The sequence below is a fragment of the Anabrus simplex genome, chromosome 1 (assembly GCF_040414725.1).
Source record: "Anabrus simplex isolate iqAnaSimp1 chromosome 1, ASM4041472v1, whole genome shotgun sequence".
In the NCBI taxonomy this organism is placed as follows: domain Eukaryota; kingdom Metazoa; phylum Arthropoda; class Insecta; order Orthoptera; family Tettigoniidae; genus Anabrus; species Anabrus simplex.
Genome location: NC_090265.1, coordinates 1580640977 through 1580785155, shown reverse-complemented (window position 1 = coordinate 1580785155; position 144179 = coordinate 1580640977). Strand labels below are relative to the sequence as shown.

General features: G+C 39.2%; 1 protein-coding gene and 1 pseudogene across 3 annotated transcripts; one reads left to right on the top strand and one right to left on the bottom strand.

Moving 5' to 3' along the window:
- Nucleotides 1-34072: 34072 nt before the first annotated feature.
- LOC136858560 (uncharacterized) lies at nucleotides 34073-140378 on the top strand. 3 transcript variants are annotated; one of them, XM_067138184.2, is made up of 5 exons: nucleotides 34150-34198; nucleotides 38547-38835; nucleotides 45049-45152; nucleotides 92100-92219; nucleotides 135185-140378. In XM_067138184.2, exons 3-5 carry the CDS (start codon nucleotides 45068-45070, stop codon nucleotides 136801-136803), a joined length of 1824 nt encoding a protein of 607 aa, XP_066994285.2. In that variant the 5' UTR covers nucleotides 34150-34198; nucleotides 38547-38835; nucleotides 45049-45067; the 3' UTR covers nucleotides 136804-140378. The 3 variants fall into 3 exon arrangements, with proteins under 3 accessions (XP_066994284.2, XP_066994285.2, XP_066994289.2); XM_067138183.2 differs by lacking the exon at nucleotides 38547-38835 and having other exon boundaries at nucleotides 34073-34198; XM_067138188.2 differs by lacking the exon at nucleotides 38547-38835 and having other exon boundaries at nucleotides 34163-34198; nucleotides 45049-45148.
- LOC137497089 (uncharacterized) lies at nucleotides 94238-113630 on the bottom strand (annotated as a pseudogene).
- Nucleotides 140379-144179: the final 3801 nt, after the last annotated feature.

Below are 144179 nucleotides of genomic sequence, written 5' to 3'. Positions count from 1 at the left end.
TAAAGAGTTACACACTTCTCATAATGACTTACCGTTCTGCCCTGAAAATATGAAGCCCACGCACATCACATCAACAACAATAATGCTAATTGCTAATTTGTGTGATAAATCTAAATATGCCATTCATTATCGAAATTTAAAACAGTGTTTACAGCATGGTTTGAAGTTTACCAAAATTCATCGCGTACGAGAATTTAATCAGTTACCGTGGCTAAAGCCACATATCGATCTCAACAATAATTTAAGAACAAATGCAGTTAACGAGTTTGAGAAGGATTTCTACAAGCTCATGAATAACAGTGTGTTTGGTAAGACTATGGAAAATGTTGACAAACGCGTTGATGTAAAATTGATTACAAACTGGGAAAATATTAAGCAAAGGTATGGTGCTAACTATTTAATAAGTAAACCTAATTTCCATAGCTGTACTATCATACATGAAAATTTGGTTATTATACAGATGAATCGTGTTAAGGTTAAGTACGACAAACCTACCTACGTCGGCTTTGCAGTACTTGAATTGGCTAAAACACATATGTATGAATTCCATTACGATTATATGATGAAGAAGTACGCTCATAATGCTCAATTGCTGTACACAGATACCAATTCGTTTATTTACCAAATCAAAACTGATGACTATTACAATAATATAAAGCCAGACTTGGGTAGGTTTGATACTAGTAACTATCCTGAAAATAATCAATATCATCTACCGCTAGTGAACAAAAAGGGTCTAGGTAAAATGAAAGATGAATGTGCTGGAAATATTATCGATTCATTTGTAGGTACTAAATCCAAATCATATTGCATAAAACTCTTAAATGAACTACAAATAAAGAGATTAAAGTGGATTAAAAGAATGTAGTTCAGAATCAGCTGAGTTTAGAAAATTATAAAAATTGTATTAAAAGTAATCCACCTATTTTACATAAGCAAATGTCTGTTATTAGAAGCAGGACGCATCAGTTGTACACTAATTTAATTAGTAATTAGTAGCCTTTAATAATAATGATTGCAAACGGTTTGTCATTCCAAATTCTACCAATACTCTAGCCTGGGGGCATAGTAGTATTGATAGGTACTACTTCACATAAAGCATATGTGTGTGTCTGTAAACATTATGCTAGAGGTGTGTACTTTGTAATATATACGTTAAGCTGTCTTACATCACATTTCACTGTACATATTGCATAAAGATAGTAAGAGGTACGCTGAGAGCGTAGTACGGAAATTATTCAACTTTAAACTTGTACATACAAGAAATGCGTCGAGAATAGGGGTACGCAAACATCACTACGGTAAAATGTTTCGAGATATAACTTGTACATACAAGATATAAATAAATAATGTACAATTGGCATATTCTTTTTTTAGATTAGGTATTACCTTCCCTTCTTCCTCCCGCTCCTTATTTGCAAGATAGAGTTTTGTTGAAGACTATATCACTCAAGGAAGAAGAGTAAGTATGTCAAGAAAGAAGGTGTTGAGCAGATTCGTAAGTATGATATCGTCTAGCTCAGTAAGTATGTTGAGGAGATAATTTTTTCTAAACAGCGTTTGATTCTAGTCTTGTCATGCAGTGTTCTACAACATCGAACTATAGTATGTATATGTTTTTGAACGGTAGTGTGTGTTCAAGTCTAAACTTGCACACTCTTGCTTTTACGATGCATGTTCGATAGAGATGTACCTTGACAGAGGAGGAAGGGCAGCTTAGTAAGTATGTTGAGAGGAAATTTTTTTCTGAACAGTACTCGATTCTAGTCTTGCAATGCAGTGTTCTACAACATCGAACTATGAACAGCAGTATGTGTTCAAGTCTAAACATGCATTACTGCAGCTACACGATAGGTGCGCTGCCTTATGCATAAAATCGCGTTGTATGTTCGATAAAGCTATGCCTTGGCAGAGTAAGTAATGGTAAAGGAAGTTATAAGAGTTGCTATCTCACGCAAGCTGTTCAGAACTGTAGTCTTATTTTTTCTCTCTTAGAACAAAGGTATACCCCAGACATGTTCTAAACACATCAATCAATGTTCTGATCATATGTTGTATCGAGTACAGTGTTCGATTATATTCTTAATCATTTCTTTTGTAATATAATCTTCTTAGAACAAAAGTATTCCTTGACATGTTCTTTTCAATTATCTGCTACTATGATTAAGAGTGCAGCACGGTGCTCTCTTGATTAAAGATGGCTGCTAAGCACATTACCTACCACCACATGTCAATGAATAAAGTTTAGTGTTATAAAGATGGCAGCACGATGCTCTCTTCATTAAAGATGTCAGCTTGTCAAATTGTCCGCCACCACATTTCAACTAAAGAGTGCAGCACGGTGCTCACTTGATTAAAGATGGCAGCTTCGCAAATTGTCCGCCACCACATTTCAACTAAAGTGTGCAGCACGGTGCCCTCTTGATTAAAGATGGTAGATGACAGCTGACGAAATTGCCCGCTAAAAGGTATCTAGCTAAAGAGTGCAGCACGGTGCTCTGTTGTTTAAAGTTGGCGGATGACAGCTGTCAAAAAAGCACGTGGATTTGTTTCCAAACAAGAGAACGTGGAAATTTTCAAATAGCCACCACCACATTTCAAAGGTATCTAGCTAAAGAGTGCAGCACGGTGCTCTGTTGATTAAAGATGGCGGATGACAGCTGTCAAAAAAGCACGTAGGTTTGTAATGCACGTGGAATTTGCCGTCACCACATTTCAACTAAAGAGTGCAGCACTGTGCTCTCTTGATTAAAGATGGCGGATGACAGCTAACGAAATTGCCCGCTACTACGTGCCATAAAGAGGGCGGCACGGTGCTCTGTGTATTAAAGATGGCGGATGACAGCTGACGAAATTGCCTGCAAGAGGGCAGCACGGTGCTCTGTTGATTAAGGATGGCGGATGACAGCTGTCAAAAAAGCACGTGGCCTTGTTTACTGATTCAAATCTCGCGCTAGTAAGGTTAAGTTGGCAGCACTGAGGTTTAGGCTCGTCATGATGGCAGCACTGAGCTTAGCGATGCATTGTTTCTGTCAGAAAAGCACGTGACCTGGTTTACCCATTCAAATCTAGCGCTAGTTAGGTTAAGTTGGCAGCATTGACGTTTAAGCCCGTCAAGATGGCAGCACTGAGGTTAGCGATGCGTTGTTGTTGATGATAGCTGTCAAAAAGCACGTGGCTTTGTTTACCAATTCAAATTTCCCGCGGGAGGAGGAGCGGGACCCTGGGAAGGCCTCCCGGGCGGCGGCGGCGGAGGAGGAGACCCCTGGGAGCCCTGCGGCGGAGGCGGCGCCCGAACTGTCCACTTATACTACTCATTATAATGCACATAACAACTCTACTCGTTGTTTGGAGCGTCTTATAACGTGGTGAATACAAGCAATTGCCTAATTTCATTTTAAAAACCTTTCCTGATCTGTTTCTGCAACCATAAGCATAGCAGCCTGGCGTAATTTTCTTCAAAACTCAGACCTCAGAAATACGTAAATTCACACACATTTTTTAACTAATAATACTAAATAATCTTCCAAGAACATATTTTCGGTGTATTAAGGTTAAAACAGGTAGCCTGTACTTCGCTGAAATTACATAAAGAGTGATCTTACCCTGTGCTGAATACATACGTTTAAATCAGCTGACGGGACATTTGGCTAAAACATGGCGGAGCCAATCAGAATGGAGCACTCGTTGGCCACACTGTACATATAGAGTCACTGCACTGTTGTTCTCATGTTCTGTCTATATCCTTATATTGAAGATTCATACAATAACGCGAAATAATACATTTTTATTATCATTATGACCGGTGTGAATCAGATATAAATATATAAAACAACTTAGAACACACTACACTTCATAGATTTCTTTCATTTTCCACTTGTTTATTACAGAAGAATAAAGAATAGGGAAATAGGCCTAAATAGAGGTACTCACCCGATTTTTCCCTATTTCTATAATTTCAACACTCTTCTACCCAGAGGTTTGCTCTTGAATTTGTTTAACTAATCACAGTCATTAGTCACTTTCTTTGCATTATTATCAAGAACAGGCCTGAAAAATTTTGTAAGTAATATGGGTATGTGATATGTGCTTGATCAGAGTCGCGGCACTGAAACGTCTCTTTAAACTTTGGACCGGTAAGGAATTTCAGCTTTCGGACAAGGTTACATTTTCCGAGATATCCTAACGCCCACGTTTTAAATATTAATACATTTTTAAGAAGACGAATTTACGTCGGCACTTTGTCGGGGAGCAGAATTCCCCTCACAGTACTTACACTGTAATCTGATTCGACAAAGTGCAAGCTACATATTCTGGAGTTATCATTAGGAGCCCGAAGAGATCCTTTTCTGCTGCCCTGTCGAGAAATAGCATGCCTCCATTTCTCCCGCAAACTCGGATCTTTAGGACAAAAGATGAACGTTTATATTTGTATATACTTCTTCGCTGTGTCAGATGTGCAGTTTGGCACGCAACAATAAACCATCTTAACCTACAGAGTGGAAAGAGAAACTTGACGGTAATTGGCCCCAGGGGCTCTGAAGTTCGGAGCGTGTGTTGGAAACCACGGGGCCCTTAGCTGAGTCCTGGAAATTTTTCCATTTACTTGTGCCAGCTCCTCACTTTCATCTATCCTATCCGACCTTTCTCGGTCATCTCTAGGTTTTGCCGACCCCGACGCTATTAAGTTTCCGAGGCTTAGGGAATATTTCATTTTCACGCCCTTCTTGGCCCTTGTCTTCCCTTGGCCAATACTGTCATTTTTCGAAGTGTCGGATCCCTTTCTGTTTTTCTCTCTGATTAATGTTAAATTGAGGATGGTTGCCTAGTTGTACTTCCTCTTAAACCAATAATCACCACCACCACCACCACCACCACCACCATGGCGGTAATTTGGAGCACATCACTAAACAAATGTTAAATGCAACTCAGCAACCGTCCATATATTGCAAATCGTGAGACCGAATAAATTAAAAAAACGACAAAACTCTTTATATTTCATGTTAGATAAGGCCTTACCTTATAAAATTTTAATATGTTATTTCTTCTCGTAAAACATGTTGCGGTAACACACGTAATCATAGAATTCGCGTCAAAACAATAGAACATAAACGCTAACCTAGCGGTGGAAAAGAGAAAAACTATTAGCCCGCTTTTAATGCAAGAAATTGGCTTTCTGTCCAGGCCTTCTAGTATCTAGTAGGCTTTGGCTGAATTTTCCGGCAACGGACCCGGGTTCGATTCCCGGCCAGGTCGGGGATTTTTACTTGGACCTGAGGGCTGGTTCGAGGTCCACTCATCCTACGTGATATGAATTGAGGAGCTATCTGACGGTGAGATGGCGGCCCCCGTCTAGAAAGCCCAGAATAACGGCAGAGAGGATTCGTTGTGTTGACCACGCGACACCTCGTAATCTGCAGGCCTTCGGGCTGAGCAGCGGTCGCTTGGTAGGCCAAGGCCCTTCAAGGGCTGTAGTGCCATGGGGTTTTGTTTTTGGTTTGTCATTATATTAAGAAAATTAAAATGCATTCAGAGGAATTAAAAAGATTCATGAGGGAAATGTATCAGGCATAGATCTTGACTACCCAATCCACTGTGGCCTGCGTAAAATACCTCATAAGTATACATTTGCATTATGCATTGACGAGGAACCTAACAAGCGATGACATCGAGCTCTTCTTCAGCGATATCTCTTCTCCAGCCATTCAAAGTCCATCATTGGGTCTTATTCGTTTTCAAGATCGAGGAGCCTTCAGATGCCGAAAATCATCGTCTCTGGCACTTCTGCAGTGAACGACGGAATTTGTCACCTCCGCTACACAGTACTTGCCTCGAAGAGAGTTACTAAAAAGTGTACGGTTTTTTCGAAAGACATTTTCAACAGTGAAATTAAGTGTAGAAAGTGTAAACACGACAAACCAGCTGTATTTCTACAATGAAAATTTCTGAGACCTATATTAGACAACATTGCTTCGAGTCACACAAGTAGAAGAAGGGAAGTTTTGAAACTTGATAAGAAGCCCCTCAAAAGGAAAGTTTTGAAACTTCAATGACATATCCAAGCCAATGCAGCACCGCTCTATAAATAAAGTACTATCAGTACTTGCAAAAATATTCAGGCCATTTTATTTAGGATATAATTTACATATTGACATATACGGCCATGCGAATACTAGGGGTAAGACCGCGATCCTAGCGGCTGAATGGTGAACTAGGATGCTACCCGCACGGCCGACTGGATCCCTCCTTATACCGCCCTTGACAATCGCTTGCGAAGCCCAGCATAAAGCTGTAATTGGAAAGTTTCACCGTACTGCCGCTGGAGCGCTGGCCTACTACCCACTGACAGGAAGCTGTATACTGCAAATTGCCGCATTTCCAGTTTTATTTATATGGTTTTGCTGTCGTAAATGTTGGCAATGTGTTCGCAATGAGGTGCTTGTTGGCTTGATATTGAGATCTGATAGTTATGCGCTAGTGAGTTTATTTTTTATTGTGTAGTGTGGTGATTATATTTTTAAAATTGTGTTTACAAATCTTGGAATTTGTTACATTCTTGTGCATCTTTTCGTATTTCGAGCAGAAATTTTATGGACAAAAGAACAAAGTGATTTCTCGCTGTAACTTCGTCCGGAACAAGGATCATAATTTATGCGCTAATTCGTTTTTAATGGTGTGGTGATTTGCTTTTCTTTAACTGTGTTAGGAAATATTCGAATATATATTGCTGTGTGCTTTTTTGTATTCCGAACAGGAAAAAAAAGAGCAAAGGGACACTATCATAAAGGAAGGGTGATAGATATAAAGCTGGAAATTACAGGCCAGTAAGTTTGACGTGCGTTGTATGTAAGCTTTAGGAAGGCATTCTTTCTGATTATATTACACATGTTTGTGAAATTAATAACTGGTTCGATAGAAGACAGTTCGGTTTTAGGAAAGGTTATTCCACTGAAGCTCAACTTGTAAGATTCCAGCAAGATATAGCAGATATCTTGGATTCTGGAGGTCAAATGGACTGTATCGCGATTGACCTGTCTAAAGCATTTGATATGGTAGATCATGGGAGACTACTGGCAAAAATGAGTGCAATTGGGCTAGACAAAAGAGTGACTGAATGGGTTGCTATATTTCTAGAAAATAGATATCAGAGAATTAAAGTAGGTGAAACTTTATCTGACCCTGTAATAAGTAAGAGGGGAATTCCTCAAGGCAGTATTATCGGACCTTTATATTTTCTTATATATATTGAACCCATGACCTTTGTGCCCTAAGAATATTATGCATAAATTGTCAATTTAATAAGAAGTTCGATTCTTGATAGCATGGAATTGACACGTGGCAAGGGGGTGATTACCTTCGGTCCCACGCTCTGGGATACGTGACGTCAGTCGCACGTGTCAACGGCGGAAGAATCTTAAGTCATTTTTGTGAACTATTCCAAAGCGCGTGTATATGGCGTGCCCAAGCCAAGTCGAAAACGCAGTGCCTATCAAATGAGGTCATTTATCCCACAAATCGAAGACGTATAAATTTTAAATGTCCATGAACACTACCGCCGGAAATGTAGCGAGTACGTAGTCACCTTCATAACTCCTGTAATTACAGTTTAGTTTAAAGAAATTTTCTTGGTGGCAAAGGGAGATGCCGAAGAGAGGGGGTAGCTGCTATATATACGAATTGACGCCATGATGAAGTCCCTGCATTTTGTGTTACGAAGAAGACGACAGAGGTTTGAGCTGCTCTGTGAAAATCAAACAACAAAAGTAGACTAAGTTCAACCAACATATTTCGGCCGATGTGGCTGGGGTCTTGACTCCATATGGAGATAGCTTTTCTTGAGTGGAAATAGTTGTACCAGATAGGACGGTCAAAGTACCGAATAAAATTTGGAGTGGATGGAGAAAGTAAGTCGTGTGCGGAAATAATTACAGTCTACCGCGTGCGCTCAACAAAAACAAGTGAAGGGCATTTTCTTTTTTAAGCTTTATTTCCAGGAAACCTGAAGAAATATCATGACCTGTAAAGCCAGAAATGTAAAAATGGCTAAATAAATATGCTAGGGTCGCTGGTGAGTCAAATGACCGATGGCGTAACATAAGGTATGTGACTTACCATCTTGCTACCTATTATATCTTGTTTCATGATCTCTAAAAATGTGTATTTGAATCGGGTATATACGACGCAGTGGTCACCCTTATGTGGTTTTTGTAAATGTTAGAATACGAAAAAACAGTCATTTGTTTTATTTTCCACTTGGATAAATTTAAGTTTTGCGAGTGCCGTACGATGTAAAAAGTTATTAAATAGGGTTTCGAAGTGATATCATGTCCAATGTAGATCGTCTTTTCCGTGTGTTTACTGCCTATATTTTGTGATGTCAAATTAAGATGTTCATTCGACGTAAAATTTTTCTGTCTGAAATTTTGACGTAAATAATATAAGAAATCCATAGTTACCCATTTTCAATCGAGTGGGAGCGCGCTGTCGGGTGAGAGTATAGTGTGATGAATTTGGTCACGGAGTGAAACATTTTATAGGCCCATTTAAACTGTGTCTGACTGACAATAAAAAAAGATCTAGTAGAATTTTTCAGTCATTTTTCGTGAAAATCCCGTTATTAAAATACGATATCATTTTATGCGAAGTTATTCATTATTAATGCACTGTGCGTATTAGACGTCGTGGATACTAGTAAGGATTTTATTCCAGTTCTTTCTGTCGGTGATAGTCGTGAGTTGGGAAACAGAGGTCAGTTTTGTCGTGTGAGTCGAGATGAGATTTGTGAATCAGATTGGAGACCTGTCAATGAAGCCGGGACTTGTGGAAGCCCGAGGAAGATTTTATAATGTTGGGAATGGAAAGCAATATACAAGGAATCCGCGCTGGTATTAATGCGCGATGTGTATAATTATTGTGGGCATTTTGAAGTATAACCCATGTGCATTTTGTTGGTTAGAATATCGTATTTGTTTAATTATGTCGGCGGAGTTTAAAAGGGAGCATTCAGAAGCCAGTCAGGTAGAATGGACCAGGTGTTACATGTCACTGCCAAGCGGACTAGGATGAAGCCGTCAGCTGATAGGGGAACACAGCGGGGATATAACGGGACACGCGTGGAATTGAGATTGTATTTCTCGGCCGGGGAGAACGTTAAATGTTGGATTTAGTTGACATTTTCATCCGGTAATAACCTGAGTATTATTAGATACTGTAAAATTTGTTTAATTGGGGACGTAATGTGCATTTGATACCACGGACTTAGAGTACAGTGAACAAGTTTAGCCAAATTCAGGGTTGTCCTTAATATAGAGCGATGGTAGTGAAGATTGTTTGTCTGTGAGGGGTGCGCAAACTTTACAAAATGTTATGACGAGATATGATATCGTAATTATATGACGAGTTGCTTTTGGTTTGTACGCAGATTATTAGGGTATCAAGTGTTAATAATGGCTAGGGTTAGATTAGATTTAAAGTGTGAGGTCATGAAACAAGATATATAAACTGGACATGAATGATGTAATATTCTTTTCCAGCCATCGGAATCGACAGATAAACATCACAGGATATAAATTGTGAGAACACAATTGCGTAGGAATTTGCGAAGAAACCAGGGTCCGCGGAGATAGAATTCGTTGTCCTTTAAGATGTCATTAAAACATTTCAATTTATTTAATTATTAAATTCAGTGAAACCGCATTTTGAAATAACTTTAAATAAAGCGAATAACTTGGAGATGTATTCCGGAAATCTTAGTTTGTTTTCTGGGGAATGTGTAAATGTTAACGTAATTATTAAGGGGACATATCCGAAGGTAATGTATTTTACTGCCACAAAGTATTGTGAGCATTGCTATTGTTGTACTATTTAACTTTGATTGATTGAGCAGTGAATGTGCTGGGGATAGTAAAGTGGAAACTTTGGTCATCAACCGATGTAACTTAATTGTGTTTAGCCTTCAGCTTAGAAATTTGGATGGTCTTGGGGTCATCAACCCCAGTGACTTAGATTAGAGCCATATGCCACTGTAGCATCATTTTCCTTGCGGTCATCATCCACAATGACTTTAAAGTAACTTAGAAGTTTAGATGTCGGTCCATGACATAGACGCAAGTCACATCGATTCAATTAAGGGACCATGCCGTATCACCACTGTGTGGCACACACCGATTGGACTGCCTTAATTATACCCACAGTCCAGAGTTCGTGTTACGAGGGCTGGACCATAACGAATCACTATGATGGTACATGTAGTCTCACATGGAAGCAGAATTTAAGGATTTCTAGACTTTCCTTTCTTTAATAAAAAATGAGACAATGGTTTCTAGTAAGAATGCCCATCAGGCAGACACGTCAAAGGTTCACCAGTGTTCTTACCTTCTACGTAAAAAAATGATTGCGGTGTCCAGTGGACACGATTAATTTCAATGATACCGTTGACATATCAGATTGATTCAGAATTTCCTGAATAAATAGGAATCTTTTAAACAGACCTTTCATTCAAGTAGATAGATTAGAATTACTGAACCCTACCTTTACCTCAGCAAGTGACGAAGAACCCGATACGACACAAGAGACAGATCTCATGAACTTTGCTGATAAGTAAGAAAGGCAGGTATCGCTCAATATTGACCAAAAGGGTTCAATATAAATGATATGAGTAAAGGAGTGGAATCGGAGGTAAGGCTTTTTGCGAATGATGTTATTCTGTATAGAGTAGTAAATAATTTACAAGATTCTGAGCAACTGCAACGTGACCTCGATAATGTTGTGAGATGGACAGCAGGCAATGGTACAGTATGTTTATAAACGGGGTTAAAAGTCAGGTTGTGAGTTTCACAAATAGAAAAAGACCTCTCAGTTTTAATTACTGCGTTGATGGGGTGAAAGTTCCTGTTGGGGATCATTGTAAGTATCTAGGTGTTAATATAAGGAAAGACCTTCATTGGGGAAATCACATAAATGGGATTGTAAATAAAGGGTACAGATCTCTGCACATGGTTATGAGGGTGTTTAGGGGTTGTAGTAAGGATGTAAAGGAGAGGGCATATAAGTCTCTGGTAAGACCCCAATTAGAATATGGTTCCAGTGTATGGGACCCTCACCAGGATTACCTGATTCAAGAATTGGAAAAAATCCAAAGAAAAGCAGCTCGATTTGTTCTGGGTGATTCCCGACAAAAGAGTAGTGTTACAAAAATGTTGCAAAGTTTGGGTTGGGAAGAACTGAGAGAAAGAAGAAGAGCTGCTCGACTAAGTGGTATGTTCCGAGCTGTCAGCGGAGAGATGGCGTGGAACGACATTAGTAGACGAATAAGTTTGAGTGGCGTTTATAAAAGTAGGAAAGATCACAATATGAAGATAAAGTTGGAATTCAAGAGGACAAATTGGGGCAAATATCCATTTATAGGAAGAGGAGTTAGGGATTGGAATAACTTACCAAGGGAGACGTTAAATAAATATCCAATTTCTTTGAAATCATTTAGGAAAAGGCTAGGAAAACAACAGATAAGGAATCTGCCTCCTGGGCGACTGCCCTAAATGTAGATCAGTATTGATTGATGATCATAAAAGCAGGTAGCACTCTCATCTTAGTTTTCCGTGTCTATTTCGGGTATTTACACTGACTGACAGAGCAAATGCAACACCAAGAAGGAGTGGTCAGAACTTTATGCCAATTGCAGGGTAGACTGACGTCACTGAGGTATGCTCATGATGTGAAATGCGCCGCTGTGCTGCGCACGTAGCGAACGATAAATGGGACACGGCGTTGGCGAATGGCCCACTTCGTACCGTGATTTCTCAGCCGACAGTCATTGTAGAACGTGTTGTCGTGTGCCACAGGACACGTGCATAGCTAAGAATGCCAGGCCGCCGTCAACGGAGGCATTTCCAGCAGACAGACGACTTTACGAGGGGTATGGTGATCGGGCTGAGAAGGGCAGGTTGGTCGCTTCGTCAAATCGCAGCCGATACCCATAGGGATGTGTCCACGGTGCAGCGCCTATGGCGAAGATGGTTGGCGCAGGGACATGTGGCACGTGCGAGGGGTCCAGGCGCAGCCCGAGTGACGTCAGCACGCGAGGATCGGCGCATCCGCCGCCAAGCGGTGGCAGCCCCGCACGCCACGTCAACCGCCATTCTTCAGCATGTGCAAGACACCCTGGCTGTTCCAATATCGACCAGAACAATTTCCCGTCGATTGGTTGAAGGAGGCAGGAGGCCTGCACTCCCGGCGTCCGCTCAGAAGACTACCATTGACTCCACAGCATAGACGTGCACACCTGGCATGGTGCCGGGCTAGAGCGACTTGGATGAGGGAATGGCGGAACGTCGTGTTCTCCGATGAGTCACGCTTCTGTTCTGTCAGTGATAGTCACCGCAGACGAGTGTGGCGTCGGCGTGGAGAAAGGTCAAATCCGGCAGTAACTGTGGAGCGCCCTACCGCTAGACAACGCGGCATCATGGTTTGGGGCGCTATTGCGTATGATTCCACGTCACCTCTAGTGCGTATTCAAGGCACGTTAAATGCCCACCGATACGTGCAGCATGTGCTGCGGCCGGTGGCACTCCCGTACCTTCAGGGGCTGCCCAATGCTCTGTTTCAGCAGGATAATGCCCGCCCACACACTGCTCGCATCTCCAAACAGGCTCTACGATGTGTACAGATGCTTCCGTGGCCAGCGTACTCTCCGGATCTCTCACCAATCGAACACGTGTGGGATCTCATTGGACGCCGTTTGCAAACTCTGCCCCAGCCTCGTACGGACGACCAACTGTGGCAAATGATTGGCAGAGAATGGAGAACCATCCCTCAGGAGACCATCCGCACTCTTATTGACTCTGTACCTCGACGTGTTTCTGCGTGCATCGCTGCTCGCGGTGGCCCTACATCCTACTGAGTCGATGCCGTGCGCATTGTGTAACCTGCATATCGGTTTGAAATAAACATCAATTATTTATCCGTGCCGTCTCTGTTTTTTCCCCAACTTTCATCCCTTTCGAACCACTCCTCCTTGGTGTTGCATTGTCACTGTCAGTCAGTGTACCTTCGTTCTTTCTTTCTCTCTTTCTTACTCTGTTTACCCCTCCAGGGTTGGCTTTTCTCTCGGATTCAGTGAGGGATCCCACCTCTACTACTTCAAGGGTAGTGTCCTGGAGCGTGAGACTGCCTTCGGGGATACAACTGGGAAGGATGACTAGTACCTCGCCCAGGTGGCCTCAACTACTATGCTGAACAGGGGCCTTGTGTTAGGGATGGGAAGATTGGAAAGCATAGACAAGGAAGAGGGAAGGAAGCAGCCGTGGCCTTAAGTTAGTTACCATCGCGGCATTTGCTTGGAGGAGAAATGGGAAACTATGGAAAACTACTTCGAGGATCTCTGAGGTGTGAATCGATACGCCCCTCTATACAGTTGTCCTTCCAATGCTGAGTGGATCCCGTTCCAGCCTTCGTACCACTTTTGAAATTTCGTGGCAGGGCCAGGAATCGAACCCGGGCCTCCGGGAGTGACAGCTAATCATGCTAATCAGGTATATTTACCCATGAATTTTCTATCATAGAATATTCCTTCAGGTGGTGTCGTGTTTGCCATATGACAGCAACACAACACATTTTTATCCAAGGTAATCTGACGGTAAGGCCAACGTATGAAGTGTTGTTACCTGAGCAATGGGGCCGATGACCTAGATGTTAGGCCACTTTAGACAACAAGCATCATCATCATCATCGAGCAGAGAACAGTTTACAATTTATGTACTCAAAATACTTTTCTCTCACTGAATTTTAATTTTAAATTCTTCTTCTTCTTTTCGCTATTTGTTTTACGTCGCACCGACACAGATAGGTCTTATGACGCCGGGGGAATAGAAAAAGGCTAGCAGTGGGAAGGAACCAGCCGTGGCCTTAATTAAGGTACAGCCTGATGTGAAAATGGGAAACCACGGAAAACCATCTCCAGGGCTGCCGACAGTGGGGTTCGAACCCTCTATCTCCCGGATGCAAGCTCACAGCTCACAACTGCACGCCGCGCGGCCAACTTGTTCCACCTTAGTGCATTTCAAGTAAAAATTATTGTCTGTGTTTAGCACGGCCAACTTGCCCGGTATTTAATATTCTAGTGAAAGGTATGAATGAAATGTAATCTGAAACTATATATTTATATTAATATTAAAATTTAATCATGTTTGAGTCAAAATATTTATGTTATGCATACAACGAATATGGAAAAAGTAAGACTTTTATGTTCTGTCCAGCCCCCTTCCTGAGAGCAGCGCTTGAAGAATTTTAGAACTCTAATTTTACAAAGACTCTTAAGACATCAGAAGACAAAAGTATTGTGGTAAGTTGTGCTATGCATCTAAATGCCATGATAATAAAAACGATTACTATTATTCCTCAAAATTAAGGAACGTCAGTTGGACTACTCCATCCCCCGCAGTTTCATTTCACGACGTTATTTTGACACATATCAATGAAAGTAGCCTTTAGGATTAATCATTTTAACAGTATTAACCTATGCAACATTCTCCATAACTCTAAATTACGATAAATCGGCAATCAAAGTCAATATATTTTCCATAAAGAAGTATGCATTTCTACCGCAAATAGGTCGGCCGTCAGCGCCACGTGTCGAGCTGTGTAACTACTCCGATTACTGTGCGTGGACCCCATTTTCAAGGCCGGTAAGGAGCTAGCTAGAGCGACGCATAAAGTCGGCCGTGCTACCCGTTTCCATGAATGCATTTCAAGGCCTTGTATTATAGCGTAGGTCCAACCCGTTGCCTACGCTATAATACAAGGCCTTGAAATGCACTCATGGAAACGGGTGGCATCCTAGTTCAATCAATCAATCAATCAATCAATCAATCAATCAATCACTCAATCAATCAATCAATCAATCAATCAATCAATCAATCAATCAATCAATCAATCAATCAATCAATCAATCAATCAATCAATCAATCAATCAATCAATCAATCAAACAATACTTATCTGCATTTAGGGCAGTCGCCAGGTGGCAGATTTCCTATCTGTTGTTTTCCTAGCCTTTTCCTAAATTAATTCAAAAAAATTGGAAATTTATTGCCTTGAGAAATTCCCCTCTTAATTATTACAATGTCAGCTTCAACTACTCTAATTCTCTGAGATCTATTTTCCAGAAATATAGCAACCTATTCAGTCACTCTTTTGCTTAGTCCAATTGCACTCATTTTTGCCAGTAGTCTCCCATGATCCACCCTATCAAATGCTTTAGACAGATAAATCGCGATACAGTCCATTTGACCTCCAGAATACAAGATATCTGCTATATCTTGCTGGAATCCTACAAGTTGAGCTTCAGTGGAATAACCTTTCCTAAAACCGAACTGCCTTTTATCGAACCACTTATTACTTTCACAAACTTGTCCAATATAATCAGAAAGAATACGTTCCCAAAGCTTACATACAATGCACGTCAAACTTACTGGCCTGTAATTTTCAGCTTTATGTCTATCACCCTTTCCTTTATACACAGGGCTTACTATAGCAACTCTCCATTCATCTCGTATAGTTCCTCTGACCAAACAATAATCAAATAAGTACTTCAGATATGGTACTATATCCCAACCCATTGTCTTTAGCATATCCCCAGAAATCTTATCAATTCCAGCCGCTTTTCTAATTTCCAACTTTTGTATCTTACAGTTCAGCACTAACATTTTATGTCATCCCTACTTGATTTCCAGTTTCCAGTTCCTTGTTCCCTTGTATTATAGCGTAGGTCCAACCCGTTGCCTACGCTATAATAAAAGGTCTTAGAATGCACTCATGGAAACGGGTGGCATCCTAGTTCAATCAACCAATCAATCAATCAATCAATCAATCAATCAATCAATCAATCAATCAATCAATCAATCAATCGATCAATCAATCAATCAATCCTTACTGATCTGCATTTAGGGCAGTCGCCCAGGTGGCAGATTCCCTATCTGTTGTTTTCCCAGCCTTTTCCTAAATGATTTCAAAGAAATTGGAAATTTATTGAACATCTCCCTTAGTAAGGTATTCCAATCTCTAACTCCCCTTCCTATAAATGAATATTTGCCCCAGTTTGTCCTCTTGAATTCCAACTTTATCTTCATATTGTGATCTTTCCTACTTTTATAAACACCACTCAAACTTATTCGTCTACAAATGTCATTCCACGCCATCTCTCCGCTGACAGCTCGGAACATACCACTTAGTCGAGCAGCTCTTCTTCTTTCTCTCAGTTCTTCCCAACCCAAACTTTGCATCATTTTTTTAACGCTACTCTTTTGTCGGAAATCACCTAGAACAAATCGAGCTGTTTTCTTTGGATTTTTTCCAAATCTTGAATCAGATAATCCTGGTGAGGGTCCCATACATTGGAACCATACTCTAGTTGGGGTCTTACCAGAGACTTATATGCCCTCTCCTTTACATCCTTACCACAACCCCTAAACACCCCCATAACCATGTGCAGAGATCTGTACCTTTTTTTTACAATCCCATTTATGTGATTTCCCCAATGAAGGTCTTTCCTTATAATAACACCTTGATACTTACAATGATCCCCAACAGGAACTTTCACCCCATCAACGAAGTAATTAAAACTGAGAGGACTTTTTCTATTTGTGAAACTCACAACCTGGCTTTTAACCCCGTTTATAAACATACTGTACCATTGCCTGCTGTCCATCTCACAACATTATAGAGGTCACGTTGCAGTTGCTCAGAATCTTGTAAATTATTTATTACTCTATACAGAATAACATCATCCGCAAAAAGCCTTACCTCCGATTCCACTCCTTTACTCATATCATTGATATATATAAGAAAACATGAAGGTCCGAAAATACTGCCTTGAGTAATTCCCCTCTTAATTATTACAGGGTCAGATAAAGCTTCACCTACTCTAATTTTCTGAGATCTATTTTCTAGAAATATAGCAACCCATTCAGTCACTCTTTTGTCTAGTCCAATTGCACTCATATTTGCCAGTAGTCTCCCATGATCCACCCTATCAAATGCTTTAGACAGGTCAATCGCGATACAGTCCATTTGTCCTCCAGAATCCATGATATCTGCTATAGCTTGATGGAATCCTACAAGTTGAGCTTCAGTGGAATAACCTTTCCTAAAACCGAACTGCCTTCTATCGAACCAGTTATTAATTTCACAAACATGTCTAATATAATCAGAAAGAATGCCTTCCTAAACCTTACATACAATGCATGTCAAACTTACTGGCCTGTAATTTTCAGCTTTATGTCTATCACCCGTTCCTTTATACACAGGGGCTACAATAGCAACTCTCCATTCATCTGGTATAGCTCCTCCGACCAAACAATAATCAAATAAGTGCCTCAGATATGGTACTATATCCCAACCCATTGTCTTTAGTATATCCCCAGAAATCTTATCAATTCCAGCCGCTTTTCTAGTTTTCAATTTTTGTATCTTATTGTAAATGTCATTGTTATCATAGATACATTTTAATACTTCATTGGCCTTAGTCTCCTCCTCTATCTCGACATTTTCCTTGTTTCCAACAATCTTTACATACTGCTGACTGAATACTTCTGCCTTTTGAAGATCCTCACATACACACTCCCCTTGTTCATTAATTATTCCTTTAATGTCCTTTTTGGAACCTGTTTCTGCCTTAAAATACCTATACATACCCTTCCATTTTTCACTAAAATTTGTATGACTGCCAGTTATGCTTGCCATCATGTTATCCTTAGCTGCCTTCTTTGTTAGATTCAATTTTCTAGTAAGTTCCTTCAATTTCTCCTTACTTCCACAGCCATTTCTAACTCTATTTTTTCCAGTCTGCACCTCCTTCTTAGTCTCTTTAATTCTCTATTACAATAATGTGGGTCTTTACCATTCCTTACCTCCCTTAAAGGTACAAACCTGTTTTTGCATTCCTCAACAATTTCTTTAAACCCATCCCAGAGTCTGCTTACATTTTTATTTACCGTTTTCCACCGATCATAGTTACTTTTTAGAAACTGCCTCATACCTGCTTTATTAGCCATATGGTACTGCCTAATAGTCCTACTTTTAAAACCTTCATTTCGATCACATTTATTTTTAACTATGACAAAAACAGCTTCATGATCACTAATACCATCTATTACTTCAGTTTCCCTATAGAGCTCATCTGGTTTTATTAGCACCACATCCAGGATTTTTTTCCCTCTCGTTGGTTCCATCACTTTCTGAATAAGCTGTCCTTCCCGTATTAACTTATTTGCCATTTGTTGGTCATGCTTCCTGTCGTTCGCATTTCCTTCCCAATTGACATCTGGCAAATTCAGATCTCCCGCTACAATCACATTTCTTTCCATGTCGTTTCCCACATAACCGACTATCCTATCAAATAATTCCGAATCCGCGTTTGCGCTACCCTTTCCCGGTCTGTACACTCCAAATATATCAAGTTGCCTATTATCTTTAGAAATGAGCCTTACACCTAGAATTTCATGTGTCTCATCTTTAACTTTTTCGTAGCTTACAAATTCTTCTTTCACCAGAATGAATACCCCCCTCCCACCGTTCCTATCGTATCTCTACGATACACACTCCAGTGCCGTGAGAAAATTTCTGCATCCATTATATCATTTCTCAGCCATGATTCAACTCCTATTACAATATCTGGTAAATATATATCTCTTAAATTACTTAATTCTATTCCTTTCTTTACAATACTTCTACAGTTCAACACTAACAATTTTATGTCATTCCCACTTGATTTCCAGTTCCCTGTTCCCTTATCACCGCTCCCTAGGCCACCCTGTTTCCCTGAATGTACCTCCCTATTACCCTTCCAAACAAATTTCCTAACTTATTCGTACCACTGCGGTTTAAGTGAAGGCCATCAGAGCGCAGATCCCTATCTCCTACCCACCCATTAGGATCTAGAAATGTCAATCCGAGTTTCCCACATACCCACTCCATAGTCTTATTTGAATCCCCAATCACCCTCCAGTCAGTACCCCTCCTACACAGTATTCCACTAATAACAATCTCCGCTTTCTTAAACTTCACCCGTGCTGCATTTACCAGATCCCACACATCTCCAACTATGTTGGTACTTATATCAGCTTGCCTTACGTTGTTGGTACCAACGTGAAACACTACCACCTTCTCCTTCCCCTTCTCCATCTCTTCTACTTTCCTCAACATCTGCCTCAACCTAATTCCTGGATAACATTCTACCCTGGTTCCCTTTCCTCCACACACTTTCCCCACGTGTCTAACGATGGAATCCCCCGTGACCAGAGCCTCAACCCTACCCACATCATTTGATCCCCTCCCCTCATGAATCTTTTTTTACTTTCTCTGAATACATTTGAATTTTCTTAATGCATGACAGTAAATCATTAACTAACCAACTGAGGCGTTCATCTTCAGCCCTAAAAGATGCTCGTTTGTTCTCATTCCTGGAATATGTTCCTTGTGAGTAATTGCAGATGTCATGCGCATCGAACAATTTCATAAAATGCTCCATAAAGCAAATGGTTTATTTTAAGCTGTATGTAATGATCTCGGGACAAACCACCTCCTTACTTTTCAAACCAGAGATTGTTTCATGGGAAAATACAATATTTTTAGCTCTTGTGACATTCATTTTCTCCAAATTTGTTGGGCAAATTATTTTTCTGGTTGGTTTCCTAATTTAAAATTTCTGAGATTGAAGAGGCCTCTCAAATGATCGCCGATCACGGTAGCATTGTTTACAAAAAAGTCCAGTGACAAATTTTGGGATCGCCCATTTTTTATGACGTAACTCGGATCTGAACAGTCACTGGAAACTTGTGAAACGAAATTCCACTACCTTTAATTTCTCGTGAATAAACCATGACTGGATCTGCGAATGCTTAACATCAGACGAATACATAATACATTTACAACCAACTCAATTAATAAGCACGTTCAAAGGCGCAAACCTGGTAGACTTGGGACAAGAAAGCGATCCTAGCGGCCCGGCATTGAACTTCAGTGTGACCACTTCGATAGTGTTTTACGGGCTCTATTTCCATTCCTTGTATTATAACGTAGGCAAAGTGAGTCTCGTCCGCGACATCGTACTGTACGGTTGGTAGTGTTCGAGGTTTCGTGTTCGGTGTCTGAAGTTTCTAGAACTTACTCCTGCATTCGAGTGCTAGCTTGCGTGTGATTGTGAAGTGGTGGCATGAGTTCTGATAGTGGAGGTACCGGGGACTTTCATCCCGCGTCAAATAGTAATGTTGAACGGGAAGAAGAGGTGAAAATGGATACAAACGTGACTGATAGTTCTCCTACTACCCCTTCGTTGCAAACTTCGACCCAATGCAATAATAACCCTCCCCTTCCTGCTCAACCTCCTAATACTATTGCATATAATTTATACCCATTAAACCACCCAGGACCATATCTTGTTTTTGTTTCATACAAACAATGTAATAACATTGGCAACCTGCACCCTATGGCTATTGTGCGTTAACTCCATGAAAGAAACTTTCCTGTTAAGTCCATCCAGTATAAAGGCCGTAACAGGATTCAGGTAAACTTTCACTCTCCTAATCATGCTAATGACTTTTTGCAGAATAAGTTCCTTGATACACACAAGTTGCATGCCTTTATTCCTCACTCCAATACCTTCCGAGTAGGCATTATACGCGGTGTTGAGAAAGATCTAACTGAATCAGATATTCTTACTTTACTTAAGAGTGACGTCAAAGTTCACTCTGTTCATCGCCTACGTCGTAAAACCCTCCAAGATGGTCAGGCAGTATATCTACCTACCGGCTTAGTAAAGATTGTTTTTTGCTCCAAAACTTTGCCCAAATATGTTTCAATCTATCACGTAATGTTAGAAGTCAATCCCTTTATATTCTACTCCATTATTTGTTCCAAATGCCAGCGTTATGGTCACACCATACGCAATTGCCAGTCCACTAACTTTCGCTGTCGCAACTGTGGTTTGAATCATGCTACCTCAGACTGCCTTGCTAATGTCAAATTATGTGTACATTGCAATCGGGAGCACGAAACGGGCTCATTTGATTGTGCTGTTCATCAGAAGCAAGTGGAGATCAAAAAACTCATGTGCACTGATAACATCTCTTTCTCAGAAGCTTCTGCTCGACTATTTCCACCTACTTATTCTGAGTATAATAACATTCAACAATTTCCTCCCCTACCCTCTCAACATCCTTCTCCAATACCAGAAATCCCTCGCAAACGCAAATTCACACACGTGATTGTCAAGGATTTGCCACCTAAGCCTTCTCCCGGAGATGATAGAGCTGGATATCTCCAGCTAGTGCAATCCACTACATCCTCTCGCCCCTCTCAATCTCTGAGTTATCAACACCCCATTCAACCCAGTCAGACAACTCCCTCAACATCGAGCCCGTCAATCCCTCTGCAACCCGCACAGCATCACCAAACAGCTACTACACTCCCACAGCGAGAACATGTTCAACAGTGTGTTCTCAACCTTCTCATGCAGCTTACTCAACTAATTGGAGATCACCCCAATATTTTACCAGTTATTAGTCAACTTCGAGAAAGTTTACACCTTACCTTTAATAATGGTAGTACGCATCCTTCAATGGAATGCTAGGAGCCTAAAAAATAAACAATATGAATAAAAAATTCTAATGCACGTAACATCTCCTCATATAGTCGCTCTGCAAGAAACATGGTTTTCTCATAAAACCAACTTTTATTTTCCACGTTATTCTATTGAAAGCCATGACGGACCATGATTTGATGGTGTCGCACTTATGATACATAATTCGTTATCGTACACTCCATTACATCTACAATACATAATACCAAATACCTATTCCCTAGGCCTTATATATAATAACACATATGTTATAAACTTACATAATCCTCCTGATAATTACATCTCCTTCGCCCAATGGTTCAAATTTTTTAATCAGTTTCCATTTGATACCCAACTCCTTTTTTGGGAGATGTCAATATACATCATACTCACTGGGGAGCCCCGCTCGACACCTCTAAAGGCACACAGTTCTTACATGCTGTAACTCAACATAATCTCTTGATTCTTAATGATGGTTCCCCTACCAGGCTCACTCCTCCTGGTTCGTTGCCTAGCGCAGTAGATTTATCACCTTGCCGCAACACTATCGCCTCTATAACCACGTGGCGAATACTAAGTGACACCCATACAAGTGATCACTTTCCTATCCTCATTACTTATGGACATGGGTATATTACAAAAAACCCTGTTAACCACCATTATACCGCTCAAATTCGTTCCATGAAACATTCCAATGCTTCGTGCTTTAAGTCCTTCATGGTAACCCAATTAGAGACATTCCCTGTAACAGAATTATCCTATCAATCAATTCTCAAAATAATAACACAGTATCTGGACCTCTACCATCCTTATAAAGCACCATCAAACTCCATAACAACTGGTACCTCTAAATTAAAGTGGTGGGACACTGAATGTCACCAATTAATCCTTAAACGCAAGAGACTCTTCAAAATATATCGTAAAACTTTAACCCCTTCACACTACTTTCACCTCAAACATCATATTGCTCATATCAGACGTGTATTCAATCAAAAACGACGAGAAGCCTGGAAAACTTTTATATCCTCCTTCCATACCCATATTTCTGCATCTCAGTTATGGAATGCTATCCGTGCTCTCACTCGGGCTTCCACGCATGTCCCACGCCTTCAAATCACATCGAATATTCTGAATCAATTTCTAACGTCCCTCACTCCAGATTATGTACTTCCACCTTATACCCCAGCTATGTCTGCTTCCACTAGTCGGTCTTCAGTCCTTTCTCGTCCCATCACTCTCCCAGAGCTCACATCCATTCTTAACTCCTGCAAATCGTCCACTCCAGGTCCTGATTATATCTCTTATGCTATGTCACAACAATTGCCGATCAAATCCCTACAAGTGCTTGTTAAGTACTTTAATTTTGTGTTAACCACTACGACTCCTCCTCCGGAATGGAAAACTTTTTTCCTAGTCCCGGTTCCAAAGCCTCGTCGTCCAATGACCACCCCACACAATATAAGGGGAATAATATTGCCATCTTGTCTACGCAAACTATTTCTCAAAATCATGCTCCAAAGGTTTCTGTGGCCCTTCTTCCCAAGTATCAGTATGCTTACTGTAAAGGTCGAAATGCTCAGGATGCGATCAATATGCTTATTATTGACATATTATTAGCTAAATCGAGGAAACAGCACACTATTGCTGTCTTCCTAGACATACAAGGTGCCTTTGATTCAGTCCCCCTGAATATATTAGGGGATGTGTTATTACAAAAAGGAATCCCGACTACTTTCATAACTCTTCTACGCCATCTGTTAATATATCGCACTCTTATCTTCAAACCTCCCCTCACTACACAATCCCCTCGTCAGGCTACTGTCAGCGTCCCTCAAGGTGATATATTCAGTGGAATACTCTTTGCTTTGTATTTATCCGACCTTGAGCAACTTGCCCTCCAATCTGCCAGAATTCTTATGTATGCTGACGATATAGTTATCTATTTTCCCCATAAAGATCTAGATGTTGCCCGGAAATGCATCACACAGCTCCTGCTTAAAGTTTAGTCTTGGTTACACACTCATGGGTTATCCTTATCTCCTGGAAAATGCTCTGCGGTAATTTTTACTACCAAGCGTGTTTATAATTCAGAGCATTTACTGTTCGATAGATATGAAATTCCCATACGTTCGCACCATAAATATCTTGGCATTATACTTGATCGTAAATTACACTTCTCCCAACATATACAACACCTACGAAACAGTACTGCCACATATATTAACCTATTAAAAAGCTATTACACGTCGTTCCTGGGGAGCTGATCCTGTTACAGAAAAGTTAGTATACTACTTCACCATCCGTGCTCGTTTCGACTACTGTGCACATATTGATCTTGCATCACCATCCTCCCTTTAATCCCTCAATACGACACAAAATCAAGCGCTACGAGTTTGTTTTGGTGCATTATATACCATTCCTACTAATGCGTTATTAGTAGAAACTGGTGACCCTCCTCTTCTCCTTCGACGCAGATTTCTCGCATCTAAGTATCTTCTCAAACGACTTCTGGTGATCTCCAATAACCTTCTACCCAAAATACAACTACTCGCTCAATCATTTCCATCCCCTTTCACCCAAAATTGCCGAGCCCCTGCCTTAATTTGGGCATTAGAGTCTGTCTCCCTATTTAAACCTAATATTATTCGTAGTCAGGTGTTACCATACTATTCTGTGTCATATGACGTGATTCAATATACTCCTACTATTATTTATTCTAAAGAATCATTCTTTTGCTATGCTCCCTTACCGGCTTTCATATTTTCCTCTATATTCTAAAAAAGTTCGTGTCTCACCCACTAATGCATGTACCAACTTTTATACCGATGGATCCAAAAATTCTTGTGGCGTTGGAGCTGCTTTTTACTACGAACAAACTCAGTATGCTGAATTGATTCATTTATCGTCACACTTTTCCATTTTTTCTGCCGAACTCCTTGCAATAAGACAAACGTTACTGTACATAAAAAATTAATCCATACAATCTGCTAATATATTTACTGACTCTCTCTCCGTGCTCCAAACACTAAAATCTAACAAGTTTACGCTGAATTTGTATGTATATAACGTAAAGCACATCCAATTTGCTTTAAATCAATTAGGTATCCAAGTTACACTCATTTGGATACCGGCACATAAAAACATACCAGATAATGAAAAGGCTGATCGATTAGCGAAAGAGGCTTCACTATTATCTGCAAACCCAGCTACATTTTCTATTTCCGCCACATGTTTCATATCTCTCTTAAAATCACAACAAAAACAATCATTGCAACACATATGGACAACATCTGCACGTCAGAAGGGCAATTTCTATCATAGTCTACAACCACTATTACCTGCTACTTTCTGGTATCAACACGTAACCTACACTCGTCGGCATTATCAATATCTTACGCCTTCGCTTTTATCATGCTCTTACACCACTATATAAATTTCGCTTTCGTTTACAACAGCATCCCCTATGTCATTGTGGATCCGAAGATGCCGATATCAATCATCTCTTTTTTCAATGTCCGTTGTATAACTCCTCTAGACGCTGCCTTTACTCAAGCTTAATACATTTCAATTTTCCTCTCCCCACGTCAATTGCATGTCTGGTATACAAGCCCTCTCACACAATAATCAATATATTAAATCAGTTCTTAGATCACTGTAATTTATAACTCTAATCCCTCATTACCACAATACATTAACATCACTTACTTATTTCATAATACGGTATTCTCATTTGACTCACGTCCTCCCTACCGCCTGCTTTTAAACCAAGCCACATGGCTACCGTATACTGTCATCTGCCCCCTCCACCGATCGCGTGTACATTTTCATTGACGTCATATCATCACGCTGTCACCCCTCTTAATTTTTTGTTTACGATCTCAATAACACTTTCCGCTCTCTAAATCAACCATATACGTTGATCAGATATTAATTTCCCTCTGTCCAATGTCCCACACTCTTACATATATTCACCCCTCCGTAGTTCCACTGCCCTCTTCTGCTTATCCCTTATATGTTGGCCCGGTGTTGTATGTTTTGTAGAAGTCGCTGAGATCGACCACTCTAGCGTGAAGATTAGTATACCTTGTGTCCCTGTGATTTTCCTATATCGCCTAGTATTGTATACATAATTTAATCACTCTCATTTGTCTAGGTGCTACGTCTTCTAATGAACTATTTCAAGTACTTTGAAACCATTTTCTGCCTCCACTGCACGATCTATTTTACTCAATCTTCAAGTACTTCTCAATCAGAGAACATTGCGAACTGCATTGTTGTCCTGCTTTATCGGAATTGTGTGCGAGTGTCGAACTAGTGCAAATATAATAAAGTATTGTGTCTGGGTGAAATAACGAGCCCACATCAACTTCAAGAACAATAACGGTCCAACCCATTGCCTACGTTATAATACAAGGCCTGGAAATAGAGCCCTAAAACGCTATGGAAGTGGTTACAATGAAGTTCAATACCGGGCCGCTAGGATCGCTATCTTGCCCCCTGTCTACCAGGCTAGCTTCTTTAAACGTGTTCATTAACTGAGTTGGTTGTGAATGTACACTGACTGACAGAGCAAATACAACACCAAGAAGGAGTGGTCAGAACTTTATGCCAATTGCAGGGTAGACTGACGTCACTGATGTATGCTCATGATGTGAAATGCGCCGCTGTGCTGCGCACGTAGCGAACGATAAATGGGACACGGCGTTGGCGAATGGCCCACTTCGTACCGTGATTTCTCAGCCGACAGTCATTGTAGAACGTGTTGTCGTGTGCCACAGGACACGTGTATAGCTAAGAATGCCAGGCCGCCGTCAACGGAGGCATTTCCAGCAGACAGACGACTTTACGAGGGGTATGGTGATCGGGCTGAGAAGGGCAGGTTGGTCGCTTCGTCAAATCGCAGCCGATACCCATAGGGATGTGTCCACGGTGCAGCGCCTGTGGCGAAGATGGTTGGCGCAGGGACATGTGGCACGTGCGAGGGGTCCAGGCGCAGCCCGAGTGACGTCAGCACGCGAGGATCGGCGCATCCGCCGCCAAGCGGTGGCAGCCCCGCACGCCACGTCAACCGCCATTCTTCAGCATGTGCAAGACACCCTGGCTGTTCCAATATCGACCAGAACAATTTCCCGTCGATTGGTTGAAGGAGGCCTGCACTCCCGGCGTCCGCTCAGAAGACTACCATTGACTCCACAGCATAGACGTGCACGCCTGGCATGGTGCCGGGCTAGAGCGACTTGGATGAGGGAATGGCGGAACGTCGTGTTCTCCGATGAGTCACGCTTCTGTTCTGTCAGTGATAGTCACCGCAGACGAGTGTGGCGTCGGCGTGGAGAAAGGTCAAATCCGGCAGTAACTGTGGAGCGCCCTACCGCTACACAACGCGGCATCATGGTTTGGGGCGCTATTGTGTATGATTCCACGTCACCTCTAGTGCGTATTCAAGGCACGTTAAATGCCCACCGCTACGTGCAGCATGTGCTGCGGCCGGTGGCAGTCCCGTACCTTCAGGGGCTGCCCAATGCTCTGTTTCAGCAGGATAATGCCCGCCCACACACTGCTCGCATCTCCCAACAGGCTCTACGAGGTGTACAGATGCTTCCGTGGCCAGCGTACTCTCCGGATCTCTCACCAATCGAACACGTGTGGGATCTCATTGGACGCCGTTTGCAAACTCTGCCCCAGCCTCGTACGGACGACCAACTGTGGCAAATGGTTGACAGAGAATGGAGAACCATCCCTCAGGACACCATCCGCACTCTTATTGACTCTGTACCTCGACGTGTTTCTGCGTGCATCGCCGCTCGCGGTGGTCCTACATCCTACTGAGTCGATGCCGTGCGCATTGTGTAACCTCCATATCGGTTTGAAATAAACATCAATTATTCATCTGTGCCGTCTCTGTTTTTTCCCCAACTTTCATCCCTTTCGAACCACTCCTCCTTGGTGTTGCATTGTCACTGTCAGTCAGTGTATTATGAATTTGTGTGATGTTAAGCATTCGCAGTTCCAGTCATGGTTTATTCACGAGAAATTAAAGGTAGTGGAATTTCGTTTCACAAGTTTCCAGTGAATGTTCAATGTTCGAAACATTATACAGAGGAAGTATTACGCATGAGATACGACTTCAAGCTGATCGAAGTAGGCCTCTGTTCCTAAGTTTTGATCCGAGTTACGTCATAAGAATTGGGCGATCCCAAAATTTGTCACTGGACATTTTTTAAACTATGCTACCGTGACCGGCAATCATTTGAGAGGCATCTTCAAACTCAGAAATCTTAAATTAGGAAACCAACGAGGAAAATAATTTGCCCAACAAATTTCACGAAAATGAATGTAGCAAGAGCTAAAGATATTGTATTTTTCCCTGAAACAATCTCTGGTTTGTAAAGTATGGAGGTGGTTTTGTCCCGAGAACATAAAATACAGTTTAAAATAAGCCATTTGTTTTATGGAGCATTTTATTAAATTGTACAATGCGCATAACGTCTGCAACACCTCACATGGGACATATTCAGGAACGAGAACAAACGAGCATCTTTTAACCGGGCGAGTTGTCGTACGGTTAGGGACGCACGGCTGTGAGCTTGCATCCGGGAGATAGTGGGTTCGAATCCCACTGTCGGCAGCCCTGAAGATGGTTTTCCGTGGTTTCCCATTTTGACACCAGGCAAATGCTAGGGCTGTACCTTAATTAAGGCCACGGCCGCTTCCTTCCAACTCATAGGCCTTTCCTATCCCATCGTCGCCATAATACCTATCTGTGTCGGTACGATGTAAAGTCACTAGCAAAAAAAAACATCTTTTAGTACTGAAGATGAACTCCTCAGTTGGTTAATTGATGATTTCCTGTCATATATTAAGAAACTTAAAATGCATTCAGAGAAAGTAAAAAATAATCATGAGAGAAATGTATCAGGCATAGATCTTGACTACCCAGTCCACTGTGGCCTGCGTAAAATACCTCATAAGTATACATTTGCATTATGCATTGATGAGGAACCTAACGAGCTATGACATCGAGCTCTTCTTCAGCTATCTAAGACGGCAAGCGGAATACAATGACATTATGGTTCGTGTGGCAAAAGAAGAAACAGACTGTAAAGGCTGTTTAGAACATATCTGTTCTCCAGCTACTCAAAGTCCAACATTGTGTCTTATTCGTTTTCAAGATCGAGGAGCCCTCAGATACCGAAAATCATCGTCTGTGGCACTTCTGCGGTGAACGACGGAATTTGTCACTTCCGCTACGCAGTAACTTACTTGTTACGAAGAGAGTTACTAAAAGGTGTACGTTTATTTTTTCGAAAGACATGTTCAACAGTGAAATTAAATGTGGAATGTGTAAAGGCGACAAACCACCTCTTTTTCTGCTATGATGATTTCTGAGACCTCTGTTAGACAACATTGCTTTGAGCCACTCAAGTAGGAGAGAAAGTTTTGAAACTTGATAAGAAGCCCCTCAGAAGGAAAGTTTCGAAACTTCAATGACATATCCAAGCCAATGCAGCACCGCTCTATAAATAAAGTACTGTCAATACTCGCAAAACCATTCAGTTCTTTTTATTTAGGATATAATTTACTTATTGACATATACGGCCATGCGAATACAAGGGGGCAAGACCGCGATTCTAGTGGCTGAATGGTGAACTAGGAAGCAACCCGTTTCCACGAGTGCATTTCAAGGCCTTGTATTATAGCGTAGGCAACGGTCCATCCATTACCCGTTGCCTACGCTATAATACAAAGCCTAGAGATAGAGCCCGTAAAACGCTATGGAAGTGGTTACACTGAAGTTCAATGCCGGGCCGCTAGGATCGCTATCTTGCCCCCTGTCTACCAGGCTCGCGCCTTTAAACGTGTTCATTAACTGAGTTGGTTGTGAATGTATCATGTATTTGTCTGATGTTAAGCATTCGCAGTTCCAGTCATGGTTTATTCACGAGAAATTTAAGGTAGTGGAATTTCGTTTCACAAGTTTCCAGTGAATGTTCAATGTTCGAAACATTATACAGAGGAAGTATTATGCATGAGATACGACTTCAAGCTGATCGAAGTAGGCCTCTGTTCCTAAGTTTTGATCCGAGTTACGTCATAAGAATCGGGCGATCCCAAAATTTGTCACTGGACTTTTTTTAAACTATGCTACCGTGACCGGCAATCATTTCAGAGGTATCTTCAAATTCAGAAATCTTAAATTAGGAAACCAACGAGGAAAATAATTTGCCCAACAAATTTCACGAAAATGAATATAGCAAGAGCTAAAAATTTTGTATTTTCCCCGGAAACAATTTCTGGTTTGAAAAGTATGGAGGTGGTTTAGTCGCGAGAGCATAAAATACAGTTTAAAATAAGCCATTTGTTTTATGGAGCATTTTATTAAATTGTTCAGGGCGCATAACGTCTGCAACTCCTCACATGGGACATATTCAGGAACGAGAACAAACGAGCATCTTTTAACCGGGCGAGTTGGTCGTACGGTTAGGGGCGCGCGGCTGTGAGCTTGCATCTGGGAGATAGTGGGTTCGAATCCCACTGTCGGCAGCCCTGAAGATGGTTTTCCGTGGTTTCCCATTTTGACACCAGGCAAATGCTGGGGCTGTACCTTAATTAAGGCCATGGCCGCTTCCTTCCAACTCCTAGGCCTTTCCTATCCCATCGTCGCCATAATACCTATCTGTGTCGGTGCGATGTAAAGTCACTAGCAAAAAAAAAAAGCATCTTTTAGTACTGAAGATGAACTCCTCAGTTGGTTAATTGATGATTTCCTGTCATATATTAAGAAACTTAAAATGCATTCAGAGAAAGTAAAAAAGAATAATGCGAGAAATATATCAGGCATAGATCTTGACTACCCAGTCCACTGTGGCCTGCGTAAAATACCTCATAAGAATACATTTGCATTATGCATTGACGAGGAACCTAACGAGCTATGACATCGAGCTCTTCTTCAGCTACCTAAGACGCCAAGCGGAATACAATGACATTATGGTACATGTGGCAAAAGAAAAAACAGACTGTAAAGGCTGTTTAGAACATATCTGTTCTCCAGCTACTCAAAGTCCAACATTGTGTCTTATTCGTTTTCAAGATCGAGGAGCCCTCAGATACCGAAAATCATCGTCTGTGGCACTTCTGGAGTGAACGACGGAATTTGTCACCTCCGCTACGCAGTACTTGTCCCGAAGAGTGTTACTAAAAGGTGTACGTTTATTCTTTCGAAAGACATGTTCAACAGTGAAATTAAATGTGGAAAGTGTAAAGGCGACAAACCACCTCTTTTTCTACTATGAAAATTTCTGAGACCTCTGTTAGACAACATTGCTTTGAGCCACACAAGTAGAAGAGAGAAAGTTTTTGAAACTTGATAAGAAGCCACTCAGAAGGAAAGTTTACCGAGCTCGATAGCTGCAGTCGCTTAAGTGCGGCCAGGATGCAGTATTCGTGAGATAGTAGGTTCGAACCCCACTGTCGGCAGCCCTGAAAATGGTTTTCCGTGGTTTCCCATTTTCACACCAGGCAAATGCTGGGGCTGTACCTTAATCAAGGCCACGGCCGCTTCCTTCCCACTCCTTGCCCTTTCCTGTCCCATCGTCACCATAAGACCTGTCTGTGTCGGTGCGACGTAAAGCAACTAGCAAAAAGAAAAAAGAAGGAAAATTTTGAAACTTCAATGACATATCCAAGCCAATGCAGCACCGCTCTATAAATAAAGTACAGTCAATACTTGCAAAAATAGTTTGTTCTTTTTATTTAGGATATACTTTACTTATTGACATATACGGCCATGCGAATACATGGGGGCAAGACCGCGATCCAAGCGGCTGAATGGTGAATTAGGAAGCAACCCGTTTCCACGAGTGCATTTCAAGGCCTTGTATTATAGCGTAGGCAACGCCACTACCACACCTTTCAAGTATAAAAAGAACTGTTCGTGTGATACAATTATTATTAATGGCGACTCCAACCACATCTTATTTGAATGTTCTCTATATGATAACCCCCTTAAAAAACTTATGACTAATCTCAAGCGACTCAAGCAGGTATTTCTAACCAGTGTTTCTTGTTTGCTCTGTAATCCTACCGTCTAGATTATTAGAGTACTAAATTTGTTTCTGGATGAAGCCAATATCGTGTTATAATTCTGTCCGCAATATATGGTGAGATGCTCTCATGTTTTTGATGGTTCCATTTGAGTGATTCCTCATATCATTAGTGCATTCCTTGAGAGTGTTATTTCGGATTATCAGAGTGTGTGACAATCAAATCAATCAATCAATCAATCAATCAATCAATCAATCAATCAATCAATCAATCAATCAATCAATCAATCAATCAATCAATCAATCAATCAATCAATCAATCAATCAATCAATCAATCAATCAATCAATCAATCAATCAATCAATCAATCAATCAATCAATCAATCAATCAATCAATCAATCAATCAATCAATCAATCAATCAATCAATCAATACTGATCTGCATTTAGGGCAGTCGCCCAGGTGGCAGATTCCCTATCTGTTGCTTTCCTAGCCTTTTCCGAAATGATTTCAAAGAAATTGGAAATTTATTGAACATCTCCCTTGGTAAGTTATTCCAATCCCTAACTCCCCTTCCTATAAATGAATATTTGCCCCAGTTTGTCCTCTTGAATTCCAACTTTATCTTCATATTGTGATCTTTCCTACTTTTATAAACGCCATTCAAACTTATTCGTCTACTAATGTCATTCCACGCCATCTCTCCGCTGACAGCTTGGAACATACCACTAAGTCGAGCAGCTCTTCTTCTTTCTCTCAATTCTTCCCAACCCAAATATGGCAACATTTTTGTAACGCTACTCTTTTGTCGGAAATCACTCAGAACAAATCGAGCTGCTTTTCTTTGGATTTTTTCCAGTTCTTGAATCAGGTAATCCTGGTGAGGGTCCCTTATACTGGAGCCATACTCTAGTTGGGGTCTTACCAGAGACTTATATGCACTCTCCTTTAAATCCTTACTACAACCCCTAAACACCCTCATAACCATGTGCAGAGATCTGTACCCTTTATTTACAATCCCATTTATGTGATTATCCCAGTGAAGATCTTTCCTTATATTAACACCTAGATACTTACAATGATCCCCAAAAGGAACTTTCACCCCATCAACGCAGTAATTAAAACTGAGAGGACTTTTCCTATTTGTGAAACTCACAACCTGACTTTTAGCCCCGTACATCAACATACCATTGCCTGCTGTCCATCTCACAACATTATCGAGGTCACGTTGCAGTTGCTCACAATCTTGTAACTTATTTATCACTCTATAGAGAATAACATCATCCGCAAAAAGCCTTACCTCCGATTTCACTCCTTTACTCATATCATTTATATATATAAGAAAACATAAAGGTCCTATAACACTGCCCTGAGGAACTCCCCTCTTAACTATTACAGGGTCAGACAAAGCTTCACCTACTCTAACTCTCTGAGATCTATTTTCTAGAAATATAGCAACCCATTCAGTCACTCTTTTGTCTAGTCCAATTGCACTCATTTTTGCCAGTAGTCTCCCATGGTCCACCCTATCAAATGTTTTAGACAGGTCAATCGCGATACAGTCCATTTGACCTCCAGAATCCAAGATATCTGCTATATCTTGCTGGAATCCTACAAGTTGAGCTTCGGTGGAATAACCTTTCCTAAAACCGAATTGCCTTCTATCGAACCAGTTATTAATTTCACAAACATGTCTAATATAGACACTATAGAAGAAGTGTGATTGCAAAAACGGAAGTTTCTCGTATGAGAACAGTGTGCTGAAGCAAACTAGGGTTATTATGTGATATAGTGAAAAATAGTGTATGTGTAATCTACTTGCAAGATCAAACATAAATTTTTGAACTGAAGTTTTCATTTATATAAGTACTATTACATGAGTAAGGGAGTATTGACTGGGTGAAATGTCGCAGACACAGCCCATAAGCATCAGCCAAATAAGCAAGTATAAGAAGAAGAAGACAAATAGCCTATGTTGACAGATTTATTAATACTTAACTGTCTGCGCGATATCTACCTTCCAACCCTCTATTTGTGTTATTCCATCCTTACTACTCGATCCTTTAGTTGTTGTGTTCTATCGTCTGTCCTTCCCAATTGTAGACCCGTTCCGTATGTCAAAGTAGAAGACGCCAAGGTGGGTCACTTCGGCGTGAAGATATAGTACCTTGTGTCCCCGTGCTTACTCCTATGTCTATTACCCTTCAACCCACACGATGTAATTTTCCACCCATACCAGTGATCTTTGTCCTGTGTAATAACGTCCTTCTTAGCCACCATAACTAACTGTTTCTGAGTGTTCTACAGTGTTTCATTTACAAAGTATTGGAACTGGGTGTTAGTTATATACAGAGCCCAACCAAATATCAAGAAGAAGAAGAAGAAGAAGAATACTTAACTGTCAAAATAAATATTTTCCTTCTTACTGTATATGCATGACTATATATGTGATATCATCGCAAATATAGTAAAAACCATGATTACAGCGGCTGTATGGTCTCGAATTATAGTGTCATGTCGGAAATACGGGATTTGTGTCGGTACTCGGTAGGTGTGCCACAATATTCGCAGAATGTATGCACATAGTTTATATTTCAGGATGCCAGTAAATTGTTCTTTTAAGTGATACAATAATATTCCAGGTGCACTTTTCAATATATTTAAGGTGGCTAGTATGGTATGCACTGTAGCTACAGATTTGCACAAGGGTTATGGTAAGATATTTTGATCGTTCCAGTGCAAGGATAGGCCTATTTGATGAAGATAGGGTTGGAAAATGATAGTTGAAATGAATAATGTCAAAGTGATTCACAGTCACTTCAGCACTCTGCTTAAGTACAAATAATCACGAGATGTAGGCGCGAGTCTGATAGAATTTCGAAACTAAATCAGACAAAAATCTTGGGCCATGGGTGCCAGATAAACGTTGAAACGCGAAAACTGTGGAGATGATTTTATGTGGAATGCCCGATAGACCTTTGTTCGGCATAAGGAATTGGACTTCTTTCAGGCCTGTGTGCATTAATTTAATTTTTATCTATTGGTCTGTTACGGTAAAGTTATCCGGTCTGCTCACTCTATACAACCTACCGTACGCTGAGCTAAGGTTTTAATCATCAATGATATGCATTTAGGGCGGTCGCCCAGGTGGCAGATTTCCCTATCAATGATTTATCTCATATTTACATGTATTTATAATTATTTACCTATCATTTTCTTAAATATTTTCAACAAACTTGGAAATTGACCAAACATTTCCCTTGATAATTTATTCCAATCCCTTACTCCTCATCCCATCAATGAATATTTACCCCAATCTGTCCTCTTGAATTCCAACTTTATCTTCATACTAAGATCTTTCCTACTTTTAAAAGTTCCAGGTGTGTGTGTGTGTGTGTGCGCGCACGCATTTAAATGTCACTTGATTGAGATGGGTTGCTTCTGTTGAATGGCTCCCCACTCTGAGAGAGCAGAATTATTTTAATGGACATTTATTTAACTTAGAGAACAATCATTTTGTCAGTGAGCAATATTTCATATTTAAGTTAAAATTGATTTACAAAAAACTTGAAAGGCAATAGTGTTTCATGAAATGCAAAATTAGTTTAGATGTAACTGAAATATACTTTATATTCTGAGAACTGTAGAAATACATGATGTACGGTACCGTAAGTGACTCTATACATCAGTGATATTCAAAGTGTGGTATGCGTACCACTAGGGGTACACAGGTTCATCTCAGGGATATGCAAATTTATCGTAGCTCGTAACTGTTTTCGGTGAGCACTTCAGAAAAGAGTTGAGCCATCTCATTTTCAATAAAATCTTGTTTTGACGTAGTGTTTTAGTCTACCGCTACGTAGAGTCCCCTTTCCGAACTATTAATTCTAAAATATGCGTCAGTTTGTTCCTCTCTTAAGTTCTTTACAAACTTGTATGAATAAATGTTAGGATGTGGAGACTCACATAACCCATCCCTATAAAGGGATTTCTGCATTCTGAAGTCAACATTCTTGTTGATTTCGTGCTTGAGGATTAACTGACCCTACACAGCCCTTCCTCATGGTCATGAATTTTGGTTCCTCAATTTGAGTTCAAAGAAATAATCCCACCCATCCCATTTACTACGTATGTAAACATGCTTACTTATGCTGCATTGCTCTTTTAAGGAATAAAACCTATTTCAAAATCCACTCATTAACTTCAATTTATCTTCAGTAGCAGAGTATACAGTAAAATATTAACTGTTGCATTAATAAAAATACTCGTGTGTGTTTATATACATATCATTGGTAGGCAATGGAAACTTTGTAGTTCCACTCATGAGCAAATCACGTTTCTCCATCTGCCTTGTGAAGGCTTGCTGCATTGCCTGAGAAGGGAACAGAAAACTCCAATGGTAGAATAACTGGGCTGTCATTAAGCACTGAAAATGGCAGGAACAGTTCTTCGGCCATTACTCACCGCTCAGTTTTGGGCTTCTTCTGTAAGTTTACTCCGAAAGAATTATGAGATTTCCTTTGCCCAGTGACAATGCACAGTACATGATTGTTTTTATTGGGGAACAGGATGGTGTAGCGGTTAAGCTGCTTGCCTGTCATCCCGGCGACCGTGGTTTGTTTCTCGATGTGGAAAATTCCATGGTGTTGGAAAGGGCATGAGAACTTAAATCCCTGGCGTATAATCGTAATATACTCGCACTTCGGTGGAGGGGGGAGGGGCGGACGAAAGTAAAACAATTGGATTTTGGGGGAACACCAACCAAAAAGTTGGAATACCACTGCTATACATGATCAAAAGCCCCACATTTATTTTCGCCAGTGGGTAGGGGCAGTAGAATAACACCCTGCCTATCCAAAAAGGTGACTAAAAGGGACCCCAGGAGCTCTTAACTTGGGAATGTGGGTTGGTGACTGCAGGGCCCTCAAATGAGTTCTGACATTGCTTCCATTGACTTGTGACTTGTACCAAGCTCCTCACTTTCATGTATCCTATCCGACCTCCCTTGGTTAACTCTTGTTCTTTTCTGATCCTGACGGTATTAGAACACTCAAGGCCTAGGGAGACTTTCATTTTCATTCCTTTTGTGGCCCTTGTCTTTCTTTGGTTGGTGCATTCATTTTTTGAAGTGTTGGAATCCTTCCATTTTTTCCTCCCTGGTTAATATTATATAGAGGAAGGATGCGTAGGACCACCACCACCACTTACCCAGCGAGTGGCTGTGTGGTACTGGTCACATAGCTGTCAGCTTGCATTCGGGAGATAGTGGGTTCGAACCCCGAAGATGGTTTTCCGTTATTTCCAAATTTCACATCAGGCAAATGCTGGGGCTGTACGTTAAAGAAGGCCATGGTCGCGTACTTCCCACTCATAGCCCTTTCCTATCCCATCGTCACCATAATACCTATCTCTGTCAGTGCAACATTAAAAGAAAATAAGTGGGATTTACATGATACTTCAGCCTTGTTGATCTGCCATCTGGGTGGCATTTTTTGTGTTAAAACACTAAATGTGGATTGGTAGCGATTCGATTGTGGGTATTTTGTGTCTCCATCTATTTAAGGAATTTCTGACGTTAAGATCTGTTAAGGATGATATCTATCAAAGTCTCCTACATACAACATTAGGTAGTATTTTGTCAAAGGAACATGATCCAGCAAGGTTACTACAGGTGGTTCATGTTGTACCGGGAACCATGTATAGCTCCGCACATATTTGAGTTCAGCGTGAGGCACCCATCAACATGGCGAGGTATGAGGTGATTCAAGTTCAAAATGAGTGTAAGACCACGTCAAATGGGCATATGTCAGCAGCAGGTTTGCTCTGGCTGCAGTGATGACGTTGGCTCCGATCACATGCTTGACTCAAGGCCACAGTTTGGAAAGATCTCTACCTCCACAACCCACTGAGATAACAACAAGTGGGGTACACCACCTTGTAGCTGGTATTTATACCTCTCAAATACCAAGTTTCAGGAAAATCGCCGTAGTAATAAGAAAGTTATTAAGACAAGAAGGGACCATGCTTTTCATATACCATGTGACTCATTCCTGGCCGGATTTGTATTTAAAGGAACAGGTAGCCAGGAGGAATTCAGTAAGTTTTCAGCCAGCCTTCACTCGCAGTGACCATGCTGGTCAGCTGGCAAGCACGTGATATACGCTGTGAAACTTGTGATATTACGGTGACTGCGAGTTCAAATCTGGGAATACAGGTCAAATCTAGTGCGTGACACATCTTAAAAATGAATATGGTTCTAAATGAACTTGAACAATATCTGTGATTCTCAAAGACTTTACCTTAGAGCATGTTATTGAAGTCTCCAGTAGAGAGTTTATTTCATGTTCTACAAACACTTAGACTTTTTCTTACGATTAAAATCTCAAGTCAAGGGACTTGTTTTATTTCCGTGTCTTATGAACACTTAGACATTTCCTGACATACATGGGGTTGTATTTCAAATACGAGTGTGTGTTAAGATATTTGAGCAATAATGAACTGTAAATCATGTGTTGTATGGTATTGTAATGTGAAATACACTAACTATTGCCTTGTGAATAGAATTAGTGCGGTCATAAATGAACGTGTGTTTCTTTTCGAAAGTGCATTTCATGAACTTAGCCTCAGAGCTACCAACTGTAATTGTTTTCCAGAGACAGTATTTAATTATTTAGGAAAATTTTTCCTTTATTTTCCAAGTAAAACTTTTAAGTTTAAACAGAAAGTGAACAATACTGCATCACGAAACTAGTTTATTTATATAACTTTTACTTTGTAAAACTTGACATTTTACGTATTTGTGCATTACAAACTGTGTGACACATGTGACATACTTGTGCAGTTTAGACAATGAGATAGAGTTCTCCAATACTTAAAAATTTTTCCAATATAACAGATATGTAGGTCGCGTAAAGCCATAAAGTCAGTTGAACTTTCATGCATTTCGCATAGTCATCCTCTCTTACGTAAGTGAACGTATGAAATCCTGACAGCGATCTAAATTAGCACTCATATTATGCCGCCACCGGTGAACTTACGTCTTCTGGAACGTGATAATATCCAGGAAGCGTGGTCCTATGGTTCTCTGGTTTTGTGGTTCTGAGGGTCAGCGAGGGATCGTGCTGCATAGGGCCTATGGTGATGACAGCATTTCAGTATCAACATCTTCCAGCCTAGACATTCAGGTGATATAAACCCAGTGTTAATTTAAACGGTCACCTTCATCAGGTGAATTGCTTTAACAGTCTACAATTGACTTTCTTTCTAAAAAATGTGGAATGTAAATCATTTAATGCCAGTATAGTTTTAAGGATCGAGTGAAAAATCACAAACAATGAAATTGCACATATCTTAGAAAGACTTTTAGGGCAATAATTGTGCATCTATATTACAAGAATGAACTCTTAAACTTTACTTTCATTAATATTCAAAGTGATTATCAATTTCTTGCATTATTTTAACGTCAAGAAAAAACTTTATTATTGACACGGCATAAGCCCAAAAGCCTATACAGCATCAAATCTAGAAGTACAGGCCGTGAAAGCATCAATGAAAACTTTATTATTCAAGTTTAATATTCAATCATATTAAAATACTTGTAGTATTTACGTCAATAAAGCTAGCCATTTTAAATTATAGGCTAATATTTATTCAAAAGATAGGCTCCTCTCTGTACATGCTCCAATTAACACTGCACACCCCTAGATACTTCTCATGCTCCATTAATTGCAGAACATTTACCGGTACAATATATATTCAAAATTTTTAGTTCCGGCACTTCTATGGGGACTAAATAGCTATATACTTCAACAGAGATCGATGTCAAGAATGTATTCTGTTATCCTGCAGGTGTGTGGTTTGTTGTGCCATATTTGGGGTGATATGTAGCTCCGACTATAACAAATTCATACATGAATTCTCTTTATACTGTCTTCAGTGTGTTTGCCTTGTAGGGGTAAAATATTCATTTTGAAATCACCAAGAAACTTAGACAAATATAGCTCTTAGCATAGTTGATAGTCTCTACAATAATTTGACAGATGTGAAGACTGTATCGTACAGTCTTTAGTGATGAGCTCTGATAAGAGTCCGGCATCCCTAACTAGAAATAAGTTACATGGTGGACTGATGGAATTACAACAGCGATATGTGATCCTGGGAGCATTTAAGCATTATTGTCAGCATCCTGTGTCGGCCAGTCATGTTACCTTTAAGCAACTATGTAGTAAGGCCCATTCCCTTTTTTTTTTATTTGAGAGAATAAGAAAGCTACTTAAGAGACATGTCTTCTCCACTGTTGGCAGCCCTGAAGATGGTTTTCTGTGATTTCCCATTTTCACACCAGGCAAATGTTGGGGCTGTACCTTAATTAAGGCCACAGCCGCTTCCTTTCCACTCCCAAGGAAGTGTCTCCCGTGATGACCCATATGCCGCCATCACAAATATGGACTAAACTCTGCCATATTATCAGAGTCTATAATACCAATAAGCGGGTAATTAATGAAGATGTAGTTACGATTCCTCCCATCATTGCAGAACACATCGAGTGATTTTTGCAATAAATAATGTTATAATGTTAATAATGTTAATAAATTATGTTATTGTATTTTACGTACTACTAATCACTTTTTGACAATTTTCGGAGACACCGAGGTGCTGGAATTTAGTCCCACAGGAGTTCCTTTACATGCTAGTAAATCTGCCAACATGAGGCTGACATATTTGAGCACCTTGAAATACCACCAGACTGAGCCAGGATCGAACCTGCCAAGTTGGGGTCAGAAGGCCAGTGCCTCAACCGTCTGAGCCACTCAGCCCGGCTGACTTTTGCAGATACGTCCATTTCTGGAAGATATGACCTCCTTTTCTGACGATAAAGCATGAGACAGAGGCTCACCACTTCTGTTTCACCTCTGCTGCTTCATATTCCCAAAATATGCCTTCCATAGAATGTAAATTATGGAGCTCACTTGTGCTGTGTAGGGACATGGCTCCAGGGTTGGATAAAATCCATGATCAAATGCTTAAGTATTTGAGTGACCAATATCTGTGTGATTTCATTTCCTCACATTATTATATAGAATATAGAGTGAAGGAGAGTTTCCAACTCATTGATATGAGGTAGTTGTAATATCAATTCCCAGACCAGGTAAAGATCCAAAGCTTCTGGATAGATATAGGTCAATGTGCATAACAAATGATCTCTGTAAGCTATTCCAATTGACGTCTTGTGTGATTTTGGTGGAGGGAGGTCTCCTGATTACCTTCCGATGTCGTTTTCGCTCTTATTGGTCTGTCACTTGTTAGACTGAAGAGTGCCATTCAGGGAGGGCATTTTTTTGTTCCAGTAGGAGCATTTGATCGCAGTATTCTTCGACCTCGAAAAGGCTTACAAGTTGTCCATTTCATGACCGTATCGATGTTTAATCAAGAAGTAAGTATAAATAACCACCTAATCGATACTTTATTATAGCCTCAGGCAAAATTGAATATAATTAAAACTTACAGGACATGTTTCGACCACTTAGTGGGCCTCTTCAGCTGTATAAATAAAGAACTGAGAAGAAAAAACATTATGACAATAAGCACAAATAAAAGTTCTTTGGAGACTTCTTTGATAAAAATGGAGGTCATCAGAATAGGACATCTTGCCTCTCGTTCTTGTTTGGAAAAGATGTTTATTCTGCGCTGTCTAGAGGGTCTGTCTTTGAGCGTGACCTGGTGAAGTAACGATGTGATACAGTCTGACAGTTCATGGTAAGCTCTGGTGAGATGGGAAGTAGAGTTTTATCGTCATCTAAAATAACATGTGAGGAGGGAGATTGGGCTTCTGCGATGTCATGTTTGATTATATCTCTTGTTCATCTAGTCTGTTTCATGTCTACCCATTCTAAGTATTTGCTAATATTCTCGTATAAGATGTTTTTATGCTCGTTGTTTTCATTGAGATTCTCTTCGCCGTTTTCCAATTTATCAAGAACGATGTGGATGTTTTCCAGGTTGTTCATAAGATTACCTTTATTTATCATACACATAATTTGAAGGTCCTGTTTTATATTGGTGAATTTGTGGTTGGACTCTTTCATATGGGATCCCATGGCAGAGAATCTTTTGTATTTTTCAGCATTCAAGTGTTCTTGATATCTAATTAAGAAGTTCCTTCCAGATTGTCCCACGTAAGTTTTTTTACATTGAGCACAAGTCAGCTTATAAATACCCGATTCCTGGAATTCGTCATCTTTAAGTTTATTAGCTTTATTGTGACTAAAGAATCTATGTTTCGTGTTGTTGTTTGTAGAGAAGGCTACTTTGGTATTGTGTTTCTTGAATAAGTTGGTGATTTCGTAAAGCTTTGGGTTATTAAAGGTGAATTTTACATATCCTTTTTCTTTTTCTGAATGCTGTTTAAGTTTAATTTGTTGTTGGTATTTGCATTTGGTGATGATTTTATTGATGAATTTCAAACTGAAACCATTATGTAGAGCCTGTTGATGAATGAAAGAAAGTTCTTTTTTTCTGTCTGTTTCTGTTAGTGGAATTTCAAAGGGGACAATCTGGAAGGAACTTCTTAATTAGATATCAAGAACACTTGAATGCTGAAAAATACAAAAGATTCTCTGCCATGGGATCCCATATGAAAGAGTCCAACCACAAATTCACCAATATAAAAAACAGGACCTTCAAATTATGTGTATGATAAATAAAGGTAATCTTATGAACAACCTGGAAAACATCCACATCGTTCTTGATAAATTGGAAAACGGCGAAGAGAATCTCAATGAAAACAATGAGCATAAAAACATCTTATACGAGAATATTAGCAAATACTTAGAATGGGTAGACATGAAATAGACTAGATGAACAAGAGATATAATCAAACATGACATCGCAGAAGCCCAATCTCCCTCCTCACATGTTATTTTAGATGACGATAAAACTCTACTTCCCATCTCACCAGAGCTTACCATGAACTGTCAGACTGTATCACATCGTTACTTCACCAGGTCGCGCTCAAAGACAGACCCTCTAGACAGCGCAGAATAAACATCTTTTCCAAACAAGAACGAGAGGCAAGATGTCCTATTCTGGTGACCTCCATTTTTATCAAAGAAGTCTCCAAAGAACTTTTATTTGTGCTTATTGTCATAATGTTTTTTCTTCTCAGTTCTTTATTTATACAGCTGAAGAGGCCCACTAAGTGGTCGAAACATGTCCTGTAAGTTTTAATTATATTCAGTTTTGCCTGAGGCAATAATAAAGTATCGATTAGGTGGTTATTTATACTTACTTCTCGAAAAGGCTTACGATACGACCTGGGGCTATGTGATAATCTCCACTATGCACCATTGGGAATTCTGCTGATTTTTATTAAAACTTGGTATTTTGAGTCCAAGTAGTGAGGGCATATTCTCAATATTGTGTTCATTAAAAGGGAATACCACAGGGATCTGTACAGAGTTTCGCACTGTTCACTATCGCTATCAACAGCATGATTGCCACTGCTGGGCCCGCCGTCATTCCATTGCTGTGTAGACAATTTGGTTGTACATTTCAGCTCAGGAATGATGGCATTTGCTGATAGACAGCTGCAGCAAGCAAGTCAACAGATAGACCGTACAATATGGTTTTCGGTTTTCAGCAGTGAAACCTCAGTTCTTCACTTTTGTTGACATCGGCCTGTACATTTTGACCTGGAGCTCCACTTGCAAAACACTCTCCTACCAGTGGTAGACACTTGCAGGTTTCTAGGACTCCATTTTGATAAGAGACTAATGTGGCAGCCCTATATCCATCAGCTAAAGATTGCCTGCATGAAGAGATTTAACATGCTTATGTTTCTTAGCGGCACTTTGTGGGGGCCTGACCATAGGGTGTTGCTAGGCTTTTACATGGCTGTGTTTCTTTCCCTTATTGACTATGGTAGCGTGGTGTGTAGTTCAGCTGGACCTTTTATAGGGAATAGTATACATCATAGTGGAGTTAGGTTGGCAACCGGAGCTTTCCGTACTAGCCCGATTCCCAGCCTGCTCGGTGAATTGGGAGTTCCATTTTTACGAAAAAGATGGCAACAGATGCTCCTTAACACTCTGCCAAAATTTGTGTAATATTACATCATCCAAGCTATCAATACCTCTTAGATATCCAATTCCACCAGAAGTATGAAAACTGGATGAGAGTTTTGTCACGAGTTAGATGTGAGATGGTTGTACCTCTGTGGCTGATTCTGCAACTGAAAATATGGCTAGATCTACTTCGTAGACCTAAGGTGAACAGGGATGTCTCTGTTAAGCACTTTGTTCCATGACTTTGTTCACCAGTATTCGAACGTGTGATTTTTCTTCACAGATGGTTCTAACATAGGAGAGAATGTTGGATGATCATTCATTTCCAAACATGTCAGCACCAAAATCTCGCTACTGATTGTCTGTAGCATACATACTGGAGAGGTCTTCACAATCTTAGAAGAAGCTATAAGAAAAGCAGTACTTTTATCACCTATATCTATGAATGTACCTGCTAGAATGCTTCTTCCCAGCTACTGTTTGCTGAACCAGCTTGGCGTCCTGGGAATCGGAGTGGCTAAATATGTGAACTCTCAATAAGCTGAGAGCAATTAAGAAAACTCTCTGTGGCAGTCCTCTTTCTAGCCTTCAAGGAAAGAGGCCATAATTTTGTGTAGGTTGAGGATAGGTTCTGGAAGATCTATGCACTGTTACGTCCAGAATTCCATGGTTGAATATGTAATTTATGTTTCTTTTTGTTTCCATTGAGTTTGTTAAAAGAGGATGGCTGCAAAGTTGTACTTCCTCTTAAAAGAACAATAACAGACATACTTTTAAAAATTCTGGCTAAAGTACAGACAAAACTCTTTATTTTATTTACATAGATATTTAAAGTTGTCTATTGTAACCAAAGAAGGATGCGTTGGTTTTGCACCTAAACTTGTTCCTTATATACTAATAAATACATCTAACAGCATTTAGAAATGGTTATAAGTAAATTTTGCCTGGACAGATCATTCACCAGAATCAGGAATCGAAGTGGCTAGATGTCCAAACTCCCAACAAGCTGAGAGCAATTAATAGGACATTCTGTCTGCTCCAAAGTTGATCACGATGCCACTTACATCAATTTAGCATTTATTAGAATTGAGTATCGCACCTTTACTTTATCTTGAATGTTCTTGGGACATCCATCAGCATTTCAAAGCATTGTAAGTAAAATGAGACAGCTAAGATATCGTTGAAGTGATGTAGGTTTTGTTCCTAATTCATTGAATATTTGTTTCATAAATGAAAATGTCCATCTATGCCAATGGAATTGCCTTTTACATATTAATTCCATATAGATATAAGTAGTGAATTGTTATCTTTCATATTCTTGTTTCTTGTTTTTAGGTAAATTAGTTCCTTCATCATGGTCCTTCATCATTTGATACGCTATAAGAAGATACTCATCACATGTTTGATAATCTCTGGAGTTATACTAGGAACCTATGTAGGTATGCAATACAATTTTGATTGATTTATTTATTTAATAATATGGTGATTATAACAACAAATTTATAAGTCCAGGTCAAAGTTTTTCAGCCACTCTACAGCACTTTCTGAAAGATGTAACAGGTTGCTACAGTTTTGATAATTTTGTATTATGATCAAAATGAGTACCAATACTAGTGTCATCACTCATTGAGTTTGTGTGCTACCACTGCACGGCACTAGTGTAGGCTTCAGCAGCTAATCATACCACTTCCCACTGTCGGTTCTTGTATTTAACAAAATGTAATACTGTACTTTAGATGCTTAAATACTAAGTTCATGAACTTTCTGATAAAGAAGCCATTATCAAAAATTTTTCATCACCCCTGATTTTCCCTGAAAGCCTTTAGAAAGAAATACATAAGAAAATGGAAATTATGAATAGCGGCTGGTTCAGGATGTTTTGGAACAGAATAGAACAGGACATTCTGCTTTAAAATAACTTTACGTTCCTATGAACTGTATATTATGAAAATAGGTTCTGTTTTAACAGTATTGATGTCCAGAGTAACCAAAAGCTGGGTGCGGCACTGTTTAATCAGCTGAATTTGAGTTCACATAGTTTGACTTACTGTACAAATTTTATGAATGTCTGGAAAGCAAATTCTTCCATGAGATTGTGAGGTAGCAAGTTGAAGAGTGGATGTGTTCCATATCTCTACGTGCTGGTGTGATATTTATCTGCCTACCAGATGTGCTTATCAGTGAGAAATAATACAGTACACTCCGTTCCCATAAACAAGTAGTTGTACGTCCAATCTGTCACAACAAGCTCCTTTGACCGTGCACTGCCCTGGGAAAATGCCCTAGAAGCTGTCAATGAAATTCAGGTAGGTCCACTAGCTAGCTTTGTTCTTTATTTTACAGCAAAATTGATCATCAAACAAGAAAACACTTTTAAAGAAAATTGTTTACTTCAAATTCAGAACACATGCAAGAGATTATACACAGAAATGGATTAAAATAAAATACCATTAGCAAGTGTCTGCTACTTTTGAAAGTTTGAGAAGAGACTTAACACTGGGTTTACCTCAGCGGTCAAAATGACCGTTTTCAGTTTTGTTTTCTCTATCACTCTCATTATACGGTTAGAACATACAAACGCTTTGGTGGCTTTTATTGATATTAAGTGTAATTTTCGGCATATAGCTTCAAAAACCCGTAACTCCTTTCTAGTTAGCACTATGAGTTCATATACCTACTTTTACCGGACGGTCATTTTGACCGGTATTGCAGTAGCTACCCCGTCACTTTTGTGGCATTCATTTAGAACGGGATATTACTCTAACAAGCTGTTACAGTGTACTTTATTACCGTAGTGTCGAATAGAATTTATTGTTGTGCTGCAATGGGACAGCTGTTGGCTCTTTTCAAACAATGCTACAAGTATACTGACAGGAAAATATAGTCAGTATTTGTTCAGTAATGAAAGGTGTGCAATCGTAACGAGCAGTCATTTGCCATTTTCACTCGTTACAAAATTCAAACTCGATTTCCCGATTGTTTGTAATTACCCGGAAGAAACGTGTTCTCGCGTAATCTGAAAATGGATGCCGAAATTCTGAAGCATAAGCATATAATTTCCCCATCACAATCAAGCGATGAAGCTGGGACTGATTTAGACCTCGATAATTTCAAAGAGGTGTATAAATTGACAAACGGAAATAGTTTGGAGAGTGATTCTAGTTGTGTCGAGCCTACAGAATTTCCATGAGAACATGAAATCACACAGCAGCCTTCGACCTCAAAGGTTAGGGAACTACTCGCCAAATGGCGACGCACGCACACTAGCAAAGCAGCTGATGACAATGGTAAGCCTATTTGAAGTTAGTCACTTTGTACTTACGTAATTCTGTGTACAGTGCAAGTTTGGTATTATATTTTGCAGATGAAGGAAACACTAAGGAAGATAAAGAAATTACTAGCAAGGAGCACGATATCAACTACAGAAGGCCGAGCATACACTGTGGTATGTCAACATATGGGCGTGGTCAGCACATGATGGTCGGCGAGGAAAAAGTCGCTTTGGATGGAACAGTGTGGACTCTTGTTGATCTACAAAGCCTGCCAGGCCATCGAGGACAGTAAAATATACTGAGGGAAGGCAGAGGTCCTACAGGACATGCAAACGCCACATTGAAGGAACTTCTGCCACTACAGCTTGTCGTCATTTTATTGACGAATCCAAGCTGCGCCAGATCGAATGATATACTGCGGTTGGAGCCCACGAAGTTCTGAACAATCCTAAATGTACACTTTGTTTGGAAGAATTGGACGCTGTCATTGGTATTTTATACGCACGTGGAACTTATGAAGCTGGCACGAACATTCTCGATCTGTGGTCACAGAAGTGGGGGTCCTGGAATTTTCTCCCAAACTATGGCACGAAACCGTTTCCCGGATATCATGAGGTTTCTTCGATTCGATGAAAAATCTACCAGCAGGGATCACCTGAAAATTGATAGATTGGCGCTTGTATCTGTTGTGCGGGACAAGTTTGTACCTAATTTTACTATTTGCTTCAGACCAAGTGAGAACATTACCGTGGATGAACAGCTCTTTCCATCGAAAGCTGCCCATTTATGCAGTATATGGCCAATAAACCAGAAAAGTTTGGTATGAAATTTTGGTTGGCTGTCTATGTGGAAGCCAAGTATGTTGTAAACGGTTTTCCCCATCTTGGAAAAGATGAAACCAGACCCTGAGTGAACACGTAGTATTGCATCTTGCTGAGTTTTTCATCAATCAGGGAAGAAGTGTGCAAAGGGAACAAAACTATTGAAAGGTTGCAATCTGTAGAAAACTGGTCTGTGGTTAAGTTCACTTCAAAGGTGACTGAGCAAAGTGTGTGTGTACAGTGCAACAAATAAGTTGAAAATCAGAAAGTGACATTCACGTAGATATGTATCTAATGTAAGCTAAAGTGTGTAAGAAAAACATTCTGCCTTACTAGTGTACTTATTTATTTATTTATTTATTCATAATAGTGTTTACAAGTCATGCATGATAAAAATTAAATTATGGTTTATGATGTTTTTATACTCAATTCGAACCTTTTCCTGGCACCAATATCCTCAAGAAACGAATACGTGCCACTATCGGTCAAAATGACCGCTTCGGTAAAATTAGGTAGAAAGAATGTTTGGTAATCCTAGTGTTAATAGATTTCCAAGCTTGAACGTGGATTTTCTTTACCCTGAAGAGAAGTAGACACTTCAAGTAATGAAATACCAATTTAGGGATATCAATTGTGTGTGGTGCAATGGCCAGCATCTGTCACTTCAACTGAAAGTTTGTCAGTCGAATCTAGACAGTTGTAAAAGATATCATCCCATATTGAAGTTGATGGATCGAGATTTTTCTGAAATTTTCATTTCAGTTTGAAGAAAAAGAAAAAAACACGTTGTAAACACTTTTGGAGGGACAGGTTAGGAAAACTCATGTTTGTTGATTTCTGTAAGTACCGAGTAATGATTTCTTACCTTCCTGTCATAGGGAACGATCACAAAATGTACACTTAATAAATTCAGAGGAATGCTTAACCAGCTGTGTTTGTAAACTGTGCAAGAAACACTGACCAATACCATGCCGAGGGCTGTACACTAAGAGTGGAATCTTTGTCCTAGTTTTTCATCTCTGATTAGCTTATAAAAATGTTTATATTGAACCTTTTATCTTTTGACCATTGGCTGCAGTGGTGTCGCTGCCGGCATGCTAGCTGGCCAATGTCTTGGGAATGTGCGGTATCCAACTGATGAGCCATGCTGCACTGGGGCAAAACACTGGCAATTTTTGACAATTGAGTTTCCTGAATTTTTTTTAGCTATCTCAATCAAAAGCCATATTTTTGGTTATGCTAGCCTGAGAGGGCATATATAGCAAGTGGAAATGTAATTCTCCCCTAGTATGTCGGAACTGCACTTGTGTTTATCACAGGATAGCTTGCAGCGTGCTAGTCTTGGGAAGGTGCGGTATCCACCTGGGAGCCCATGCCACACTGGGGCGAAACACTGATAATTTTTGATGATTGAATTTTCTGAATTTTATTTAATTTCAAAATTTGTTTGATTTATCATTCATACAGCAGTGATTAAAGAGTAATCTGGAAGTGTTGTTAGTTGTTCTGAAGGTTAAATTGACTTTGTGATTTTTAAAAATGTTTGTTACTTGGAAAATGTTTTCTTTATTAAATGTGAACAAGACATATTTGCTTATATCCTCTTTTTTACGTTGTCTGGTTAGGGTGGAAGGCAGTTTATTCGTGACTTTATTAATAATTTTCTCAGTGAAGTTCTTGTTATATTCTTTGTTGACAGCTATATTGTACCGGTAACGGCAGTACAAAACTAAGTCCCCGTAATGGAAATTTAAAAACTTATGCGTTACGCTCCAGACTGGCAGCGAAAGACTGACTGAACAGCGAGCAACAGCTGTGTGCGTGTGACGTAGAACGAGTGACGTCACACGCCTGCCTCACCGCAAAACACAGAGCCTAGACTAGTGTGGAATGTTCCTCGAGTTTCTATGGATAATAACTTTCCCCACAATAATAATTAGATAAAATTAATCACATCATTGTGTAGCCCAATCCTTTATCTACGTTCCTGCAAAGTTTCACGTAGATCCGACATGAGACGACGAAGTTATGGAATGAGATGTGAAGGCACGGATCGGATATAAATACAGTACTGCTTCGCTTAGCAGATGAGTGTGTGACGAGTGTGTGTATGTGCACACATGGCAGTGGAATTCGTGCAGTCGGTTCGCGAGGACCGCGATATAGCGTGAAGCGGCCATCATACTTCGAGTCCGTGGACTTTAACTCAATCGTGACGAGTATGAACTTGTACGAGTTTCTTTAAACTGTGAGTGATAAACTTCTGCTCCAACGGGGTGTGATATAAACTGTGCTTCATCTGAACATCATCAAGTGACTGTTTATTCTGCACGAGTGCCTAAGACTTGTGAATATTTTTCAAGTACTCGTAATTTAAAGTGTAATGTTGTGGACAGGATTTGGAACAGTTTGCTCCTTACAAAGTACTGAATACTTCAAGTTAACGAGACTGTGCTTTAATTCAGAATTACTCAAATTGCAAGCATGACTACATCACTAATTTACCATTTCATGAACTGTGTAAATATTTGAAGGTAATGAACGGTAGGCTGTGTATGTGAACTGTGCATTTCAATTCTATTAAGAACTATACATTTCAATTCTACGAACATTCAGCTGTGCGTTTCGATTCTATGAACAGTCGAACCGAGGACTGTTAATACATGATTAATTTTGTTTTATTTTTATTTCTTGTCATTACCAATGCGTGAACAAGTCTGAATTCACAAGTGAAACATCCTTATTTTTTCCAGTGCAATTGATTACATTGAATGGTGCTTCAAACTAAGAACTAAGTCGTGTGGCATAACTTCACATTATGCCAAGTGCCACAAACTTTAAGTGGCTATTTTGAAATTCGACGATAAGTTTCGAGTAGATTTTCATTTTATGAGTGTTAAACTTATATGCTCATTCGAAAGCAGTTTTTGCATCAACTCGCCCCAAGGCTTAACGGTGTTCATTCACGTTCATCATTTACAACGCCCTTCATCAGCACCGTATGGATCTTCTAGACGTCGAATGGATCTTCTAGAACTTCCATCGAGGGAGGAATGGTGGTCCACTGGTATGGGAAAGAGAGGAGCTGTCGGAATCCAAGGATATCGCCAACCCTAGGGCGAGAAACACTTTCTACTGTGTCTTCTCTACAAAGGTAACATGATTTTGAAATCATTAATAAACTCAGAAAAAAAATTTGAAAGATTTTCTCTAAAACAAACCCTCTCCCTCTGTATGCACTTCAACAGATTGGTACACGCCCTGGTTTCTCGTGCTCACCGAAGTACCACATTTACTGTTACAATATATTTAATGATATTCAATTCTTTTTTAAGGTCTTCATCAGATAGAGGGATATTATAAGCTCTGTATTATATATTCTTTTCTACACCTTAACTTTTCACTAGTCTGGCTTTATTATGAGTTCACAAAAACGTCCCATATAACATAAGGCAAGACTTAATCTTCAAATACCAAAGGCTGCATTTTAATGTCAGCTTCTAAGAACAACAAATCTGGTTCACTTCAAGAAGAACTTACATCAATGCTGCATCATATAACCTTCAGAAGACATTTTCAAATGACACGAACTTGTCGTTTTAGCCTCAATATAGTTTAACCTTAATGTTCTGCTCTATGATACCTTTTGTTTTTATTTTTAAATCTTTCAAGTTTTAGCTGATGCTGTTCAATATTCTAGGACAAAACATATAAGTTACTAATCAATGTAAATAAATTGAAGAAACTTGTATAGGTGGGAACTTTGTGACTCTTACAAGCCTATTAAGTGGTGATCGGAGATAACATGAAGTTTATATAATGTAACATATTTGGAGGAAACAACATGGCCATCTGATAAAAATTACATACCCTAATGACACCAGGACTCATAAGTAAGGGCTACTCTTGCTCTGCCAGTGACAAATTGAACTCTTAACAGAATCATTCATATCAGTTCATAGAATTGCCACAGCAGCATCTGAAAAAATGTGGAATATCCACTTGTCATATCCATCACAACCAGGCAACCATTGGATTTGTCAATTTTTAAGAGGTCTTGTATATCTTTACCGGTTTAAGAACTGTACTTTTATTTCATCCGTTACTTCAGCTCAGGTCATACCAACTTCCCATGTGCATGTCTGTTGCAGCAAGATTTTATGTACCAGGTTTACACAACACAGCTCATATATCCAATGAGCTGCACTTTCATTTTCTTGGTAACTTTCTCTTTCTGCAGAGATGATAGATTGTCAGCATTCATGTTGAGGTTATCCGTTATACGATTCCACTGAATTCCAAAGACATCGATTGTAGGTGATGTAGAACTAGAAACAGTTCACTCCCACTGATTCACTGATTCAGAACATCTTGATAATCATTATACAATCCATCTGACTTTAACTTCTTAACTGTGGATATCATCCTTTTAAACGTTAGGTTATAATTCTGGATGTCAGAGGTCATCTATTGTAAGTGACATTTCACTAACTTCACAGGAGAGCAGTAAGAAGCTGCTGAGGTGCACATTTTGCTACCTTTAAGGCAGGTTGAATCATCAATTTTGACCATGGTAAACTATCGTAAGAGCCAGTATGATAAGAAGAGAGACTGATGGCATAAGGTTGAACTGTTGTATGATCTTTTACCATTGTTTCTTTCTGGGCTCTCCGTGCACATACGATGCTATCACGTAACTTATTATCATTCCTGGAGACATGCACATGTATGTACCCATTAGAAGACATGACCAAAACAAATCACTTATGATGAAAACCTCAAAATCGTCATTTGTGCATTTACGATAGTTTACCTCTGACTTCCAGAATTATCAGAAAGAGGAACAAAATTCATAACCCATGGTACATGTACCTCAAATCATACTTCATCTGTAACACACAGTTTCTAAAAATGCTGTTGAATTGCAGCTTTTGGTTCCTGTTTTGTAACTTTCTTGAGGGGTCCACAAATCTGAGAACATAGCATCTTTAACAAACATGCCAGTTACAACAATAGGAAGATTGTCCATAACTTGTGGTGGCTTTAGTACCTTTCCTTATAGATATAAGTAGTGAATTGTTTCATATTCTTGTTTCTTGTTTTCAGGTGAATTCAGCTTCGTCTGAATTGCTACAAGACATGAACTGAGATCTATCTTCTTTCCCATGAGTAGTTTACCAACTAGGTCCACTCCAATCAATATTTCTGTTGGCTGAGAAAAATCATCACTTAATTTTATATTCTGAGCTGCCAGTTCTCTTATCCATGAGCCTTTTGTCACTGAGAAAATGACTCCACATATTACTGCTTGGCCTAGAGATTCAAAATTACATCCATACTCATCATCCTGAAGACATCCTGTAAAATTACATCAGTTTTTCCACCACCAAAAGGAGAGTGTTGAATCAGTTCCTGTCTACGCGGTTGATAAGTCATCTTATTTGCTGTTTCCAACAATATGTAAGAGCATTGGGATGCAGTATCTATTATAACTGTAACCTTACAGACATCATCCCCCTTCCCCCCCCAATCACCGTACTTTAATTTAAGGTGTCTGCATTTGTAAATTCCTTATACTTGAAAGACTAGCTAGCACTTCATCACTTTGGTGCTTCTTTGTTGTTCGAATTGTTCATTGTGTCTTAGATTTCACTTGGTCCAGAACTTGTGACAACGTAGTACACATAATGACAAAGTGAATTTTACCACAGACTACACATTTTGATTTTGCTTACATTTTTTGGCTGAATGTCCAGATGTGAGACAACAAAAAATTCCTCTCTTTTCTTCCAGCAGCTGATGTCTCTCCCTTACAGTTATATTTTGAGCTTTTATACAGTCTTGAGAACTGTCTCTTGAACTGCAAAATATGCATTTGGCCTGACTTTTGGTAGTAAAGCATAATCCTGCTGCAGTGGAAATCTTGCCTGAAACTGATATACTGTTTCTCCCCGCACCTTTCTCAGTAGATCAGTAGATGTTTAACAACTATTCTGCTAGATTTTTCTACATTTCTAAGACCAAAACCTGACATTGACATTGAAATTCTTTTCTCCCCTTCGTCTTCAGAATGAAGGAACTCCATTACCTGAGAGAGTCATGTTTTCCTCATGCTACCACTAAATGTGTCTACTTCTTGCCCTTTAAGCAAAACTGCAGACCTTTGCCAAGCTCTCAGCAGTTCTTCTGGCAAACAGGATTCCATAAGTGGGAAAAGCATTGTTTCAAATCTCTCTGTTGTTACCTTCAAAGTTTCAAGAGCTCTTACGGTAACTTTCAAGGCGATCATACAATGAGCAAAGTGACATACTGGAATTAGAATTACTTGCCTGTAATACGAGCCCAAGCAACTCCCTCACATAGACTTCTACCACCATTTCTTCTCTATGAAAATATGCCTTCAGTGCTTCAACTGCCGTAAGGTGATTCTCGGAAGTAGTGGGATAAATGCTTATGACCTCTCTTGCTTGTGAGCTTTCAGTTATGGATCGGAATAGGTACTGAAATTTGTCCGATGGATCTAAGGTTGTGTCTCCATCAATTTTCTTGAACTGAGCGCTGAGTTGTAGCCAGTTCTTACCATTGCCACTGAGTTTTTTTAAGTTCAAGAAGAGGGAAGTTTATATTTTCTCTGTGCATATGAAATCACACTTGCAGCACTTTCACTAATCTTTTTTCTCCTAACTTCATAATTTTCCTGCCATCAGCCAAAACTACTCCCGCATTCAGAAAATGACTCCAAAGGAGCTTTAGTAAGTGAGGAACATTGTAGAAAACCCCAAGCTTCCTTTGGTTGTCAGCTGGATTTAGGAAAAATGTTCTGAACATGTTTCATGGTGTGGGTGACTGTAGTCACGTCCTAGTTTGTGAATCATGGGCAGCAGCTGAGTGGCCAAGTAAGTGGTCCTGAGAGTTGCGATACCAGTTGCTATGGAATGGGAGTGGACATCTCTGACATATTCTGAGTCATGGCCCTCCATGTGCTCAGGCGGCTAGGACTATACAATCCATCGCTGGTCCCTAACCCGTTAGAGGAAAGATCCTCACTTGGATTACGTGCAAGAAGGGTAGCATCCTGCTTCATGAATTTGCCAAGCTCAGAACATTTTAAGCAAGCCTTCGACCTATGGGAATAATGGAGTCCCACTCCCATTTGACAGGTGAGGGACTCCTTGGAAACAACTTGGCGAACAAAATGGAATTCGATGGGGAGCTATCACTATTAATGGAGCTTATGGAAGAAAAAAAGTCGATGATGATGATGATGATGATGATGATGCTTGTTTAAAGGGGCCTAACATCTAGGTCATTGGCCCCCAAGAAAGAAAGTAGAACTGGCTGTGTCAGCAAAGAGGATGCATCTGGATGTGCCAGGAGTAAGTGATATTCAGATAAGGGGAGATAGGAGATTATAAAGTGTGCTTGATGGGTGTTGAAAAGGGAAGGGCAAGGTGTAGGGTAGGACTGTGCATCAGGAATACTATTGCTCGCAACATAATTTCTCTTAGGCACATAAATGAGCGAATGTTGTGGGTAGATTTGGCAGTTGGAGGAATTAGGACAAGAATTGTTTCAGTGTATTCACCATGTGAGGGTGCAGATGAGGATGAAGTTGACAAGTTTTATGAATTATTGAGACACATCATAGTCAGGGTCAACAACGATAGGATAGTGCTAATGGGTGATTTCACTGTGAGAGGTGGAAATAGAACTGAAGGATACGAAAGGGTGATTGGTAAATGTGGGGAAGATATGGAAGCTAATACGAATGGGAAGCATCTGTTGGACTGCTGTGCTAGTTTGCATTTAGCAGTTACAAATACATTCTTCAGGCATAAGGCTATTCACCGCTACAAATGGGAGGGTAGGGGTACCAGGTCCATAATCTATTATATCTTAACTGACCTTGTTTTCAGGAAATCTGTTAGGAATTTACGGGTTTTCTGGTGATTTTTCGATGATACAGACCACTATCTGATCTGTAGTGAACTATCTCTAGGCCTGGGATAGAGAAAGTGAAATCTGTCTGCAAATGAATAAGGGTAGAAAATCTCCAGGATGAAGAAGTTAGACAGAACTACATGGATATGATTAGTGAGAAGTTGCAAATGGTGGATAGTAAGCAGGTTCAGGATATAGAAGGAGAATGGGTGACATACAGGGATGTTGTAGTAGAAACAGCAAGGAAATGCCTAGGAACAACTGTGTGTAAAGATGGGAAAAAGCAAACATCTTGGTGAGTGAGACCAGCTTGTAAACGTAAAAAGAAGGTTTATTAGAAATGGCTCCAAACAAGAGCTGATACAGAAGGAAATTGTACATAGATGAAAGAAACAGAGCGAAACAAATAGTTGTTGAATCCAAAAAGAAGTCATTGGAAGATTTTGGTAATAACCTGGAAAGTTTAGGTCTAGCAGCAGGGAAACCTTTCTGGACAGTAATAAAGAATCTTAGGAAGGGAGGAAGAAAGGAAATGAACAGTGTTTTGAGTAATTCAGGTGAACTCATAATAGATTGCTGGGAATCACTGGACAGGAGGAGGGAATATTTTAAAATCTTTTCAACATAAAAGGAAATCTTCCTGGTGGTGGTGTGAATCACCAAGTTCATGGGGAGGAGGAAAATGTTATTGGTGAAATTACGCTTGAGGAAGTGGAAAAGGTGGTAAATAAACTCCATTGTCATAAAGCAGCAGGAATAGATGAAATTAGTCCTGAAATGGTGTATAGTGGGAAGGCAGGGATTATTATTATTAGCATATGGTAACATACACAAAACAATACAAAGATTAAATATACATGAACAGTAAGCACAAACTATTAAATACAAAATTACAAGATATACACATTATACAGTAGCATTGAAAACAATCATGCAAGCAATAGGGTTCAAAGAGTTAGATCTAAATTCTCAAGCCAATGTATGGCCTCAGCGGAAGCCACCACAAAGTCCTGGCTGGATCCAGTGAACGCCCTTCCATTGTATTCTGTGACAATATGATCGATAGTCTGCTTAACTGCACCACAGTCGCAGGCTGGAGAAGATCTCATACCTCATTTAAACATCATTGATACACATCTCCCGTGGTTAGTACGGACTCTGTTGAGGGCTACCCATGTTTTGCGGGGCAAATCAAAGCCAGCTGGAAGATTCTCATAATTGAACAATATCTGCCATTGAGTCGGAGCTACGCTGTTCCACTCTTGTTGCCAATCAGTTTTTCGATTGAAATCCCTACTAACAAGTTCCTGTGCTGTTTGAATAGGAGGAGATCTTGATTTGAGGTGGCTGAATCTGACGTTGACGTCTTCATGAATGGGGAGATCAGGATTGGTTAATATCTTGTTGTATTCTCTGACCAAGTTATTCAATCTTCTAATTCTAGGAGGTTCTATGTGGCTGAGCACTGGCAACCAGAAAAGAGGAGTAGATTTTACTGTGCCACTTATGACACGCATTGTTTCATTCAGGACTGTGTCCACCTTTTTAGCATGAGAGCTGTTGATCCAAACTGAAGAACAGTACTCAGCTGTGGAATGCACCAGTGCCATAGCTGAAGTACACAAAGTAGATGCAGAAGCTCCCCATGTGGAGCCAGCTAGTTTGTGGATGATGTTGTTGTGTGACCTTAATTTGGCTGCTAGGTTGGTTAGATGTTTCCTGTATGATAGTGTTCGGTCAAGAGCAACTCCAAGATGTTTGGGGTTGGAATTGTGAGAGAGAAGACTTCCATTAAATGACACTTTCAAGGTGATATTCGCTTGCCGGTTATTTAGATGGAATAAGCAGGTTTCTCTTTTACTAGCGCTTGGTTTCAAGCACCATGCTTTGAAGTATGTACACAGAACATTCAGGTCTGCATTGAAAGTTCTCTCGATCACGTTAGCATCCACATGCTGACTAATTATTGCCAGATCGTTGGCATAAGCAAATTGACGAGAGCTCGTGTTAGGTATGTCTGCAATATACAGGTTAAACAGTAACGGAGAGAGAACAGATCCTTCATGTAGACCGTTGTTAAGTACTGTACCTTCATTTTTCTGTGATTTGTATGCATGACTACCTGGATAATTCTGTTTGAGAGCATATTGTTAATCAGACGCGACATTTGACTACACTTTGTCAGTTTAAAGAACTTATACACAATAACTTCTCTCCACACTGTATCGTATGCAGCTGTTAGATCAATAAACACTGCTCCACTCTTTAATTGCTTTACAAAACCTGTCTCAATATGTGTTGTCAGAGCAAGCACCTGATCTTCACAACCACGTTGAGGTCTAAAACCAGCCTGTTCGATTGGAATGATTAAAAAAATTTGAGGACTTATTCTATTGTAGATAAGCCGTTCCAAGAGCTAAAAGCAGACACTCATTAAGGCAATTGGTCTATAGCTTTCGACAGAATCCCTAGGTTTACCAGGTTTTAAGATAGCTAGTATCTTAGTTTGTTTAAACTCTGAAGGGAGTTGACTTGTTCGGAGTATGTTTGAGAAAAACTGCACTAGCCAGTTCCTTACATTTTTTCCACAGTGCTTCAAAAATTCTGGGTGTATACCATTAAAACCTGGGGATTTTTCATTTTTCAATTAATTTAGGGCAAGCAAAAGCTCTTGCTCAGTAAAAGGAGCAGAAATGTTGGAAGAAGTAGTGTACTGCTTTCTCAAATGAAACAGTTCGTTTTTTATAAACCTTTTATGTAATTTGTCTGGCTTGGATTTGGACAAACTGGCAATGCGACTGGCAATATAATTAGGTGAAACCTCTGGTTTTAGCTGGGGACTGTGAGGTATTCTTCCTAGCTTCTTTAGAAGGCTCCAAACTTTTCTACTTGAGTGTCTGAAGTCCAGTGTATCCATGGTTTCCTTCCATCTGCTTCATCTAGCTTCATCTAGTTTATGAAGGAGCTCGTCAGCTACATCTTTTTCAGCACTCCTCTGGAAATCCTCATAAAGTACTTCACAAGCCTCATCCTACCTTGGAATAAAGTCCTTTCTCATTCCACGGGGAATATGTCTTTTAGCACACGCTAGAATAGCTTTCAAAAACCTAGAGTAGTTACTAACATCAGGAGGAATCCATCATATGGTACTGTCAAGATCAGCTGAATATCTCTCCCAACTAGCTTTACTGAAGTTCCAACGGGGGAGTGGAGAAGATCTTATAATAGGAATCTGCATTCCAATTTCCAGAAGGACAGGTCGATGTTGACTATGTGAAAAGTTCATAAGAACTTTACAAAACACAGGTAAGCTGGATCCCTAATGATCACATGAAGCAAAGCACAGGTCAGGATTGGTTTCTGAGTCCCATCTTGCTGACTTGAATGTACGTTTGTCTTTGGAATTTAAAATCAGTTGCATGTTACAAAGCTCTGCCCACTCTATAAGTTTTTCTTCACACTGATCACTATATCTATAACCCCAAAGAGTGTGATGACTATTGAAATCGCCCACATAGATACTGTAGATGGGTGAGAGATTGTTTGAAGAACACTGTTAGGCCCCGTAATTCCTAGAAGTTTATAAATATTTATGATTGATACATCATTAACTTTTGCAGTGATGTTGTAAATGCCTGCATCAGAATTAGCTGAGACTAAATAAGAGCAGGCGATGGAATTTCGAACAAAGGTTGCAGTTCCATAAAACTGATGATAAGTAGCTCCCATTAACTTGTATCCAGGGATGTTTCCTCTTGAACAAAGTTGAGATTGATCAGAGGCATGAGTTTCCTGAATGCATATTACATCAACACTATTTTCCAATGCCAGTTTGGAAAGGTAGTCACTTTTATATCTACTGATTCCTTCGATGTTGATTTGAAGGACTCTCAGAACAGTTCCCAAGGGCTTTGCAGATTGGCTCTGAAAAGAGCTAGTAAAGTTTGTTTCGTGTACCATTAGCCAGGAGATCACACGTGATAGTCTGGCAACCAAAAGCTGATGTTCAGTTCAGTACTGGCAACACAGATACCTATACCTATCCAGGGGCATCACGGGGAGGAATCAGCATCACCCCCAAGGCAGGGATGAAATGGCTTCATAGAGATTAGCATGGAGTGTTGGTAAGGTACCTTCAGATTGGACAAAAGCAGTAATTCCACCTATCCATAAGCAAGGGAACAGGAAGGATTGCAACAACTATAGAGGTATCTCATTCAAAGTATTCATTGGCATCTTGGAAGGGAGGGTGCGATCAATGGTTGAGTGGAAGTTGGATGAAAACCAGTGTGGTTTCAGGCCACAGAGGGGCTGTCAGGATCAGATTTTCAGTATGCGCTAGGTAATTCAAAAATGCTGTATGTTTATGTTTTGTAGATCTTGAGAAAGCATATGACAGGGTACCAAAGGAAAAGATGTTCGCCATACTGAGGTACTATGGGATTAATGGTAGATTATTAAAATCAGTCAAAGGCATTTATGTTGACAATTGGGCTGCACTGAGAATTGATGGCAGAATGAGTTCTTGGTTCAGGATACTTACAGGGGTTAGACAAGGCTGTAAAATTTTGTCTTTGTTGTTCGTAATTTACATGGATTATCTGCTGAAAGGTATAAAGTGACAGGGAGAGATTCAGGCAGGTGGAAATATAGTAAGCAGTCTGGCCTATGCTGATGACTTGGTCCTAATGACAGATTGTGCCGAAAGCCTCCAGTCTAATATCTTGGAACTTGAAAATAGGTGCAATGAGTATGGTATGAAAATTAGTCTTTTGAGACTAAATTGATGTTAGTAGGTAAGAAATTCAACAGAAGAGAATTGAATGTCAGATTGGTGATGCAGTGCTTGAACAGGTAGATAATTTCAAGTATTTAGGATGTGTGTTCTCCCAGGATGGTAATATAGTATGTGAGATTGAATGAAGGGTTAGTAAAGCTAATGCAGTTGCAATCAACAGTATTCTGTAAGAAGGAAGTCAGTTCCCGGACAAAACTATTTTTACATCGGTCTGTTTTCATACCAAATTTGCTTTATGGGAGTGAAAGCTGGGTGGACTCAGGATATCTTATTCATATGTTAGAAGTAACAGGCATGAAAGTAGCGAGAATAATTGCTGGTACAAACAGGTGGGAACAATGGCAGGAGGGTACTTGGCATAGGAGATAAAGGCCAAGTTAGGATTTGACTTGATGGATGAAGCTCTGTGCATAAACCGGCTTCGGTGGTGGGGTTATTTAAGGGGAATGGACTCAGTTTGTAATGATTTAAAGATAAGACGTATAGGACTAAATGAGGCCGCAGCACTAGTTGCAATTTGTGGCGTTGTTTAGTAAATTCACAGAGGTTTGCAGACTGAACGCTGAAAGGCATAACGGTCTATAATGATATGCAATGTATGTATGTATGTATGTATGTATGTTCTGGACATGCTGATGCACAGTTCTATCCACACTTGGAATTTTTCCACCCACGTCACAAGTTGCAGCTACGACTTATAACCTAGATTCTTCAACTTACCATATTGTGTCTTGAATCATCTTACTAGTCATTGTCACATTGAAATTATAATACAATGATTGCTTTCATGATTTGCATAAACTGTGTATCATAACCACCTGTACACTGTTGTAAGGCCTTACAGAGCATCCAGCATTCAAAAAAAAAAGGTTATTGGTCTTACAGGCTTTAATTCATTATGGAAACCTCCCCCACTGTTTTTACCTATCCTGTTGGAATGAAACAACACTATTATTAATGACAAAATGATTACTCTATATGCGAGGACAAGATAATTTATATGAATAAGACCTTTAAGTCAAGAAATATGCTGTAAAAGGTACCGTAATCCAATGTGGATTGCTTCCCAGACAGTTAAAATGTGCATGTCATGACACTTTCTTTCATAAGAAGTTAGGCACCATTGCAGATAATGTAGGCTCTGTTTTTATTACGACCCACTGTATTAATGAATATACTGTACTGGGAAATATTAGATGTTGCCAGTAACAGGATGCCAGCAACTAACATTATGTAAATGCTTCATGTTAGTCACTGGAGACATTGAGGAAGACGAAGAGGTACTACTTAGAAAAGTTGATGAGATTGACAGTGATAATGAGGATATTTTACCAGCTCACATATGCGCCAGTAGGTGGCATCTTCAGTAGAACAAATATTTTTGTTTAGTTGGTGTGCCAACTCCCCCTCCTTCGCCACACTACCCCAATGGTGCTAGCTGAATGGCGCCATGTAAAACAACAACTGCCACACATAGCTATGCTAGATAGCATTTTATGCATCAAAATGGCAAATTGTTGGAGAAAGGGGGGAAAACTTCAAAATTTGTTCAGATAATGAAAATCTTTGGAACATGTTTAGCCCAGATTACTGCAATTGTGAAGCAACGAGTGCGTCGATGCAAGCTATCATAGTTGAAGTGAATGATTCCATTTTGACAGTAAAAGATGTACCAAAAAAATATTAAAGCTTTATGCTCAGAATGTTATTTGGAATTGGCAAAAATTTAAAAAAGTAAATGTAATGACGGGGGAACTGATTTTGTTTATAATCCTTCACTGCTGAGGTTCAGTGATATGGGCTACATCTCAAAAATGACAAATGTCAAGGAGGAAGAAACATCCAGTAATTCGGTAAGTAATCAAGATAATTTATTGTCTTTTCTAATCATTTCTTAGATTAACGTCAAAAAGAGTAAAATTCTAGAAAGCAATGTTCTGCAAATACCATGATTTAAGTATAGCCTATGATTAAAATAAAATAATCTGTAAGGGAGCACTGAAGATTATATACTAAAGACAATGGGTTGGGATATAGTACCATATCTGAAGTACTTATTTGATTATTGTTTGCATGAAGGAGCTATACCAAATGAATGGGGAGTTGCTATAGTAGTCCCTGTGTATAAAGGAAAGGGTGATAGACATAAAGCTGAAAATTACAGGCCAGTCAGTTTGACATGTAAACCGGGCAAGTTGGCCGTACGGTTAGGAGCGCGCAGCTGTGAGCTTGCATCCAGGAGACAGTGGGTACGAACTGCACTGTCGGCAGCCCTGAAGATGGTTTCCCATTTTCACACCAGGCAAATGCTGGGGCTGTACCTTAATTAAGGCCACGGCCGCTACCTTCTCACTCCTAGCCCTTACCTCTCCCATCGTCGCCATAAGACTTATTTGTGTTGGTGCGACGTAAAGCAAGTAGCATTGCATGTAAGCTTTGGAAAAGCTTTCTTTCTGATTATATTAGACATGTTTGCAAAATTAAGAGCTGATTTGATAGAAGGCAGTTTGGGTTTAGGAAAGGTTATTCCACTGAAGCTCAACTTGTAGGATTCCGGCAAGATATAGCAGATATCCTGGATTTAGGTGGTCAAATGGACTGTATCGCGACTGACCTATCTAAGGCTTTTGATAGGGTAGATCATGGGAGACTACTGGCAAATACGAGTGCAATTGGACTTGACAAAAGGCTGATTCCAGACAGTAGCGGCGATTAGGAATTAAAAGTGTGGGGGCAAAAAAAAAAAATATATTTACAGACGACAAACAGTACCGGAGTTTGTGGGATATACTGGGTTGGGAAGTGGGAGTGGGGGTGTGCGTATACATCAAAACTGAAAAAAAAAAAAAAAAAAAAAAAAAGGCTACAAAATAAGGTTTTGATGTTCTCTGAGTAAATTTCTACAGACCAACTTAAGTGCGGTAATAATAGTTTTTTTTTTTTTTTTTTTTTTTTTTTTAAAGATTTGATCAGTACTATACAATAAAACTTTCAGCAATGGAACAATCTTACACATTATTACAATTAAATAGAATTACGGCATGATTATACAATTACTATCATTTAGTATTTGACGACACACTAAGAAACTGATGCTAAAAGATCTGCCAGACTGACGAATATATGCGGCAAGCGGGTGAATCATACCTCAGTGTCCATGACCTTGGCAAAAAAAACAAAAAAAAACATATGTATATATATATGCTACCCTTCCTCACAGCACATGCAAAGTCTTCTCTCCTTGCTGTGGCGCTATACAAATGAGTTAGCTGGGACGAACAACATTTTGTGCGTATTTCTGGAAATAATTTACTTAATAATTAAAGAAAATAAAGGAGACAATCAGCTGGCTAAAATGCAGTAAAAATGTAATGTTTTCTCCACAAAGTTGTGGGGGGGGACTGCCGCTACTGGTTACTGAGGTGGTTAATGGTAGCGAGTGCGCTTGCGCGGCTTTGCGAGTGGTCGCTATATGAGATTTTCTCTCACATTATTTTGTATTGTGAGTTTGCGTCTCATTGATGAAAGGGAGGTGACTGTTCCCTCTTCTAGCTGAGTTGATACTGTCGTGAATAAGGCGATTCACATTTGAAGAGTAAGCATCCCCTCCTCTAGTCGGAACAGAGATTCGTATATGTTCGAGCGCTCAGTGTGAGAGGTTCTCTCATCATGCGACCAGTAGCGTTGGTGTTATATTAAAGACGAGAGGGAAACTTTCTCCTTTTGTAGACGTTAGTATTTGAATTAGGTCGCGCACGAAATGTTTTTAATTTGCAGTTACTGATAAATGAGTTGAGGAAGAATGCTGTGTAATAAACACTGTTACAAAATCCAGCTAACTCAAATGTTAGAGAGAAGACCTATTGTATTTTATTTTTGCATTCGTATTGCATCTTTCAGAAAGTTCTATATTAATAACAATGTTATCGTTTTTATGTCCTGATAATTATTACGGTTTCCACAGAGGCCGAAGTGCTGGAATTTTGTCTTCCAGGAGTTCTTTTACATACCAGTAAATCTATGGCTGACGTATCTGAGCACTTTCAAATATCACCGGACTGAGCCAGTATTGAACCTGCCAACTTCGGCTCAGAGAGCCTGCGCCTTAACCTTTTTAGACATTCAGCCTAGCACTCTTGTGAATATTACGTACTGACATGTGACTGAACTAATGACTAATTTCCATTAAGTGGTAATTTTTTCTGTAATATACGGCTAATAATTGAATTTTTAATCTAAAATGTATAACGCAGACTTGGCGTCTGATTTGAGTAATTCAATTCACTCTTACTCCCTGCAAAATTGAGGAAGGTATATTTACTGTAAATGAATTTTCATGTGAGAGAGTCTCACGTGCGACCACTCATGTTACAATTCGCTTAGCGACCACTCGCAGCAGTAGCGGCGATAGAGAATTAGAAGTGAGCGGGGGGGATAAAAATTACAGGCAACAAGAAGTACCCGGGTTTGTGGGATATAGCGACATGGTGGTGGTGGGGGGTAGATATATATATATACACATCAAAACTGAAGAAGAGCTACAAAATGGTAGGATTTTTTATGCTCTCTGAGCGAATTTTGACAGAGGTGAAGGCTGACAGTTTACCAACTTAAGTGCGCAAATAATAGTTTTTGAGATTTTGATTCACTACTATACAACTTTCAGCAAAGGAACAATATCACAATTAAATAAAGGTACGGTGTGATTATACAATTAAAAATCATTAAGTATTTGACTACACACTAAGAAACTAACAGACACTAAAGAGACTGCCTGACTAACGAATGCACGCAGCAAGCGGTTGAATTATAGGCCTACCTGTGTCCATGTCTTTGGTAAAAAATTATACCGCTGCTACCCTTCCTCACAGCACATGCAAAGTGTCTACTACTTGTTGTAGCGGTTAACTGTGACGAACGACATTTTGGCGTATTTCCGCTAGTAATTTTGTTAATAATTAAAGAAAATAAAGGGTAGAATTAGCTGATAAGATAACGGCTTTTACAAATTGCTTTCTTTTAAATAATTCCTATAATTCCTAGTTTCAGACGGCTAAAATGAAATAAATTTGTAATGTTTTCTCCACAACTGCCCCCACTCCCCCCACCACCCGCAAATCGCCGCAAAGAGTGACTGAATGGGTGGCTATGATTCTAAAAAATAGAACTCAGAGAATTAGAGTAGGCAAAGCTTTATCTGTCCCTGTAATAATTAAGAGGGGAATTCCTCAGGGCAGTACTATTGTACCTTTATGTTTTGTTATATATATATATATATATATATATATCAATGATATGTGTAAAGAATTGGAATCAGAGATAAGGCTTTTATCAGATTATGTTATTCTGTACAGAGTTAAAGATAAGTTACCAGATTGTGAGCAACTGGCTGAGTTGGTCGTGTGGTTAGGGGCGCGGAGCTTGCATCCGGGAGATAGTGGGTTCGAACCCCACTTTTGGCAGACCTGAAAATGGTTTTCTGTGGTTTCCCATTTTCACACCAGGCAAATGCTGGGGCTGTACCTCAATTAAGGCCACGGCCGCTTCCTTCCAACTCATAGCCATTTCCTATCCCATTGTTGCCGTAAGACCTATCTGTGTCAGTGCAACGTAAAACCAATAGGAAAAAAAAAAAATGTCAGTTGAATACCTGGATGTGTGCTTACTTGGCAGCAAATGTAATAACTTCATCCCTCCTGGTTGATGTTTGTGACAACCCTCTAACAATCGGGACTAGTTACTCTGATACGGTTGTAGTCGAAGTGACCTATAATTCTGGGGAAATTATCCCAAATATAATAAAATATATCGGTTACCAAGAACTGTAGTCAAGTTGACAGTTACCGAACTGTCCCTTGCTTCATATGTTTCATGCTACATAACCTCTAATTGTGATTCAGTTCTAAAATTTGAGGTTAAACAGTGTTCTCGGCAGTGTTTAAACATGGCTGGTTGAACATTGGTTTTAGTCAGTGTCTAAGTGATAAATAACGTCTTTGCAATGCAGCAGCCATACTTAGATGTTGTTTAACCATAAATCAACAGACTCACAGAAGCCGTCAACTGAGCTACTGAAATACAATCTCCAAAGTGGGCAGTAATAGAACTGTCGAGTCAGCAGTCTGCACCACACCTGTGAACTTTGAAAACCATTTCACAGATTGTGCACAATAAATATCCCAGTTTATGTAAATATTTAGACCTACCCTCTGGATATGTTTGTAGGAAACATCTTTCGACCTTCCTCTACAACTTTCAAACTTATATGAAGTGGTTAGCTTTAAAAACAAAACAGTTGGCAACACAGAAATTTTGAATGCTGCTATGCGGATATGAAAGAATATTCAGAAGTTTTATGAACAGGAATATTTTAAAATTAATAGTAAAAAATATTTCAAGAATCCACAATCAAGATGACTCACTTAGCTACAATTCTATGGAAAATAAGGCCCATAGATGATTCAATAGAGCCTCCGTGGCTCAGAAGGCAGCGCGTCGGCCTCTCACCGCTGGATACCGTGGTTCAAATCCCGGTGACTCCATGTGAGATTTGTGCTGGACAAAGCGGAGGCAGGACAGGTTTTTCTCTGGGTACTCTTGTTTTACCTGTCATCTTTCATTCCAGCAACACTCTCTATTATCATTTCATAGCATTTATCACTCATTAATAACTCACCTTGGGAGTGGCGACCCCATTGTAATAACAGCCTATATATGTTTCATTCATGACATCCCTGACCTGGTCAATGACTGGGAAACAGGTTGTAGGTTTTCATTTTCATTTGAGATGATTCAATAGAATATGGTATAACATTGATTTAGCAAAAGAAGGGGCATAGTTTACCATTGCTTCTAGTATTCAGAAGATCTGGGTTTTATTGCATTCCATCAAGTTTACATAGTTTTCTATGGAACAATAAAAGATTGGCAAAACATTTTCCAACCTCAATATGGTGTTTTTGGTACGAGGAAAAATATTTGACTGAAATGACAAAAGTGGGTTGGTAGAAAAGGATGGCATTATACATGATTTGCTTGTGACAAAAAGAGGGGAAGATATACTTATTTAAACCAGTGTTTCATTCTAAAAGTTAGAGGGCCTATAGTATAGGGAAAGAAGTGGCCTATTGGTTGCATAGCAGCATTCATGTAAAGTACAGTACAAACCGAAGAAAAAGTACTTCTAAAGTAGCCAAAAATTGGATTTTTACCCTCCTCTCAATATGTTACCTGAGGTCGAATGCACTCCATTTTCATTGTGCCATGTTTTGTCAGTCTTTAAGCAACTCCTATGCTTAAATGTGAGACACCTGTATCAGGATATTTGCTATCACTTTAAAGAATCTCAGTTCAGGGTAAAATTTAGTGTAAAGACAGGAAATGGTCTCACAAAGGTCATTCACAAGGCTATTCTTGATATGATAAATGTGTCTATCTCCACGAACCTGCTTTGCTGGCATAGCAGGGGGAGAGGTGATACTCCCACGTGGCACATCCCAGGTGGCGGATAGGGGTTCCTAACTGGCTTGCCGGCGGACTTGAGGGAAATAAAATACCTCTCGCGGACCAAACACAGAACCCCCTGTGGGTGGGGGACGCCGATGAAGAATACACCCACTATCCCCTGCCTGTCGTAAGAGGCGACTAAAAGGGGCGACCAAGGGATGATTGTCTTGGAACCATGAAACTACTTGTGATTAGTACTACCACGCAGAGAACATCATGGGTCGCTTTTACTTGTGCGTAGTACCACTATATTAGGTACCAAATAGGTTTGTGATTAGTAGCACACAGGAGCACCGTGCGGTCGGCTTTTGCAGTACCTGTCATTAGTACCACCATATGAGCAGGACCATGGAATGATAGCTACCATGGTTCTGCCTTGCCTGTGATTAGTACCCACTATATGAGGAACACCACGGGATAGGGGAAGGTCCCTGTGGTTAGTACTCTTATGTGATGAACATCATAGGTTTGCATTGCCTGTAAAAGGCGCCACATGCATACATACTGTACCAGGAAAAGTGTTTGGGCAAAGGGCATGAGTAGGACCTCAGGGAGTGGAACTTGGTTTTGGAGCCGATACAGAGTAGGATAGACTCGCAGAGCGAATAATAGATGGTTAAAAAATTTTTTCAAAACAATTTATTAATTCTTCACCCTGCAATATGATTATTGGACTCAAATCTGGCATTGAAATTAAAAGTTTGAACGTAATCTTCCTGAATTCTGTTCATGAAAATGGAATAAATATCACTGATTCCAAAGTCTTTCATATGTGAGAATATGAGGTATTGAATTTCCACCTAAAGTCTTTCTAAACCTAAGCACACATCTTATATATATAAAGCCACAAGGCTAACTGACTGACTGACTCACTGACTCACTGACATTAATGTTTGCCCACTTCCGGGTGAGCTAGGAACTTGAAATTCGGCAGTCTGATAGCTTTTAGGCTGCAACCCAAGGAAAAATTCAAAAAAGTTGAAATTTTTCATATTTAGCCCCCCTTCCGGCCAATCAAAATATCGGACTGAAATTTCGTGTTAGACCCTTCCAGATGAGCTAGGAACTTGAAATTCGGCAATCTGATAGCTATTATGCTGTAACCTAAGGCCAAATTCCAAAAAGTCAAATTTTCTTATATTTAGCCCCCCACCGAATCAAAATATCGGACTCATATTTCGGGTTAGACCCTTCTGTTCCATATGAGCTAGGAACTTGAAGTTCGGTAATCTGATAGCTATTATGCTACAACCCAAGGAAAAATTCAAAAAAGGTGAAATTTTTCATATTTAGCCCCCCTTCCGGCCAATCAAAAAATCGGACTGAAATTTCGTGTTAGACCCTTCCAGATGAGCTAGGAACTTGAAATTCGGCAATCTGATAGCTATTATGTTGTAACCTAAGGCCAAATTCCAAAAAGTCAAATTTTCTTATATTTTGGCCCCCCACCGAATCAAAATATCGGACTCAAATTTCGGGTTAGACCCTTCTGTTCCATATGAGCTAGGAACTTGAAGTTCGGTAATCTGATAGCTATTATGCTGCAACCGAAGGAAAAATTCAAAAAAGGTGAAATTTTTCATATTTAGCCCCCCCTTCCGGCCAATCAAAATATCGTACTGAAATTTCGTGTTAGACCCTTCCAGATGAGCTAGGAACTTGAAATTCGGCAATCTGATAGCTATTATGCTGTAACCTAAGGCAAAATTCCAAAAAGTCAAATTTTTTTATATTTAGCCCCCCACCGAATCAAAATATCGGACTCAAATTTCGGGTTAGACCCGTTAGTTCCAGATGAGCTAGAAACTTGGAATTCGGCATTCTGATAGCTATTATTCTATAACCCAAGGAAGAATTCCACAAAATTCACATTTTTCATATTTAGCCCCCCCACCGAATCAAAATATCGGACACAAATTTCGTGTTACACCCTTTCGCCCAATCAAATAATCGGACTCAAAATTCGTGGTAGACTCTTCCAACCGGCAAGCTGATACCTATTAGGGTGTATCCCAAGGAAAAATTCCGGAATGTTCAAATTTTTCATATTTAGCCACCTTCCCCCGCTCAATCAAATTATCGGACTCAAAATTCGTGTTAGATGCTTCCAGCCGGCAATCTAATACCTGTTAGGTTGTAACGCAAGGAATAATTCCAAAAAGACGAATATTTCATATTTGTCCCCCCCCCCCCGCGAATCAAAATATCGGACTCAAATTCACTTCCAGATAAGCTAGGAACTTGAAATTCCGAAATCTGATAGCTATTAGGCTGCAACCCAAGGAAATTTTCCAAAACGTTGAAATTTTTCATATTTACCCCCCCCCCCAATCAAATATCGGACAGAAATTTCGTCCTAGACCCTTCCAGATGAGCTACGAACTTGAAATTCTACAATCCGATAGCTACTAGGCTGCAACCCAAGGAAAAATTCCAAAAAAAATGAAATCTTTCATATTAATCCCCCCTTCCGGCCCATCAAATATCGGACTGAAATTTCGTGTTAGACCCTTCCAGATGAGGTAGGACCTTGAAATTCAGCAGTCTGATAGCTATTAGGCTGTAACCCGAGGGGAAATTCTTTAAAGATCAAATTTTTCATATTTAGCCCCCACCCCACCGAATCAAAATATCGGACTCAAATTTCGGGTTAGACCCTTCCAGACGAGCTAGGAACTTGAAATTCGGAAATCTGATAGCTATTAGGCTGCAACCCAAGGAAAATTTCCAAAACGTTGAAATGTTTCATATTTAGCCCCCCTTCCGACCAATCAAATATCGGACAGAAATTTCGTCTTAGACCCTTCCAGCCACGAACCTGCTACGCAGGCGAAGCAGGGGGAGAGGTGATACTCCCACGTGGCGCGTCCCAGGTGGCGGATAGGGGGGTCCTAACCGGCTTGCCGGCGGACTTGAGGGAAATAAAATACCTCTCGCGGACCAAACACCCCCCCCCTGTGGGTGGGAGAGGCAGACGAATAATACACCCACGGTATCCCCTGCCTGTCGTGATAGCCGACTAAAAGGGGCGACCAAGGGATGATTGTATTCGAACCATGCAACTACATGTGATTAGTACCACCACGCGGAGAACACCAAGGGTCGCTTTTACTTGTGCATAGTACCACCATATTAGGTACGAAATCGGTTTGTGATTAGTAGCACACAGGAGCACCGCGCGGTCGACTTTTGCAGTACCTGTGATTAGTACCACCATATGAGCAGGACCATGGGATGATAGCTACCATGGACCTGCCTTACCTGTGATTAGTACCCATTTTTGAGGAACACCACGTGATAGGGGAAGGTACTCTTATGTGATGAACATCATAGGTTTGCGTTGCCTGTGAATGGCGCCGCAAAGTGAGAAAAACATAGGTCTGTATTAATGTCGAATTTCATAACCTCTGAGTAGTACAATAATGTGTGGAATACCGCAAGTCTCTGCTACTTTTGATTAGTACCGCAACAGGATAGATACCATGGTTCTACATTACTAGCGATAAGTATCATTCTGAGGGGCCTTTGACTTGTATTTTGGACCCATTTAGACACCAAGCATCCTCAATTTGCTTTGGAAGTGGTCCCTTGGTCAGTAATACTATTAACTGTGATAGTTTTTTGAGTCGGATCCACTGATTGTTTTAAATTCAAATGTATTCATTCATTCATTCATTCATTCGTTCATTCATTCATTCATTCATACACTCATTCATTCATTCTTCATGACATTTTTTATTTTGGTCAGTGTATAATTTTGAACTTTTACTTTGTCGTTTCATTTCGTGCCATTAGGGGCCGATGACCTCGATGTTAGCCCCCTTTAAACAACAAGCATCATCATCATCATCAGACCCTTCCAGATGAGCTAGGAACTTGAAATTCTACAATCAGATAGCTACTAGGCTGCAACCCAAGGAAAATGTCAAAAAAGTTGAAATTTTTCATATTAATCCCCCCTTTCGACCCATCAAATATCGGACTTAAATTTCGTGTTAGACCCTTCCAGATGAGGTAGGAACTTGAAATTCAGCAATCTGATAGCTATTAGGCTGTAACCCAAGGGGAAATTCTTTAAAGATCAAATTATTCATATTTAGCCCCCCCCCCCCATCGAATCAAAATATCGGACTCAAATTTCGGGTTAGACCCTTCCAGATGAGCTAGGAATTTGAAATTCGTAAATCTGATAGCTGTTAGGCTGCAATCTAAGGAAAATTTCCTAAAAGTTGAAATCTTTCATATTTAGCCCCTTCCGACCCATAAAATATCGGACTGAAATTTAGTGTTAGACCCTTCCAGATGAGCTAGGAACTTGAAAATCGGCAATATGATAGCTATTATTCTATATCCCAAGGAAAAATTCCAAAAAGATCAAATTTTTCATATTTAGCCCCACCGAATCAAATTATCATACAATAATAATAATGTTATTTGTTTTACGTCCCACTAACTACTCTTTTACGGTTTTCGGAGACGCCGAGGTGCCGGAATTTAGTCCCGCAGAAGTTCTTTTACGTGCCAGTAACTCTACCGACACGAAGCTGACGTATTTGAGCACCTTCAAATACCACCGGACTGAGCCAAGTTCGAACCTGCCAAGGTGGGGCCAGAAGGCCAGCGCCTTAACCGTCTGCCGCACTCAGCCCGGCAATCAGAATATCGGACTCAAACATCGTTTTACACCCTTCCGCCCAATTAAATTATCGGACTCAAATTTCGTGTTAGACCCTTCTAGCCGGCAATCTGACACCTGTTAGCCTGTAACCCATCGAAAAATCCGGAAAGTTCAAATTTTTCATATTTAGCTCCCCCCCCCCCCCCCGCTCAATAAAAATTAACGGACTCAAATTTCGTGCTAGACCCTTCCAGCCGGCAATCTGATACCTATGAGGTTGTAATCCAAGGAATAATTCCAAGAAGGTCAAATTTTCATATAGCCCCTGCCCGATTCAAAAATATCGGACTCAAATTTCGGGTTAGACCCTTCCAGATGATCTAGGAACTTGAAATTTGGCAGTCGGATAACTGTTAGGCTACAACTAAAGGAAAAATTCCAGAAAGTTCAAATTTTTCGTATTTAGCCCCCACCCCGCAGAATCCAAATCCTCTGCCCCCTTCCCCAAGCAATATGGCGGACGCCATAATGCAGTGCCCTACAAAATTGAAATTTGGCAATGCTCTAGCTCTAAGCCTGTAACCGACGTAGAAATTGCAACAAGCTCAAGTTTTTAATACCTTACCCACTAAAAGAAATCGAATTATGAAGCCAAATTTAATTACTGTGCATACTTTCGTTTCGAGCTATCTTGTGGCTGAATGGTAATTGCTATCGTAAATGGATTGCACTTTCTGATATTAAAAGGAAGTGATCTACAACTTCGGTCCTAAGACTTCTTGTCGTATCTCGACCCTTTCTACCTTAGGCTGAGCTTCATTTTCCCAAATTTGGTCACTTTTTTTTCAACCTCCATTATTTATTTTTTGATTCACACACTCATAGGACAGATAGATACACGAAATTCGGCAGTCTGATAGCTATTAGGCTGGAACCCATGGAAATTTTCCAAAACGTTCAATTTTTGCATAGATATCCCGCCCCCAATCTAAATATCGGGCTCAAATTTCGTGTTAAACCCTTCCACATGAATTTGAAGGTTGAAATTCGTCAGTCTGATAGATATTGGGCTGTAAGCGAAGGAAAATAACCAACACGCTCCAATTTTCACATTTACTCCTCACCCCCCCCCCCAAACCAATCAAAGTATCGGACTCAAATTTCGGGTTAGACCATTCCAGTTGTACTAGCAACTAGAAATTTGGCAATATTATGGCTATTAGCCTGCAACCTACGGAAGAATTCCAAAAAAATCCATTTTTAATTTCTGCCCCCTCCCTCCTAAACAAAATGGCGGACGCCATGATGCAGAGCCCTACAAAATTAATATTTGGCAATGCTCTAGATCTAAGCCTGTAACCGACGAAGAAATTGCAACAAGTCCAAATTTTGAATATTTAACCCACTGAAAAATCGAAATATGAAGCTAAATTTAATGACGTTACAGACTTTCGTTTCGAGCAATCTTGTGGCTGAACGGCAATTTCTATCAATAAAGGGATTGAACTTTCTTGCTCAAAATGATGAGTTCTTCAACTTTGGTCCTATGACGTTTTATCTTATCTCGACCCCATCTACCGTAGATTCAGCTTCATTCACCCGGTTTTTGTCAATTTTGTTAAATTTCCATATTTTTTACTGATTAACACACTCATAAGACAGACAGATGCACTAAATTCAGCATGCTCCTTGGCACGACTATTGGCCATATGTAGACCGACTTTCATCATTCTACTGCCTTGAATGTATGGGAAACTGAAGGAATATGTAGAAACACTAACCTAATTTCAGCATAATGTATGTTACTTAATCAATTTATGGTGAAGACCGTGGATATACGGCAAAACCTCAAATAACCGAAATTGTAGGTCATTGCACTGTCGTCCAGCGTGCCATGTTTCAAGACTGTAGCTGTCTGCTAAGTTGGCAAAATCATTTTTCAACTTGTTTAAAGCGGACGAAATTTGACATGAATCGAAAAGGTTCACCTCCTTCTTTGGTATACGTAGGCAAGACACCATAAAATGCCTAAGACAGTAATGTAGACGACTAAAGGGGTCGTCTGATGGTGCAATCCGTAGTTTGATAGGACGTACCGTTTTCCCGCAATAAATTTCCAAATCAAAGTCTGCACTATTTAGCATGCACATTGCCTGGCTCTATATAAAACCGTTTGGCTCACTGGCTGATATAAATGTTTACCCACTTCGGCATGAGCTATAAACTTGAAATTTTGGCAATATGATAGCTATTAGGCTGTATTGTGGAAAAGTTCCAAATGTTGATTTTTTGTTATTTTTACTTCCCTTCCCTTAAAATAAATTGCAGACGATATGTTGCAGTGCGCCAGAAAATTAAAATTTGTCGCAGTTACAACTTTGGCCTGCAACCAACGGAGAAATTCGAAAGAGCTGTATTGTTTAACGTTTTTATCTCCAGAAAATATCGAAATCTGGAAGTAATTTTCATTATGGTGCTAACTAACGTTTCGAGGATTTTGGTGGCTAAACTGTAAGTCCTACGACCAAATGGACAAGACGTTCGGATTCGATCATGGAGTGATCTACAACTTATGACCCGGGACTTTTAATCGTATCTTGATCCCTTATGCCTTAGACAGAGCTGCATTTTTCAGATTTAACGTCAATTTTTACATTTTCCGTAATTAATTTTACTGTGTTACACATTTATAAGACCGATAGATTCATGAAATTTAGCAGGCTCACTGGAACGTTCGAAGGTCACACGTGAGCAAAATGCATGATTCTAGCACCCTGCAAAAATGGACAAACGAAAGTAAAACGTAAACACTGTACTCCTAATCCAAGGTTTTCAACCAATCTACGGTGAAAACGATGCAGGTACGACAAAACATCAAATAACGGAAATATAGAGCGTTTCAACCACGATAAACCTACCAAACTTCAAGACTATTGCTCCCCGTTACATTAGGAAAATCATTTCTTATCTTGTGAGAATCGTACGTAAGTTTCACCACGTCGAAACGTTTAACGCTATCTTTTCTATAAATCATGAATGTACGGTACGAGAAAATATTAGAGGACCAAACATGTACGCAAACATATGAGCCGTCTGGTGGCGCAATCCGTTTTTCGTAACGAAGTACCGGTTCGTCACAGTAATTTTCCATGTGACCACTTGTAATGTAGAGGAATGAGGGGTTTGGGGGCGCAGCCCCCAACGAGCGAAAGCGAGTTTGTAATTATAAGTTGATATGAGAAATTAAATTTCTGTTAAAAGTTTTCAGTTCTCAGTTTGTAAACCTTGATGTATAGCATACTTGAAAAGCCTAAAGTCTTTCTACAAGATATGAAACTGAAATTTGAAATTAAATTAATCACTTCTGAGAAATTATGAGAACTCTGAAATATTTGTTCACACGCGGCACTGAAGTTTCCACTGTTCAAAATTAATGAAAAAATCTTAGTCAGTTTGTTACTACTCACTTACGGAAAGAAATGTTGCTACAAAATGTCGAAGGATGGACATCTGGAATGTTCCGTGGAGAATCAGGATCGGCGATGTTCCCTTAACACACCATGTTGACGTTCCCGATGAGATGATGACGGCTGGAACTGGATCATGTAGAATTGCAGCTTGTTAGGGTGATTTTTCGCACACGAAAAATTCACTTAGTGCGAGTAGTTATCACTGACACTGTCATTTACTGTTGAGCACTATTTATGGCGTAATTGAATTTCAAGACGTTAAATGAAGAATCACAGTCCTTCCTGTATGAAAATACTATTTAAAGTCGTTCATAATTACACAGTTCACACTTGAAAAGGCAAATCATAGTCGATAATCACAGTCTTTGAACACAGTCATTAAGTCACTAAGGATTATTTTCTGCTTATCTTGTTATTATGACGTCATATTACTTCAGAAAAAGTTCTTAGTTTTCACTCAAATTACTACTGTAAGTCGTATATTGATGTGGCGTAAATAAAGAAATACAGTTCAATACTCGAAAAGAAATGAGTTCTGGTGATTCTACACATTAGTTTCTGTAGAAGTTCAATATCATTTGAAGTAACCTAAGTCTACACGTAATGACATATGCTGTGAACGTTAAATATTTGATATTTGCACTTCAATAAGTTCACTCGTATTATATTCTTAAATGTCTTTTAGAATTAGGCTGTAGCCGCGACGCGATGTACTAAATACAGTGCGACGTCTTTTATAATTATGTCGGCGATATAACTTCGGGTTCCGGAAATGCGACGGCAAGTACTTTCACCGTGACTGCGCGAACATACTGTACGCGGGTCGGTCTCTCCTCTGTCTCACTCACACACGTCTGTATACTCGTCCTTGTGCTGGCCTGCTTGCTGGCTAGCCTTGACATATATAGATACCAGCGCTGGGAGGGGTAGCATCTCTTGGCCATGTGACCGTGAGTGCGTAATTTCTCTAGACTTTAAATTATTATAACTCAACAACCATGGGATGAATTAATTCGAAATTCACAGGGATTAACTTTTATGACGTCCGCTACAATTCAGCGTTTGTCCCGTTGAAATTGGTTAAGGCGTTGAAAAGCTGGCAAAAGAAAATTCTTTTCGAGAAATATCTCTAGGGGAGGTGAGCTTCGAGCGACAGGTGACGTCACTTGACTCCGCCTAGTGCACTCGTGGGGTCTGGCACATACTGGAACATTCTTTACATAGATGTTCGTACGTCGGTCGGATCTTTTATGCTGGAATAACGTTTCTTTCGATTGATATGGACCAGGACCTAGGCTTTCCTGGTACATCTTCCCCTTGGTTGGACGAAAAGAAAATACGCAGGATTTTCTTTTCCAGGCTTTACTCTTCCTGTGGTACATATTGTCATTTTATGAATTAAGTTACGAACTTCTTCTCGATATTTCTCGGGGACGGGATATGGCTTCTTCTGATAAGGAGACAAGTCATTTACATCAAGATGATATTCGTAGCCAGCTATCTCTCCAGGCTTGTCATCGAATACACATGCAAATTTTTGTAGAACGTCATTTTTAGCCTCCTCCAATTTTAATTTAATTTCCGGGTCTTCAACCACACTGGCTATTGACATTATATAGTCCGGACCTATGATGGAGTTCTCATTTAATAGGGACTCTGCATCGTCCTCACTTTGGTCACCCTTTCTACTTTCTGCTACGGCTGGCGCAACCTCGCTTACAGCGGGCTTAATAATGTCACCACCGGCTTCTTCGAAACGGGCTCCCTTCTCTTGAACTTCCAGGTCACTTCGTCCTACCAGCTGTAGTCCTACGGAATTATTCTTTAATCTTACGAGGTTGGCATCATAGTCAATGGTTCCTTTGTATTTGATCATAAAATCTGATCCAAGTATTAAGTTGAAGTTAAGACGTGATACTACCAAAAATATGTGTTCGAATGTCTGACTGTTAATTTCAAACTCTAAAAATGCCTGGGATTTACATTTAACAATTTTATCAGGAACTATCCCTCTTACTTTAATCTGAGCTGCAGGCAATAACAAAACATTGTTCTGATTTTTAAGCGAGTCTACAAGCCTATCAGAAATTAAAGAAGCTTGCGCTCCAGAATCGATGAGCGTAATCACCTGTAGGTTGCCTGTGCGTACTGTTATGACAGGTAATGAACGTGTAATAATTGGCCTTAGTGTTTGTGCGTCTTCGAATAGTAATTCGGAATCGTCAATATGCCAGTAATTGATAACAGCAGTACAATAATTTGAAATCTCGTCCTCATCGTGTTCTGTAGTTAATCTCCCTATTGCGAGATCGGCGTTTTTTTTATAGCACCTGTTGGTTCAGGATCAGGTGATCTTTGTACTCTTGGTCCGAATTGACGTTGGTATTCCAGGGATGTAGCTCCAGGCTCATCAGGATTACGATTTCTCTCCCTGATGTATTCCCGTGTATCCTTCCATCTACTTTCGAGTTCTCGTCGTCTGGACTCACGATTTTCTTCAGGAGTGCTTTCGCGCTGTCTCCATAAATTCCTAGGTTGGTAAGGGTGTCTATCCTGATTCCTCTGACGTCTAAAATTCCGGAATCTGGTTGGGTTAGTAGGGCTTAATCTGCCTTCTTCACGTGTCCTGGGTTCCTCTCTCTCCGGCGGTTTTATTTCCGCAGAGTTCGTATTTATTTCTCGACTCCTGTTAGTTTTCGGACTAGATTGGGTATTAGCCGTATCTAACCTACGCAAAGTAGCGTCAAAATGCTCCAATGTTTTAATGTTGGCAGCGACTAGTATCTCTTGAACATGAGGCGGATATTGAAGTGTCAGGATCTGAATGAGTTCGATATCTGGCAAAGGTGGATCTAAAAACTGTAGCTTCTTTAATTGCATTAGGCAATAATCGGAATATCGGGAAGTATTGACTGAAGTATTGTATTTACTAGAGTAGAGTTGCATCTTGACAAGGTGCTGTCTTTCTGAATCCCAAAAGCGTTTAAGAAGTGCCTTTTTAAAGTCGTCATAGTTTTTAAAGTTGCTCTTAAAAGCTATGAACCATGATAAGGCTCGTCCTTCTAGAAGTTTGGATACTACTCTAAGTTTCCTATCGTCATCTACCCTATTCTCTTCCAGGTAATCATCGACATTTAACAAAAATTCTCGAGCAGTATACTCGTCACGTCCTGAAAATTTGACTGGTTTGTCATCTGGTATTTTAATAAGGGTTGTTGTGCTGTGTACTTCCCTCGACGAACCAGGAATTGTGACGTCAGTTGTATGTTCTTTGAGTTTAATTTGATTCATTTCTTCAGACAAATTTTTAATTTTAGAATTAATTGAGGTGTCTAAATTTGTTATTTCATTTCTCAAGTCAGTTTTAATGACTTGTACGTCTTTACAGAAAGCAGCTATCTGGGTATGCGTGCTGTCTAGCTGTCCTGTAATACGCTTATCGAGTTCTCCTTGCGTGCTCTTAATTAATCCTATCTCGCTTCGTAATTTACCCACATCTTTCTTTAATGCATCTCGCAAGGTTTCCTGCACCTGAGCTAGCTTTACTTGAGTTTGTGAGATGTTACCATAGGATTCTTGAAATTCAGTCCGTAAATCTTTGAGTTCAGTGGAAAATGCTTGAACGGAAGGAAGAACATTTCTAAGATCTTTGTCTAAAGACTTGACAACCTCTGTCTTTATTTCTTCCTTAATAGACTCTAAGTTTTCAACAAACTGATCCCGCATGTTTTTCAATGTGGCTTCGACTTGTGCACTAGAATCAGTAAGTTTCTTTTCGAGGCGAGTTCCAGCTTCACGGAATCGTTGCTCGATAAGGGCACTAGATTCAGTGAGCCTTTTATTAATGACTTTATCCGCTTCAGCAAACTTAGTGTCCAAGGTCCTGTCAATTTTAGAAGTTAAGTCTTCAACCTTACTATTTGACTCAGTTAACTGCGCTTGAAGTTGAGTATTTTGTGCCTGCATTTGTTGTTGAAGTTGAGTATTTTGAGCCTGCAACTGGTTATTAGACTCTACCATTTGAGTATTAATTCGATCAATCTTGGCATTCTGATCGTTAATGCTAAGCCTGACAGCTTCGATTGCTGCAAGTAAGTTATCAATGTTTCCGGAATATTCGAATAAGTCAAATACAACAAGTTCTTTGTGTTCGTAATAGTTGCAGTCGGATCCTGTACTCAAAATGCAATTTATTATGACTTGAATCGAACCCTGAATGTTGCGATTATTACTGGCGCATCATCTATTATTATGGCACGGCTCCAAATCGAGCCCTTGAAGTTGCGGCGCCATCTATTATTATACTATCCTCTCTGTACCAGGAAAAGTTTTTGGGCAAAGGGCTTGAGTAGGAACTCAGGGAGTGGAACTTGGTTTTGGAGCCGATACAGAGTAGGATAGACTCGCAGAGCGAGTAATAGATGGTTAAAAAAATTTTTCAAAACAATTTATTAATTCTTCACCCTGCAATATGATTATTGGACTCAAATCTGGCATTGAAATTAAAAGTTTGAACGTAATCTTCCTGAATTCTGTTCATGAAAATGGAATAAATATCACTGATTCCAAAGTTTTTCATATGTGAGAATATGAGGTATTGAATTTCCACCTAAAGTCTTTCTAAACCTAAGCACACATTTGTAATTATAAGTTGATATGAGAAATTAAATTTCTGTTAAAAGTTTTCAGTTCTCAGTTTGTAAACCTTGATATATAACATACTTGAAAAGCCTAAAGTCTTTCTACGAGATATGAAACTGAAATTTGAAATTAAATTAATCACTTCTGAGAAATTATGAGAACTCTGAAATATTTGTTCACACGCGGCACTGAAGTTTCCACTGTTCAAAATTAATGAAAAAATCTTAGTCAGTTTGTTACTACCCACTTACGGAAAGAAATGTTGCTACAAAATGTCGAAGGATGGACATCTGAAATGTTCCGTGGAGAATCAGGATCGGCGATGTTCCCTTAACACACCATGTTGACGTTCTCGATGAGATGATGACGGCTGGAACTGGATCATGTAGAATTGCAGCTTGTTAGGGTGATTTTTCGCACACGAAAAATTCACTTAGTGCGAGTAGTTATCACTGACACTGTCATTTACTGTTGAGCACTATTTATGGCGTAATTGAATTTCAAGACGTTAAATGAAGAATCACAGTCCTTCCTGTATGAAAATACTATTTAAAGTCGTTCATAATTACACAGTTCACACTTGAAAAGGCAAATCATAGTCGATAATCACAGTCTTTGAACACAGTCATTAAGTCACTAAGGATTATTTTCTGCTTATCTTGTTATTATGACGTCATATTACCTCAGAAAAAGTTCTTAGTTTTCACTCAAATTACTACTGTAAGTCGTATATTGATGTGGCGTAAATAAAGAAATACAGTTCAATACTCGAAAAGAAATGAGTTCTGGTGATTCTACACATTAGTTTCTGTAGAAGTTCAATATCATTTGAAGTAACCTAAGTCTACACGTAATGACATATGCTGTGAACGTTAAATATTTGATATTTGCACTTCAATAAGTTCACTCGTATTATATTCTTAAATGTCTTTTAGAATCAGGCTGTAGCCGCGACGCAATGTACTAAATACAGTGCGACGTCTTTTATAATTATGTCGGCGATATAACTTCGGGTTCCGGAAATGCGACGGCAAGTACTTTCACCGTGACTGCGCGAACATACTGTACGCGGGTCGGTCTCTCCTCTGTCTCACTCACACACGTCTGTATACTCGTCCTTGTACTGGCCTGCTTGCTGGCTAGCCTTGACATATATAGATACCAGCGCTGGGAGGGGTAGCATCTCTTGGCCATGTGACCGTGAGTGCGTAATTTCTCTAGACTTTAAATTATTATAACTCAACAACCATGGGATGAATTAATTCGAAATTCACAGGGATTAACTTTTATGACGTCCGCTACAATTCAGCGTTTGTCCCGTTGAAATTGGTTAAGGCGTTGAAAAGCTGGCAAAAGAAAATTCTTTTCGAGAAATATCTCTAGGGGAGGTGAGCTTCGAGCGACAGGTGACGTCACTTGACTCCGCCTAGTGCACTCGTGGGGTCTGGCACATACTGGAACATTCTTTACATAGATGTTCGTACGTCGGTCGGATCTTTTATGCTGGAATAACGTTTCTTTCGATTGATATGGACCAGGACCTAGGCTTTCCTGGTACATCTTCCCCTTGGTTGGACGAAAAGAAAATACGCAGGATTTTCTTTTCCAGGCTTTACTCTTCCTGTGGTACATATTGTCATTTTATGAATTAAGTTACGAACTTCTTCTCGATATTTCTCGGGGACGGGATATGGCTTCTTCTGATAAGGAGACAAGTCATTTACATCAAGATGATATTCGTAGCCAGCTATCTCTCCAGGCTTGTCATCGAATACACATGCAAATTTTTGTAGAACGTCATTTTTAGCCTCCTCCAATTTTAATTTAATTTCCGGGTCTTCAACCACACTGGCTATTGACATTATATAGTCCGGACCTATGATGGAGTTCTCATTTAATAGGGACTCTGCATCGTCCTCACTTTGGTCACCCTTTCTACTTTCTGCTACGGCTGGCGCAACCTCGCTTACAGCGGGCTTAATAATGTCACCACCGGCTTCTTCGAAACGGGCTCCCTTCTCTTGAACTTCCAGGTCACTTCGTCCTACCAGCTGTAGTCCTACGGAATTATTCTTTAATCTTACGAGGTTGGCATCATAGTCAATGGTTCCTTTGTATTTGATCATAAAATCTGATCCAAGTATTAAGTTGAAGTTAAGACGTGATACTACCAAAAATATGTGTTCGAATGTCTGACTGTTAATTTCAAACTCTAAAAATGCCTGGGATTTACATTTAACAATTTTATCAGGAACTATCCCTCTTACTTTAATCTGAGCTGCAGGCAATAACAAAACATTGTTCTGATTTTTAAGCGAGTCTACAAGCCTATCAGAAATTAAAGAAGCTTGCGCTCCAGAATCGATGAGCGTAATCACCTGTAGGTTGCCTGTGCGTACTGTTATGACAGGTAATGAACGTGTAATAATTGGCCTTAGTGTTTGTGCGTCTTCGAATAGTAATTCGGAATCGTCAATATGCCAGTAATTGATAACAGCAGTACAATAATTTGAAATCTCGTCCTCATCGTGTTCTGTAGTTAATCTCCCTATTGCGAGATCGGCGTTTTTTTTATAGCACCTGTTGGTTCAGGATCAGGTGATCTTTGTACTCTTGGTCCGAATTGACGTTGGTATTCCAGGGATGTAGCTCCAGGCTCATCAGGATTACGATTTCTCTCCCTGATGTATTCCCGTGTATCCTTCCATCTACTTTCGAGTTCTCGTCGTCTGGACTCACGATTTTCTTCAGGAGTGCTTTCGCGCTGTCTCCATAAATTCCTAGGTTGGTAAGGGTGTCTATCCTGATTCCTCTGACGTCTAAAATTCCGGAATCTGGTTGGGTTAGTAGGGCTTAATCTGCCTTCTTCACGTGTCCTGGGTTCCTCTCTCTCCGGCGGTTTTATTTCCGCAGAGTTCGTATTTATTTCTCGACTCCTGTTAGTTTTCGGACTAGATTGGGTATTAGCCGTATCTAACCTACGCAAAGTAGCGTCAAAATGCTCCAATGTTTTAATGTTGGCAGCGACTAGTATCTCTTGAACATGAGGCGGATATTGAAGTGTCAGGATCTGAATGAGTTCGATATCTGGCAAAGGTGGATCTAAAAACTGTAGCTTCTTTAATTGCATTAGGCAATAATCGGAATATCGGGAAGTATTGACTGAAGTATTGTATTTACTAGAGTAGAGTTGCATCTTGACAAGGTGCTGTCTTTCTGAATCCCAAAAGCGTTTAAGAAGTGCCTTTTTAAAGTCGTCATAGTTTTTAAAGTTGCTCTTAAAAGCTATGAACCATGATAAGGCTCGTCCTTCTAGAAGTTTGGATACTACTCTAAGTTTCCTATCGTCATCTACCCTATTCTCTTCCAGGTAATCATCGACATTTAACAAAAATTCTCGAGCAGTATACTCGTCACGTCCTGAAAATTTGACTGGTTTGTCATCTGGTATTTTAATAAGGGTTGTTGTGCTGTGTACTTCCCTCGACGAACCAGGAATTGTGACGTCAGTTGTATGTTCTTTGAGTTTAATTTGATTCATTTCTTCAGACAAATTTTTAATTTTAGAATTAATTGAGGTGTCTAAATTTGTTATTTCATTTCTCAAGTCAGTTTTAATGACTTGTACGTCTTTACAGAAAGCAGCTATCTGGGTATGCGTGCTGTCTAGCTGTCCTGTAATACGCTTATCGAGTTCTCCTTGCGTGCTCTTAATTAATCCTATCTCGCTTCGTAATTTACCCACATCTTTCTTTAATGCATCTCGCAAGGTTTCCTGCACCTGAGCTAGCTTTACTTGAGTTTGTGAGATGTTACCATAGGATTCTTGAAATTCAGTCCGTAAATCTTTGAGTTCAGTGGAAAATGCTTGAACGGAAGGAAGAACATTTCTAAGATCTTTGTCTAAAGACTTGACAACCTCTGTCTTTATTTCTTCCTTAATAGACTCTAAGTTTTCAACAAACTGATCCCGCATGTTTTTCAATGTGGCTTCGACTTGTGCACTAGAATCAGTAAGTTTCTTTTCGAGGCGAGTTCCAGCTTCACGGAATCGTTGCTCGATAAGGGCACTAGATTCAGTGAGCCTTTTATTAATGACTTTATCCGCTTCAGCAAACTTAGTGTCCAAGGTCCTGTCAATTTTAGAAGTTAAGTCTTCAACCTTACTATTTGACTCAGTTAACTGCGCTTGAAGTTGAGTATTTTGTGCCTGCATTTGTTGTTGAAGTTGAGTATTTTGAGCCTGCAACTGGTTATTAGACTCTACCATTTGAGTATTAATTCGATCAATCTTGGCATTCTGATCGTTAATGCTAAGCCTGACAGCTTCGATTGCTGCAAGTAAGTTATCAATGTTTCCGGAATATTCGAATAAGTCAAATACAACAAGTTCTTTGTGTTCGTAATAGTTGCAGTCGGATCCTGTACTCAAAATGCAATTTATTATGACTTGAATCGAACCCTGAATGTTGCGATTATTACTGGCGCATCATCTATTATTATGGCACGGCTCCAAATCGAGCCCTTGAAGTTGCGGCGCCATCTATTATTATACTATCCTCTCTGTACCAGGAAAAGTTTTTGGGCAAAGGGCTTGAGTAGGAACTCAGGGAGTGGAACTTGGTTTTGGAGCCGATACAGAGTAGGATAGACTCGCAGAGCGAGTAATAGATGGTTAAAAAAATTTTTCAAAACAATTTATTAATTCTTCACCCTGCAATATGATTATTGGACTCAAATCTGGCATTGAAATTAAAAGTTTGAACGTAATCTTCCTGAATTCTGTTCATGAAAATGGAATAAATATCACTGATTCCAAAGTTTTTCATATGTGAGAATATGAGGTATTGAATTTCCACCTAAAGTCTTTCTAAACCTAAGCACACATTTGTAATTATAAGTTGATATGAGAAATTAAATTTCTGTTAAAAGTTTTCAGTTCTCAGTTTGTAAACCTTGATATATAACATACTTGAAAAGCCTAAAGTCTTTCTACGAGATATGAAACTGAAATTTGAAATTAAATTAATCACTTCTGAGAAATTATGAGAACTCTGAAATATTTGTTCACACGCGGCACTGAAGTTTCCACTGTTCAAAATTAATGAAAAAATCTTAGTCAGTTTGTTACTACCCACTTACGGAAAGAAATGTTGCTACAAAATGTCGAAGGATGGACATCTGAAATGTTCCGTGGAGAATCAGGATCGGCGATGTTCCCTTAACACACCATGTTGACGTTCTCGATGAGATGATGACGGCTGGAACTGGATCATGTAGAATTGCAGCTTGTTAGGGTGATTTTTCGCACACGAAAAATTCACTTAGTGCGAGTAGTTATCACTGACACTGTCATTTACTGTTGAGCACTATTTATGGCGTAATTGAATTTCAAGACGTTAAATGAAGAATCACAGTCCTTCCTGTATGAAAATACTATTTAAAGTCGTTCATAATTACACAGTTCACACTTGAAAAGGCAAATCATAGTCGATAATCACAGTCTTTGAACACAGTCATTAAGTCACTAAGGATTATTTTCTGCTTATCTTGTTATTATGACGTCATATTACCTCAGAAAAAGTTCTTAGTTTTCACTCAAATTACTACTGTAAGTCGTATATTGATGTGGCGTAAATAAAGAAATACAGTTCAATACTCGAAAAGAAATGAGTTCTGGTGATTCTACACATTAGTTTCTGTAGAAGTTCAATATCATTTGAAGTAACCTAAGTCTACACGTAATGACATATGCTGTGAACGTTAAATATTTGATATTTGCACTTCAATAAGTTCACTCGTATTATATTCTTAAATGTCTTTTAGAATCAGGCTGTAGCCGCGACGCAATGTACTAAATACAGTGCGACGTCTTTTATAATTATGTCGGCGATATAACTTCGGGTTCCGGAAATGCGACGGCAAGTACTTTCACCGTGACTGCGCGAACATACTGTACGCGGGTCGGTCTCTCCTCTGTCTCACTCACACACGTCTGTATACTCGTCCTTGTGCTGGCCTGCTTGCTGGCTAGCCTTGACATATATAGATACCAGCGCTGGGAGGGGTAGCATCTCTTGGCCATGTGACCGTGAGTGCGTAATTTCTCTAGACTTTAAATTATTATAACTCAACAACCATGGGATGAATTAATTCGAAATTCACAGGGATTAACTTTTATGACGTCCGCTACAATTCAGCGTTTGTCCCGTTGAAATTGGTTAAGGCGTTGAAAAGCTGGCAAAAGAAAATTCTTTTCGAGAAATATCTCTAGGGGAGGTGAGCTTCGAGCGACAGGTGACGTCACTTGACTCCGCCTAGTGCACTCGTGGGGTCTGGCACATACTGGAACATTCTTTACATAGATGTTCGTACGTCGGTCGGATCTTTTATGCTGGAATAACGTTTCTTTCGATTGATATGGACCAGGACCTAGGCTTTCCTGGTACAATACATACATACATACATACATACATACATACATACATACATTATCATTATAGACTGTTATGCCTTTCAGCGTTCAGTCTGCAAGCCTCTGTGAATTTACTAAACGTCGCCACAATCCTTGATTTGCAACTAGTGTTTTGGCCTCATTTAGTTCTATACCTCTCATCTTTAAATCGTTAGAAACCGAGTCTAACAATCGTCGTCTTGGTCTACCTCTACTTCTCTTACCCTCCACAGCAGAGTCCATTATTCTCCTAGGTAACCTATCCTCCTCCATTCGCCTCACATGACCCCACCACCGAAGCCGGTTTATGCGTACAGCTTCATCCATCGAGTTCATTCCTAAATTAGCCTTTATCTCCTCATTCCGAGTACCCTCCTGCCATTGTTTCCACCGGTTTGTACCAGCAATCATTCTTGCTACTTTCATGTCTGTTACTTCTAACTTTTGAATAAGCTTTCGCTCCCGTAAAGCAAAGTTGGTCTGAAAACAGACAGATGTTAAAGATAGTTTCATCTGGGAGCTGACTTCCTTCTTACAGAATACTGTTGATCGCAACTGCGAGCTTACTGCATTAGCTTTACGACACCTTGATTCAATCTCACTTACTGTATTACCATCCTGGGAGAACACACAACATAAATACTTGAAATTATCGACCTGTTCTAGCTTTGTATCACCAATCTGACATTCAATTCTGTTGAATATCTTACCTACTGACATCAGTTTAGTCTTCGAGAGGCTAATTTTCATACCATACTCATTGCACCTATTTTCAAGTTCCAAGATATTAGACTGCAGGCTTTTGGCACAGTCCGCCATTAAGACCAAGTCGTCAGCATAGGCCAGACTGCTTACTACATTTCCACCTAACTGAATCCCTCCCTGCCATTTTATACCTTTCAGCAGATGATCCATGTAAACTACTAACAGCAAAGGTGAAAGATTACAGCCTTGTCTAACCCCTGTAAGTACCCTGAACCAAGAACTCATTCTACCATCAATTCTCACTGAAGCCCAATTGGCAACATAAATGCCTCTGATTGCTTTTAATAATCTACCTTTAATTAAATAGTCCCCCAGTATGGCGAACATCTTTTCTCTCGGTACCCTGTCATATGCTTTCTCTAGATCTACAAAACATAAACACAACTGCCTATTCCTCTCGTAGCATTTTTCAATTACCTGGCGCATACTGAAAATCTGATCCTGACAGCCTCTCTGTGGTCTGGAACCACACTGGTTTTCATCCAACTTCCTCTCAACGACTGATCGCACCCTCCCTTCCAAGATGCCAGTGAATACTTTGCCTGGTATGCTAATCAATGAGATACCTCGATAGTTGTTGCAATCCTTCCTGTTCCCTTGGTTATAGATAGGTGCAATTACTGCTTTTGCCCAATCTGAAGGTACCTTACCAACACTCCATGCTAATTTTACTACTCTATGAAGCCATTTCATCCCAGCCTTCCCACTATACTTCACCATTTCAGGTCTAATTTCATCTATTCCTGCTGCCTTATGACAATAGAGTTTATTTACCATCCTTTCCACTTCCTCAAGCATAATTTCACCAACATCATTTTCCTCCTCCCCATGAGCTTGGGTGTTCACAATACCACCAGGATGATTTCCTTTTACATTGAGAAGATGTTCAAAATATTCCCTCCACCTCTCCAGTGATTCCCTGGGATCTATTATGAGTTCACCTGAATTACTCAAAACACTGTTCATTTTCTTTCCCCTCCCTTCCTAAGATTCTTTAATACTGTCCAGAAAGGTTTTCCTGCTGCTTGACCTAGCCTTTCCAGGTTGTTACCAAAATCTTCCCATGACTTCTTTTTGGATTCAACAACTATTTGTTTTGCACTGTTTCTTTCATCTACGTACAAAGGCGTCGCAAAGTGACAAAAACATAGGTCTGTATTATATGTCGAATTTCATAACCTCTGAGTAGTACAATAATGTGTGGAATACAGCAAGTCTCTGCTACTTTTGATTAGGACCGCAACAGGACAAATACCATGGTTCTACTTTCCTAGTGATCAGTACCATTATGAGGGGCCGATAACTTGGATTTTGGACCCTCTTTAGACTGCAAGCATCATCGTTTCAGTGTTATGCTATAGCAGCAGTGCCTTGGTCAGTAATCCTATTCTTTCACGTCAGTTTCTGTGAATGTAAAGCATTGCAGGTTGCATCCACTGATTGTTTTAAATTTATATCCATCCATTCATTCTTCGTTCTCATGCTTTGAATTCGGGTCAGTGGAGAATTTTAGACTTTTAATTTGTCATTCCATTTTGTCTCATTTCGTACCATTAGGGGCCGATGACCTCGATGTTAGGCCCCTTTAAACAACAATCGTCATCATCAAATGTGTCTATCTATTAGTTCATCAGCCAGAGACAGGTTGGGCTCTTAAATAGCACCACCAAATTCTATACAGGTACAGGGAAACCACAAGAAACAACGGCAGCATCAAAATGAAGCATACTAGGCAAGATTAGGAAAGAGGTAGTTTGCGATTGCTTTTCTCACTGGGCTAGAAAGTGCTATCGTAGCACAACTAACCCTATGAGCAACACCTTTCATAACAGTCAGACTATCAGATTGGTCAGCAGCTTCCATATTGTCAAAGCCATGGATGAGGGTGGGACTTTGGTGGAAGTTACACTTTGCTTTGCCTTTGCCAAGAGATGGGTGAAAAAGTACTTCATCCATCAAGAAATGGCAACAGGTGGTATGATGAGTAGTGTAGGATAAGGAAAAACAGGACAAGCATAGAGTAGGTAGAATGACAACTTATGAATTCTATGTTTGTTCTATGTTTATTGGCTATACAAAGCCTTTTGATGGAGAAAGTATGTTCTTGCAATATTTTGTAATACTACGAAGCATCATGCTAAAGATAATAAGAAACTTTCCTTCAATGTAATCATTATTACCAATCTTGAAGTTAAATGTTTAGATAGCATCACATGAAAATATAATATTGGATTTTACATGAAAATTGGGTTACAAGATTTGCCTATTCATATTCCACTAGAGCTAAGTGAGTTGTGCTAATCTCTACAAATAAAATATTAATTTTATCTGTATACTTCGAATGTTTTTTATCTCGGATTAGGCATACAAAGTTTAAGAAGTTCAGTTCTAATTTTCATTTGTCTGTCTGTTTTGTGTGAACATCATAGGAAACGGCTGAAGGGAATTTCTTAAAATTCAGTATTTCAGTTTAGGAATATTCAGAGATTGTACTAGGCTATATTTTATTTGATAATAAAAATGTTATTGTTGTTACGTCCCACTAACTAATTTTGGCGGTTTTTGGAGACGCCGAGGGGCCAGAATTTTGTCCTGCAGGAGTTATTTTACTTGCCAGTATATCTACCGACATGAGGCTGAGGTATTTGAGCACCTTCATATACCACTGGACTGAGCCAGGATCAAATCTGCGAAGTTGGGGTCAGAAGGCCAGCGCCTCAACTGTCTGAGCCACTCAGCCTGACTATTTTATTTGATTAGTATCCAGTGGGTCCGCCTCTGTGGTGTAGTGGTTAGTGTGATTAGCTGCCACCCCCGGAGGCCTGGATTCGATTCCCGGCTCTGCCACGAAATTTGAAAAGTGGTACGAGGGCTGGAACGGGGTCCGCTCAGTCTCAGGAGGTCAAATGAGTAGAGGTGGGTTCGATTCCCACCTCAGCCATCCTGGAAGTGGTTTTCCGTGGTTTCCCACTTCTCCTCCAGGCAAATGCCGGGATGGTACCTAATTTAAGGGCACAGCCGCTTCCTTCCCTCTTCCTTGTCTATCCCTTCCAATCTTCCCATCCCTCCACAAGGCCCCTGTTCAGCATAGCAGGTGAGGCCGCCTGGGCGAGGTACTGGTCATTCTCCCCAGTTGTATCTCCGACCCAATGTCTGACGCTCCAGGACACTGCCTTTGAGGCGGAAGAGATGGGATCCCTCGCTGAGTCCGAGGGAAAAGCCAACCCTGCAGGGTAAACAGATTAAGAAAGAAAGAAAGAAAGAATCCAGTGGCATTGCAGTATAAGGGGACCAAAACAGGAAATGTAAAATTTCTCTGTTAATATTAGCTGTTTAGTTAAAAATAGGATTTAATCCACCTTGTTCAATACACAATGTTAACAAAATTTAAATAATACATAATTATTTAAAATGTAGACATATTTCGACCCCTTGGGCCATCATCAATACATACAAATGTTTTGGAATATTAAAATATAAAAATATAAAGACACTTGTGTGAGAAAGTCTCTTTAGAAAATTATATTTTCTTAGTGTGATCTTCTTTTAAGAGAGTTCTTGCGTATCTCTTATTATGATATGTAAACATTGTTAAAATATTCTTCGGTTTATATTCTTGAGGAAATTGAACATGAAAGTAAGTAGTGGAAATTTGTTGAACCTTATATGACTAATAGTCTTAATATTTTTGTCAAATGCAGACCAGGGTTGATTTGTAGTTGTCAATCTCCTAAGAGTTATAAGAGTGCTTTTATATTTTTTATTTTAATGTTCCAGAACATTTGTACGTTCTGTGGATGGCCCAAGGGGTCGAAACATATCTACATTTTAGATAATTATGTACGGTATTATGTATTATTATGATATTGTTGTTACTTCCCACTAACTACTTTTGAAAATTTTCAAAGATGCCGAGGAGCCTATGTGTTATAAAAGATAACAGAATATTATCTTATAGAGAGATAGTCATTATTTTGAAAAATCAGTATCTTGAAGAAGATATTATAAAAATATTAAAATTTTTCAGAATATTACTGGCTGTTAATAATACCTTTGAATATTAACTGGCTGATAAAACTTTCTCTCTGTTTTTGGTATAGGATTGCAGGCAGATGTGGCCTACAGTATAAAGTCCTTTGGGTGCCGATCATTTGTTGACAATGTTGTTATTCATGAGGATGTTGCTGATCAGCTACAAGAAATTGCAAGACAATTAATGAGTAAGTTACTCCATAGTGAAAATTATTACTGAGAGAAACCTTATGATTATTCTCTACTGGTGACTAAGAGACAGTCACAGAGTACATTATTGAGTATGGCTTGTGCTTTGATCCTTCTATTTACCTTTTCTGCCTATCATCTCCTGGTCAGGGTTTATGAGGCAGAATATAATTTGCTCTCTCATTTCAGTGGTCTGCTGTCTCATAACCTGGCCTTCACATTCTGAGAGGCTATTTGCTATTTTTTGCTTTACGTCACACTGACACAGATATGTCTTATGGTGACGATGGGATAGGAAATGCCTAGTAAGTGGAAGGAAGCGGCCGTGGTCTTAATTAAGGTACAGCCTCGGCATTTGCCTGGTGTGAAAATGGGAAACCACGGAAAACCACCTTCAGGGCTGCCGACAGTGGGGCTCAAACCCACTATCTCCCGATTACTGCATACTGGCCGCACTTAAGCGACTGCAGCTATCGAGCTCAGTGAAAGAGGCTATTAGAAGGCTAAAGATCCACTGTGTACTCCATATGCTAAGTATGGTATTATTTTGTTCTGTTTTTTCACTTTATGGCCAAATGCTGTACAGTTTGACAAGAGTTTTATAAAATAGTTGAATGTCACCATGAGTATAGTAATCATGAGCATATATAACTAAATATATCAAACATTTAAAACATTGGTAATATCGTCTTCCTCATTGTGACCTATGCAGCTGAAACCCAGATGGTGAAGATGCAAGACGCTATCAGGGAAGCGTGTTGCTCTAGAAGGAAGTTCAAAATGGCAGTATCAGTCTTGTTAATGGGTACATTATTTGGATACTGGAGGCCACGAGGAAAGTTGATGGCCATAGAATAAGTAGGAGGGTACAAAGAACATCTTCATTCTTTCTCTCCTTTTTGCAGGTGTTTGTTCACTTTGTAATTTTTACATATACTGCTGAATTTCACTGTTATGCCCTTGTAAGTGCTGGTTAGATGAAATGAAAAGCCTGACTAGACAGAGCCTGGATTGATTTTAGGGCTTCTTATGCCCGAAAACATGTGCCATGGATATTTTGTCATTGACATTCTATCTCACCAACAGTTCATATCAGTCGACTTTCGGTTATACACTCTGTATGGTCCAATGGACTTCCTTGGCACAGAGAAAAGTGCATTGGCACCCTGTACAAGAGTAGAAATACAAGCAATATATTGTGGCATGCAGCTGTGAGTTTGCATCCAGGAGATAATGGGTTCGGACCTCACTGTTGGCAGCCTAGATGATGGTTTCCCGTGGTTTCCTATTTTCACACCAGGCAAATGCTGGGGCTGTACCTTAATTAAGGCCACAGCTGCCTCCTTCCCACTCCTAGACCTTTCCTACCCCGTTGTCGCCATAAGATCTATCTGTGTCGGTGCAACGTAAAACAGCTTGTAAAAATAATATATTGTTGACGAATTTTTACAGTATTTGGGGTATACATTGTTCCTATATTACAAAGTATATTTACATAGTTGTGCTGTGTTGAAAAGAAAAAGTCAGATTTAACTTGTAAGAAGTTCTGACAAAGTTGTGGCCAAGAGCCCGTAAATATTGGGAGATATTACCCTCATCATAGTGTTCTTGGCAGTAGGATTACAACATGCTCAACCTGTGTATCAACATCTTTGTTCTTTCTCTCCTTTTTGCAGGTGATTGTCCACTTTCTAATTTTTACATATACTGCTGAATTTCAGTGTTATGCCCTTGTAAGTGCTGGAGAAGACTGAATAGCGATGGGTATTTCTTTTTCCACCTAGCTTATTAATTCTGTTATTCCATACTTTGTGTGTGTTGATAGTCCTTGACAGATTTACAAGAACTCTGTTGTAATAATTGTATACTGGTGGGGGGGGGGAAGAATCGGCACATTTCTTCCACAACCTCTGTGTTTGCCAAGCATGTCATGATTGTATCCTTGATCGCAAGAGTATTTCAAACTATTGTCACAGTGTTACTGTAGGATCACCTGCCTCCATTTTCAAATATTCTTTTATCTCTGCTGCTCCATAAGATCCCCAGTCTGGTGCATGTGCTCCTTTCCTGACAAAACTGCTGCCCCCTTATCATCTGATGATGTTGCCAATGTCTGTTGCATCCATCTCTATTGATGCAATCCATGACATACCTGTTTATAGTTTCTTACGGTTTACAAACATGAAGCCCTTATATATAATTCCTTCCTCTGATCGTTGAAAGAAATCATCAATCAATCAATCAATCAATCAATCAATCAATCAATCAATCACTATTGATCTGCATTTAGGGCAGTCGCCCAGGTAGCAGATTCCTTATCTGTTGTTTCCTAGCCTTTTCTTAAATGATTGCAAAGAAATTGGAAATTTATTGAACATCACCCTTGGTAAGTTATTCCAAACCCTAACTCCCCTTCCTATAAACAAATATTTGCCACAATTTGTCCTCTTGAATTCCAACTTTATCTTCATATTGTGATCTTTCCTATTTTTAAAGACACCACTCAAACTTATTTGTCGACCGATGTCATTCCACGTCATCTCTCCACTGACAGCTCAGAACATACCACTTATTCACAACTAAGTATTTTTTATTTTCCACCTTGTCGATACATTAGTTGCTTAAGGCAACTTATTAGTTAAAAGTGGTGCATGTTTAGTATATTATTAACATCTTCAGCCACATAACACTGTTTAGATGAAAAATTAATATATTGGCAAAGTGTCAATGCTTTGAGAGAAAGTGTCCTTAAAATTAGCATAAGAAGATTAAGTGACAACATTAAAAACAAAATACTCAGGAGAAAATATATAAATTCTTTCTACAATTGAAAGCAGTTGTCAAGGAAACACTTGTACAATAGTCCATAGAGAATATGTCCCGATTAATATTCTTTTCTTAAAAAGTTCATGTAAAAAACAGCCGATTTATAAATTAAAAATTATACATTTTTTAGTAATTGTCGAAATGAAGAACCCTTAGTTTCATAATGTGGCTCCTATTACTATTGCAGATGAAAATATCACTAATTCCTAGTTGTCAATTCTTTTTAAACCTGCTTTCCTCTGGAACAGTACCTCCTGTCTTTTTTACGGTGTTGTGTCTGGTGTAGTAGTGACATGTTCTTTCTTGTTCACGTACTTGAGGAGGTGGAGGAGCGGGGGATATTGGTGTGTCATTACTTTCCATGTTGTTACCTTCTGCTTCAAAGGAAGAGGAACGCGTTATAGGGCTATCTGGAGGTGAAGAGATTCCAATTCTTTTCTCAAGCATTTTCAAATACACCAGAATTTGATCATATAATGGGTTCTTATATTCTATAGCCTCATTAAGGTTATCAGTTTTCTTTACAAGTTGGTCTAGATGAATGTATAGATCTTCATATGTGTTCATTAAGCTGGTGAAGTCTTGTTCTGTGTTGCAATAGCAGTAGGAGCCACATTATGAAACCTAAATTTCTTCATTTTGACAATTGCTAACAAATGTATAATTTTTAATTTATAAATTGGCTTTTTTTACATGAACTTTTTAAGAAAAGAATATTAATCAGGATGTATTCTCTATGAACTAATGTACAAGTGTTTCCTTGACAATTGCTTTCAATTGTAGAAAGAATTGATATATTTTCTCTTGAATATTTTGTTTTTAATGTTGTCATTTAATCATCTTATGCTAATTTTAAGGACACTTTCTCTCAAAGCATGAATTTTTCATTTATCATCTAAACAGTGTTACATGGCTGAAGATGTTAATAATATACGAAACATGTACCACTTTTAACCAATAAGTTGCCTTAAGCAACTAATGTATCAACAAGGTGGAAAATAAAAAAATACTTAGTTGTGAATCTGTTAAAGTGCGATACAGACCATGAAGCTGAGTTTATGTAACATACAACTTAGTCAAGCAGCTTGTCTCCTTTCTCCCAAGTCTTCCCAGCCCAAACTTTGCAACATTTTTGCAACGCTACTCTTTTGTCGCAAATCAACCAGAACAAATCGAGCTGCTTTTCTTTGGATTTTTTTCCAGTACTTGAATCAAGTAATCCTGGTGAGGGTCCCATACACTGGAACCATACTCTAGTTGGGGTCTCACCAGAGACTTATATGCCCTCTCCTTTGCATCCTTACTACAACCCCTAAATACCCTCATAACCATGTGCAGAGATCTGTACCCTTTATTTACAATCATATTTATGTGATTACCCCCAAAGAACATCTTTCCTTATATTAACACCTAGGTACTTACAATGATCCCCAAATGGAACTTTCACCCCATCAACGCAGTAATTGAAACTGAGAGGACTTTTCCTATTTGTAAAACTCACAAGCTGACTTTTAACCCCGTTTATCATCATACCATTGCCTACTGTCCATCTCACAACATTATCGAGGTCATTTTGCATTTGCTCACAATCTTGTAACTTATTTATTACTCTGAACAGAATAACGTCATCTGCAAAAAGCCTCATCTCTGATTCCACTTCTTTACACATATCATTGATATATATAAGAAAACATAAAGGTCCAATAATACTGCCTTGAGGAATTTCCCTCTTAATTATTACAGGGACAGTTAAAGGTTCACCTACTCTAATTCTCTGAGTTCTATTTTCTAGAAACTTAGCCATCCATTCAGTCATTCTTTTGTCAAGTCCAGTTGCACTCATTTTGCTAGTAGTGTCCCATGATCTACCCTATCAAATGCCTTTGATAGGTCAATTGTGATACAGTCCATTTGACCTCCTGAATCCAGGATATCTGCTACATCTGCTATATGAAACATCATTCATGGTTTGGAGTTGAGCTCTGTGATTTACTCGAAAACGTACCACAGTCAAATTGCGTGAAGTTACTTAGGAAATGTACAAATGTTAGATGTACTATTCCTTTCATTGTGTTGAAATGTCCTGATGATATTTTCTGTTTGATGAAATGTCTCGGTTATGTATTTCTTTTGTGTATAAAATGTCTGTGTTATGAGTTTTTTAGTACAAAAGGTTCGGAAATGGCCTGCATCAATCTGTTCATCTCATCCAAGACAGATGTAGTGGTGATGGTTATTATTGTATCCAGAAGCAGTACAACTGAGCAGCCTTCTTGACAATAATCAGAAGGAAAATGAAGATGTCAGCAAAAGAAAGGGAAGGTCATGTAGCGTGTGAAACTGAAAGATTCCCTAAGTCTCACAAACTTAACCCTTCCAGTGTTGCTGAAATGTTATGTACCTTTCCTGAGTGTTTATTTTTTTGAAGGAAAATTTCCAAAACATGTACATTTTTTAAACTTTTGAATATAGTTCATAAATACATTTACAAAACAAGAAAATCAGTACAAAATACAAATCAATTCAGGGAAACCATGGTATTTACACTCGCCAAATTTGGTTTGCAAATCAGTCCCTTTTGCTCTTCAATAAAAGCACGATCCATATAACACTTAACAATTCACAAGGAAAAAGCAACAACTAAGACAGATTGTAACACTATGATGAGTGAGGTTATTAGTATTGTTTCTTGCTATTATAATCTTCGAAACACCCCACTGGATGAACATAATATGGCTTCTCTGTGCAGGTCTTGTATTAAGTGGTCTCTTGTCTTTGCTTCGTACTGACACACCTGACAGATCCCTTTTTCCTTCCTCCCCATATAGTGAGATTTTCCATTTAGTCTTTCATCTTCTGGCCCCTTCTGTGGTCTCCCTCTTTTTCTCACAGGCATATCCCTCATTTTCCTCAGGCAATTTGCAACTAGTGATAAAACCAGTGATTCACGGTAAGCACGATGTGACAGTAGTTTCCTCTGGTGTTGGATTTGCATAGACTTGTAGAGAATATGGGAATTAATGATGCATACTTCTCTAACCAAAAGAAGAGTTTTCTCCACCAAATTAGTGTCCTATGCATAAACTGGTAATTTTAACACTTTGATCTACACCTCCCATTTTTTTAAATGATGATGAACTACTACTGGTTTCTCAGTTGGAGATTTGCCAGAGATTTTACTTGGAACTTCTAAAATGCTGTCACCTGTATGTTTCGTACTCAGCATTACCACAACCCTCTTGTCCTTTCATGCTAAACCCATAACATTGTCCTTTCTGTAGGTTTTAACCTCTCCATTCTTCATCTTTGTAGTTTCCTTTTTCTGCTGTTCTGCTGGCATCCCTTTCCTTATAGGCATGACAGTGCCTGTAAGAGTGAAACCCATTTTTTCCTAACTCATTGGCTAATTCAGGACTTGTATAATATCTATCAGTATAAACATTGAAACCTCTGGGTGGCTGTTTGGTGTCTTTTATGAGTGACTGACAGAGGCACCAGACAACTTGAAGTTTTTAGTAGGTTGCTACCAGGAATAATGATGGACTTACCAAAATATGGTAAACATGATAATCTATCTTGCTGTCAGAGAGGACAAAGATCTTGAGGCCAAATTTCACAGGTATATTAGGATTGTAAATTTTAAGGAGACAACTCCCTTGAACTTGACAGTACTCTCATCTACTGCAACATTTTAAGAAGGTGTGTGCAACACTTTACATCTTTTGGAAATATATTCTGGCACTGGTTTTACTTCATGATCTCTGTTCTGTGTCACCTTGGCCATGATCATGATTTAGGAATATCAACATGAATCTATTACAAGAGAAGATGTTTCAAAAAAAAAAAAGGCATGCACTTGTGCCATTCTTTTGTAAAATAATCCTTTATGTCACATCTAGGATGTAGACCCATATTTATTATGCCCAGTAGGGCCTCGATATCACTGTTTGCAATATGCACCCACTTCCTGTACCAAGAACAAGGCGATGATTTTGTTGCCATTATCCTATTACCATATAAGTTAGTTTCATTTCATATGTGCAATATCATTTTATCACCGTCCGCCTCCATGGCTAAATGGTTAGTGTGCTGGCCTTTGGTCACAGGGGTCCCAGGTTCGATTTCCGGTAGGGTCGGGAATTTTAACCATCGTTGGTTAATTTCCCTGCCAAGGGGGCTGAGTGTATGTGTTTGTTGTCTTCATCATCATTTCATCCACATCATGATGCACAGGTCGCCTACGGGCGTCAAATCAAAAGACCTGCACCTGGCGAGCCGAACCCATCCTGGGATGTGGGACAAATTTTGATCTAATTGTACCATTTGCTACTGACCAGGTGAGAACATTACTGTAGATGAACAGCTCTTTCCCATTTATGCAGTATATGGCCAATGAACCAGACAAGTTTGGCTGTCTATGTGGAAGCCAAATATGTCGTAAACGGTTTTCCCTATCTTGCGAAAGATGAAACGCGATCCACTGATCGGTGTCTGAGTGAACATGTAGTATTGCGTCTTGCTGAGCCTTTCATCAACCATGGAAGAAATATCACTATTGATAACTTTTTCACGTCACTGAAACTAGCAAAATCATTAAAGAAAAAGAACACAAGTATTGTATGCACTCTGACCTGTAGGTAGGAGAGAAGTTCCTCCTTCTGTGAAGACCAACAGTGACGCACGCTACAGCACAGTAGTGTACAAAAATGAGGATGAAACTCTCACGTCCTACCAAGGTAAAAAGAACAAGAATGTCCCCATTCTCAGTATAGTACATACTGATGTAAACATCAGCAAACAACATCCAAAGAAAAAACCTGAAGCAGTCCCTTCTTATAATTCTACCTAATTTGGTGTCAACATAGTTGATCAAATGGACCGTAAGTACCTGGTAAAATCGATGAGTTGGCGATGTCTTCTTCAACATATCAGATCTTGCTGGTATAAATGCTTATGCACTGTATAAGCTAACAGCCGGCTAGCAAATACTGGGTATTCCTGAGACAGCTGGCAACCGATCTAGCGCATGCATATGTGCCTTGTTGGATTAGTAGGCCTTTCAACACCATCGTCGCTGTTGGCTGCAACAATAAGGCCCTAGCCTCCGAAGAGAGTTCACATCGAAGACAGTATTAGGTTGCAGTTTGCAAAAGGAACAAGACAAAGGAAAGGTGTGCAATCTATAGAAAACTGGTCTGGTGTAAGTGCACTTCGAAGGTGACCAAGAAAAGTGCGCATGTACAGTGCGAGAAATAAGTTGAAAAGAAGAAAGTGACATTCATTCAGATATGTATATAATGTAAGCTAAGTGTGTAAGAAGAACATTCTGCCTTACTAGTGCATACCTGCCAACTTTCCCGATTCAGGCGGGAGACTCCCGATTTTCGACAGTTTTTCCCGCCTCCCGAATATTCTATCTTTTCTCCCGATTTTTTGGTGAACTTCAAACATTTGTTTTCAAATCCCTCCATTTCAGCTTTTTTACGTCAATGGCCGGAAGTCCTTCGCTCAATGGCCGCTTTCAAACGAAATATCGAAGTTTATTAATGCGAGAAATGTGCGCGAATGTGCGATGTTTATTGAAACCTGTATATCGCGACGCGCATATCGATTGTCAGTCTCTCGTTCTCGCGTGCTATGTTCGTGTTCGTTCATGTCAGTCTAGTCGATTCCATCCTCTTTGGTCGATTCTAGAGACTAGTCGCTTTCTTAGTAATATAGTGACATAATTTCAATGATAACGACGGGTGACTTTTCTAGAGATTTTAGAAGCCATTTGGAGACAATTCTGACTAATTTTAATTTATCTCAATATAAATAAAATGTTTTGTCTGTACATTGCTCAGAATTTAAAAAGAATGATATTTCCGTACCGGTCGTGGCCATATTAACAAGGAGAAATAAGTTTTAATTTTCCGTAATTTCTGTCTGTCTGTCTGTCTGTACGTGCGCAGGCTCATCACGAGAAAACGGCTGAAGAGAATTTAATGAAAATCGGTATATAATGTCGGGGAATAAGTTGTTACAATTTAGGCCATAAATAATGTTATTCGCGCTGAGTGAAATGGTAGTTTAGGGGAAGGCCTAAAATTTAATTCTCAAATATTTATGTTATTATTGGCCCTAATGATAAATACTACATAACTAAAATATATTATTAAATTTCCTATCATTTATGTCTTATACATTTTTACCTACCGGCTGTGATAACAGAGATATTCATGAATTTAGATTTTTATTATTATTATTATTATTTTTTGCTAAGTCCATATCAGCGCCGATGTACGAGAAAATGAGTGAACAGAATTGTATGTAAAGTAAGGGAATAAGGAACTACAGTCTATGCTATAAATAATTTTATTCACTCTGTTCGAAATGGTAGTTTAGGGGAAGGTGCCAAAAATTTTTTTATATTACCTATCTTAGTGGTCATATTGAAAAATACTACATAACAAAAGTTACAGAGAATGAAATTTCCGATTATTTGTCTTATTCAGTTTTGCAAGAGACACTTCTCATGATTGATTCGTATAACTTACACTTCTCACGGACATTTTTTGCCCCTTGTTAAGGGCATCATCAACCTTTAGGTAACCTTAAGTTCATATGTCTGAAACATTATCTATTCATACATGGATTAATGTGTAACATACTTTTCATTGTAACCCATATTTGAATAGATAATGTTTCAGACATTTGACCTTAAGGTTGCCTACAGGCTGATGATGCCGTTAACAAGGGGCGAAACATGTCCCTGAGAAGTGTATATAGTATTATGTAGATTTCATTCACGTAGCACGTGGCTTGTATTGAATAGGTGGTAATATAGAATAAATTATTTTTGTGATAATTTGCTTATTCAATTTTACTGTTCTGACTACAATAATATTGGTGGTGATGGTGATTAAATTTTGAAGATTATAATAATGAAGAAAGTCATGAAGGAACGATCGCTTGAATAATACCACAAGAGGGAGTCATGAAAGAAAGGACGACTCACTTTAGATTAGATGCTCTAATATCACAGATTCAGAAGAAAACTAAATGTGAAGGCCTCCAATATAGAAAGCTCATAAAATTGATCAACAATAGCATTGCATTCACCATTGTTTGTTGTGATGTGCTTTGTGTATTCTGCTGCCATTTATCTACGATAGACGGGATTACTGCTGGGTTTCAAGTATAACAGCCTGCCTGAATACTGGCGGGAAGAAGCTGGGGAGTGGGGAGTTAGATCTCTCTTCTTTAGCATGCCATTCTTCTGGTTCATAAATTTTCTGATACTACTGGTACGTTACACACTGGATCATCATAGTATTCCAGCTATTCGATCCCTACTCGGAGGTAGTGATTTGAATGAGCAGTGTGCACACTTAAACAGAATAATTACACAAGAGTGTTTGCGGCTGTCTGCAGCCTGGTCATTCTAGCTCTGAAACTTTGAACTGTTAGATTGACACCGTAGTACCTTTCGCTAAAAGTGAGAAAATGTGCTGTTTTCATTTTATCGAATATTTCGTATGAAATCATTGCTTTTAATCACGACATTCATACTGGCGTCGTTGTAATGAGATGTTGACTTCAGTTGGGAAAACTATAAGGACAGTCTTCCTGAGAATTCCGTAGTGAAGCACGGGTACATCAGCTAGTTATTTGATTCAAATAGCATTGCGCTTGTCATAATTGCGCGGGTGCTTGATGCAATATATTAATCTATGCATTTGCTAAGTAATGTCATCTAAGTGCATGACTGATTCACACATCTGGAGCATGAGTTCATACTATTTTCGGTAGGCTTATCAGAGACCGATCATCCCACTCACGCACTTCCTGTGTGGGAATAGAGATGTGTAATTTTTAGCCTTGTAGCCTCGTATAGCAACAGTCGGGCTTTGAGACAATAAGTGTTATAAATATATCGTAGTACTGTGTTGTGCAAGACATGTAGAATAAGCAATTTTGACCAATTGTATCTCCTGATTTCTCCTGATTTTTCCTGATTTTAAAATCAAAATCTCCTGATTTTTGGTTTTGTAAAGTTGGCAGGTATGCTAGTGTATTTATTTATTTATAATAATGTTTACAAGTCCTACATGATCATAATCAAATTGTTATAGCGTCTATGATGTTTTTGTACTCAATTTGAACCTTTTTCTGGCACCAATATCCTCAAGAAATGAATATATGTTACTATCGTTCAAAATGACCGCTTTGGTAAAAGTTGGTAGAAAGAATGTTTGGTAATCCTAGTGTTAAGGCAGGATCTTTCCTCAGGTTGCACACAAGGTGAGTATACACCAAGAAAGTCACCTTGAGTCATCATTTTTACATCAAATGGTTTATCTGGGCATGCATTTTTGATGACTCCTTCCTACTGGAATGGTACATGAACTGTGGATACTCTCTTCTTCTTTTCAACTAAGGCAAATGCCTTGTCACATGGCAAAAAGCTGTGCCCGCTATGAAGAAACTTTTGGCTCACCTGAGTGAAATACCTCGATGCAACCAACCACTGCATCAAAATAATCATTGTCCAGTTGTTATTCTGAGGCACACAACGATCAGACCACAGAATGAGTGTGCGCTCCTGGTATTGTGAAAGAGGTTCATAGTGCGTATGAACGTAGTTCAGCACACATGATGCAATCTCGGTTGCCCCTCTTTGAGCTATGGATTCATGCCACACATGCATTGTTGTTGGTCTCACCGGATTAAAAATGGCAAAATTATATGTAGCATATTGCCTCTGATAAAAAAATATTAGAATGTGTCAAAGTTTGTCGTATTCTATGAACAGGACAGGCTGAGGACTTGGGTTCGAATATCAGATTGACCTTTATATAAGACACTTTCTGACACCATTAAGTTCTTAGTCTAATTTATTTAAACAAACTATCAAATATACCCTTCCAATAATATTACATCACACTTGTAATTATTCTCTTCTCAATATTACTTTTAAATAACCAGTTTATCAGTCTCTGACTTCCTTGGAAAATACACACACTTCTATGATTCACTTTACAACATTTATAAATTCCCTTCAGTCTTTTAAAGTTTCTTAACTAGTTGATACTTATCTCGGGTTTTGAAACTTCTTTCTTCTTGCTTCTCTCTTGAATCCTCGTTGTGGTGTTCCTCTGAATATTCCCTGACGGTTTCAGGACTCGAACACAGAACTCTAAGGTGAATGCTAGCTGAAACTAGTCTCCTTCGAACACTCAGTGAGCTCTCTAAGTACTGTCCCTGTACTTTACCCTGTGGGACACTGCTAGCCAGTTCTACTGCTTGACAGCCTTAATTGCTGCCTAATTTGAATAATTTCTTATACCGCTGTCTTCACTAACTGGTGGCAGGCTCAACTACTGCCTAATCTGACTAACTTCATATACTGCTATCTTCACTGACTTTATTCTACAGTGTCTCTTCTCTGCCAAGTAATCTAGTGTCCGTCCCTTCCCAAGAGAACGTTCCTTTCCAATTTTAATAGAATAACTGCCTGAATGACACCAGAATTACTACCAACAGAATGACCAGAATGACAAAATGATGCAGAATGACCGAATGACCAACGACCAAATGAACCATGAAGCTCCTTTGTCATTCCCCTTTATCATTTCTCTGAGCTTCTGGAACAAGTCATCCCCTACTACTATGTTCCCTCACTTCACTGATCTGTTAGTTTCCTATTGGTTACTTCAAGTGTGGTCCCACCCGTCTCATGGATGTACATGTGACTGGTGACCTTCCAGAGATTCTTTCTAGAAAGAATTATTGCACCATAGCATGCGTTCTTATTTTTACAGGGCACCTTGCTACGTGACCAACAACAGGTTTGTTTTTCCTGGTCCACCCTCTAAAAGCTTCTAACTATGACCTTCTAGTCTGTTTACTTGTTTCTCTGACCAATATTCTGATTGCACAAGTTTGCCTCATTCTCAGCTCACTGAAATAAAAAAAACAAAAAATGTTCCAAGTTGAGACTAGCTTTAAGAAATGCTTTTAATCATAATTGCAATTCTGCACTTATTCACTGCACTGATATTCTATTACACTTACTCATTCACTTCCACTGTTTCTTGCTGTATCTTCCTTCTATATATTACACTTAAACTACTTATGAGCATTAGGGATTTCTGACTGGGAGGTCACGGACCGAATCTCGTTCGATGCGCTCGCCCTATAATTTCCCACGGAAGGACGTGTTGCGAATTGGTGCTCGCGACACCTCCCCGCCCAGGTAAAGAAGTGTATCGCGACCCACGTTGCGATCACTTCTGTCAATCCCTTCTCTTTGACCTTTTTATACTCTGACCTTTATACTCTGGCTTTGTCTTTGATCCTCTGGCTACGGGATGTTTGTACTTTTTCTTTATCCTCCTCTATCTCTGAAATACCTGACTCTGATTCTAGGTTATGAATGCTAGGCCTAGTGCCAGTTACTCTAGGTCTCTCAAAATGCACGGCTATGTCATCGTCTGATGACTTCGCCTTTACTCGACTTGCATTAATTATCTTTTGCTTGAGGCAAATTTTCATACAACACCCAGTAGCTGAATCCCAATATTTCTTTTTACATATGCTAATAAGACATGGATTACAACATTTACAACACATTAATATGGCAAGTATGGCTACAATAGTCCATACGATTATTTTATAGACATTAAAATTGGAATACATGTGATTTGTATACATTTCCTTTTCTTTATCAATAATTAAGTTCTCGACTTCCTCTACTTTCTTGCCTGCATGTTTAAAGTCCTCGACATGTGTTAACAAACTGTGCAAGGGGGCTTCAGTTAAATTTATTACATCTCCTAATTTTAAATCACTGTTCAAATGTATACAACAATCATATTCTAACAAGACATCTGGTATTAAATCTTTCCTGTCAGTGGTATTTACCTTTTCTGTGGACCGTATTTTACTGTTTGGTCCATACACTGTACAATATTCATAAAATGTAATTATCCCTGAATTATTTAAAGTCACCTCAGTGGTGTCCTTACACACTACAGTTATTTTTGTTGGTTCTGGTGCTAGATACACATATTTATTTTCTTTAATGAAAAACCATGTTAATTGTTCAATGTGAGTGACATCTTTTGCACAGTTTTTTGGTACAGTATTTATCCCTTTTAATAGAGTAACTATACAGTCTTTGTCTACCTGTATTATCTTTAGTGGAAAGTCTGATTTGCATACCCTACATTCCTCGTTAATTTCTTTACATTTTCTTATTTGCTTATCAGTTAAGTATGCATACAACTGCTTTTCAGCATCAATTACAATAAAATATTTCTCTGTTCTAATGTGTACAAATTCTCCTATGTTATTTTGCACTGGTGTTGGTAAAGGAAGTATTTCATACAATTTATAAGTCTTTTTGTCACTAAGAGGCATCATTATTACATATTGCGCCGTTCCCGCGTCCAGGCATGGACACAAGAGATCCTGACTAGCTCTAAATTCAATTAATCCGGTGACTACGTTTTACGGGTGTGAGTTCCGTTATAGAAAAACGTCCAGGTCGATTAATGGTAGTTTCTAACTAACGCAGAAAGACGTCTCTAACTCGTAACTAGTTAGATACCATACTCTTATTAGCTCTTAGAGAAATTGTCGTCGATTGAAACAACTACAGTCTTACCACTAATTCTTATTCTAAGAACACAGAGAAAGAATGTTTGGTTTCACTATTCCATATTTATTTTACATATTAAATCAGATATTCAAGAAAATTATCTCAAACTTTGCCAATGAAATAGTTCTTGAAGTGAGAGATTCACTGTCATCCCTATAGTCTATATCCGTCAATGACATTTCAGAAAAATTACATCTTCCGAATTCATCCTAAATAAATGTCTTCTCGGATTACATTATTTCCTTTCATAAGTCCATTGATCTCAAAATCATGAATTATTAGAACAAATACTAGGTAACATCTGGGAAACTTTTGAAAAAGATGTGTTTTCCTTCGTATACAACTCACTTACGAAGTTGGGCGACAATAAAATAAATTAATGTGAATGCAGTTAATTGTATTTACATGTGCCGTACTGGCAAGAAAATAAACATTAAAATCAAGTATACTAAGAATATGGGATGCATCCTCAAAGAAGAAAAATAAAAATTGTATTAGTTACTATTTACAATATTTCTAGTGATACTCTCTTGAGAAAATAAAGAAACGCTTGTAGAATTGCCGAGTTAATACTCAGTTAAGGATTGGAGTTCAAGTTGTCTGAATCAATTATTCTTGGAATAAGTATTAGATTCTGTTAGCTACCACCTATTCCTTACTCTTTAAACTGCCACATTGCTTAATTTTCACTGACTGTTTGACTGGATGCAGGTTTAAAAATTCTCAATAAAAGCTATCACAAAGTTCTTCTTCCTTTGATCTGACAAGTACTCTCTTGTATGTTTTACAGTTTAAAATATTCACTTCCGCATACTTAGTTGCCTCTTAGTTGCTCATATTTCCCTGTGTCACACACCATAAGCTAAGCTACGTCCATTGTAAGTCGTAATCATCCTTCAAGTAACGTTATTGTAAGATTTAATTTTTGAACTTAAGGTAATGTGACCTTAGCTTATTGATATTAGACTACGTGCGTACAAGGTTGCAAGAAACGTCACCACATATATATGTAGTTATCATAACACATACTACCAACGAAAAATCTACTTGATCAGATGACACTATCTCCGACTAAAAAAATAATTCTCCTTTGAAAATCTATGTCACCAGTGATTAGTCTAGAAGGTTGAATTTTGTCCAGAATAAGGTTATACACCGTGAGAGTTTTCAAGATCATCCTAAATAAATCAGTGAAGGCTCAAATCTCATCTAGAGTACATATATGATTCTCTAGGTAATCCTAACATGGATAAAAACATTGCACTACACGTCTCGAGATCATATCCTGAGCTAGGTAAAATGCGTAGGATCCAGAATTATTACATGGAATTGGCGAGAATTCAGTGACACTCTCAGAAACATCATTTGAAATCACGAGATCTCACTTCGCACAACTATGACTATTTGTCTCTCGAAGAAAACAATAAATACAACCATCATAAATCATTAACAACCTTATATTATATCTATAACGCGTTAAATATTACTCACATTTCATATATAACAACTCTTTCACTTCATCATATGTAAATCACTCCCTTAACTTGCACATCAACGTGCCGTGACATTCATAAAATGCCTACTTTACTTACTACTGTCATAGTGTTAAACCTAACATGAACTTGGAGTAGTCTACTGCCTTATTCCTTCATAAAACACTTCCAATATACGATCTCGAACTGATTGACATTGATTAAATTAGGACACACAGGTATTAATGCCAACTTCACTCTTTACTCTTCACTGATAATAATAATAACTCTAGCTATCTCTCCTCACATATCACTGGAAAACATTACGATCAGAAAATCACTTGGTGACCACGCCTACAAATGGAATTGACATTTCATTTGGATGAGTACCTACTTCCAATCATCTCAGCTAGACGTTTATCTACGCACTGTCTTCGCACCAAAACAAACATCAACATACAATAAAGGAAATAATATACTCTTACTTACGAAAACGACTTAGATAATGGACTTAGCTTTGCTCAAGATGGTCTTGGTGTTTCCTCATCTCCGGTCATCTGAGATTAGGATCTCGTCATCTGGTTGCTCCACAAGTGGTCGGGTACATCGTAGCTTCTCAACACTGATTACAGGTCATCCGGGACAGCCAACATCGTATTGCCTCATCAGGATCCAAGTAACGTTGCCTTGCTTCTTTACAGACCCATGGTTGAAACTCGTGCGTATGAAACAGAACAATAATAAAATATTTGATTCATTGCTGACATCTTTCAATTAATATAACTCTTGTGTTGCTCAGGTTGTATAGATTTCGTTAGGGTACAGTTGATCCAACAAACTAGTTCCAAATCGACTAAGATAGATGTTCTGTATATATTCCAATTTGAAAATAAATTTCTTTCCGCTATCTTTTTATTGGCGTAAATGCACTCAACAACTGATCAGTAGGTGTCCTTCAACATTAAACAGTATCAGGCAAATTTTATTGAAGCCCTGCGCCACTTCGTGACGTAGTTCTACTGTAGTCTGTTTATCTCTTCTTTTACGTATTTAATCATCAATCAATCAATACTGATCTGCATTTAGGGCAGTCGCCCAGGTGGCAGATTCCCTATCTGTTGCTTTCCTAGCCTTTTCCGAAATGATTTCAAAGAAATTGGAAATTTATTGAACATCTCCCTTGGTAAGTTATTCCAATCCCTAACTCCCCTTCCTATAAATGAATATTTGCCCCAGTTTGTCCTCTTGAATTCCAACTTTATCTTCATATTGTGATCTTTCCTACTTTTATAGACGCCATTCAAACCTATTCGTCTATTAATGTCATTCCACGCCATCTCTCCGCTGACAGCTCGGAACATACCACTTACATGTTATAAACCTCATTTTAGGTCCGTATTGAAAATTTAACAGTTCAACAATGATAAAGGTGTTTTAATTTATTCCACCTATTCAATACTTATATTATCACGTATAGTTGTTACATAAGAATTTAATTATGTAACAACTATACGTGATAATATAAGTATTGAATAGGTGGAATAAATTAAAACACCTTTATCATTGTTGAACATACCACTTAGTCGAGCAGCTCTTCTTCTTTCTCTCAGTTCTTCCCAACCCAAACATTGCAACATTTTTGTAACGCTACTCTTTTGTCGGAAATCACCCAGAACAAATCGAGCTGCTTTTCTTTGGATTTTTTCCAGTTCTTGAATCAGGTAATCCTGGTGAGGGTCCCATACACTGGAACCATACTCTAGTTGGGGTCTTACCAGAGACTTATATGCACTCTCCTTTACATCCTTACTACAACCCCTAAACACCCTCATAACCATGTGCAGAGATCGGTACCCTTTATTTACAATCCCATTTATGTGATTACCCCAGTGAAGATCTTTCCTTATATTAACACCTAGATACCTACAATGATCCCCAAAAGGAACTTTCACCCCATCAACGCAGTAATTAAAAGTGAGAGGACTTTTCCTATTTGTGAAACTCACAACCTGACTTTTAGCCCCGTTTATCAACATACCATTGCCTGCTGTCCATCTCACAATATTTTCGAGGTCACGTTGCAGTTGCTCACAATCTTGTAACTTATTTATCACTCTATAGAGAATAACATAATCCGCAAAAAGCCTTACCTCCGATTCCACTCCTTGACTCATATCATTTATATATATAAGAAAACATAAAGGTCCAATAACACTGCCCTGAGGAACTCCCCTATCAACTATTACAGGGTCAGACAAAGCTTCACCTACTCTAACTCTCTGAGATCTATTTTCTAGAAATATAGCAACCCATTCAGTCACTCTTTTGTCTAGTCCAATTGCACTCATTTTTGCCAGCAGTCTCCCATGATCCACCCTATCAAATGCTTTAGACATGTCAATTGCGATACAGTCCATTTGACCTCCAGAATCCAAGATATCTGCTATATCTTGCTGGAATCCTACAAGTTGAGCTTCAGTGGAATAACCTTTCCTAAAACCGAATTGCCTTCTATCGAACCAGTTATTAATTTCACAAACATGTCTAATATAATCAGAAAGAATGCCTTCCCAAAGCTTACATACAATGCATGTCAAACTTACTGGCCTGTAATTTTCAGCTTAATGTCTATCACCCTTTCCTTTATACACAGGGGCTACTATAGCAACTCTCCATTCATCTGGTATAGCTCCTTCAGCCAAACAATAATCAAATAAGTACTTCAGGTATGGTATTATATCCCAACCCATTGTCTTTAGTATATCCCCAGAAATCTGATCAATTCCAGCCGCTTTTCTAGTTTTCAAATTTTGTACCTTATTGTAAATGTCATTGTTATCATACGTAAATTTTACTACTTCTTTGGCCTTAGTCTCTTCCTCTATCTCGACATTATCCTTGTAACCAACAATCTTTACATACTGCTGACTGAATACTTCTGCCTTTTGAAGATCCTCACATACACACTCCCCTTGTTCATTAATTATTCCTGGAATGTCCTTCTTGGAGCCTGTTTCTGCCTTAAAATACCTATACATACCCTTCCATTTTTCACTAAAATTTGTATGACTGCCAATTATGCTTGCCATCATGTTATCCTTAGCTGCCTTCTTTGCTAGATTCAATTTTCTAGTAAGTTCCTTCAATTTCTCCTTACTTCCACAGCCATTTCTAACTCTATTTCTTTCCAGTCTGCACCTCCTTCTTAGTCTCTTTATTTCTCTATTATAATAACGTGGGTCTTTACCATTCCTTACCACCCTTAAAGGTACAAACCTGTTTTCGCATTCCTCAACAATTTCTTTAAACCCATCCCAGAGTCTGTTTACATTTTTATTTACCGTTTTCCACCGATCATAGTTACTTTTTAGAAACTGCCTCATACCTGCTTTATCAGCCATATGGTACTGCCTAACAGTCCTACTTTTAAGACCTTCCTCTCTATCACATTTATTTTTAACTACCACAAAAACAGCTTCATGATCACTAATACCATCTATTACTTCAGTTTCCCTATAGAGCTCATCTGGTTTTATCAGCACCACATCCAGGATATTTTTCCCTCTGGTTGGTTCCATCACTTTCTGAATCAGCTGTCCTTCCCATATTAACTTATTTGCCATTTTTTGGTCATGCTTCCTGTCGTTCGCATTTCCTTCCCAATTTACATCTGGCAAATTCAGATCTCCCGCTACAATCACATTTCTTTCCATGTCGTTTCCCACATAGCTGACTATCCTATCAAATAATTCCAAATCCGCATCAGTGCTACCCTTTCCCGATCTGTACACTCCAAATATATCAAGTTGCCTATTATCTTTAGAAATGAGCCTTACACCCAGAATTTCATGTGTCTCATCTTTAACTTTTTCGTAGCTTACAAATTCTTCTTTCACCAGAATGAAAACTCCCCCTCCCACCTTTCCTATCCTATCTCTACGATACACACTCCAGTGCCGTGAGAACATTTCTGCATCCATTATATCATTTCTCAGCCATGATTCAACTCCTATTACAATATCTGGTAAATATATATCTATTAAATTACTTAATTCTATTCCTTTCTTTACAATACTTCTACAGTTCAACACTAACAATTTTATGTCATCCCTACTTGATTTCCAGTTCCCTGTTCCCTTATCACCGCTCCCTAGGCCATCCCGTTTCCCTGAATGTACCTCCCTATTACTCTTCCAAACAAATTTCCTAACTTATACGTACCACTGCGGTTTAAATGAAGGCCATCCGAGCGCAGATCCCTTTCTCCTACCCACCCATTAGGATCTAGAAATTTCACTCCCAGTTTCCCACATACCCACTCCATAGTCTCATTTAAATCCCCAATCACCCTCCAGTCAGTATCCCTCCTACACAGTATTCCACTAATAACAATCTCCGCTTTCTTAAACTTCACCCGTGCTGCATTTACCAGATCCCACACATCTCCAACTATGTTGCTACTTATATCAGCTTGCCTTACGTTGTTGGTACCAACGTGAAACACTACCACCTTCTCCTTCCCCTCCTCCCTCTCTTCTACTTTCCTCAACATCTGTCTCAACCTAATTCCTGGATAACATTCTACCCTGGTTCCCTTTCCTCCACACACTTTCCCCACATGTCTAACGATGGAATCTCCCGCGCAGCATTTAAATCTTGATATCAGCTGATTGGCGTGTAGTCGCGAATTATCTTTCGTTTCCAATTTATAATATTTAGCTCCGCTGGATAATCCCTTTCAAATCTAGTCTTGCGTCTTCTTAACACATCGAAGTCAGATTATATAACAAGTGATGAGCACTTTTTTTTCTTGAATAATGGTTTTAAATAATGTCCATTTGTCATTTTTTTCTGCGCCTTCTATACGCGGTTATTTCCGTAACCGACCGACGAAAAGACTTACATTTCGGCCCGTACTGACGTTAAATGCATTTTATTTGACATTTTGATCGCAGAGACTCCATCTTTGTTACTATAGCTCTTATAAAGAACTGTGAAACGGCACAATATGCTAGCATATTCTTATTAATAAATGCATTTACATTTACAATCTTATAGATTAAATGTTCTTGAGTCGTTACCAGATCAAATGGTAAGGTCATACTGTGTGGAAATTGATCCCTAGATTTTCTATAGGCTCTTATAATTTCTGTGGGGCTTAAAATTTGCACATGTATAATTCCTAATTGTGCATACATTATCCCTGATGCTATTACCTTATATTGATCATACAACTGTGATATCAAATCCTCAATTTCGAACAGCTGCCTATTGACTGCAATTTCTATATCCATTTGTGTAAATACTTGTTTTAACTGACCCGTTTCATTTTTAAGAAATTATTTTATTTGTTCTAAGTTTTTATTCAAGCGTAACTCATTAGTTGTTACATCATATAAAGTACTATTGACCGATTGTAGAGTTGACTTAACAACGGTTAACTGTTCCTTCGTGATTTTGATCATTGACATCTGCTCTTTCTCTAACTCTTAAATTTTATTTTGATAGTATTCGGAGTCGTTTTCATCTAATGTGTCAAATAATGTTTTAGATATCGTTCCTATAAAATTGAAAATTCCTCTCTTTTCGCGTTTTCCCTTTTCTTTAGTAAATTGCTTTATAGTTTCTTTTAATTCTTGAATCTTTTGCAATCGGCTTGCTTCTAACTGTATTTCGTGTCGACAAGTGTGATTTAATTCTTGCTGTAATTGATAGCACAATGTTTGGGTCTTTTGCATATTTTTTTGTATGACAACGTACGCATCATTTAATTTACTCAAATTTACATAAGTGATTAATTTCCACTCTATGGTATATAATTGCATTTCCCCTTGATTCTTAAAATAAACACCTGGTGTTTTCTCGTAAGGCATAATCTGAAAATCTAACGCCTCTCCCATAAAATTTAATATGCATATTAAAGCTAGAGTATAGACTATTTTCGTTCTGGGATTCTCCATATCGTTTGTCGTATGACCTGTAAAGAAAACAAAAAGTTGCTATACTTTTGTAAGTGTAATATTCTTGTGTTAGTTTGTCTTATTCTACTGATCCAGGTTTTCAATTACATCTACATTCTACATTACAATCACTATGTATGTAGGGGTTTGTTATTAATTTGTGTCACCTTCAAATACAGGGGCACTTATTTATTAAGTGCAGGACTCAGCTTTTCCAGCGCTGTTGTCCCTTTGTGAGGTTGACATCTAGACTGTGGCCTCGCTATCTCACAAGTCTTTTCGTGACGGGTACTAAGGATATATACGCACTGATATTCCCGTACCAAAATTCCTTGGCTTCAATATCCCCAGGTTAAATTTCTAATTTCTCTTCAAAAATTTTGCACGCAGTTTGGTACGGTATTTCTACTAACCACACCAGCAACTATCGATAGTTCTAAAAAGCCGTTGGGATGGTGAAGAGCGCAAGACCATCGCGGCCGAAATGAGGCCAATCCTTTCTCACATTCAAATATATAATTTTAATCTGTTCCTATGCACCTTTATTAATTTTCCCTTTCTGTTAGTTTTTAGAAGACAGTTTACGCCATCAATTCGCTCTATCTCATAGGGGCCTCTAAACGGAGGTTCTAGCTTTCGGGACCTACCCCGTCTCAGGGTTTCATCCCTTAACAATACTTTATCTCCTACCTGTAAGGTTAGGTCGTGCTGTCGTTTGTCATATCTCTTTTTCTTTCTCTTTATTCTGTATTAGTGTTTTTCGAGCAATCTCATGGTTTTCTTGTAGTCGGCGAGTTAAGTCTTCGACTACATTTTGATACTCATTATAAGATGTCTCGGGTTTCCTTTGGAGGACTCCCGGAATATTCGCCTTTCTTCCGAATATTAATTCATAGGGCGTAAATCCTGTATTACTGTGTTTTGTAGTATTGTACACGAACGTGGCTGTGGGTAAATATTCATCCCAATCGTTCTGTTCCTTGCAAATATAGTGGCGCAAATACTCGGTGAGCACTCTGTGTGCTCTCTCTATACTACCATTACTTTGTGGCCGAAATGCACTTGTGTGTACCTTTTGAATTCGTAAAATTTTGCACAGCCTTTTAAAAGTTTGACTCATGAAGTTGCTCCCCATGTCAGTCAAAATTGAGCTCGGTATCCCAAATACACTAATAATGTTCATTACCAATGCTTTCGCCACAGTATCAGCTTCCTGATTAACCATTGGTACTGCAACTAAATATTTGGACAATTGGTCCTGGCAAGTAAGTACGAACTTATGCTGTCTTTTGGTAACTGGTAGGGGGCCTACAACATCCAATGATATCTTTTCGAAAACAGTATTTGGAGTATCTGTTAATACTAACGGTGCTCTAATTTCCGGATCTGTAATTTTATATCTCTGAGATGAAGGACAGGAGCGTATAAAGGCTTCCACATCCTTCTTCATGTTTGGCCACTGAACAACGTCTTTTATTCGTGCTAATGTTCTTGTGATCCCCTGATGTCCACCTACAAGGGACGTGTGGGCATCATGTAGTATTGCTAACTTTTCTTCCTCAGTCAAATCTTTACGCTCCTTGGACTCGTTCTCCTCTGCTTTTTCATCCTCGGAGTTAGAGTCTTTGGTTTGTACCTTCCCACCTGACCTCTCTGCTTCCGCGTCCACGAGATCATTCCGCTCATTTTTTACTCTTTCAGTTTCACCTGTCTCAGCAGTCCCTTGGGATATGATTCCCTCTGAATTCACGACTTGTACCGCTTTTTCAGGCACAACAGGAATTCTGCTTAATGCATCGGCATTCTTATTTGTTTTACCCATCTTGTACACTATCGTGAAATCATATTCAGCTAACTTTAGCCTGAACTTTATTAACCTGGATGACAGATCTTGGACATTGAATACCCACTTCAGTGGCTTATGATCTGTCACTACTGTGAAATGTCGCCCAAATAGGTATGGTCTAAAGTACTTCGCTCCCCATACAATTGCAAGTCATTCTTTCTCTGTCACTGAATAGTTTTTTTCTGCCTTATTTAGAGTTCTGCTCGCATACGCCACTGGTAAATCTTTCCCTAATTCTCCCTGTGATAAAACGGCTCCGAGAGCTTCACCACTTGCATCTGTAGTTAGGATGAATGGCTTTTCGAAGTCTGGATATTGTAATATGGGCTTTTCGGTCAACTTTTGTTTCAAGATGTTGAAAGCCATCTCCTGTTTCAGCAATTGACATCTCCTGTTTGTCTGTCCATACATAAGGGACATTGTTCTTCAGGAGTTCATATAGAGGTTTTGCGATCTTGCTATACTCAGGTATGAATCTCCTATAATACCCGCTCAAGCCTAAAAATCCCTTCAATTGTTTGGTGGTTGTAGGCCTTGGAAAATTTCTCACTTCCTCAACTTTTCGTTCATCCGGTTGCACCCCGTTCTCGGTAATCACGTGGCCTAGAAATGCCACTTCTGTTCGCAGGAATTCGCACTTATCTGGCTGTAATTTTAGCCGGTGTTCCCTGAGCCTCTGGAACACTTCCCGCAATTTCTGATTATGGTCCTCGATTGAATTCTCATAAATTAAAATATCATCCATATAAATCAAACATTTTACACCATTTAGACCTGACATTGCTGTCGTCATGAGCCTCATAAAGGTACTAGGAGCGTCTTTAAGCCCCATCGGCATACGCAAATACTTGTTGTGCCGTCCTAAGGCTGAGAATGCCGTCTTCTCACGGTCCTCTGGCCTTATTAACACCTGATGGTACCCCGACGCTAGGTCCAGAGTAGAGAAGTAACGTGCTTTTCCTAAAGCATCTAAAAGCTCTGATATGAGAGGAATTGGAAACACCGTCCCTATCGTCACCTCATTGAGCTTTCGAAAATCGATGCAAATGCGGTATTTTTGCTTTCCTGAAGCATCCATTTTCTTTGGGACGATGAGTAACGGTGCAGACCACGGGCTGGTACTAGGCGCGATTATTTTGTTTGCTAGCATTTCGTCCATCTGTCTTTGGATTTCCTCCTTTTGAGCCTCCGGTAATCTGTAAGGTCTCACATTAATTGGAGGTTGATTTTCCCTGATCCGAATTTCATGTTGTAAAACATCGGTGTAAGTTAATTTATCCCCTTCCAGGTGAAAAATGTCATTATATGCCGCACAGATGGCATACAACTCTTCTCGGTCTTTGGGTGCCAAATGGTCGACCCTTAATTGGTCTATCACCCTTTGTTCTCGGGACTTCGTGTTCTCATGTTTTACTTGGGTTACATGGTTGACTGTCCTTCGCTGATATTGCTTCGGAGGTGTCACGGGTTCGACTTCATGGATGCAGAGTACTGGCATTTCAAATTCAACTTGTGCATCTCTTGTATTTAGCACGCTCACTACTGCCTTGTGATTACGTGCTTTTGTTAGGCAACTTGCTACATATATTCCTGGCAGAACCTCCCTTTTTTCAATTGCACCATCTGCCATTCGCTTATCTGTCCTTACTTCTATTATAGTCTCTGTTCGGGGTTCGAGACGTATTACCTGGACTTGAGCAGTCCGTTCACCTAAGGGGTATTCCTTCCCTGCTATTATAGCATAACCTTCCTTGAAATTAATTATGCTATCTCTCAAGCATTCCTTCCAATAATGCCATCATAATGTGAATTACAGTTTTCATCCACAACGTAAAAGTTAGGGTTCGATTTCCCTACTAGGAGTCTTACTCTGCCCCTAGTTTCGATCTTTTCTGTGCCTAGCCCCCTTAATTTTAAGGTAGGCTCATTCACAATTAGTGCCTCTCGTGGCACAAGCTTTCTTTTCACAAAGGACACTTCGCTTCCTGTATCTATCAGGAATCGAAGGGGGTCCTTCCGATCCGGCACCTCAAGATAAATTACACTTTTATTCTCTCGTGGATGATTCATGCCCTTTATTGCTATGCAACTAATCTCTCTTATACTTAATCCCATAGGGAACTTTTGTCCAAAGATTTCCACGTACCCTTCGCGATAATTAATTATACTGTCTTGTAGAAGGTCTCTTCCCACGAGTCCATCTACTGACAAACGAAATTCATCTCCTACCACATGAAACTCAGGGGTGGATTTCCCTATATGTAACTTCACAGATCCCCTTGTATGGGATGTCCTTCCTGTGACACTGGATAACTCTATTATTGGGTTTCGATAATGGACTTCCTTTTTGGGCACACTCCTTTCCTTAATTAGGCTGACATCAGCTCCCGTATCAATAAGGAGCTTGAGAGGTTCCCTACGCTCTCTGGCTCGAAGTAGAATAGAGCCGGTTCGATCATGTTCTTCCCGTGTATCTGTCCTCCTGTCCACTTTTTCTTTAGCAGACAGATTTTTCGGGGCTCCCCTACTCCGTGGTTCGTTACTTTGTGGGTCGTTTAATTCCTGGGACCCGCCTTTCGACCCGTATTGGCGGCCCCTTTCTCGTTTAAATTTTGGGTTTTCGGTTTAGCCCAATTTCTGTCTGCCCTGTCTCCGCACTGTCTTTGGACTTCCCTACAATACCGTTGGGTATGTCCCATCCTATTGCAATTATAACATCTTATAATCTCACAAATCTTTATTTCGTGCTTTTCACTTTGCCTCCTTTCTCTTTTATTCCTACAGTCTTTCTTAAGATGCCCTATCTTTTTACAGTAGCTACAGGTATCTCGTCTCGGTTCCCGTTTTACTGTTGTTTGAGCTTTACAATCACGGGCGAGATGTCCCTCTCTGTCACAGTTGTAACATATGACTCTAATGGTTGCCTGTCTCTTAGGTTTACGGGCGGACATGGACGTCCTTTGATAGTGAGGTTCCGACTTTGTTCTTACCTCTACAGGTCTTCGCACCTGTGTCATTAATTGCTGTTTTGCCTGATTGGAGATGATAACAGTCTCCTCCTCTCTAGCAATATCCATAGCTTGTTCTACAGTTTGAGCGTTTCTACTTTTAATTAAATTTTGGATTCTTTCATCCTTAAGGCCCTGGACAAAACTAGCCTTTATTAGTTTTCTGATAAATCTCGCCTGGTGTTCCCTAGCTACAGGTGTTTCCCCCTGTGTGGCCGTGTTTCTCAGTTCCGTGCCCATCCGGTCAATCCTGTGGGCCCATTGAGCAATATTTTCGTTTTTGCCTTGTCGGGCTGCGAACAACTGACATGCATAGAAATCTGTTGTTCGCCTTTCGCTATAATATTCTTCTAGCGCATCCTTAATATCTTCCCATGTTTGGATATCTGATCTTACTATCAACTTACTTCATGCTTCTTTAGTAATCTTTGTTAGGATTAATTTGTAAAATAAATCTAGGTCGCCTGGTCTCACTAGCCTCAATGCAGTCTCCACATTTTCACAAAATTCTCTTAACCTATCAGGGTAAGAGCTGTCAAACTCTGCTCCAATAAGTTTTAAAGCCTCTGTTACTGTAGTATAATGGTGAGCATGCACTACTTCCTCATGAGCTACATCAACGTTGCTGGGAGCAGGACTACCACTTCTATCTGACCCGTCCATTATGAACTAGGAATTTGACTCACCCTACTGTCGAATAAAACAGGACTCTGAGCTGGGCTGCTACTGCTGGTAACTTTTTTGATGATGCCTCCAAGTGTTTGCTGCTGGATACTTCCTTTCAACACTGGTCTCACAATACTCGAACTTTCTGGAACATGTACAAGCTTGTATTAGGTAGGTTATTACTTCAGCCTAACTAATTAATTACCCCATAATCTGACACCAAATAATTTTCTGGTCCACCTGTGGTATTCTATGAACAGGACAGGCTGAGGACTTGGGTTCGAATATCAGATTGACCTTTATATAAGACACTTTCTGACACCATTAAATTCTTAGTCTAATTTATTTAAACAAACTATCAAATATACTCTTCCAATAATATTACATCACACTTGTAATTATTCTCTTCTCAATATTACTTTTAAATAACCAGTTTATCAGTCTCTGACTTCCTTGGAAAATACACACACTTCTATGATTCACTTTACAACATTTATAAATTCCCTTCAGTCTTTTAAAGTTTCTTAACTAGTTGATACTTATCTCGGGTTTTGAAACTTCTTTCTTCTTGCTTCTCTCTTGAATCCTCGTTGTGGTGTTCCTCTGAATATTCCCTGACGGTTTCAGGACTCGAACACAGAACTCTAAGGCGAATGCTAGCTGAAACTACAGTCTCCTTCGAACACTCAGTGAGCTCTCTAAGTACTGTCCCTGTACTTTACCCTGTGGGACACTGCTAGCCAGTTCTACTGCTTGACAGTCTTAATTGCTGCCTAATTTGAATAATTTCTTATACCGCTGTCTTCACTAACTGGTGGCAGGCTCAACTACTGCCTAATCTGACTAACTTCATATACTGCTATCTTCACTGACTTTATTCTACAGTGTCTCTTCTCTGCCAAGTAATCTAGTGTCCGTCCCTTCCCAAGAGAACGTTCCTTTCCAATTTTAATAGAATAACTGCCTGAATGACACCAGAATTACTACCGACAGAATGACCAGAATGACAGAATGATGCAGAATGACCGAATGACCAAGGATTGCATTGTTGGATGCGCTTGAGAACGGTTGGCTGTTGAGAGAGCTCTTGCATTATTGTAGTGATAAAGTAGTTAAAATCTAGTGAAATAGCTTAATTTTTTGTATTTGTGATTCACTTAGTGCTATTTATATAGTGGTATTTAGTGCTTGTTGGTAGAAATTGGGAGTAGTGATATTTATTTAAATTTTATAACAAGTAATTCAGTTGGTCTTCAGTAAATTACGTTTTCTAGGTTAAGTAGGCTAGCTAGGTGTACCTTGTTTCAAATTTAGGTTTAGGAAATACTTTAGGTAATAATATTAACTTTAAAAATATTTGTGAATATCTGTAGGTTCGTTGGTATAATACTTACAAAGGCAGATTTTCGTAAGGAATAGTACCGTAACTTCCGCCGAAATTTCTCCGGTATTTCGTATAGATATCCGTCCAAACTATCGCGAAGGTAATAATTTACTACATTAAAACCACTTCCATTTAAAAAGTAGTTAAAGAGATTACACGGTAATAGTTAACAGTCGTTGTATAGTTATTGATTATTGTCGCGCCTCATAGTCAAATATTGCATTGTTGGCTACAGTCGTGAACAAAGGAAGTAGTGTAGTCAAGTAAATATAAATAAAAATCAGCTGACCTTGTATTCCAATCATTTGTACTTCTGAGTAGGTAGTTAAAGTATCCGTAATTTATATTTCGCTCCCTCGATCTTTCAGTATTTATGAGCGGTTAGCTAATAATAATAAAGTTCATATATCCCAGTAATTGCAGTTCAAGTCCCTGTAGTAGGATTAGTTTTGATAGAAATATTTGAGAAATTATTGTAGACAACCTAGTATTTTTCAGTAGGCCTAATTAAGGACACTTTTATTCTGCGTCCCATGGAGTAGGGAAAATAATAGTAATCCACCAGCTGTAATAATCACATAACCACATTTCAGTAGAATTGTAGTGAAGATAAGGTATAATATATTAGATAGTATCTAGCCAGTTATATTCATGTTTTTCGTATACGGCAATCCTTCCGCTACTTAAGCATTTAAATAAACTCAGTGTAGTGTACCGGTAGTGTAGATACATTGTAGTATAGATACAGTACATTTAGATAGTGCCGTATCTTGCCTGCTATATTCGTGTGTTATCCTTCGTGTGTATTAGACCGTAATACTAATAATAATTTCTCTAAGCATTTAGCTTCGTTGGTAATCTTTGAGTACAGTAGTTCTTGCAAATTTCATTTCTGTTTGTGCTTAGTAGTAACACACAGTACCGGTATTGTAATTAGGATACGTCTGAAAGTAGTTTAAAAATTACTGTAGTGTACTGTACAGTAGTATACGAGTAACATCCTATTAGAATTTAGTGTGCTTATTTTATTATTGTAAAATATTTGTGTAGTACTGGTGTAGTAGAGGTATCCGTAGAAACTCGTACTAAAATACTGTTGAAATTAGGATAGGCTTAATTGCAGTTTGGAATTGTGTAGTTCTTGTGTATTACTTTCGATATTCAGTAATTAACAGCAGTTTTTATCCTGTTAGGGGTTGTAGGATAAAAAATAGAGCACGACTAAGTAGTATTGTAGTGTAGTCGTATACAAATTACCTTATTGTGTGATCTTTGAGTACTATCCCAGACAATATATCCCTCCGTTCATTTATTTTTTTGCAAATAAGTTATTTTATTTGTAATTTCATCCATAAAGAATGTCTAAGGAGCGCGAGTGTACGAACTATGGGTGTAGCGAGGCATTGAGGGGTATGCGGGAGGAGTTGGAAAGTTTGAGGGAGATAATTAGGATTCTCACAGAAGACAGGAAGGAAGATAGGACTCCCTCAAACAATGTACAGGTTACAGTAGGTGTACAAGAGGGAGGGGAAGGAAAGGGGGGAGTTGTAGAAGACAGGTGGTCTAATGTTCTAAGGGGAAGGAGATTGCAGGCTAAGGGCTCTATTCAGGATCAGAATTCAGGACAGGTGTCTGTGCGAAATCGGTACGAGTCACTCCAGGTAGAACAACAGAGGGAAGATGAGGGACAGGGAACTGTTGATGAGATGTGTGGAAGTAGGAGGAAGGGAAAAGGTAGGAAAGGGAAATGTAGAGTAGAGGATAGGAAAAAACAGGTGGAACAGGGTCATGGGAAGGAGAAAAGAGAGGAGGAAGTAGCTTCTGCAGCTATCAGGAATGACAGGGCTGACCAGGAGGGGAGGGGATAAAATGAGGTGGGTAGGGTTGAGGCTCTGGTCATGGGGGATTCCATCGTTAGACACGTGGGGAAAGTGTGTGGAGGAAAGGGAACCAGGGTAAAATGTTATCCAGGAATTAGGTTGAGGCAGATGTTGAGGAAAGTAGAAGAGAGGGAGGAGGGGAAGGAGAAGGTGGTAGTGTTTCACGTTGCTACCAACAACGTAAGGCAAGCTGATATAAGTAGCAACATAGTTGGAGATGTGTGGGATCTGGTAAATGCAGCACGGGTGAAGTTTAAGAAAGCGGACATTGTTATTAGTGGAATACTGTGTAGGAGGGATACTGACTGGAGGGTGATTGGGGATTTAAATGAGACTATGGAGTGGGTATGTGGGAAACTGGGAGTGAAATTTCTAGATCCTAATGGGTGGGTAGGAGATAGGGATCTGCGCTCAGATGGCCTTCATTTAAACCGCAGTGGTACGTATAAGTTAGGAAATTTGTTTGGAAGGGTAATAGGGAGGTACATTAAGGGAAACGGGATGGCCTAGGGAGCGGTGATAAGGGAACAGGGAACTGGAAATCAAGTAGGGATGACATAAAATTGTTAGTATTGAACTGTAGAAGTATTGTAAAGAAAGGAATAGAATTAAGTAATTTAATAGATATATATTTACCAGATATTGTAATAGGAGTTGAATCATGGCTGAGAAATGATATAATGGATGCAGAAATTTTCTCACGGCACTGGAGTGTGTATCGTAGAGATAGGATAGGAATGGTGGGAGGGGGAGTGTTCATTCTGGTGAAAGAAGAATTTGTAAGCTACAAAAAAGTTAAAGATGAGACACATGAAATTCTAGGTGTAAGGCTCATTTCTAAAGATAATAGGCAACTTGACATATTTGGAGTGTACAGATCGGGAAAGGGTAGCACTGACGGGGATTCGGAATTATTTGATAGGATAGTCAGCTTTGTGGGAAACGACATGGAAAGAAATGTGATTGTAGTGGGAGATCTGAATTTGCCAGATGTCAATTGGGAAGGAAATGCGAATAGCAGGAAGCATGACCAAAAAATGGCAAATAAGTTAATATGGGAAGGACAGCTGATTCAGAAAGTGATGGAACCAACCAGAGGGAAAAATATCCTGGACGTGGTGCTGATAAAACCAGATGAACTCTATAGGGAAATTGAAATAATAGATGGTATTAGTGATCATGAGGCTGTTTTTGTGGTAGTTAAAAATAAATGCGATAGAAAGGAAGGTCTTAAAAGTAGGACTATTAGGCAGTACCATATGGCTGATAAAGCAGGCATGAGGCAGTTTCTAAAAAGTAACTATGATCGGTGGAAAACGGTAAATAAAAATGTAAACAGACTCTGGGATGGGTTTAAAGAAATTGTTGAGGAATGCGAAAGCAGGTTTGTACCTTTAAGGGTGGTAAGGAATGGTAAAGACCTACCTTATTACACTGACTGACAGAGCAAATGCAACACCAAGAAGGAGTGGTCAGAACTTTATGCCAATTGCAGGGTAGACTGACGTCACTGAGGTATGCTCATGATGTGAAATCCGCTGTGCTGCGCACGTAGCGAACGATAAATGGGACACGGCGTTGGCGAATGGCCCACTTCGTACCGTGATTTCTCAGCCGACAGTCATTGTAGAACGTGTTGTCGTGTGCCACAGGACACGTGTATAGCTAAGAATGCCAGGCCGCCGTCAACGGAGGCATTTCCAGCAGACAGCAGACAGACGACTTTACGAGGGGTATGGTGATCGGGCTGAGAAGGGCAGGTTGGTCGCTTCGTCAAATCGCAGCCGATACCCATAGGGATGTGTCCACGGTGCAGCGCCTGTGGCGAAGATGGTTGGCGCAGGGACATGTGGCACGTGCGAGGGGTCCAGGCGCAGCCCGAGTGACGTCAGCACGCGAGGATCGGCGCATCCGCCGCCAAGCGGTGGCAGCCCCGCACGCCACGTCAACCGCCATTCTTCAGCATGTGCAAGACACCCTGGCTGTTCCAATATCGACCAGAACAATTTCCCGTCGATTGGTTGAAGGAGGCCTGCACTCCCGGCGTCCGCTCAGAAGATTACCATTGACTCCACAGCATAGACGTGCACGCCTGGCATGGTGCCGGGCTAGAGCGACTTGGATGAGGGAATGGCGGAACGTCGTGTTCTCCGATGAGTCACGCTTCTGTTCTGTCAGTGATAGTCACCGCAGACGAGTGTGGCGTCGGCGTGGAGAAAGGTCAAATCCGGCAGTAACTGTGGAGCGCCCTACCGCTAGACAACGCGGCATCATGGTTTGGGGCGCTATTGCTTATGATTCCACGTCACCTCTAGTGCGTATTCAAGGCACGTTAAATGCCCACCGCTACGTGCAGCATGTGCTGCGGCCGGTGGCACTCCCGTACCTTCAGGGGCTGCCCAATGCTCTGTTTCTCTGTTTCAGCAGGATAATGCCCGCCCACACACTGCTCGCATCTCCCAACAGGCTCTACGAGGTGTACAGATGCTTCCGTGGCCAGCGTACTCTCCGGATCTCTCACCAATCGAACACGTGTGGGATCTCATTGGACGCCGTTTGCAAACTCTGCCCCAGCCTCGTACGGACGACCAACTGTGGCAAATGGTTGACAGAGAATGGAGAACCATCCCTCAGGACACCATCCGCACTCTTATTGACCCTGTACCTCGACGTGTTTCTGCGTGCATCGCCGCTCGCGGTGGTCCTACATCCTACTGAGTCGATGCCGTGCGTATTGTGTAACCTGCATATCGGTTTGAAATAAACATCAATTATTCATCCGTGCCGTCTCTGTTTTTTCCCCAACTTTCATCCCTTTCGAACCACTCCTCTCTGGTGTTGCATTGTCACTGTCAGTCAGTGTATAATAGAGAAATAAAGAGACTAAGAAGGAGGTGCAGACTGGAAAGAAATAGAAATGGCTGTGGAAGTAAGGAGAAATTGAAGGAACTTACTAGAAAATTGAATTTAGCAAAGAAGGCAGCTAAGGATAACATGATGGCAAGCATAATTGGCAGTCATACAAATTTTAGTGAAAAATGGAAGTGTATGTATAGGTATTTTAAGGCAGAAACAGGTTCCAAGAAGGACATTCCAGGAATAATTAATGAACAAGGGGAGTGTGTATGTGAGGATCTTCAAAAGGCAGAAGTATTCAGTCAACAGTATGTAAAGATTGTTGGTTACAAGGATAATGTCGAGATAGAGGAAGAGACTAAGGCCAAAGAAGTAACAAAATTTACATATGATAACAATGACATTCACAATAAGATACAAAAGTTGAAAACTAGAAAAGCGGCTGGAATTGATCAGATTTCTGGGGATATACTAAAGACAATGGGTTGGGATATAGTACCATAACTGAAGTACTTATTTGATTATTGTTTGGCCGAAGGAGCTATACCAGATGAATGGAGAGTTGCTATAGTAGCCCCTGTGTATAAAGGAAAGGGTGATAGACATTAAGCTGAAAATTACAGGCCAGTAAGTTTGACATGCATTGTATGTAAGCTTTGGGAAGGCATTCTTTCTGATTATATTAGACATGTTTGTGAAATTAATAACTGGTTCGATAGAAGGCAATTCGGTTTTAGGAAAGGTTATTCCACTGAAGCTCAACTTGTAGGATTCCAGCAAGATATAGCAGATATTTTGGATTCTGGAGGTCAAATGGACTGTATCGCAATTGACATGTCTAAAGCATTTGATAGGGTGGATCATGGGAGACTACTGGCAAAAATGAGTGCAATTGGACTAGACAAAAGAGTGACTGAATGGGTTGCTATATTTCTAGAAAATAGATCTCAGAGAGTTAGAGTAGGTGAAGCTTTGTCTGACCCTGTAATAGTTGATAGGGGAGTTCCTCAGGGCAGTGTTATTGGACCTTTATGTTTTCTTATATATATAAATGATATGAGTCAAGGAGTGGAATCGGAGGTAAGGCTTTTTGCGGATGATGTTATTCTCTATAGAGTGATAAATAAGTTACAAGATTGTGAGCAACTGCAACGTGACCTCGAAAATATTGTGAGATGGACAGCAGGCAATGGTATGTTGATAAACTGGACTAAAAGTCAGGTTGTGAGTTTCACAAATAGGAAAAGTCCTCTCACTTTTAATTACTGCGTTGATGGGGTGAAAGTTCCTTTTGGGGATCATTGTAGGTATCTAGGTGTTAATATAAGGAAAGATCTTCACTGGGGTAATCACATAAATGGGATTGTAAATAAAGGGTACCGATCTCTGCACATGGTTATGAGGCTGTTTAGGGGTTGTAGTAAGGATGTAAAGGAGAGTGCATATAAGTCTCTGGTAAGACCCCAACTAGAGTATGGTTCCAGTGTATGGGACCCTCACCAGGGTTACCTGATTCAAGAACTGGAAAAAATCCAAAGAAAAGCAGCTCGATTTGTTCTGGGTGATTTCCGACAAAAGAGTAGCGTTACAAAAATGTTGCAATGTTTGGGTTGGGAAGAATTGAGAGAGAGAAGAAGAGCTGCTCGACTAAGTGGTATGTTTCGAGCTCTCAGCGGAGAGATGGCGTGGAATGACATTAGTAGACGAATAGGTTTGACTGGCGTCTATAAAAGTAGGAAAGATCACAATATGAAGATTAAGTTGGAATTCAAGAGGACAAACTGGGGCAAATATTCATTTATAGGAAGGGGAGTTAGGGATTGGAATAACTTACCAAGGGAGATGTTCAATAAATTTCCAATTTCTTTGAAATCATTTCGGAAAAGGCTAGGAAAGCAACAGATAGGGAATCTGCCACCTGGGCGACTGCCCTAAATGCAGATCAGTATTCATTCATTCATTCATTCATTCAAATGAACCACGAAGCTCCTTTGTCACTCCCCTTTATCATTTCTCTGAGCTTCTGGAACAAGTCATCCCCTACTACTATGTTCCCTCACTTCACTGATCTGTTAGTTTCCTATTGGTTACTTCAAGTGTGGTCCCACCCGTCTCATGGATGTACATGTGACTGGTGACCTTCCAGAGATTCTTTCTAGAAAGAATTATTGCACTATAGCATGCGTTCTTATTTTTACAGGGCACCTTGCTACGTGACCAACAACAGGTTTGTTTTTCCTGCTCCAACCTCTAAAAGCTTCTAACTATGAACTTCTAGTCTGTTTACTTGTTTCTCTGACCAATATTCTGATTGCACAAGTTTGCCTCATTCTCAGCTCACTGAAATGTTCCAAGTTGAGACTAGCTTTAAGAAATGCTTTTAATCATAATTGCAATTCTGCACTTATTCACTGCACTGGTATTCTATTACACTTACTCATTCACTTCCACTGTTTCTTGCTGTATTTTCCTTCTATATATTACACTTAAACTACTCATGAGTATTAGGGATTTCTGACTGGGAGGTCACGGATCGAATCTCGTTCGATGCGCTCGCTCCATAATTTCCCACGGAAGGACGTGTTGCGAATCGGTGCTCGCGACAAGTTGGACAGAAGAATACTTGTTGAAGATCAACACATAATACAACTAAATCGTCTCTTTCATGAGCAACAGCAATATTGTCATTCATTGTTGTATAAGCCTTTTCTGCTGTCTGCATTGTTGTTGGTCTCACTGGATTAAAAATGTCAAAATTATATGTAGCATATTGCCTCTGATAAAAAATATTAGAATGTGTCAAAGTTGGACAGAAGAATACTTGTTAAAGATCAACACATAATACAACTACATTGTCTGTCTTGAGGACTGATTCAAAATCTTCTCAACTTTAAAGGAGGGGGTAATGATATGATATAAACAAAGAGTGCTATATAAATAATCTCTCTGCTTTTATATTTGTGGAAATTATAATCCTTGGTGACGATGGTGACGTTCGTTTTCCAAAGTTATTTTGTTCCTTTCTTCATCCGATTCTGCTGTAATCAACTTCATGAACAGTTTGTCACATGAAGCACAGCTGTCCGACCTTGGAAGTCCAAAACATGTATTAAATTCTGAAGTGAAAATATCTCGGTACATATGCAACGAGACCCTAGAATTGGGGTGGACTTTCTGGAATAGTTTTTACATTGCAGCAACATTCAAGTCTGAACGAAGGCATTTTTTAGCATTGTCTTTCCTGCTATAGTGACTCTCTTGGAAGGGGAAACTGTTGATATGATCCACACACAGACTCTTTGTCTTCGGAACATGGTGCGGTCTGTTTTTATGGGAACCCCGGCCATCCTTGAAGTCTGTTTCCCCATTTTTAATTTTTTGCTGTAAGATCTGCACTCTTCTTTGTGTAATCTGAAACGTATCACAAAATGTTTTTGGGCAGACCTGAAGATGCTTCGCCTTCACTGGAATATAGTACCTGTACGAACACGATTTATGTGAAACAACCTCTTCAAGTTGACGACGTTTAGGTTCAGTTATGTCCATATTTGAGGCTAGAAGTTTAGACTGCCCATTGTAATTTAAAGCATAAAAATCACTGAATGTATCTTTCTTCATATCCACGTTAAGTTTCTTACAATTGCTGTGAAGACATGTACAAACATGGTCCTAAACAGAAAGAGAAGCACACAGTCACCTACTTTGTAAACATCCTGTACCTAAAATACCCCACTGATATATTGCCTGCTCACTCACATATATTATAATGTAAAACTTTGGTTTGCACAATACACATGAAATGCCACTTTGAAAGCAACATACCTAAACTTAACCTACAATATATGTGATATACATCGTTATTCTACGCACCTTACTTGGAGGACATTTTCCAGGTTTTACCGCACCTTTCCTTGTTTCATACTCTTTACCACTATTCCTTTGACATTTACGCAGATTATTCTGCCAATTGGTAACATTAATAGGCCGTTTTCTGCCCTTATTCTCTCGTAATAACTGAGAAACAGATGATAAACACAATTCTTCCTCCGCCATGTTGAATGGATGTACAGCGTTTTTCCACGGAGCTCATATTTCAAAGCTGGTTACCATGGATGCAAACTGCAGTAGCAACTCATTTATTCCTTTATCTTGTGAGGCATTGTATATCCAACGTTATTCAACCTAAAACTCACTTTCATTGAAATAGGATTATCCAACATTTTCTGGGGACCCCTTCAATTACTGAACAGAAATGAGTTTCCTTCATGTTTAACACCCAAATTCTTTGAAAGGTGAAGAATGAGAAAATTTTAAGATAGTTATTGTAATTATCATGCTACAACTATGAAATCATATAGCCCTGGTATAGAAAATAATGTGATGGATACTTTTTCTCACCAGTGTTCTGCCATGAATGACATGTCTTTAAACAAGTTAACTGAAATTTATCAGTCCTTATGTCATCCTGAAGAAGCTTTTTTACCACTGGCTAAGAAGCCTCTCTGGAGGAAGCCAGACAAATTATATCTTCATGCCATGTCTGCACTGAGGTCAAATCACGCTTTTTTGAACACCAAGGGAAGCTTATTAAGGCAACTCAACCATTTGAGCCTCTCAGTTTAGAGTTCAAAGGACCTCTTCTAATCTTCTAATTATTATTGATGAATTTTCCCGGTTTCAGTTTGCCTTCCCTGGTTCTGATTTCTCTTCATCTAGGGTCGTATCAAAACTGAAAGAACCCATCGCCAAGTTTGGCACCCTTGCATTTATATTCATTCAAACCATGGAACATCCTTCATTGCTGAAGAATTAAAGCAATTTTTGAATTTGTCTGGCATTGTTTCAAGTCAAACTACTCCATATAACCCCCAAGGGATTAGCCAAGCAGAAAGGTATGTTAGTATTGTATGGAAGACAGTTCAGTTAGCAATGAAAAGTCATGGAATTATGGTAATCTTAGTCAATGGGAGACAGTTTCATCTGATGCTTTAAGCTCAGTACAATTACTTTTATGTACTTAACAAATGCAACCCTGCATGAACGAATGTTCAAGCATGTACAAAGATCAAGCGATGGTTCTTCTATACATACTTGGCTAATGAAACCCGGAGTAGTTCTGTTAAGGAGACACATTCGCCAATCTAAATATGAACCCCTCATAGATGAAGTTACCCTACTGGAGGGGAATTCTGAGTATGCCCACGTCAGGTTGCCAGATGGAAGAGAAACAACAGTTATTACTAGACATCTTGCCCTAGCTGGTCGGCTACTTTAAAACTCTGTTGAGACAGGTGAAGGTGTGAATCTGTCTCCTGCTTCTGATGAAACTCCTGCGTTGCCACAACTCATCAAAGAATTTCCATCCTCTACACCATCTACCCTTCACCATAGTGAACAGTCTCACTCTAGTGAGCAGTCTCATTGTCTGTCGTGATGACTGATTCAAAATCTTCTCAACTTTAAAGGAGGGGGGAATGATACGATATAAACAAAGAGTGCTATATAAATAATCTCTCTGCCTTTATCTTTGTGGAAATTATAATCTTTGGTAACTATTATTCTTTCCTGGATGCTCTACCGCACCATATCAGTTTATGGTACATTTACTTTTCTGATGTCTTCACGTTCCTAGCGAACTCTAGTATCTATCAACTATTACTCTTTCCCATCATGTGTCGTTACCACTATATAATCCTTCTCTATTCCGACAGATGGCGTCTTATACGATAGAATAGGTCAAAGCATTTCTTTCTGCCCCGTCTTGTGGGATTATCTTTCTGATGGATTTTTTTTGAGATCTTTTCGACTTGAGAAGATGGAGGGATTCGATTTTCATGTCGCCTTTATGGCTTATAAAAGATATTTTAAGAAATTCAAGATGTCTTTGGACACATCTCAACCTTTTGAGTATGCTGTTTGCTTATATTATCGAGGTATTTATTTTTCTTTAATCTTCTTTTAGTTGGGTTATAAAGGCTTCCCTCATTACGTGTTTTTTTCTGATTTATTCGTGTGTTAACCTTGATTTCTTTTACTGATTCACTATGTTTATTTTGAGAATAGAAGGTAACACGGATTCATGTGTATGTATGAGATTGTCTGCTGTGTGCGACCGAGACCTTTTACCCATGTCGCTTTGCTAACATTCCGCTTGAGCTCATGTATTATTTTATCGCGTGTTCTGTATAATTCATATCCATTTCATTGATCTGGTATGAATTCAAGCTAACTATGCGATTTGCCTGCTTCTGTGTGTTTTGGTATTGAAGACACTCTGTCTCTTTTGATGGACCACTTTCTGTTTCATATTGTCTGAGCTCGAGAGCGGTTGTTTATTTATTATGTGCTGTACGTTGACACTCTTATATGTTCCTTTATTTGCGACAACCTAACCTCTTGGTCTCTGTGTGAGCGTGGGTGGTTCTGACTTTTGATTCGTGCTACCTTTTGTGCTTAATTTACCTGTTTATTGATCGTTTCATATCGCCGTCATTGGCTTTCCTTACTTATTTTGTAGTTTAATATGTTTTATTCCTTGAGGGTTGCCTTTCCATATTTTCTTGTTGTGTTGCGTGAAACTATGGTAACCGCCCCTTTTGCTTTTCTCTCTGGTTGAATTTTAAGAGCTCGGTGCACCCTTCCCTCTTCTCTATTTATGCTCTTTTTACTTAATGTTATTGTATTCTTGGGGGATGTAATTATTATTGTTGAGAGTCTTGATGCCTTGACGGTAGAATCGAATGAGAGTACGTTATTATGTGAGGCTATTACTCTCTAATCTTATGATTGTCTTGACCTGACGTGCTATAAAGAAATGTTTTGTACCGTCTAAACTCATATGCTTCAGCTAATTGGTATTGATGCCATATCTTTATGCTAATCTTTTCTTCACGTCCTTTACGAAGGTAAGCGTTTGCGAAGGTATTATTATCATTGTGTCTGGTGTATTTTAATCACGGGCCACATATTATTAATATTGCCCATTTGATTTTCGGCCCCCGTTTTACTTATGCTATTTTCTTTTGATTTGATTTTCATAATAAATTTAAGTTCTTACCCTTGTCACTGTTATGTTTTATTTTCTTTGCATCTCTTATATGTTTCTTTTACCCATAAGAGGCCCGAGTCCAGTTCCTGGCAGTTTTCTTTTTGCTAGTTTTGACCAAATCCACTCTTCATCGTATCCTTAGTGTCAGTTCAATGCTCATAGACTATTGTTGTTGAAATACCATGCTTTGTTTATATTAAATAAAACCATAGATATGGTATATATTTTATGTATTAATTTACAACAAAGCTTCTGTATAACACTGGTATTAAAATCGGTTTCCTTCCTATTCACTTCATATCTGATCTTGTCCGTTTCTTTTGATTCATAGTTCTGGTGAATCTAATTTTTGTTGCGTGAATTCTGCTGAAGTCTTTGCTTAGAATAGTACATGTCTCTAAACCGTACATGATACTTGGTACAAAATATGTGTGATAGGCCTACATACTTATTTTGGCTTTTTGGGGTATTATCTGTCCCAAAGTAGGTTGCTGACTTTATTGTAAAATATGCTTTTTGGGTCCTGTTGAATATTTCCTGCTTGAGATTTTTCTTCTGAGGTACTTGTAATGGGAAGCTGATTTTAATTCAGATCCCTGCATATAAATTTTTGAATTTGTTCCTGTTCTGTTTATTACTTCTACTATGAATTATGGAGGCATTTTATTTTCATTAACACTAAAAACTTGGGTACTGTACTTGGAATTAATCAGTCTCTGTGCTCTAATTTCACTTTGCAATGCTTATAAAATGTAGTAGAGCCAGAACTTTCTGTTATCAATTAATTCTTGAACATTGCACCATATAATGGTTGCCTGCTGGTTTTCCTTTGCTTCTTGGAACTTTAAATACACCATCTGCTTATTACAAAAAGTAGGAGTGGGACATCTATTTCATGTGTATAATAATTGATTTGCATCAGGCAGTCAATTTTACTAGTTGTTTTATGTTAATTAATAATAATAATCGTTTGGCCTCAGCTACCGTTTGCAGACATTTTGATTTGACGCCATCTGGCTGTCTGCTCGTCAGTTTCGATGTTCCGTTTTACTCTAGGTCCGCTAGATGGCAGACAGAGTAAACCGGATCTCTCTTGGGCGTCTATGGCTGAGATTTAATTAATTTTGTCAGGTAAATACCAAATGTATCACCAGAGATCTTTTACATGCCAACATCGTATGACATAGAGTTCCTCTAAAGCATTACTTTGTCAATTTTATACATTTTTCATCTAAACAGTGTTATGTGGCTGAAGATGTTGATTATATACGAAACATGTACCACTTTTGACCATTAAAAATTGCCTTAAGCAATCATTGTATCGACTAGGTGGAAAATAAATACTTAATTGTGACATAGAGTGTCGAATGAACTTTTTTCCACCCTTCAAAAATCCGACTACCTCTGCCGGGTTTGAACCCGCTATCTTGGGATCCGGAGGCCGACACTCTACCACGGATCCACAGAGGCAGCTGTTGTTTTATGTTGAACCATATTGAATACATCGACCATCTCTCATTTTCTTTGAACTCTGATGGTGCTAACTGTATAAGGACTAGGGGAACATGCATGGCCCTCCCCTTCCTTTAACTAGTGCTCTCATTCTTCAAAGGGTTGGACCTCTTCATTTTTCTCAAATATCAGTTAAGAGGAGACAAAGTGAGTTGGCTGTTGAGCATAAGTTGTGCAGGTCTAAGATGGGAGATTTGGGAGATGGTGGTTTCAAACCCCATCGTCAGCAACCCAAATGATGGTTTTCTGTTGTTTCCCATTTTTTGCATCAGTCAAATTCCAGGGCTGCTACCTTCCCAACTCCAGCCCTTTCTTATCCCATTGAGCCAAGGAGCCAAACTAGCATGTTATTAATACAGGTACCGTAGAAAATATACAAAATATAGAAATTGCAAATCACAAGTCATTCTTAAATCTCTGACATACTGGGTCAGGGATTTTAACTGCATATGGTTAATTCCTCTGGCTTGGGGACTGGGTGCTTACGCTCATTTTAAGAAACTTCTCTTCATGTTCATACAACACGTTACAATACCAACCACCACAAAAACACACAATAGTGAGTACATCTCTTTTTGTAGAGTTAGCATTGGGAAGGACATCCACCTTTAAAACTGAGCCAAATCCAAATCTAGTGCTGACCCCAATACATTCAAGAAGAGCCATGAAGAAGAATGTTGAAGGATATATTTTTTTCTGAAGAACAAATTTTGTTGATTTTATAAACTTACTGGTTTATATACTTGTGAGCAAGGCTATTGTACTAATTAACAGTGAAATTGGTTTTATGTATTTGAAAATTGAGATAACTTTCCACATATAATTATTTCTTTAACATAGTTTATTTTCATCTTTACAGGAAAATCTCGTGGCATTGATCCTGGAATTTTACTGCAATTAAACAAAGTCATCTCTCTGCTCAATCCTCGCTATGCACTTAGTGTTGATAATTTCCTTTCATCGCAACCGCCCCCAGTCCCAGACACCTGTGGAGAGGATTTTAAGGGAACCAGATATGGCTATCCATTCTTTGAGAAGGGTTTTGAGGTATCACCTTCCTGTAAGATGGACAAGAAACCATCACTGAACAAACTACTCACTGTCTTGATATTTAACAGGAGAGTAGAAGTGGAGACTTTGGGAAACATCTTAAATGGGATTAAGACCTACAACACTGATCTTCCTGTGTTCTTAGCAACAAACAGTACTAAACAATCTATTTGGGATACAATTGAAAATTTCAGTAATATCCATTTGTTTGATATTACTCAAGAAGAACTTAATCATCCAGGAATAGTATGGAACCGGTTAATAAAAGAGATCAGAACCCCATATACCCTCATAGCTGCTGATATATTTTACTTCAACTCTTTCGCTCGGCTCGAGAGACAAATATTTGTTATTTCAAATACAACTGTTGTGGGAGTTGCAGGAGGTGCTTTTAGAAATGAAAGTGGCCACTGGAAAGTTGGTTGCCATGTTTCTCGAATAAAAAACTTTGTTTTGAAGTACACTGAAGGTTATCAGCATTCTGCCATGGATTGTATGTTCTGTGATTATTTGGAGGGGCCTTTTATAGCAAAAACAAGTGTTTTAAAAAATTTCCCGTTAAATGAACAGTTACCCCACAATGTTTTATTTAAAGATTGGTTTTTACGTGTAAAGCAATCACATATTTTAGTAATGAATTGTCCAGATGTAATGTATTTTAAAAGGGGACCAGTAGAAGAAATTTCTACTCCCGAAAGTAAACTGTCTTGGTTAGAATTGGCTAGGGAGTGGCAAATTGTAGAGATATCTTACCCTCCAAAAATAACATTTTCATTTACCTGCAAGGAGCTTAAAATTAAGTGTAATGAAGCTAGTGTATGGGTGAAAACCAAGATTTTACCTTCTTGTTGTTTTGAGCAGATTCAAGGAGCAGTTAAATATCTGGATACTTTTGCTAAGGAGCATAAGATTGACTATGAACTTGAAGCTGGAAGTCTCCTGGGTGCTGTAAAACTTAGGCATTATTTGCCTTGGGATGTAGATGGGGATATTACAGTTTTAATTAAAGATTTAAAACTATTTAATGACAGTCAAATGCTATTTGCCAACCAAGGTTATAAATTATCCAATTTTGAGAAGCACCGCTACTTCAAACTGAACACACCAGATTTTTACTTTGAAATGTGGGGTGAAAAAAATCTTAGTACTTCCTTCCTTCCATCAAGTATGCAAGACAAGCCTACACTAGTGAAATTTACAGGAGTTTGGGTTCGTGGTGAATGGAATCCAGGTTTGTTTGCTAGAAATCGGTATGGACCCAATTATCTTAAACATGTTCAGCACTGGTCTCAAATAGGTTCTGTGAATAGCTGGGTGATTTATAAAGCAGGTTCCTGGAAATCATGTCCAAATAATCACCATGCCTGTCTGGACCAGTATCCAACAGATGGCAGTATAGGCCTTTTACCTGAAGACTTGCATCTGTAGATATTCCTGTCATATTTCCCATAGCCTTATATTTTGCCTGGGATTTCATAGCATTTGTAGTCTTTTTTAAAAACTATATTGAAATATTTTCATGCAGTGTAGACTACTCAGGAATCATTTGATAACATAACTTTTGAGAAGGGTATAATGGAATAAGATTTGAATGTACAGTATGTCATTTTGCTAAACCCTTCCTTTCTTGCATTTGAGAAATAATTTTTCACTTGCAGTAGTCTGTCTCCACACTATCAGTGACATGCACATGGAAGTTTTTGAAATAAGAAGTTACTACTTCCTCTTCTCGGCCCCTGGCAAGTTTGTATACTCCCGAGCATTTTTAGGAGGAGGGGGAATTTATGACAACTCTACTTTCATGATATGAAATTTCATTGTGCCAACTAGGCCTACCTGTAAAAATGAACTTTCATCTTCCTTCTTTTGACCAATATTATAACTTACGTTAGACATTTGGAGATCCGGATATCTAAAAACACAACACAAAGAATTAATTGCAGTAAAGGGAGAGAAAAGTAACAAAAAGAATATGTGTGATGATGTGTGACCTCCAAAGTAAGGTGAGCAGTGTAGGGTTAATCATCTTCCATCCTCTTCTAGGAGCTGCTTTATCATGAGCCTCAACAGTTCGTCAATGCTATAGTTTTTCTCGCTGCTGGTCCCATGCATATTATCGCTGCTACGCGACGATTATTATCTCTCTCTGGCATTATTGTCAGCCGCCTTTAGTTGGCTGTCATTGCTACAGTAATTGCACAAACGTTTAGGAAGCTACCTAGCCAAGGTGGTTGGAATCTGCCTGGTTCATTCTGAATGACATAGCTTTGATCTCCTCTCAGGAAGATGAAGACCTCCATATCTGGAAAGGCACATGTCCCCAGTTGCTGAGGTTCGATTAGTGGATGCCTTTACATTCTACTTCTCCAAATGTTTAAATGGCCTGTATGGAGATGCCTTTGCTTTGGTTGTGTAAAGTTTAGTTTGCTACGTCACAGTAAAATAAATTAGTTGATATAGAAAGCTTTCATTGGCACATGTCAGTTGCCAGGTAACAGTTTTCTGAATTTTTCTGTCCTTTGTCTATGATCACATCATCTACTGTCATGTAAAATTGCAACCTTGCTTGCTTTCCATTCTTCTCAGTGTAGAATATATCTTATCAGTTTGTTCCAGTACTGGCTGCCTTGATACAAAATCCATGGAACCAAAAACTGTGTACACCAGACTTCCTTCAATTACTACAAAACTGTAAAAGCTAGTAAAAATATTATAGCTGACTTAAAAAGGGGAAGCTATAAATAATCTAACCATTTTATGAAGTTCACAACTATTTTACTATTTTCACATACTTAATCACGTTTCCTCACAAATATTATTACAGATATCCATATATGTGACATAGACAAAACAAACGGCACCTAGTAGTATGTGCTATCAGATCAAGGTCTCAAGTCTGACTAATTTTACTGCATGGTCTGAACTCCAATTTTACCACAAAATGGTAGATGTGCACACCATTCACTATTGCGCCAATCTACTTCATAAAAATTTCTGAAATGTTTCAGTATCTTAATTTAAAAAAGATTCAAGGCCACTGAAAATGGAAACTTGAATAAAGAATGAATCAAAAGGAATTGAACAAGCCCAAAATATACAAACGTGAGTGAAAAAGAGCCTACAAACAAGTTAAAGGTGAGGCAGCTGCATGCTGTAATCTAGTATGTCTACTACTCCCATCTAGTATATGGAGCTAGATATGCCTGAAGACACTCAAAAAAAGTGAAATTGATTGAAGTTAAGAAATATTTGCAATAGAAAAGTCCAGGCAAACAAAAAACAAAAACTTGATTCTGCACATTCACTTATTTTTAACATCTACCCAACTTTCACATGATGTTCTTTGCCTAAAAGACCTGCAACCATGGCTCCAACAAAGCCCATACCCACTTTTTTAAATTATAGGAACGAGCGATCCATCCTGGCTTCGCACAGCAGCAATTTTGAACGTATAGTGATATGCATTATAAGCCTTATAGACAACATTAGTTGTAGTTTTCCTCCTGATATGTATGTAGCTCACTGCAACAGTTTTTCAAGGCTTTACCGACTCTTCCTGTTAGCCCACTCCTTTCTTTCCATGCAATATTTAAACCATTCCTGTGCCTTCTCTAAAACGATGATAACTTCTAAAACATTCCTAACCGGGCGAGTTGGCCGTGCGCGTAGAAGCGTGCGGCTGTGAGCTTGCGTCCGGGAGATAGTAGGTTCGAATCCCACTATCGGCAGCCCTGAAAATGGTTTTCCGTGGTTTCCCATTTTCACACCAGGCAAATGCTGGGGCTGTACCTTAATTAAGGCCACGGCCGCTTCCTTCCAACTCCTAGGCCTTTCCTATCCCATCGTCGCCATAAGACCTATCTGTGTCGGTGCGACGTAAAGCCCCTAGCAAAAAAAAAAAAAAACCAACATTCCTACAAATTTAATGAGATTATTGAGATGAATAAACAGTTTATTTTGATAAGGATTACATGACATCTCAAAATATGGTTTCTAAATTTGATCTTTTTACTGCAAATTATAATATAAAATTGCTCAATGCAAGTTAATGGTTTACAGATAGGTATATATATTGTCATTAACTTTGTTGAAGAGTTTGTTTATGGTAAACAAATATACAAATCTTTCTCACATACTTGGGGTCTATCATTGACAGTTTAGACAGTGTAAGCCAAGAAAGAGCTTGTATGGCTGCTTTTTTTTTTTTTTCCTTTTCTTTCTTCACTAAAGTTACCACTTTTTTTTTTTTATCATAGTTGAATGCTTTTTATATACATACCTAAATCTTCCTAATAACTCTGTACAATGGTGAAAACTGCATCAAAATTCATTCAGTGGTTCTTGAGATTAGCTTGCACAAACACAGGCAGACACCTAACAGGGACTGAGAGTTGTACTGATATGTGGTTCTCCGCACAAATATGTGATTCGTGGAAGAAAAGGGAAATTGGAATTTGAAAAGAAAAATAATTTAGGAAGTTAAATAAGAGTACATATCCTGTCCAAGAACTGAAGGTTGTAGTGATTACTATACATATTTGACAGCCAGTGAAAATCATTGCATCTAGTACAGTAACCATATATTGTATGAATTATCGAACAGTGGCCACTTTCAGAAATATGGAATCGTCTAATACTCTCATGATTGTATGTTTAAAAGAAAAACAAGTAAACCTGTCCCTCCATTCTTTTGGTTACCAAGATCGAATAGAATTTTTTACCTATAGAATTGGAGAACTCGATTGTATGCTGCAATTGAAGTGATAACAAATAAATTCATTAGTTCTGTAGATATGTATACTAATTATGTTATCTAGATGATATTTTGATATTGTTGATCTTTAAAAAGACTTTGTACAAAGTTTCTAAATATACAATGATCATATCATTTGTATACTTAATATAAATTTCTTGTAACAGCAGGCTGTCATTTGTTTAGAATTTGGTGTACTGTATTCGTTTATTAGTTGAACGTAGGAAATATTATTTTAATTGTTACCTGTTCTTGTTTACCATGTGTTATTGTTGATTTTGATGTTAACATAGTAATTTTGTTTCAAGTTTAATACTAACGATTGATTGTGAAAATAGTTTAATGCAGCCGATGGCCATGGGATAGTTATATACATAAATACATGGAATAAATGTTCACTTAGAATACAACATACTCTGTGTTAGTCACTACAAAATTTGGTCAAGGATACCACTCTTTTTCCACATTCCTGGAGGTGATAGCGATCACAACGGTTCTTGAACAGCCGACACATACAATCCTCCTGCGGATCATGATGTTTCTTATTCACATATTCTGTGATGGAAGCCATGTACCGCAAATCGTGTCATGACACGTCGTAGCTCATAATTTGATTGTTTCCAATCTTGAGTCGTCATGGCATCCGTGGTATAAAACGTGCTCCATATTTCCTTTCTCTTTGACTCAAGTTCTTCTGTAGAATGTAGTAGCATCCACTCTTGCAGGTCCTCTTACTAGTTTGTATACCAATCATGAGGGAGTAAATTTTGATAGGCTTAGAACTTTCTTTAGATAAACAGCTTTCCATCTTCTCTAAATATCTTAAGTTACTCTTGGTAAGATGGTCCTATATTAGATGTAGTCTGTAACTCACTATTGGTGAAATCTTCACTTTAAAGAGCTTCATCGCTGTATCCACTGAGAGACTCTGCAGATGATTGATTTCATTCATGGCTATTATCGCTGAAGCGACCTTGTCTTTTATACGTAGCGTGAAAGTGGTATCCGTGACTGTAGAGTCATTCCAGGTACTTAAAGGAGGTGGGCGTCGATAATCTTTCACTCTTATAATAAATTGTGCCTTTCAATGCAATTTTCCCTCCTTGTCTGAATGTCAAGGCTACTGTTTTACTTGCATTTTACTTGCTGTTAATCGTTTCTGCCTGCCCTTTCCACTAATCTATCAAAAGCTGTTTGTAGATCTTCACTGAACGAAAACTCAATTGCCATATCATCCGCATACACATAAAGTTTTACGTTCTCCGCACATACTCTCCTGATTGCGCCCATGTTTGCTATATTAAACAGGATTGGGCCCAACGGATCCCTCTGAAGCAGTCCTGTTGTTTGTTCTATCGGAAAGGGCGTTGTTAAGTTGTCGTCAATATGTAAGTAGTTCACTGCAAGTAGGCTATATTTCATATTAGAACAAATAGGGCATTATCACTTCCAAGAAGCGGCTCAAGTTTTTCTATCAGTAATGTTCTGTTGACCGAGTCAAAGGCTTTTGAGAAGTTGATAAAAGCAACATGTAGTTTCTGCTTCTCTCTCCCAGTTGTTTCTAGTATGTATGTCAGTTTGTAAGCACTGAACAGCGTGTAGAGTAGATCTGCCCCTTCAAAACCCAAATTGCTCTTCCGGTATCACATGGTCCGCAAGTTCTGTTAGTCTGATTGTTAAAATAGGCAATGTTGATTTGACAAGAATTGACGAGGAACACAAGCAATGAAAAGAGGCTTGCATAGAGTGACCAACCATCCTTGTTTACCTGGAATAGGCCCAATTTTAGAAGTAATGTCCTGTGTCCCTGTTAATCTTTTCCTGGGACATCAAAGTCCCAATTTTAGATCTCAAATGTTTATCGTCAGCAGTGGAATAGATGGAGGGGAAACAAGGTACACAGTGTCTATCCAAATTTTTAAAAAAATGCTATTCTGGGCATCCACCTAAGAAGATCTTTTGCCCCTATCTAAATTATAAACAAATAATATCTTAAATATTATTTACTCTTGTAATTTGAATAACATGAAAAATTAGCAACATTTTATTTCAAATTACAGCATCTTCAGTCCAGATTTTTGAAATATGTTTTTTATTCTTCTGAAGAAATTAAAACAAATATGTTTTTATAAAGATTTATGAAGGCTATGGTTAAGCCGATGGTCAGTACTCCATAGTGCACGGAAACCACTGTACTTACGCAGGTCTTTGGCAAGGAAATAGATACCTTGTGCCATATCTTTCCTGTCCTCTCACTAAAGGAGACCAGCTCTTGCATCTCGCTTATCACTAGATTTGGTAGAAAATCCCTGCCATAAAATCATCAGATTGTATGCAGAGTCTTAGTTTTCTTTTGTGAATTATTATATCACACTAATTAAATGTTAACAGCAGTTTTTCATGTGATTGGTGTTTAAGTGTGTAAAGTAACTTTGTTTCAAGTTAATATCCCATGGCGCAACAGCCCCGAAGGTCTTTGGCCTACCAAGCAACCACTGCTCAGCCTGAAAGCCTGCAGATTACGAGGTGTCGTGTGGTCAGCATGACAAATCCTCTTGGCTGTTATTCTTGGCTTTCTAGACTGGTTCAAGTTTAGTACTCAACACAAAATTAATATTAAATTACCTAAATACCATAAGCTAATTAATAGTGCTAAAATATATTAAACATTAGGTAGTTTTGAACTACCTTGCCATCTGCGGCCCTTGTTAAGTGAAATCTGCCCCAGTTTGTGACTCCTCCTCACTATCTTCTTCCACCTGCTCTTGTGCTGCTGACATTGATGGATTTTGATTAGGCGTATAGCATTCCAGCGTTCCTATGTTTTGCACTACATCTTCCAGAAATTCTTAAGAGAGACATTTTCCTTCCCTTTTCAGTCCAAATTTGAAACACAAAATTTAATGTAATATGTTGACTTTCACTGTGTTCCTTTCCTTCAATTTCGTAGTGTTTACAAAACTGGAAACACGCTCCACATCTGTGTTAAAATGAGGTAGCGATAATGCACATAATTTGTTAGGAAGGAAGCCATACTTTCCAGTGTCAACTTAGTCAAATGTAACATAAAAACTTTCCAGTCTGTCAAACACACAGCAATTTCAATATATAATTTTTACACTATAAATGTACCTGTTAAAATAATACACACTATTATACAAGAAATGACATGTTCCTTTCTACAAGAACATCCTAAGATTCTATCAAATCACTTAAAATATACAGATATCTGTACACTATTGTTTATGTTGTGAAAACTTGTCAATAATAGAGAGTTAGGTGATAATATGAACAAGTATTGACAAATAATGATTTACAAGTATCAACATAATGAAAATACTTCTGTACATATCTAGACTGCCGATGCTATGTCTGTTGTCTCCAAACACTATTTCAGGACTGTGGTCATGGAGAGACAATGGAAAGTTTTGGGCATAGCATACTGTTCACAGAGAGGGGAGGGGAAGCAGAGGAAGAGCAAATGGAATGTTGTTGATCCTTTCTGTTGGATGTTATAATCTAGCATACTGTACCCTGGAGAGGGGTGGGGGGAGTAGGGGCAGAGTGAGTGGAGTATTGTGGAACCTTCCTTCATCACGGGAGAGGGGGAGAGAAAATAATTAACTTTCTTCATGTTATATAATATATTTTATGTAATGTGGATGAATGCAAGTTAATGATTTTAGGATAAATAAAGTATGGGATTGAGAGTATCTATAGGTGTTATTTTATGAAAAACCATACTCTAAAGGCTGTTAAGCACTGATTTAAAGAGTAAGTGTTGTCCATATGTTATGTAAGTAGACTAAAGAGGGGGATGTTTAAAATGTGTTTGGTCATTTAGGCTAACGTAACCAACCTAAATTCATTCATCTGTATTACATAAAATACATTATAAAATGAAGAAAGACCGGGCAAGTTGACCATGCGATCAGAGGCGCACGGCTGTGAGCTTGCATTTGGGTGACAGTGGGTTCGAATCCCACTGTCGGCAGCCCTGAAGATGGTTTTCCGTGGTTTCCAATTTTCTCGCCAGGCAAATGCTGGGGCT

Bases quoted from the DNA above. Each gene is read 5' to 3' on its own strand.
- LOC136858560 (XM_067138183.2), top strand. From the start codon at position 45,068: ATGGTCCTTCATCATTTGATACGCTATAAGAAGATACTCATCACATGT. The intron at 45,153-92,099 runs GTATGCAATACA...TTTTTGGTATAG, and splicing joins TATACTAGGAACCTATGTAG to GATTGCAGGCAGATGTGGCC. The intron at 92,220-135,184 runs GTAAGTTACTCC...TCATCTTTACAG, and splicing joins AATTGCAAGACAATTAATGA to GAAAATCTCGTGGCATTGAT.